At 44.2% G+C, this 144179-nt stretch overlaps 2 protein-coding genes across 2 annotated transcripts; one reads left to right on the plus strand and one right to left on the minus strand.

Moving 5' to 3' along the window:
* Positions 1 to 29748: 29748 nt before the first annotated feature.
* On the plus strand, positions 29749 to 72545 carry DGLUCY (D-glutamate cyclase). The gene is made up of 13 exons (XM_082242793.1): positions 29749 to 29773; positions 38244 to 38358; positions 52258 to 52411; positions 54514 to 54712; positions 55160 to 55310; positions 57323 to 57445; positions 58827 to 59024; positions 61841 to 62101; positions 62638 to 62737; positions 63234 to 63382; positions 63469 to 63588; positions 66571 to 66722; positions 72284 to 72545. Exons 2-13 carry the CDS (start codon positions 38256 to 38258, stop codon positions 72422 to 72424), a joined length of 1851 nt encoding a protein of 616 aa, XP_082098919.1. The 5' UTR covers positions 29749 to 29773; positions 38244 to 38255; the 3' UTR covers positions 72425 to 72545.
* A 41167-nt stretch (positions 72546 to 113712) lies between these two features.
* On the minus strand, positions 113713 to 114898 carry GPR68 (G protein-coupled receptor 68; the record flags this gene model as incomplete). Its single annotated transcript, XM_082242906.1, has 1 exon — positions 113713 to 114898. The coding sequence occupies exon 1, from the start codon at positions 114814 to 114816 to the stop codon at positions 113713 to 113715; it is 1104 nt and encodes a 367-aa protein (XP_082099032.1). The 5' UTR covers positions 114817 to 114898.
* Positions 114899 to 144179: the final 29281 nt, after the last annotated feature.

Genomic DNA, 144179 nt, shown 5'->3' on the forward strand with positions numbered 1-144179 from the left:
CAGGTTCAGGTCACTGCCGTGTTTATCTTGTAAAGAAAGAAAACGGAACACCTGGGAGCATAAATAAAGCTTGGCTGTGGGTGGCGGGTGGTTTTAGGACAGGCCTGGCTAAGTATACATTGCATATCTCCAGTGCATACAACCAGATCTGCAAATGGGCACTGTCTGCAAGAATGTCTTTGCTGGTTTATAATAATACAAAAGCAGTAGAAGCAAATCAACATTACTGCACACTTCACAAGCTTAAAGCGGAGTTCCACCCTGGATTTTTTTTTTTTTTTTTTTAATACCCCCGGGACAGTCAGGGCTAGTGCATTCCACAATGGCTAGCCTCTGATCTGTCCCGGGTTGCACTTACCTGTTAGGACAAATACTTACCTTGCAAACGTCTTGTCCAGCGCTGCCATCTCAGATGTGGGCAGCTTGAAGCCAGCGCGTCCTCTTCGGCGTCTTCTTCCGCCTTCTTTGGTCCCACGATGCTCTGCGCCGGCCCCGACGTCACTTCCGGGTCGCGCGCGTCATCCCTCCACAGCTTCTGGGCATGCCCAGAAGCTGTTTAGAAGGGGATGACGCGCGCGACCTGGAACAGGACGTCGGGGCCGGTGCAGGCGCAATGATTCCTGGGAGCTATGACGTCCAGCTCCCAGGAATCATTGCAGAGCCAGGAAGTGACGACGGGCCGCGGCCGAGGAAGGAGGAAGAAGGAAGTAAGGTAAGTATATTTTCTTCGCTACGAGGTAAGTAAAAAAAAAAAAAATATGCGATTATCCATTTCTTTTTCAGGTGACCCGGAGCGAGAAGAAGGAGGTAAGTATAAAAATAGGGTGGAACTCCACTTTAACACCCCAGGATCCTTATAAAAAAATACAAATCATTTTCATCCAGAGATTTAAAAATGTGTAAAATAAGTGGAACTTTACTATCTGAATCAACATAAACTATTTCTAATCCTTATGCTGATAGCATTAGTAAATAGATAGGAAAATATATCAAGTTTACTTGTTTTAATCTTTTTAATTTGTATTTCTTTAGTTACTTTCTGGTTTCCATGCCAAGGGAAATTATGCCATGTACATCCCAGGAGTCTTCTGGAGGGGAGAGTTCTCAGCACAGCCCATGCCTGGGCTAAGGGCAGATAGATCCTCTAGACCCGCAAACAAGGCTCCTTTAGCATGCAGGTGCATCCTCACCCATGCATGGGGTGGGGGGACGTTTTTGTTGGACTTCCTTGGTAAACGACAAATGGGTCCACAAAGTGATTCTGTCGGTTAACAAGATAGAAGTTTATTCTTGGGTTATACATTGTGTTTTTTGCATTAAAACTGAAAAAAGTGTATTTTTTTTCTCAAAAACTGCATTTGAAAAACCGCTACGCAAATACTGTGTGACATAAAAAATTGCAAAATCCACCAATTTATTCTCTAGGACCTCTGCTTTAGGGAAATATATAATGTTTGGGGGTTCTAACAAATTTCCTTTTTCACATGGAAACAAAAAGTGCCCAGTCTTTAGGCGGTTAAAAGTCCCGGTTTGACTTGTATGCCCCTGGTAGATCTGACACAGGCACCGCAATTACCAGAGGGATCACCATGCAGTGTTTAAGCACTTCCTAACCACCACCAGCAGGGCGGCCCCTCCTGCGCCAAATCAAGTACCTGTACGTGATTTCGTGTACTGGGTCTGGGGGGTGAGCGTGTGCCACCGGCGCCCCGCTGTGCTTGGATACAGCTTTAGCCAATCAGCGGGTCCAGTATGTATACAAAGAGGATTCCCCTTTTGGAATGGGACTGTAAATGCCACTAGACACTGTGTATTGTACAAACAAAATAGCTTTATTGAAATTACAAATATTGAACAAACAAAAAACAAAGAATTGCAACAATCACAAACACATACAGGGCATTAAAATATGCATGCATTTGACAGACCATGTACCGAACCACATTGAGGACGCTCAGGTGCACAAGGTGATCATAGAACAGGAAACGACCCTACGCGTTTCGGGCATAGAATAAGCCCTTCCTCAGGGGTCACCCAAAGTTCCAGATGAAGCACCTAGTATGCCCTTTGCGTCCAACCAATGGATTGGACCGGTCTGTCGAGTTAAAAACGGTATTGCTACCGTGTGGAGGGATGCCCAAGTTCCCACAGGCCCGTTCAGGGCTAAGAATCCGTGAGAGCGTAAAAGAAATTATAGTAGCTGCCCAGAGGGACCGACAGGGCACCACGATGACCAGAAAGTGTATGGCTCAATATGGACCACTCCCATGGAGGGGGATATGTTCATGTATCGAACCTGTAGTATATGAGGTGAATGAGACCACAGAGGGTCATACAGAGTAAAGGTAGTAATAGTCCCGTGTTTAACAGGGTCAAAACGTGTGGTTATCTGTCCCTAAGTGTCTATGGGCTTGGCATCCTCTAACAAATTTCCTTTTTCACATGGAAACAAAAAGTGCCCAGTCTTTAGGCGGTTAAAAGTCCCAGTTTGACTTGTATGCCCCTGGTAGATCTGACACAGGCACCGCAATTACCAGAGGGATCACCATGCAGTGTTTAAGCACTTCCTAACCACCACCAGCAGGGCGGCCCTCCTGCGCCAAATCACGTACCTGTACGTGATTTCGTGTGCTGGGTCTGGGGGGCGAGCGCGTGCCACCGGCGCCCCGCTGTGCTTGGACACAGCTTTAGCTAATCAGCGGGTCCAGCGGACCAGATGTTCGCCGACACACACCGATCGTTCTTAGGAGAGGCAGAATTGCGGTCTGTCTATGTAAACAAGGCAGATCACCGTTCTGTGAGAAGGGAAGATAGAGATCCTGTGTTTCTACTAAGCAGGAACACGGATCTCTGTCTTCCCCTAGTCAACGCACCTCCCCCACACAGTTAGCAACCACTCCCTAGAAACACATTTAACGCATTGAAGCCACTCGTGAACGCTCCCCATAGAGACAGAACGGCAGTCTGCCTATGAAAACAAGGCAGACCGCCATGCTGTCAAAGATGAACACAGGGATCCTGTGTTCCTGCTATTCAGGAACACAGATCTCTATGTTCATCTAGTGAGTCCATCCCCCACACAGTTAGAAAGCACTCCCTAGGAGCACACTTAACCCTTTGATCGCCCCTGATGTTAACCTTTTCCCTGCCAGTGTCATAAGTACAGCGACAGTGCATATTTTTAGCACTGATCATTGCTTTGGTGTCACTGGTCCCCGAAAAGTGTCACATACCGTTTCATATTTGTGTGCTGCAATGTCGCAGTCCCGCTAAAAATCGCTGATCGCTGCCATTACTAGTAAAAACAATAAAAATTCCATAAATATATCCCATAGCCTGTGAACAATATAACTTTTGCACAAACCAATCAATAAAGGCTTATTGGGATTATTTTTACCCAAAAATATGTAGCAGAATACAAATTGGCCATAAATTGATTAAAATAATTTCATTTTTTACATTTTTTTTTATTGGATATGTTTTTATAGCATAGAGTAAAACCTGTTTTTTGTTTTTTTTTCACAATTGACAGTCTTTTTTTGTTTATAGCGTAAAAAATAAAAACCGCAGAGGGGCTTAACCACTTTAAGACTGGAAGGATTTGCCCCCTTAATGACCAGGCCCTATTTTGCGATTCGGCACTGCATTACTTTAACGGACAATTGCGCAGTGTACCCAAATAAAATTGATCTCCTTTTTTTCCTACAAATAGAGCTTTCTTTAGGTGGTATTTGATCATCTGTGCAATTTTTATTTTTTGCGCTATAAACAAAAAAAGAGCGACAATTCTGAAAAAAAAAATCAATATTTTTCACTTTCTGCTATATAACATTCCCCCCCCCCCCCCCCCCCATAAAAAAGTTTAACAATCAAAATTTTTTAACATTTTAGGCCAATTTGTTTTCTGCTACATATTTTTGGTAAAAAAAATTGCAATAAGCGTATTTTGATTGGTTTGTGCAAAAGTTATGGCACCTACAAACTAGACTAGGGGAAAGATTTATGTCATTTTTATTGTTTTTTTTTTTTTTACTAGTAATGGCGGCAATCTGCGATTTGTTTGCGGGACTGCGACATTGCGGCAGACAGATCGGACCCCTAACTGATATTTTTGACACTTTTGGGGGGACCAATGACATTACTACAGTAATCAGTGCTAAAAATATGCACTGTTATTGTAATAATGACATTGGCAGGGAAGGGGTTAACATTATGGGTGATCAAGGGGTTAAATGTGAGCCTAGGGGAGTGATTCTAACTGTGGGGGGGTGTGGCTTGTGAAATGACCATGGAGACATGTGATTCTATATAGAAGGATCACAGGGGCTCTGTGATCATTTCAGGGAGAAGAACGGCCAGATGTGTTTACAACAGCTGACCGTCCTTCTCTCTCAGCGGGGAGCGATCGCGGGTGTCAGGCGGCAATCCGAGCCGCCTGCCCGCTGTATTGGCTTCCCCGCTGACGACCGGGGGCGCTCGCCCCCTAGCCTCCAGAGAGCGAGCACCGTACATGCATGGCGATTCGCCTGGGAGCAGCTGCGGCGGGTGGTCGTAAAGTGGTTAAATACCACCAAAGAAAGCTCTATCTGTGGGGGAAAAAAGGACATCAATTTTATTTGGGTACAGCGTCGCACGACCGCGCAATTGTCAGTTAAAATCAAGCAGTGCCATATTGCAAAAAATTGCCTGGTTATTAAGGGGGGGGGGGGCCGGGGGGTAAACCTTACGGGGCTTTGGAGGTTAATCACATTAGCACTCCCACATTTGTGATGCAACATAGAGGAAATCTCAAGGCGTGGATTGGATGCTGTGTGACCCGGAAGAAAAAGTCGCCAGTCCCTTTAGCAAATAGAGACATGCTTGATGGATCAATACATGGCCATAGGGGAATCGATCGGTCATGACAGTACAAACAGCAGCCAGAACATGTGAGAACATCAATAAAAAGGTAAGGAAAACAAACAATGCAGGGAACAGAACTACACTTAGCCCCGGTTTACACTATGCACTGTAAATCGCACAGCATTTCTGTTCAAACTACACGCGAATCTTCAGCAGTGCAATTTGAGCCATTATTCTGTATGGCTCAAATCGCACCGAATTCGCACCAAAAACGTGCATGACCCTTTTTTTAGCCACACCAGAATCGGATTCCCATGTGATCCGATTCTGCAAATGGCACTGCGTTTTGCGGACCGATTTTGAAGCATCATTAACATACACACCCGCATCGATTCCCATGAACGGGGTGCGATTTGCATATGGTGCGGGATCTGCACAGAAAGTGTGAACCGGGGGTTAGGCTGCTTTCACACTGAGGAGTTTTTCAAGCTCTTTTGTATTAAAAAAAAGCACCTGAAAAGCTCAAGAAAAATGCATCCCTTTAAAATTAATGAATGTGTTCACACTGGGGCACTGTGCTTCCGTTGCGGTGAAAACAATCCTGCTAGCAGCACCTTTGGAGAATGTTTGGGGAGTTTAAAAAAAAACACACCAAAAACGCACCTTCCATTCACACTTGTGCGACTTGCTATGCAAATTTGGACATCAAAGTTGCATGACAAGTCATTCCCCATGTTTTGCAATGATAACCGTTCATATATGCGGCAACTTCAGTGTAGTTCATGCACTACTTTTGTCCGACTTTCGTGCAACTTGAGGGTCATAGACTTCAATGTTAACCCTAGGAAGTTGTATGAAAGTCCTTCTGTTGTGGAAATTTTATTGTGGACATTTCTTTAGGATGTATTTTTAGTTAAATTGCCATAATGTCTCCCAGTGTCAGTTTACCGGTAATCGCTATGCACAGCGAATATTGCTTTAACTGGCATTGAGGAAAGGCCTGTTAGAGAAAATCTTCCATTAGATGGGATGACAATACTTGTAGCCTGATTTATGGCAGCACAAGGAGAAATTCAATTGCACAAATATATACCCGCCATCCGGGGCCCCAGCATTCACTGCGGAGATGTGTTTGTGATGTGGGATTCTTATCGTTTTACCAAGATTAATGTATGGCATCTTTCAGTCATATTTGATCCATATGATTGAAATACTGCTGTTATTGTCTTATGCAGATATAATAAAGTCCCATTCACTGGAATAGTAGCCTGATAACTAGCAAATATGGCTTATATGAACTATATTTGATGGGATCCACTAACAGGTAATGGGTCCGTGTTTGTGAATGAGCACAGCCAAGTCCATAAGGTGGCAGCCATTTCTGCTCATCACTGCACATGGTTGTGTTTCTATATAGACACTGACTTTTTGTTCCTATTGTACTTTTTGAATGTATACATGTTCTGTGATTGGTGGTCTTGAAGCCACTCCCTGTAACCCCCCTTTTCCTTTTGTTCACTTGCTGTAAATAAACCTGATCTGCTCTGGATGGGACAGTCACTCAAAGGAACCCTCCAGATGGCATCGAATTGACTACAGCAAGCGTGTCTGTTCATTTCCTTGCTGCCGAGCGATTGGATAACCTTATACAAAAGAGTTGGTCATTGTACTTTTCAGTACAAGGGTTTAATGGTGTTTGGCACATATTAATATCCACAAGCGATCTTTCCAGTGCATCGAGTGAATTTCTATGTTCCAAGCCCTATTCATTTCTACAACAGTACCTGAATGTTATACAATGCAACAGTTGTCCATTATCACTGGTTAAAGCCAAAGTCATATCCAAGTTACACCCATCCAAAGATGCGTTAAAGTTGCATCAAAGTTGCACTCCAAAGCTGGTGCAACTTTGGAGTCCTACAAGTGTGAATGGAGCCGGAACGCAATGGAAAACGCTGTCAAAGTGTGGCAAAAACACACCTAGGATGTGTTTTTGGTGCAGTTTTTGATTCACATGTCCTCTAAAAACCGCACAGCAAATGCGGTAAAATTGTGGCAAAAGCTTATGCGTAAGTGCCCTAATACCTGGATAAAATATCGAACACATTTCAAAATGCCTTTAAAGTGATTGTAAAGTCCCGTTTTTTTTTTTTTTTTTTTTAAATAACAAACATGTCATACTTACCTCCTCTGTACGGTTGATTTTTCGCTCTCCAGCAGCAATATTTGGAGATTTCCACCAGTTGGTGTTTTCACAGAACTCCGGCAGCCTTTACACTCCAGTACATGACCTGTTGGCTGTTTTGACAGAACACCGGGTAAGGAGTAAAAAAGTTGTCGCCGCCATGGAGGCGGCCATGTTGTTGGTTACTAGCGGGTGGACTAACAATTTCCACTCATTATTCATGTACCGTAGTGTATACGCTGTCCGTGTTCTGTGAAAACACCAAGTGGTCCAAATGTCCAATTATTGCTGCTGGAGAGTCACCGGAAGCGACGTGGTTGAAGATTTTGGCGAGTTGGAGTTTTTGGCAGAACAGCGGTAATCGGCTCTCAAACTGACAGAGTGTGAGGAGAAAAGAGGCGATCAACAGCATCTTCTCACAAGGGAGACTGTACAGGTAATCAGGGCACTGATCATCAGTGCAGCCCCAACAGTGCCCAGTAGTGATGCAAATTTGTGCCCATCAGTGAGGCCATTCTGTGCCCATCAGTGCCTGCTCATCAGTGCCGCCTTTCATTGCCCATAAGTGCCGCCTATCAGTGCCCATTAGTGCTGCATATTAGTGCCTCCCCATCAGTGCCACCCCATCAGTGCACATCAGTGCAGCCTTATCAGTGCACATCAGTGCAGCCTCATCAACGCACATTGTGCAGCCCCATCAGCGCACATCAGTGCAGCCCCATCAGTGCACATTAGTGCAGCCTCATCAACGCACATTGTGCAGCTTCTCAATGCACATCAGTGCAGCCTCATCAGCGCACATCAGTGCAGCCTCATCAATGCACATTGTGCAGCCTCATCAATGCACATCAGTGCAGCCTCATCAATGCACATTGTGCAGCCTCATCAATGCACATCAGTGCAGCCTCATCAGCGCACATCAGTGCAGCCTCATCAATGCACATTAGTGCAGCCTCAACAACGCACATTGTGCAGCCTCATCAATGCACATCAGTGCAGCCTCATCAGCGCACATCAGTGCAGCCTCATCAATGCACATCAGTGCAGCCTCATCAACGCACATCGGTGCAGCCTTATCAATGCACATTAGTGAAGCCTCATCAACTCACATTCTGCAGCCTCATCAGCGCACATCAGTGCAGCCTCATCAACGCACATCAGTGCAGCATGATCACACATCAGTGCAGCCTCATCAGCGCACATCAGTGAAGGAGAAACAAAGAAAACTTTTTTTATTTTTATTTTTTAGCTAATAATGAAAAACCCCAGTGTTGATCAAATACCAGCAAAAGAAAGTTCTATTTGTGGGGGAAAAAATTAAAGAAAATTCATATGTGTACAGCATTGCATGACCGCGCAATTTTCATTCAAAGTGTGACTGCGCTGAAAATCTGAAAATTTGGCCTGGGCAGGAAGGGGGTAAAAGTGGTTAAGGACTAGGAGGGTGGTCAGGGATGTGTAAAAACAAGGCTTTACTTTCGGGTTTTTCTCTCCCCCCCACCAGCGTAAACTTTCCCTAAATGTGTTTTCTATTACTTTCCCACACCTATTACAGGAAGATCGCTGCAACTCCCGAGTAAGTTAAATAAATAGATGAGTGTCCACAGTTAGGGGCTTTCATGCAACAATATGATTTCTAATAAAAAGGGAAGTTGACAAAGGAGAGACAAAGTTTCAGTTTGAAACATGAGAGGAAATATCAGTTTTTGTGCCAAGTTTTGCAAAGATTTTGGGTTGAGATTGTGTAAACCACAGCATGCAATGTGCGGTACAGACAACACACTGCAAACAGAAGTACAGTCGCCTTATAAGAGCACGACCGCGGCGTGTCTGCAGTGTCCTACAGGGTCTGCATATAGGAGATCTCAGTGTTTTTCAACCTTTTTTCAGCCAAGGCACCCTTTAGAACTTTGCACAGTTCTGGGGCACATCAGTTCGTAGGGCTGGTTCACACCAGGAGGTGCATCCAAGCTCGCGCTTCTTTTGCTTGTTTACGCAGGTTGCATTTTTTTAATGAGCGCAAACATACACGCATTTACGTGGGGTTGTAATTATCAAATGATGGCACCTTCATGCAACTGCAAAAGGCAGTACATTTTTGTGCGGTACAGGAAAACATGCAATTTTGCACGTTACCTCACTGCACCTGGTGTGAAGAAGCCCTAAAATGAAATGTAATGTGCAGCAGAGTTGGGTGATCTTAGATTGTAACTCCTCCCTCCAAAGTCACCTTTCAAGCACAAATCCCCCCTCCTAGCACAGCCTCCCCCTCAATCCCCCTTCCTAGCACAGCCTCCCCCTCAATCCCCCCCTCCTAGCACAAATCCCCCTGCTCCCAAATCCCTATTCCTAGCACAAACCCCGTTCCTACCAACCCTAGTCCTCTCTCTTAGCACAACCCCCTCAAATCCCCCCTCCTACCACAAACCCCCCTGCTCCCAAATCCCTATTCCTAGCACAAACCCCGTTCCTACCCACCCTAATCCCCTCTCTTAGCACAACCCCCTCAAATCCCCCCTCCTACCACAAACCCCCCTGCTTCCAAATCCCTATTCCTAGCACAAACCCCATTCCTACCCACCCTAATCCCCTCTCTTAGCATAACCCCCTCAAATCCCCCTCTTCTAGCACAAACCCCCCTGCTCCCAAATTCCTATTCCCAGCACAAACCCTGTTCCTACCCACTCCAATCCCCTATCTTAGCACAACCCCCTCAAATCCCCCCTCCTAGCACAAACCCCCCTGCTCCAAAATCCCTATTCCTAGCACAAACCCCATTCCTACCCACCTCAATCCCCTCTCTTAGCACAACCCCCTCAAATCCCCCCCCCCCCAGCACAAACCCCCCTGCTCCCAAATCCCTATCCCTAGCACAAACCCTGTACCTACCCACCCCAATCCCCTCTCTTAGCACAACCCCCTCAAATCCTCACTCCTAGCACAAACCCCCCTGCTCCCAAATCCCTATTCCTAGCACAAACCCTGTACTTACCCACCCCAATCCCCTCTCTTAGCACAACCCCCTTAAATCCCCCCTCCTAGAACAACTCCCCCCTGCTCCCAAAGCTCCCAAATCCCTATTCCTAGCACAAACCCCATTCCTACCCTCCCCAATCCCCTCTTTTTAGCACAATCCCCTCAAGCCCCCCCCCCCCCCAGCACAAACCCCACTGCTCCCAAATCCCTATTCCTAGCACAAACCCGTTCCTACCCACCCCAATCCCCTCAAATCCCCCCTCCTAGTACAACTCCCCCCTGCTCCTAAAGCTCCCAAATCCCCATTCCTAGCACAAACCCCATTCCTACCCTCCCCAATCCCCTCTTTTTAGCACAATCCCCTCAAGCCCCCCCCCCCCCCAGCACAAACCCCACTGCCCCCAAATCCCTATTCCTAGTACAAACCCCGTTCCTACCCACCCCAATCCCCTTTCTTAGCACAACCCCCTCAAATCCCCCCTCCTAGAACAACTCCCCCCTGCTCCTAAAGCTCCAAAATCCCTATTCCTAGCCAAACCCCATTCCTACCCTCCCCAATCCCCTCTTTTTAGCACAATCCCCTCAAGCCCCCCCCCCCCAGCACAAACCCCCACTGCTCCCAAATCCCTATTCCTAGCACAAACCCCGTTCCTACCCACCCCAATCCCCTCTCTTAGCACAACCCCCTCAAATCCCCCCTCCTACCACAAACCCCCCTTCTCCTAAAGCTCCCAAATCCCTATTCCTAGAACAAACCCCATTCCTACCCTCCCCAATCCCCTCTTTTTAGCACAATCCCCTCAAGCCCCCCCCCCCAGCACAAACCCCACTGCTCCCAAATCCCTATTCCTAGCACAAACTCCGTTCCTACCCATCCCAATCCCCTCTCTTAGCACAACCTTCTCAAATCCACCCTCCTAGCACAAACCCCCCTGCTCCCAAATCCCTATTCCTAGCACAAACCCCATTTCTACCCTCCCCAATCCCCTCTTTTAGCACAATCCCCTCAACCCCCCCCAGCACAAACCCCCCTGCTCCCAAATCCCTATTCCTAGCACAAATCCTGTTCCTACCCACTCCAATCCCCTATCTTAGCACAACCCCCTCAAATCCCCCCTCCTAGCACAAACCCCCCTTCTCCAAAATCCCTATTCCTAGCACGAACCCTGTACCTACCCACCTCAATCCCCTCTCTTAGCACAACCCCCTCAAATCCCCCCTCCTATTGTGCTCCACTAGTCTAGTCAGAAGATTTACACTGGGATAGGAACAGTAAAGTGCAGTCACTACACAGCACTGTAATGTAGTTACATAGTTGCAAAGTTGGTAAGGTTGAATAAAAATACCAGTCCACCCAGTTCAACCTGTGGTGTGTGAGAGTTTATGTCAATATTAAATCCCATAACCCTGTATGTTGCGATTGTTTAGATGCCCATCTGAAAGTTTTTTGAAACTAGCGATACTCCCTGCTGATACCACTGCTTGTGGAAGGGAGGTCCAAATCCTCTGACAGTAAAGAACCCTCTACACAGTTTTAGGCTAAAACCGTTTCTCTTCCAGTTTCTTTTTTTTCAAATACTTTATTTTTAAGGAACACACAGAAAGTACAGATATCTTAGCAAAGGCAGAGCTAAAATGGTAGATGTATATGAAAGGTCCATACAGCAAAAAAACAAAATTATTGCATGCATAGAATAGGATGCCAATCATCATGCTGAATACGTGATACAATGACACAGAGTACCGGAAGCTAGGGAGACTCTGTACTCCGTGTGATAATTTGCATGGTAGATACTAATATTTAAGAAAAAAACAAAAACTAAACAAAAAGAAAGTAAAAGGGGAGAAAATGGGGGGGGGGGGGGTTAGGGAGAGGGAAGGGTGAAAGGAAGCAACAGGGAGGGGAGAAAGAGGAACCCAGTTGTTCCACAAATCCGAAAAGACCAGGAGAATCTCCAGAGTAGTCTCCATGAGAGAGAATTAAATTCAACAACGTTTTGTACTCTTCAGAGTAAACAAATTTGTGCCAGTAGAACCAGTTTTTAAGGAATGTTTCCCATAGGCCCTTCTCCAGGGCCACCAGGTCTTCCATCTCATTGATTTCAGCTACTTTTTTCAACCAAACGGCTATAGTCGGTGTCTGCGTCTGCTTCAAAAACAGCAGAATACAACTCTTTGCCGCTGTGATCAGGAGAGGTAAAATTAAGCATCTATAGACCTTACTCAGGATCCAGTGGGGGTGCAGAAGACAACTCTTCGCAGATGTGATCAGGAGAGGTAAAATGAAGTGTCTATAGGACTTAATCGGGATCCGGTGATGGTGCAGAAGACAACTCTTCGCTGCTGTGATCAGAAGAGGTAAAATGGAGCGTCTATAGGCCTTACTCCAGATCTGGTGGTGGTGCAGAAGACAACTCTTCGCAGCTGTGATCAGGAGAGGTAAAATGGAGCGTCTATAGGCCTTACTTGGGACCCGGTGGTGGTGCAGAAGACAACTCTTTGCTACTGTGATCAGGAGAGGTAAAATGGAGCGTCTATAGGCCTTACTTGGGATCCGGTGGTGGTGCAGAAGACAACTCTTCGTTGCTGTGATCAGAAGAGGTAAAATGGAGCGTCTATAGGCCTTACTCCAGATCTGGTGGTGGTGCAGAAGACAACTCTTCACAGCTGTGATCAGGAGAGGTAAAATGGAGCGTCTATAGGCCTTACTTGGGACCCGGTGGTGGTGCAGAAGACAACTCTTTGCTACTGTGATCAGGAGAGGTAAAATGGAGCGTCTATAGGCCTTACTTGGGATCCGGTGGTGGTGCAGAAGACAACTCTTCGCTGCTGTGATCAGAAGAGGTAAAATGGAGCATCTATAGGCTTAACTCAGGATTCGGTGGTGGTGCAGAAGACAACTGTTCGACGCTTTGATCAGAAGAGGTAAAATGGAGCATCTATAGGCCTTACTCCGGATCCGGTGGTGGTGCAGAAGACAACTCTTTGCTGCTGTGATCAGGAGAGGTAAAATGGAGCATCTATAGTCCTTCCTGGGTATCCGGTGGTGGTGCAAAAGACAACTCTTTGCCAATCTGATCAGAAGAGGTCAAATGGAGCGTCTATAGGCCTTACTCGGGATCCAGTGGTGGTGCAGAAGACAACTCTACGCTGCTGTGATCAGAAGAGGTAAAATGGAGCATCTATAGCCCTTACTTGGGATCCGGTGGTGGTGCAGAAGACAACTCTTTGCCGTTCGGATCAGGAGAGGTCAAATGGAGCATCTACAGGCCTTACTTGGGATCCGGTGGTGGTGCAGAAGGAAGAGCGTGGGATCTTTCAGTAGATCACAGTCAGTGAATTTTTGAGTGGTATGGTGGATTTCTGTCCAGTAAGACCGAAGTAAGCAGCACAACCAAAAAATGTGTAGAAGAGAGCCAGAGTCCTCTCTGCACCCCTAGCAAAGATCCGAGCTTTGGGGGAACATCCTACAAAGTTTTACAGGTGTATGGTTTCTTGTCCAGTTTCAATGAATGTCTTTTTAAACTCTCTCCCACTGAAAAGTTTTTTTCCCCTATGCTGGGGAAACCCGTACAGTATTTGTATATCGCTATTATATCCCCTCTTAAGTATCTCTTCTCCAGAGAGAATAAGTTCAATGCTTGTAGTCTTTCCCCAAAGCGGAAGTCCTCCAGTCCCTTTATTAACTTTGTTGCCCTTCTCTGGACTCTCTCTAGTTAAAGCACATCCTTCCTGAGGACCGGTGCCCAGAACTGGACAGCATACTCAAGATGCGGCCAGACCAGAGTCTTGTAGAGTGGCAGAATTATAGGTGTAGCACCCTCCTAGGTAGGTGCTAGAGAGTGAGCATAGTTTTTGGCTCCGTCTGCCTATCAGAGGAGCAGCAGGTAAATTCTATATTGCTTTCTGATTAACAGGGAGCAGGATCTGTGAGTTTGGTCTGCTCAATGTGCTCAGTGTGTAATTCATCTGGTCTTGGGGAGTGTCCCCACTGCTCCAATGGGGCGGCACATTGGACAGTGGAGGAAACCTGGCCAATGGGTACACAGGCTTTGATACAGCCCCAGTGATTGGCACAGACTGGTTGTCTTGTTGCATTGTGGGGTGTGGTATAAAAGCCAGGAGTACATTTGCTCTGGGTCTTTGGCTGGTGAGCAGAGTCCCGGAAGGAAGGTGGCAGCTGCCTCTTCTTCTGTAGCAGTTGGTGAATGGCCACAGGCAGTTGGCCTGGTGAGCCAGAAGGAAGGAGCTGAACTCAGAGGTCCAGGAGAGCTGACTAAGAGGAGTTTAGACACTGGAGATCCAGGAAAAACAGTATCGTGAGTACAGGGGATCGTGTCTAAGAGCCTGACCAGGAAGGGGGACACCCCGGAGTAGAGTAGTCAGAGGACGGGTGTCAGCTGGTGGAGAGAAAAGGGGTGCTAGGCGATTACCCTGAAGATAAGTGCTAAGCAAGTGTCTATTCAGGAACTTTACCTCAGATTCATTTAGTGGCAAGGTGAAACTGCCACCTAGCCGCATTCTCAGATAGAAGTCCTCAGCATTGTCAATAGTTCAAGTCCTGGAGTATCCCACTCATCCCCTCTCCCATCCCTATTTATAATAAAACAACAAAAACAACCAAAACCCCCTAGCCTGTTCATTGACTGAGCCGGAGAGCAAAGTGTTAAGCTTCTGCATGCAGTTGCTATCGGTAACCCAGAGGGACTTGAAAAGGTAAGAAATCCATTTCTGTGAAGTTATTGCCCTGCTTAGCTTTATATCGTCAGCAAACACTGAGATTGAGCTATTCATACCAACCTCTATATCATTTATGAATAAATTAAACAGAATTGGTCCCAGGACAACAGATCCTTTGGGGACCCCCCTTACCACCCAACAACTGGTCCGAGTACTCGCTATTTATCACCACCCTTTGGACGCGCCCCTGTAGCCAGTTTTCTATCCAGGTACTTACCCAATGGTCCATGCCAACAGACTGCAGTTTGTAAAGTAAGCGTTTATGGAGAACTGTATGAAATGCCTTTGCAAAATCCAGGTACACCACATCCACAGACCTTCCTTTAGCTAGATGGCAGCTCACTTCTACATAGAATGATAACAGATTGGTCTGACAAGAACAATCCATGCTGATTACTACTAATGATACAGTTTTCATCAGCGAATTCTTGGATATAGTTCCCCTCCTATAGTTTACATACTATCGATGCTAGACTGACTGGCCTGTAGTTTCCAGGTATATGTCTCTGCCCTTTTTTAAATATAGGTACCACGTTGGCTTTTCTCCAGTCAAGCTGGTACCATTCATGTCGGTAAACTGTAGCAGGAAGTACAGCTATTGCATGGAATGGAAAACTGTGGCTGACCCCCATCTATATTGATTTTCTCTGATTAATATGTTTGCATTACATTTTTTTTGGCTTGCATTGTCTTGAATTCCTTATTTGCTGGAGCGCGTTTGTGTATCTGGAAGTTCTGCCTATAACAAACCCACAGACATAAATAGATGTTTTCACACAGCGCAGAGAAGAGGAAATGTTTGGCAGACTTCACAGCATTTGTCACAGTTGGAGATAACAGCAGGCCGTGTGCTGTTTACTGTGGGGATGGTGCGATCCTGGTGCTGTTCCTGGGGGCACGCAGTTACAGCCAGGAACATGGTATACCCGAGGAAATGCTAAAGATAAACAGCTCAATAGGAGAGAAAAAAAAAAAAAGCACCTTGAATATTCCATTTCCAAGTTTCTCATAGTCACCACCCCCTCCCCTTTCCTGATAATGATAAAAAAGAAAGTTTTCCCCGTACTTTATTCATATTTTCTCTTCTTCATCTGTGCACATCCTATAGGGTCTCTTGTCCAACCAGTGTGCAGGAAGGGGGTGACAACTAGACTTGTGCAGAATGAAAAAGTTCATTTTGTTTCAATTCGTTATTTACAAAAATTTGTTTAGGTAAATTCGTTTTTGGAATTCGTTTCAATTTAGAATTGAACTCACATGTTTAGTGACAACACTGTAGCTGAAATCAGTAGGCATTGTCACCCTAGGATAATAAGTTCCTGTGGATGTACCTTGCTGGTATAATGTTACTTACATCATAGGTGTGCGCAGCTTATTGCAATAGGGTGTGCGCCCCCAAAGCTCAAACACACGCCTTCCTCTGCAGCCTCAGCTGCACGGGGCAGCGAATGAATGGGAACTGCTCTGTGCTGTGCGGCTTTCTGTTCTTTAACAAACTGAAGCATAGTATAATTGTACCGCTTTCAGCCCCTTAACCGGTTGCCGACCGCCGCAAGTACATATACTGCGGCAGTCAGCCCCGGCCAGGCAAAGTGACGTACCGGTACGTCCCTTGCCTGTCACAAGTTTGTGAGCCAATAGCGGGCAAGCGCGCGCCCCGCCGAGGCGCGCGCCCGCCCCAGCTTGTTCCCTAGGAAGTCCGTGCGTGTGACCGGTGGACCCGATGTCTGCCGGTCACTCGGCGATCGTCGGTGGAGAGGGAGAAAGGCAGGCGGCTAATGTAAACAAAGCCGCCTGTCACTCTCCCCTGTGTAGGAATGGTGATCATACGGTTCTACTATGTAGGACCATTGATCACTGTTCCTACATCAGTAGCCATGTCCAATCACAGTTAGAAGCACGCCCCTAGGGACACACTTAACCCCTCCTTCCCCAATAAAGTTAACCTCTTCCCTGCCAGTGTCATTTTGCAGTAACAGTGCATATGTATAGCACTGATTAATGCAGTAATGTCACTGGTAACCCCAAAAGTGTCAAAAATGTCAGTCAAGGGTCCGATCTGTCCGCCGCAATGTCGCAGTACCGCAAAAATAAATTGCAGATCGCCGCCATTACGCGTTAAAAAAAAGGCACCAAAAATGACAAAAATCTTTCCCTTTGTTAGTAAACGCGATAACTTTTGCGCAAACCAATCAAAATACGCTTTTTGCGATTTATTTTACCAAACATATGTAGCATAAAACAAATTGGCCTAAAATGATAAAAAATTTTGATTTTTACATTTTTTTTGGGGGGGGGGGGGGGAATTTCATATAAAAAAATGTGAAAAATATTGTTATTTTTGCAAAATTGACGCTCTTTTTTGGTTTATGGCGCAAAAAGTAAAAATTGCAGAGGTGATCAAATACCACCAAAAGAAAGCTCTGTTTGTGGGAAAAAAAGGACGTCAAATTCGTTTAGGTACAGCATCGCACGACTGCGCAATTGTCCGTTAAAGTCACGCAGTGCCGAATCGCAAAAAAAACCCTGGTCAGGAAGAGGGTAAAATCTTCTGGGGCTTAAGTGGTTACGAATTACATGCAAAATAATTGTACCGCTTTCAGCACCTAAAATCAGAAACAATCCTACCGCCAGGGAGGTTAAAGATACTTTAATATCACTTTAAAATGAAAAAGCATTGATATTACACAGAGCAGTCACTTACCAATTCTTTCGCAGTCCCTCACCAAAAAAAAAAAGAAGCCCTGATTATAGATAACGTGGAATTCCCATTCTCCCCTTGACAGCAGGTATCCAGAGCCATCCTCCCCACTAGATGCAGTAGCCGAGAGACTAAATAGTAAAGCCATGGGTTGGGGAAAGCTAAGATCCCCCCCCCCCCCCCATCCTTTGCCGTTTGCAATAGCTCCAGCTTGATCCTAGCATCGCCACCCTTCCATAACAGAGGGAAATATAGAGTTGACCACTCCGAATATAGGCAATGGGATAACTACCGGGGTGTTGTGAAGAAAAAAGAGTAGCTGGGGCATCATTATCATCTTAACCACATTTTCTCTGAAAGCCCCAGTTTGGACCATACCATCACCTTATCTCGAAATCTAGAGAGAAGAGGTAAAATATTTAACTTGCAGTAATCTGTCAAGTCTCAGGGACAGAACCTCTTTAATTACTGCCTTCCTTGAAATGTTTAGGCGGTTATACAAGACGATGTTTCGTAAGTGTGACACGAAGTGCTTATCGCAGCAAAAAGCATCAAACTTGGCACACGGGTTGTTCTGTCACATAAAGCGGAATGTAACATGCCAGGTTCTGGCAGCCAGTTCATGTAATTAGCGTAACCCAGTTTGATGAGGCTGTTCCTGGCTCCTTATTGATCTCTCTTCCCTCCCCCCCAGCAGACGTTGTGTATGTGAAACCGCTGGGCTTCACACTCCCTTATTAATAATACAACGCTGTCCTTATTTGAGTGACCTTGTTTCCATTAAGTTTCTATAAACTTGTTCGCAAGTCCTTCCACCATAGTGAAGCCTGGGGGAGAAGTTGGAGAACAGGGGGCGGTCTGATTTTTAGGTCACACAACATAGTGGAATCAATACAAAGATAAAGCGGTCGATTTACTAAAAGGTAAACAGACTGTGCACTTTGCAAAGTGCAGTTGCTCCAGAGTTTAGTAAATCAATAGACACTCTGCTGACTTCCATCGTCCAATCAAAAAAAACATTTTTTTTCTTTTATTTCCCTTGGGTATTCTTTGCAAAGTGAAGCTTTACCTAATTTCTGGAGCAACTGCACTTTTCAAAGTGCACAATCTACACTATAATGTCAAAAGTATTGGGACGCCTGCCTTTACATGCACACAAACTTTAACCACTTTACCATCGGAGGATTTTCCTGCTTTACGTCCAGGCCGCTTTTTGCAACTTGGCACTGTGCGAATTTAACTGACAATTGCGCGGTCACGCAACACCGTACCCCAACAAAATTTACATCCTTTTTTTCCCACAAACAGAGCTTTCTTTTGGTGGTATTTGATCACCTCTGCGCTTTTCATTTTTTGCGATATTAATAAAAAAAGAGCGACAATTTTGAGAAAATAACAATATTTTTCTACTTTGAGAGTTAAAAAATATCCAATATATTCCATTTTTGTCATATATTTAGGCCAAAATGTACTTAGCTACATGTCTTTGACAAAAAAATTCTCAATGAGCGTATTTTTAACCGCTTTAAGACCGGAAGATTTTACCCCATTCCTGACCAGGCCATATTTTGCGATTCGGCACTGCGTTACTTTAACGGACAATTGCGCGGTCGTACGACGCTGTACCCAAATTAATTTATGTCCTTTTTTTCCCCACAAACAGAGCTTTCTTTTGGTGGTATTTGATCACCTGTGCGATTTTTACTTTTTGCGCTATAAACAAAAAAAGAGCGACAATTTTGAAAAAATAACAATATTTTTCAAATTTTTTTATATGAAATTCCCCCCTCCAAAAAAATGTAAAAATCAAAATTTTTTAACATTTTAGGCCAATTTGTTTTCTGCTACCTATGTTTGGTGAAAAAAGTTGCAATAAGCGTATTTTAATTGGTTTGCGCAAAGGTTATCGCAGCTACTAACTACGGGAAAGATTTATGTCATTTATGTCATTTGTATTGTTTTTTTTTTTAACGAGTAATGGCGGCAATCTGCGATTTTTTTTTGGCAGGACTGCGACATTGCGGCGGACAGATCGGACCCTTGACTGACATTTTTGACACTTTTGGGAGGACCAGTGACATTACTACAGTAATCAGTGCTATAAATATGCACTGTTACTGTAATAATGACACTGGCAGGGAAGCGGTTAACTTTATTGGTGATCAGGGGGGTTAATGTATGCCTGGTGCTTACTGACGTGTGTGGGGGGAGGGGACTGTGTGACACAGGGACAGATCGCAGGTTCAGCTATGCTGAATCCTGTAATCTGTTTACACAAGCGGGCGGATTTCCTCACTCGATCCCCGACGATCGGGAAAGAGCAGCGGCGATCACCGCCACTCCTCCCCTGGCCCGACTCCCGCTGTGTCTGAATACAGCGGGAGCGAGTCTACGGCGGCGCGCGTGCGCCGCCCACAAGGGGAGGAGTCCAGCGACGTAGCCACTTTGCCGCAGTACCCTCAATGTGAGCGGTCGGCAAGTGGTTAATGGCATCCCAGTCTTAGTCCGTAGGGTTCAATATTGAGTTGGCCCACCCTTTGCAGCTATAACAGCTTCAACTCTTCTGGGAAGGCTGTCCACAAGGTTTAGGAGTGTGTCTATGGGAATGTTTGACCATTCTTCCAGAAACGCATTTGTGAGGTCAGGCACTGATGTTGGACGAGAAGGCCTGGCTCGCAGTCTCCTCTGTAATTCATCCCAAAGGTGTTCTATCGGGTTGAGACCAGTCAAGTTCCTCCACCCCAAACTCACTCATCCATGTCTTTATGGACCTTGCTTTGTGCACTGGTCCAAATCATTTGATAGAGGGGGGGGATTTTGGTGCGGGGTTGTTTTTCAGGGGTTGGGCTTGGCCCCTTTGTTTCAGTGAAGGAAACTGTTAAGGTGTCAGCATACCAAGATATTTTGGACAATTTCATGCTCCCAACTTGGTGTGAACAGTTTGGTGGATGGACCCTTCCTGATCCAACATGACTTCCCACCATTGCACAAAGCGAGGTCCATAACCACTTCCTTTTCGGACGTACATACATAAACGTCCTGATGTGAAGTGATTAATATCAAGATCATGGCTGTAGCTGCAGTCACCATCCTGGTATATTTTTCATTTTTTTAGTTGGTGATCCACTGTAAGAAAAAAGTGATCCAGGCGGCTTTACAGTGGCCTGACCCCTTTTATGATGTTACTAAAGCAGGTGCACACAGAATCTGGTGCAGCTGTGCATAGTAACCAATCAGCTCCTAGGTTTTAGGCTGGGTTCACACTTTTGCGATGTTAGACATTGCATGTGATTCGCAATGTCCGCACTGGAATCGGATTGCATGGGTGTTCACACCTATGCGATCCCATTCCTGCGCCATTTGGCAGTTTGCACTGAAATCTGCGAACTGATCTGGAGGTGTCATTAACTTTGTATTGCCAACAAAAAAGAAGTTTTGGGACTTTATATGAGGCATCGCCTGACTAAGGCTAATTGCCTCCATCCCTAATCATCAAGAAAAAATAAGCATATGAAAAACCATATAGTAGATAAGTAGAGATAGTTAAAAAGGAATGCATCATGGCAAGCTCTACGCGTTTCATGGGGTAAATTCCACTTCTTCAGGAGCGGATGAATCCTGGCTATTTTAGCCATTCCTCCGCCTGTTCAGGCCTTGTCAGCTCTTTACGATCTTATACCTATGTTGTTTTAACTGTTTTACTGTACCCATTACCATATGTATGTACCAATGCCATTTTTATATATCTTTATGGATGATGACATTTATAATTAAATTGTTCTTTTTTGGTATCATGTTGTGGACCCACCTACATACTCAAATACATATTGTACATCCCAACCGTTTGTATACACTTCACATAAAGTCCCACTTTGTCCCCCCTCCTTTCCTTCATTCCCTTAGTGTTAGGGATGTTAGGCCATCGGCCCCTTGTACTATATTACTATGCTGTGGATTCGTCCACACATCATCTGTCTTACCATATGTTACACACTATGCAGATTGCCCTATGTACCCTTTAATTCATACTCCCTCCCATATTTTTTCTTGAACTTTGTATTGCCACTCACAGTGGTTCGCATAGGGCAGTGTGGACTGCCTGCGGGAGACATGCGATGCGGGAACCTGGTGGAGAGGGATCATGGTGTGGGGTTTTTTTTCAGGGGTTGTGCGTGGCCCCTTAGTTCCATTGAAGGAAACTCTTAAGGCGTCAGCATACCAAGACATTTTGGACAATTTCATGTCCAAACTTTATGGAAACAGTTTGGGGATGGCCCCTTCCTGTTCCAACATGACTGCGCACCAGCGCACAAAGCAAGGCCCATAAAGACATGGATGAATGAATTTGGGGTGGAGGAACTTGACTCGCTGACCTCAACCCGATAGAACACCTTTGGGATAAATTAGAGCAGAGGCCTTCTTGTCCAACATCAGTGCCTGACCTCACAAATGTGCTTCTGGAAGAATGGTGAAACATTCCCATAGACACACTCCTAAACATTGTGGATAGCCTTCCCAGAAGAGTTGAAGCTGTTATAGCTGCAAAGGGTGGGCCAACTCAATATTGAACCCTACGGACTAAGACTGGGATGCCATTGAAGTTCATGTACGTGTAAAGGCGGGCGTCCCAATACTTTTGGTAATAGAATGTATATGGGCTTCTTGCACGCAGCACCTGGTGACTCAAGTGGTATAAACACCTGGTCCAAAGGCCTCATGGCCTGGGTGAATGAAGCCTCAATCACATATTCCAAAAATAAGAGGATTATTCCTCATTACAGGACAGTAGGCAAAGCCATACATAGTTTCATAGTTACATAGTAGTTGAGGTTGAATAAAGACAATAGTCCATCCAGTTCAACCTGTGTAGGTGTGTGTGGCTGTAATCATCTCACATAGCCCTGAATGTTCTGATTCTTGAGATGTACATCTAAGAGTCTTTTGAAAGCCACCATACTTCCCCGCAGAAACCACCTCTTGTGGTAGAGAATTCCACAATCTTGTAGCTCTAACAGTAAAGAACCCCCCACGTTGCCTGAGGTTAAAACGCTTCTCCTCTAATCACAATGTATGCCCTTGAGTCCTCATGCACTCTCTACGACTGAATAGCTTTTGTTCTATGTCGAGATCACCATTGAGATATTTATAAATTGCTATCATGTCCCCTCTCAGGCGTCTCTTCTCCAGGGAGAATAAATCAAGCGATTGCAGACGCTCTTCATAATTAAGGTCCTCCAATCCCCTAATCAGTTTAGTTGCCCTTCTCTGGACTCTCTCCAGTTCCAACACATCCCTCCTGAGGACTGGCGACCAGAACTGGACAGAATACATACAAATCATTCCTTTAGGCTCCATTCACACCTGAGCGTATTGTTTTCAGGCGGTTTTTTTTTCAGGCGTTTTTTGCAGGTGTTTGGAGGAAGGCATTGACATCTAACAAAAACACTCGTAATCTGCCAAAAAAAGAAGCTCATGTACTTTTCTGAGTTTCAGGCATTTTGCTTCAGGCGACAAAACGCTCATATGTGAACAGGGGCCATTGAAATGAATGGGATTTTGCTTGTTTGCGTTTTTAGACTTCAGAGATGAGCGTTTTACGAGCTGAAAAATGCTCAGGTGTGAACAGGGCCTAACACCCCACCCCATCAGCCAGAAGCACACCCGGAACCTCTGGTCTATAGTGCAAATATTGCCTAATATAGAGCCATTTATTCCACACTGCATACAGTTGTTTCAGGCTTTTTAGCCACCATCAGTGCAGTGTACGGAAACCATGACTTCTATGGAGTAGAGCAGGGATCCTCAAACTACGGCCCTCCAGCTGTTGCAGAACTACACATCCCATGAGGAATTGTAAAACTCTGACATTCACAGACATGACTCGGCACAGTGGTGGCTGGTCATACGGGGAGCAGGGGTGCCGCCCCCCCTATGCATGCGTCCGGCCCCCTAAACTACATGCGGGGCGCCAGATGCATGGACTTCAATGGGGCTTTTTTTTTTTTTAGCCATGTGATTAGAGCCAGAGGCTCTCACAGGCTAAAAAAAGGGGGGCTCGGGGTGCAGAGCAGTGCGTCCCAAGCCCACCCAGTTTTGTGACAATAGAGAATGAAAATTCGCTATTGTTACACAGATCCTCCTCCTGGCCAATCAGGAAGTGGGTTTTGAGACCTGTTTCCTGATTGGCCGAAAGGAGAAGCCATGCCATTGGGCAGAGGAGGAGGGAGGAGACGCAGAAGACAGGGAAGAAGCCGAAGCTGCCGCCTGCTGCTGCATCCAGGCAGGGTGTCTGTAGGGGGTCCTGTCTGTCCGTCCTCTCCTGTCTCCCCTGTCTCCCTGTGGTCCGGGAGATGGGGGGGGGGGGGGTTGGGGGTTGTGCAGCTTGGTGTGGTCTGGGGGGGGTATGGTGAGGTCGGTCTGCCGCCCCCCCCCCCCAGCCCATGGAGCAGCAGCCGCCACTGACTAGGCATGATGAGAATTGTAGTTTCTGAACAACTGGAGGGCCACAGTATGAAGGCCCCTGGAATAGAGCTTGAGACCCAATGAGTATAACCATACAGGTCGTAAAAAAGATGGGGCTAAATCAATGAAGCCCTCAAAAATGTAACCGTATAATGGCAAAATCTTGGAAATCGCCTGTCCTGCCATTCGAACAGCTCAAGCATAAACTTTCTTGGATAATGGTTAACAAACGTATGTCAGCGATATTAAACGATAAAATGAAGATATCTGAGAAAGTATGGGAACCATGGGTCAGATATATAACTGGGGATTCCTAGATCCATAGCCGGCTGACTAGGTTCTGGGATTGTGGGGTTCGGAGTTTGGGGGTCTCGTCCAATTACCCTCTTTAATTTTTTCCCTTTCTCCTTTTTCTACGCTACAACTCTGATGTCATATTTTTCGGGTCCTCCCGATTGTCCTGACTAAACGTGGAAGTGATGACTGTCCTCAGGGCTGGAGTCACAAAACGAGTCGGTAAAATTTTGTTTTCTACGAGATATTGATGTGCCTTATTTTTTTACGAAAATAAGATTCTACACAGTATAAGAGATAGCCCACAAAGTTGGAATGTTCCATATAGTTTGAGAAGATTTTTATTATTGTGAGAAGACTTCTTTACATAAACTGACGGGCTTACAGTCCTTTGATATCTGTTGGCAGGGCCGCTGCTAGAAATCATGGGGCCCCATAGAGCACTCCTGACGGGGCCCCCTCTCCCCCAACCACGCCTACACCCTACCGCAGTGTAGCGGAAAAAAAGAACTGACTTTATACACCTACACCCTGAAACTGAAAAATAAAGTCTCTCCTTTGCTTCCACCTCCTGGGCCCCTCTGTTAACCTGATGGGGCCTTGGAAATGTAGTTTAAGCCCTGGTCAGCAAGAAGGGGTGAGAGTGTGGTCTAGTAAAGTCCATTTGTTTATTTAGGCAGAAATGAACAATAAAGCTGCCCTTGGCCCCCTGAATTAGCTGATGGGGCCTGGGCCCAGTACAACAGGACTGGTTGTACTGCCTTATCAGTGGCCCTGGGCCCCCTGAATTAGCTGATGGGGCCTGGGCCCAGTACAACAGGACTGGTTGTACTGCCTTATCAGCGGCCCTGGGCCCCCTGAATTAGCTGATGGGGCCTGGGCCCAGTACAACAGGACTGGTTGTACTGCCTTATCAGCAGCCCTGGGCCCCCTGAATTGGCTGATGGGGCCTGGGCCCAGTACAACAGGACTGGTTGTACTGCCTTATCAGCAGCCCTGGGTCCCCTAAAATTGGCTGATGGGGCCTGGGCCCAGTACAACAGGACTGGTTGTACTGCCTTATCAGTGGCCCTGGGCCCCCTGAATTGGCTGATGGGGCCTGGGCCCAGTACAACAGGACTGGTTGTACTGCCTTATCAGCGGCCCTGGGCCCCCTGAATTGGCTGATGGGGCCTGGGCCCAGTACAACAGGACTGGTTGTACTGCCTTATCAGCGGCCCTGGGCCCCCTGAATTAGCTGATGGGGCCTGGGCCCAGTACAATGGGACTGGTTGTACTGCCTTATCAGCGGCCCTGTCCGTTGGACACTTGGAGAGGACATGTTATTCTTTGTAATATCGTCGTATTTTCTTTGTTACTGTGAAATACTTTAATAAAAATATTGAAACAAAAAAAAATGTAGTCATATTATTTGTCCACAAGATGTCGCTGTGGTAGGCAGAACGTTTCTTCGGTAGGAACCTTTGCGCGGAGGTCTCATTTACACCACGGAGACGGTTCCAAGAACTGAATATTCAATCACATTGGAAGGTGAGCAGCTGTTCTACTTTGTGTCTGTATGGACCAATCATTTCCTGCATGTGCAGATTCATTGTTTATGTGAACTATAAACCCCAGCATGGAATGCTAGCTGTTGTGGAGCTTGGAACTCCCCAATAGTTGCAAAAGCAGCATTTACAGACTTAGCTATTTAAAGCTGAACTCCAGGCAAATCAAGCCAAGTGCACCGATGATGAAATACAAATATTGCAGTACTTCTGCCTTCCAAAGGATTTGTATTTCTGTCTATCCAGTCCTGAGATTTACACAGCTCTGCCACACAGCAAAGCCATGTCTGCCAGGGCCAAATCTGATTCTTCTCTGCTGCAGTTTAGTTACACTTGCAGTTCTTGTCCCTCCCACAACTTGTGATTGGACAGCAAAAGGAAAAACAGGAATACTGATCAAGCTCATCTCTTTCTCTCTGATATCTCCTCCTATCAGCAAATCCCTTGTTAGCTCATAAGCACTGCAGCAAATCTGATTGGCTCCTTGTGCTGTTTCTCCCTTTTCCAATCTGAGCACTTAATTGATCACTTTGGCACTTTACACATCATATTGCATTATTTTAGAAGGTTTAAGAAGAATCTTACACGTTTTATCCATGTATTAAGTCAGGGCTTGACAAATTTGCCTGAAATCTAGGAGCCAGCTAAAAAAGTTAGGAGCCAGTTTTTTTTTTTGTTTTTTTTTTTTTTAAACTAACAACCAAGCTTTATTTAATAAAACGGATACTAAATTTACACATAAATAGGACTAGAACCCCACTCTCCTCTATAGCGCAATTGGATGGAAACAGACTGTCTGTCTCTTTCCATCCGATGCCATCTGATCCGATCCACGGGATGGATAGAAAATAGAACCACCATCCGTCTGTTTTTGGCGGGCAGGGTCAGATGGCGGCAGATTACTGCTCCATAGAGGAGACTGAACGGTCCGATCAGGTCTGCCTGAAAAACTGACAGGCGGACCTGATCAGACAGCCCGTGTGAAAGGGGCCTTCGGCTGTGGCACGGCGATGAGGGAAAAAAAAAAAAAAGATATATATATATATATATATATATATATATATATATATATATATATATATATATATCTTTTTTTTAATAAGAATTGAAAAAAAAAAAAAAAAGAAAAACATTTTTTTTTTTTTTTTTTTTTTAATAATTAAAAAAAAAGAAAAAATTATTATTTATTTTTTTTACATTTAAAAAATAAATTAATAATAATAACCACACTCCCTGTCCACTTACCTTTAAGAAAAGGTAACTGGACAGAGAGATGAAGCCTTAAAAAAATTCCCTCTCTTCTCCTCTTTGGCATTGAGAACATGCATTACTCCCGGCCACCACAAGAGGGCGCCAGTTCCCCTAGCTTCTCATCTCACAGAAGAAGGCCGAAAAGCCGGGGACTAAATTTTTGGACGCCGCGGAAGTCCGTGAACTCGAAGAGGAGGTGGGGGGCGCAAAAGCGACAGGACACATCCTGCAGGGCACCCCAGGCGCCAGGTCGCTAATTCTAGTCGCAAATGCGACCTGGCGCCCGGGATTTGTCGAGGCCTGTATTAAGTATCTATGGTTCACCAATTTTAGATATCTTGCGCTGATTCTCTCCTTCCTTCTTAACATGTGCTAGTATGCATTGCATACTAGCTCATTATGAAATATTTACTTTAGAACGAAGCCCCATCTCGATCAAGCAATGTCAACGACTGTCTCAATCGTCTGTTACTCCCCTCCTCATTAGCTAAGACACCATTGGCTCCCGCTGCTGTCAATCAAAGTCAGTTAGCCAATGAGGGGAGAGAGAGGGCAGGGCAAAACCACAGATCTATGTCTGAATGGACACACAGAGCTGCAGCTTGGCTCGGGTGCCCCCCTAGCAAGCTGCTTGCTGTGGGGGCACTCAAAGAGAGGGAGGGGCCAGGAAAGAGGAAGAGTGACCCGAGAAGAGGAGGATCCGGGCTCCTCTGTGTAAAGCTACTGCACAGAACAGGTAAGTATAACATGTTTGTATTTTTATTGAAAAAAAAAAATTAGACTTTACAATCACTTTAAGGCCCCTTTCACACTTGTGCAACTTTAAAGTCGCACGATTTTGGTGCGATTTTGCCGCGACTTCGGCGCAATTTTGATGCGAGTTTGACTGGGCTTATAATGTCTTTTCCTCAAAACGCATCAAAATCATGCCAAAAGTAGTGCAGGGACTACTTTGAAGTCGGTGCGACTTCAAGTCGCACAGATGTGAATGGGGCTCATTGGAAATAATGGAGAACGACTTGAAAGGGGCCTAAGTGGTTGCACTGCTTGCATTTAAAAATACCTTTAAAGTGATACTAAATTATTATTTTTTGTAACTAACAAACATGTTATACTTACCTGCTCTGTAATGGTTTTGCACAGAGCAGCCCAGATCCTCCTCTTCTTATGTCCCCCACCGGTGCTCTGGTTTTCTCCCCCCCTGCTGCGTGCCTCCGTAGCAAGCCACTTGCTATGGGGGCACTTGTACATGCTCGCTCCCGAGCCCCGCTGTGTGTGTCCATAAGACACACAAAATGGGGCTCAGCCCTACCCTCACTCCCTCCACACCGGCTGTGATTGACAGCAGTGGGAACCAATGGCTCCGATTGCTGTCTCTTTGCCAATGAGGATGCAGAGAGCCGGGACAGCATCCACTCTCATGCACATTGCTGGATCGGGATCCATTACAGGGGGCTGCGGGGGTAGCTGCATACTGAAATTGTTTAGCTGCATGCATTCTAAAAAGCTTCAGGCTTTAAAACCACTTTAACAAGGTTAATGTATCAGTGCATGCAGAAGTGCATTGGTTTGGGCCTTTTATATCTGCCAGGAGTTCAGCTTTAGGCCCCTTTCACACTTGGAGTCCGTCGGCGGACTCCGTTTTTCTCAGCGGGAGATCGATCCGCCGATTCCCCGCTGAGCAGGCGGATAGCAGCTCTGTCTCTGCGCTGTGTGCGGAGACGGAGCTGTCAGATCCCCGCTGTCCTCTATGGGGGAATCGGATGAGAATGGACCACCTGTCTGTTCTCATCCAATCCATCAAATTATATCTGGACGGATGGAAACCCTATTTTCCATCCATCCAGCAGATCGGATCGGATGAGAACAGACAGGCGGTTCGTTCTCATCCGATTCCCCCATAGAGGACAGCAGGGATCTGACAGTTAACCCTTCGATCGCCCCCTGATGTTAACCCCTTCCCTGCCAGTATCATTACTACAGTAACAGTGCATATTTTTAGCACTGATCACTGTATTGGTGTCACTAGTAACCAAAAAGTGTCAGTTAGTGTCAGAATGGCCGCCGCAATATCGCAATCTCACTAAAAGTCGCTGATCGCTGCCATCAGTAGTAAAAAAAAAAAAAAATAATAAATAAATACAAATATATAAAAATATCCCATAGTTTGTAGACACTATAACTTTTGCAGAAACCAATCAATATACAGTTATTGGGATTTTTTTTTTTTTTACCAAAAAAATAGCAGAACACACATTGGCCTAAATTTATGAAGAAATTAGATTTTTTTCCAAATTTTCTATCGGATATGTTTTATAGCAAAAAGTAAAAACATTTTTTTTTTTTTTTCAAGCTGGTCGGTCTTATTTGGTTTATAGCGCAAAAAAATTGAAACTGCAGAGGTGATCAAATATCACCAAAAAACTTTTTGTGGGAAAAACATACATTTTATTTGGGTACAGTGTCGCACGACCGCACAATTGCCAGATAAAGTAAGGCAGTGCCGTATCGCAAAGAAAATGGCCTGGTCACGAGGGGGGTGGGGGGGTAAATCTTCCGGAGGTCAAGTGGTTAAAACAAAAAAAAATGGAGCTTTACCGTCGCTTTAAGTCAGGTATTCATAAACTGAGATGGTCAAAGAGTAACAACTGTTTAACTCGTTGGTTAACAATTGCTACTTATTAATGGATGAGCTTTGCTGCAGGTAAATGCAGTCCTGTGAGAGCAGCAGAATCTACGGCTGGCATGGACCCGTCTGGTGGGTCAGTACCTGAGGTAGGTGGTCTGTAGATATTCTAACTCTCTGTAGATATGCTGTATAGATATTTCTACTGATACTGAGAAGCTTTAATTGGAGTTCTGCCCCGCCCCGCCCCCTTCTAAACAGGGCTGCTACTTGAAACCGCAGGGCCCCATACAGACAACCTGACACGGGGCCCCATACAGACAACGTGACACGGGGCCCCATACAGACAACGTGACACGGGGCCCCATACAGACAACGTGACACGAGGCCCCATACAGACAACGTGACACGGTGGGCCCCATACAGACAACGTGACACGGGGCCCCATACAGACAACGTGACACGGGGCCCCATACAGACAACGTGACACGAGGCCCCATACAGACAACGTGACACGAGGCCCCATACAGACAACGTGACACGGGGCCCCCCATACAGACAACGTGACACTGGGCCCCCCATACAGACAACGTGACACGGGGCCTCATACAGACAACCTGAGACGGGGCCCCATACAGACAACCTGACACGGAGCCCCATACAGACAACGTGACGGGGGCCCCATACAGACAACGTGACGGGGGCCCCATACAGACAACCTGACACGGTGGGCCCCATACAGAAAACCTGACACGGTGGGCCCCATACAGAAAACCTGACACGGTGGGCCCCATACAGAAAACCTGACACGGTGGGCCCCATACAGAAAACCTGACACGGGGCCCCATACAGACAACCTGACACGGTGGGCCCCATACAGACAACCTGACACGGTGGGCCCCATACAGACAAGCTGACACGGGGCCCCATACAGACAAGCTGACACGGGGCCCCATACAGACAACCTGACACAGGGCCCCATACAGAAAACCTGACACGGTGGGCCCCATACAGAAAACCTGACACGGTGGGCCCCATACAGACAACCTGACACGGTGGGCCCCATACAGAGAACCTGACACGGTGGGCCCCATACAGACAACCTGACACAGTGGGCCCCATACAGAAAACCTGACACAGTGGGCCCCATACAGAAAACCTGACACGGTGGGCCCCATACAGAAAACCTGACACAGTGGGCCCCATACAGAAAACCTGACACAGTGGGCCCCATACAGAGAACCTGACACGGTGGGCCCCATACAGACAACCTGACACAGTGGGCCCCATACAGAAAACCTGACACGGTGGGCCCCATACAGACAACCTGACACGGTGGGCCCCATACAGAAAACTTGACACGGGGCCCCATAGAGCTAATGCTTCAGTTATGAATGAACACAGTGAGTGATTAAAACCAATTACTCATTGTGTTCATTCAGGAAAAGAAGGGGCTGCTGCCGCCATTTCCGGTAATTAATCCTTGCGGCTTCACAGCCGATTCCCTACTGCGCATGTGCGATGCGCGCTGCGCTCATTCACTGGCCGGGCAGCAGGGTGAGGAGGAAGGGGGGCCGAATTGGTGGCGTACCTTGTCGCGGCAAGGTCCGACAAAAGTGGGGAACAGGGTACATGTCAAAAACAGGTACCCCTGCCCCCCCCCCCCCCCCCTCCGAAAGGTGCCAATTGTGGCAGCGGACGGGGGAGGAATCAGATAAGCAGAGGTTCCACTTTTGGGTGGAACTCTAAATCCACAACAGTAAAATCAGTCTGGATATGCAGTAAACGCAGGGGACTCCAGTTGTTCAGGGACTACAATTCCCATCATGCCTAGTCATGTCTGTGTATGTCAGAGTATTACAATGCCTCATGGGACGTGTAGTTCCACAACAGCTGGAGGCAGAGCTGGCCCAAGACATTGTGCTGCCGGGGTCCAAGAAAAAAATGCTGCCCCCCCCCCCAAAAAAAAATCACGCCCACCAAAAAGGCCCCCACATCCATTATTTAATATAAAATTTGGAAAATATATATATGGTCATCTTCTTCCATAACTCTCCACCGGACCGGTCCCCCAAACACCCGCTGTCTGTCCTCAGTCCTCCTGTCACTCCTGTGTCTGCCGCGCCCCCCCCCCCCGCCCTAGAAGATACAGCCTACCCTGCGTGAGATGGAGAGCGCTGATGTCTGATGTCATTGCGCACACTCACTGTGGAACCTAAGGGGTTAATCCTCTGCATTGTGCAAAAAGGCCGTTTGATTCGGTCTTCTCTGATCCTCCCCTTCTTTCATTGTTCCCAATCCATCTCATAGTACAGAGCCTTGGCGGCACTCTGCACATGCTCAGTTTGGTGTTTATTGATAGAAGTTTTTTTATTTGCTTGGGAGGCTGCATGTGATCAGCACAGGGACAATCAGCAATGTCCAGACAGAGGGTCAGGGGTCCTGCAGTCTCATAGGACAGTCAGAGGAGGATGAAAGCTCCTCCTACAAGCTTTAACCAGACACTGATAGAAGTCACAAGACTGCTATATACTGCTGATGAGAAAAGGTAATTAGCAGTTTATATTTACTAAAATAATTGCATTTCCATGTTCTGTGTAGTGTGGGAGATCAGATATAGTGACTGCAGCATAGGCGTGCGCAGGCGGTGTGCCAGGTGTGCCTGGGCACACCCTAATTACTATGTGTGGTGCCAATTCCCTCTACTGCCCGGGCTTCCCCTGTGTTGACCCCCATGCCCTGCAGTGCTGTTGGCTTCCCTCCTATCCTCTTTCCCCTGCTGCTGCATGGGATGTTTCAGGATGGAGAGTGGGGGAAGGGGCTAGTAAATATGTAATTTACCAGTACCTTCCTTTTCTAAATGAACACAGTACTCCCTCATTGTGTACATTCATAACTGAAGCATCGTAAACTGTGTTTACTATGATTCAGTTTATGAATAAACCGGAAGCCGCTCAGCACAGAGCACTTCCCATTCATTTACTGCCCCATGCAGATGAGGCTGGAGAGAAAGGCATTGGTGTTTGAGCTTTGGGATGCGCACCCTAATACAATAGGCTGGGGACACACCTATGGACTGCAGGCTTCTGGGGAGACCAGATATAGTGACTGCAGGCTCCTGGGGAGAGCAGATATAGTGAATGCAGGCTCCTGGGGAGACCAGATATAGTGACTGCAGGCTCCTGGGGAGACCAGATATAGTGAATGCAGGCTCCTGAGGAGACCAGATATAGTGACTGCAGGCTTCTGGGGAGAGCAGATATGGTGACTGCAGGCTCCTGGGGGAGACCAGATATAGTGACTGCAGGCTCCTGGGGAGACCAGATATAGTGACTGCAGGCTCCTGGGGAGAGCAGATATGGTGACTGCAGGCTCCTGGGGAGACCAGATATAGCGAATGCAGGGTCCTGGGGAGACCAGATATAGTGACTGCAGGCTCCTGGGGAGACCAGATATAGTGACTGCAGGCTCCTGGGGAGACCAGATATAGTGACTGCAGGCTCCTGGGGAGACCAGATATAGTGAATGCAGGCTCCTGGGGAGAGCAGGTATAGTGAATGCAGGCTCCTGGGGAGAGCAGATATAGTGAATGCAGGCTCCTGGGGAGAGCAGATATAGTGAATGCAGGCTCCTGGGGAGACCAGATATAGTGAATGCAGGCTCCTGAGGAGACCAGATATAGTGACTGCAGGCTCCTGGGGAGAGCAGATATAGTGACTGCAGGCTCCTGGGGAGACCAGATATAGTGACTGCAGGCTCCTGGGGAGAGCAGATATGGTGACTGCAGGCTCCTGGGGAGACCAGATATAGCGAATGCAGGGTCCTGGGGAGACCAGATATAGTGACTGCAGGCTCCTGGGGAGACCAGATATAGTGACTGCAGGCTCCTGGGGAGACCAGATATAGTGACTGCAGGCTCCTGGGGAGACCAGATATAGTGACTGCAGGCTCCTGGGGAGACCAGATATAGTGACTGCAGGCTCCTGGGGAGATCAGATATAGTGACTGCAGGCTCCTGGGGAGACCAGATATAGTGACTGCAGGCTCCTGGGGAGACCAGATATAGTGACTGCAGGCTCCTGGGTTTAGTAACACTTAGGCTGGGTTCACGCTTGTGCGATGCCAGACATCGCATGGGATTCTGTGCAATGCATTTCAGCCATAACAAACTGTATGGCTGAAATTGCATCGCATTCACACCGAAATGGCGCAGGACCCTTTTTTGGTCCGCACTGGAATTGGATTGCATGGGCGTTCTGCACTGCGATCTGCGAACCAATCTGGGGGTGCCATTAACTTTACATTGACACCCCCAGCGGTTCGCAGATCTCAGTGTGAACCAGTTTGCTATTCAGGTGCGATGCAGGAAACGGTGCTGAATCGCAGGGTTTCCCCGAATCGCACCAGTGTTAACCGGGACTTAAAAGAAGATTTGGTCTCAACCCTTTATTGACATAGAGGGGTTCTGGCCTCTGTGGCCTTCTAGCATGTTGCAGTGGTAGTCCATCTTGCTGTTTGAAGCCCTCGGTGAACTGAAGTTTGTCACCACATACTGCTCTATAGGGAATCAATTTTTGTAGACTGCACTGCAATACCAGGTTTCACCAGTAGGGGAAAAGTACAAGTGGAGATTTGCAAACCAAGAAAACCCAGGAGTTGTGCATGGACTGAAGAGATGGTTGTATACAGGCGCATCTCAAAAAAATAGAAAATCATCAAAGTTATTTTATTTCAGTAATTAAATAAAAAAAAAAGTTAAACCCATATAGTTTATATAGATATGTTACACACAGAGTCATATATTTCAAGCATTTTTTTTTCTTTTAATTTTGATGATTATGGCCTACAACTAGTGACACCCCAAAATTCAGTATCTCAGAAAATTAGAATATTGCATAAGACCAGTAAAAAAAAAAAAAAAAAAAAAATGTTATTCTTATTACAAGGAATGTAAGCATCCCTTACATAATTATAATTATTAATTATAATATAATTATTACAATAATATAATAATATAATAATTAATTATAATATCATTATTATTATTATAATTATTATTATTATTACATTATTATAATATTATAAGAATAACATTTTTTTTTTTAAAGTGGTAAAAAAAAAGTCAGTGGGAAAGTGTAAAAATGAAAAAATCGAAATAAAATAAACAATAAAAAAAATTAAAGCGCCCCCGTCCCGCATGCATGCATAGGTCACATTCGGACATTTAAATAACGTTCAAACCACACGTGAGGTATCGCCTCAAACGTTAGAGTGAAAGCAATAATTCTAGTGCAAGAACTCCTCTTTAAAGTGTCACCTATGGAGATTTTTAAGTACCAAAATTTGGCATCATTCCTCGAGTGTGGAGCAGGTCCTCTTTATGGAAAGATCTGGGGTCTATAAGACCCCATATCTCTCCTTTAGGCTGGAAAGCCTGAAATAAAAAAAAAAAAACGATCTCACGTTTTTTAGCCAAGCACATGGTAGGATTTACAACTGCCAGAGCCGGGGATGATGTTATGACATCACATCCGGCCTCCGAGAGTCATAGAGATGACTGGGGACGATCTGGTCCTCGGTCAGTTCTATGGTAAACTGTCACCGCCGGCAGATTCCTTCTCCAGCTCGCCCATCGCACTGGCCCCTCCCGCCGCCTGTAAAAACAATCAAGCGAGCTGAACTGCTGCTATAATTGTTTTTATGGTGCAGGGAATTCCCGGCAGAAAAAAAAGAGATATCAGAATGATGCCATAACCCCGGTATTTTTAAAAACGGCGGGCGATCGGCTTTCAGGTAAGGGTGGTCCCAGTGGCGGATTTGCAGCGGGATCACCCTCACGGTGCAGTGGAAGAGGTGCCCCTCCCGCCGCGTCCTGGTCCTTTTCCCCACTTACTGGAACTGACAATTGCGCGGTCGTGCGATGCCATACCCAAACTAAATTTACATCCTTTTTTTCCCCACAAACAGAGCTTTCTTTTGGTGGTATTTGATCACCTGTGCGATTTTTACTATAAACAAAAAAAGAGCGTAAATTTTGAAAAAACAACAATATTTTTCACATTTTTTTATATGAAATTCCCCCCAAAAAAATGTTAAAATCAAAATTTTTTTAAATTTTTGGCCAATTTGTTTTCTGCTATATATGTTTGGTAAAAAAAATTCACAATAAGCGTATTTTGATTGGTTTGCGCAAAAGTTATTGCGTTTACTAACTAAGGGAAAGATTTCTGTCATTTTTGGTGTTTTTTTTTTTTTTTTTTAACGAGTAATGGCGGCGATCTGCGATTTTTTTTTTTTTTTTTTTTTTTTTTTTTGCGGGACTGCGACATTGCGGCGGACAGATCGGACCCTTGACTGACATTTTTGACACTTTTGGGGGTACCAGTGACATTACTACAGTAATCAGTGCTATATACTGTATATGCACTGTTACTGTAAAAATGACACTGGCAGGGAAGGGGTTAACTTTATTGGAGAGGGAGGGGTTAATGTATGCCTGGTGCTTACTGACGTGTGTGGGGGGAGGTGACTGAGTGACACAGGGACAGATCCAGGGTTCAGCTATGCTGAATCCTGCAATCTGACCCTGTTTACACAAGCGGGCGGATCTCCACACTAGATCCCCGACGATCGGGGAAGAGCAGCGGCGATCGCCGCCGCTCCTCCCCTGGCCCGACTCCCGCTGTGACTGAATACGGCGGGAGCGAGCCTCTGGCGGCGCGCGCGCGCCGCCGAGAAAGGGGAGTGTCTGATGACGTAGGTCTACGTCGTCAGACGATAACGAGCCACTTTGCCGCAGTACTATCAACGTAAGCAGACGGCGAGTGGTTAAAGAGCCGATTTTTTTTTTTTTTTTTTTTTAGTCTTTTTTTTTTTTTTTAGTGTACTTGTGAGATCTGAGGACTTTTTGACCTCAGATCTCACAATAAAGAGGTCCTGTCATGGCTATTTCTATTACAAGGAATGTTTACATTCCTTGTAAAAGGAATAAAAATGATCAAATTTTTTTTTTTTTTTTAAACTGTGTAAAAATCAAAAATAATAAATAAAATAAATAGGAAAAAAAAAGCGCCCTGTCCCCGTTGGCTCGCACGCAGAAGCGAACGCATACGGAAGCCCCGCCCACATATGTAAACGGTGTTCAAACCACACATGTGAGGTAGAGCGAGAGCAATAATTGGAGTCCCAGACCTCCTCTGTAACTCCAAAACTGGTAACCTGTAGAAATTTTTAAATTGTCGCCTATGGGGAATTTTAAGTACCAAAGTTTGTCGCCAGTCCGCGAGCGTTGCGCGATTTTGAAGCGTGACATGTTGGGTATCTATCAGAGATGTATAGTAACGAAGTAGAACTACTTAAGTACTGTACTTAAGTACCGAAATGCGGTATCTGTACTTTCCTAGAGTAGAATTTTTTTCTCCTACTTCTACTTTTACTTCACTACATTTTTTCGATGATTTCGATACTTCTACTCAAGTATTTTTTTTTTTGTGCTGCATAGTTACTCGTTACTTTTAAAAAAATTACCACTGCCAGAACAGTAGATGGCAGGTTGCATAAAGCTCAAAAAATGTGTATAATGTCATTTGTAAATCAGCGCAACGAAAATAATGGCTGTGTATAATAAAAGCTGCTATACCAAATCTTTCCAATAAAAAGAAAATATGAAACAAACAAATAAATGGTGCTACAGCGCTTAAAGTGCATCAAGAAACTACTAACAAACACAGGTTAATCATTTGAATAAATCATTTGAAATAATAAAAAACAATATGATGTTCAAACTTTTGACTTCTTTCGTTAATAACTACATAACACAGTACTTGTACTTCTACTTTCAGTACTTGAGTAGAAATTTTTTTTCAAAACTACTGGTACTTTTTACTTTTAGTACTTAAGTAGCAATTTTTTTGAAAAAACTACTTGCAATACTTAAGTAAAAAAAATGTTGAATACTTTAGTACTTAAGTAACTTTTTCTGCGAGCACTTCCACTTCTACTCAAGTCACTCAAGTAGATATTTTGAGTACTTTATACAAGTCTGGTATCTATTTACTCAGTGTAACATTATCTTTCACATTATAGAAAAAAATTGGGATAACTTTACTGCTTTCTTTTTTTTTTTTTTAATTAAAAAAAATAAAAAGAATTTTTTCCAAACAAATTGCGTTTGAAAGACCGCTGCGCAAATACGGTGTGATATAAAAATATTGCAATGGTCTCCATTTTATTCTCTAGGGTCTCTGCTAAAAAGAAAATATGTAATGTTTGGGGGTTCTAAGTAGTTTTCTAGCAAAAAAAAAAACTGATTTTAGCTTGTAAACACCAAGTGTCAGAAATGGGCCCGGTCTTAAAGTGGTCAATACCGCTTTGTATCTAAACCTAAGAGAATTGTAAGCTATTGCAGATTTCCAGTCTGTAGGATGACAACACTGACTCACTGCGCCGTATCAATGGAGGAGCAGCGTTGTAAGCCTAGGACAGAAAATGTGTTAGGACTATTGAACACCCCCCCCCCCATCCTCTTCTCATCTCTATAGCATAAAGGGGAGGTGTTCTGTAGTCCACAGACTATACCCATCACTGGATACTGACCCGTGTTTGTGGTTTGTTTCACAGGAGGCCTCTGATATGGTTTGCCTGCAGGCTTTACGGACTCTCCTCCCCGCTACGGCCCGATGTTTAATCCGGCACAACAAAATCGGAATCCGCAACACCTCGGGCGTGTCTGCTGGTAAGAGCTGGAATTCCGTATTCTGACCGATGACATTAAAGTGAAACTAATCTGTATCTGAGCACCACAAACTGAAAACGCTATTTATGCCCTCCAGAAGATTTTACCCCCCTTCATGACCAGAGAATTTTTTTTGCTATTCAGCACTGTGCTACTTTAACCACTTGCCGACCAGCAGCCGCCAGTTATACATCGGCAGGTGTCCGTGAATCGCCTTACCTGTACGAGTGGGTCTGCGGGAGCACTCCTGGGGGCGCGCGCCCACCCGCCAACGGTCTGCTGTAAACACAGCAGGCCGTTGTTCTCTCAGGAATCAATAGAGAGCTCCTGTGTTCCTCCTATTTAGGAACACGGGTCTCTGTGTTGATTTCACAAGCCCATCCCCCTCACAGTTAGAAAACGCCCCCTAGGCTCATTTTTAGCCCTTTGATCACCCCTGGGTTAACCCCCTTCCAAGCCAGTGTCGTTATTACAGTAACCGTGCATATTTTTTGCACTGATTCCTGTAGTAATGTCACTGGTCCCCCCCCCAAAAGTGTCAAAAATGTCAGTCAGGGGTCCGATCTGTCCGCTGCAATGTCGCAGTCCCGCTACAAAACGCAGATTGCCGCCATTACTAGTAAAAAATAAATAAATAAATAAAAATGACATAAATCTTTCCCTAATGTAAACACAGCTGACCGTTCTTCTCTCTGGAATGATCAGAGTGGCCTGTGATCCTTCTATATAGGAACACAGGCAGTGCTTTAAGTGGCCCAAAAGAGGTGCCGGTACTCTATTATAGCCTATAAATTTTGTCCCCAGACCCCCCCCCACACCACATCAGGGTCCCCACAGAGCACCCCCCTGGCCTGGGCTGGGACTCCGGAGCAGGGGGACTCACTGGTGGTGACTGGTCTGGCTCTGGAGAAGAAATATTCTGGGGGGGGCAATTGAGGGTGCAGATGTCCAAAATGAGTGTACTGGTACGCTAAGGCGCACGGAGAGGTGACGGTATGCTCAAGAACCATATTTGGAAATGGCGGTACTGAGTACCAGTGCATACCGGCCCACTTAAAGCACTGAACATAGGTCTCTATGGTCATTTCACAAGCCATGCCCCCCCACAGTTAGAAACACGCCCCTAGGTACACGTTTAACCCCTTGATCACTTACTGTGTTAACCCCTTCCCTGCCAGTGTCATTATTACAGTAACAGAGCATATTTTTAGCACTGATTACTGTAGTAATGTCACTGGTCCCCCTAAAAGTGTCAAAAATGTCAGTTAGGGGTCTGATCTGTCCGCCGCAATGTCGCAGATCGCCGATTATTGCTAGTAAAAAAATAAATAAATAAATAAAATTGACATAAATCTTTCCCTTAGTTTGTAGACGCGATAACTTTTGCGCAAAGCAATCAAAATACACTTATTGTGATTTTTTTTTTTTTTTCTTTTACCAAACATATGTAACAAAGAGAATACAATGATATAATAAAGAATACATACAGTGGGTACGGAAAGTATTCAGACACCCTTAAATTTTTCACTCTTTGTTATATTGCAGCCATTTGCTAAAATCATTTAAGTTCATTCTTCTTCCTCATGAATGTACACATAGCACCCCATACTGACAGAAAAACACAGAATTGTTGACATTGTTGCAGATTTATTAAAAAAGAAAAACTGAAATATCACATGGTCCTAAGTATTCAGACCCTTTGCTGTGACACTCATATATTTAACTCAGGTGCTTTCCATTTCTTCTGATCATCCTTGAGATGGTTCTACACCTTCATTTGAGTCCAGCTGTGTTTGATTATACTGATTGGACTTGATTAGGAAAGCCACACACCTGTCTATATAAGACCTTCCAGATCACAATGCATGTCAGAGCAAATGAGAATCATGAGGTCAAAGGAACTGCCTGAAGAGCTCAGAGACAGAATTGTGGCAAGGCACAGATCTGGCCAAGGTTACAAAAAGATTTCTGCTGCACTTAAGGTTCCTAAGAGCACAGTGGCCTCCATAATCCTCAAATGGAAGACGTTTGGGGCGACTAGAACCCTTCCTAGAGCTGGCCGTCCGGCCAAACTGAGCTATCGGGGGAGAAGAGCCTTGGTGAGAGAGGTAAAGAAGAACCCAAAGATCACTGTGGCTGAGCTCCAGAGATGCAGTCAGGAGATGGGAGAAATTTGTAGAAAGTCAACCATCACTGCAGCCCTCCACCAGTTGGGGCTTTATGGCAGAGTGGCCCGACGGAAGCCTCTCCTCAGTGTAAGACACATGAAAGCCCGCATGGAGTTTGCTAAAAAACACCTGAAGGACTCCAAGATGGTGAGAAATAAGATTCTCTGGTCTGATGAGACCAAAATAGAACTTTTTGGCCTTAATTCTAAGCGGTATGTGTGGAGAAAACCAGGCACTGCTCATCACCTGTCCAATACAGTCCCAACAGTGAAGCATGGTGGTGGCAGCATCATGCTGTGGGGGTGTTTTTCAGCTACAGGGACAGGACGACTGGTTGCAATCGAGGGAAAGATGAATGCGGCCAAGTACAGGGATATCCTGGACAAAAACCTTCTCCAGAGTGCTCTGGACCTCAGACTGGGCCGAAGGTTTACCTTCCAACAAGACAATGACCCTAAGCACACAGCTAAAATAATGAAGGAGTGGCTTCACAACAACTCCGTGACTGTTCTTGAATGGCCCAGCCAGAGCCCTGACTTAAACCCAATTGAGCATCTCTGGAGAGACCTAAAAATGGCTGTCCACCAACGTTTACCATCCAACCTGACAGAACTGGAGAGGATCTGCAAGGAGGAATGGCAGAGGATCCCCAAATCCAGGTGTGAAAGACTTGTTGCATCTTTCCCAAAAAGACTCCTGGCTGTATTAGATCAAAAGGGGGCTTCTACTAAATACCGAGCAAAGGGTCTGAATACTTAGGACCATGTGATATTTCAGTTTTTCTTTTTTAATAAATCTGCAACAATGTCAACAATTCTGTGTTTTTCTGTCAGTATGGGGTGCTATGTGTACATTCATGAGGAAGAAGAATGAATTTAAATGATTTTAGCAAATGGCTGCAATATAACAAAGAGTGAAAAATTTAAGGGGGTCTGAATACTTTCCATACCCACTGTATCTTCCACAAATGTCCAACACACATTAAAGGACTGAAAGCCCACCAGCATATGAAAAGGAGTTTTCTTTTTCCTTTTTTCTTAAACTCCCCTCTCCCCCCATTTTCTTCTGTTAAGAAAATAAAAGTCTTCTCAAACTATATTAATAATTTTAGCATTGTGGGCTATCCCCAAATATTATGTTGATTCTTGATATCGCATGAGTAAAGGCCTGTACACACGTACCGAAGCTTTTCGGCCGACGACCGATCTGCCGATTGTAGGCTTGTTAGTATGATGCCTCCGACAGCCTACAGCGCACATTCGGCCTGAAAAGAATCTGTCATGCAAGCATTAAAATTTTTGTATGCCGACACCAGAGCGGCCCATTGTTCGCCAGTCAGTACAGAATTCGGCCGACAGACCGCTGATATGCAAGACTGGGCATGCTCAGAAAAGGAAAAACACAGGGAAAGTTAACCATCACATGACATCACTTCTGCAGTCGGCTGTAGTCGGTGGACAAAATTCTTGTGCAGTCTTTTGCACTTTTCAGCGGACACGACAGCCCGGGGACAAAAGATGGCCGATCGTTCGGCCGACGATCGGTACGTGTGTACGGGGCTTTAGGCACATCACAAGCTCATTATACAATAAAAAAAAAAAAAAAAAAAAAAGAACTATACCATCTTGTATTTTGGCTCCAACCCCATGGATAAACTACTATTTTAACTGAAGCCCTGATGAAGTGGGGCTTTTTTTTCTTACCCCCGAAACACGTTGACTTTTTTCAGTTTAAATCAATAAAAAAAATTTGAATTGTTTTATCCTTTGGTCTGGTGCATTTTTTTTTATATTTTTTGCCAGTGCAGGATAGTAAATAATCGCAGACATGAAGTTGGTTGCTATAAACGCTTGATTATTGCACCTCTCTTGCGGTATGTACTCATACATGGGGTGTCATGGTGGCCTCACTGGCACAGATCACAAGTGGTGAGAAGAAAGTGAACTTTGACTTTTTACTGTCTTTTAGTAAATAATTACAAGACACACAGTCCAATGTACGAGTGATCATTGGAGCGTTCACTACCCTACAGAGCTGCATCGTCTCCTGTAGATGAATCATGGACCTCTTATGGGAGGATGTGGAATAATGGAAGTTTATGCATTTCAATGATCAGGTTTATATAAATAGTGCGATCAATCTCAATTATACCCCTTCCACCTAATGTTTTGTTGGTGATTATACAGTTATACAGTATCTCACAAAAGTGAGTACACCCCTCACATTTTTGTAATTATTTTATTCTATCTTTTCATGTGACAACACTGAAGAAATGACACTTTGCTACAATGTAAAGTTGTTTGTGAGTGTAAATTTGCTGTCCCCTCAAAATAACTCAACACGCAGCCATTAATGTCTAAACCGCTGGCAACAAAAGTGAGTACACCCCTACGTGAAAATGTCTAAATTGGACCCAATTAGCCATTTTCTCTCCCCGGTGTCACGTGATTGGTTAGTGTTATAAGGTCTCAGGTGTGCATGGGGAGCAGGTGTGTTAAATTTGGTGTTATCGCTCTCACTCTCTCATACTGGTCACTGGAAGTTCAACATGGCACCTCATGGCAAAGAACTCTCTTAGGATCTGAAAAAAAAAGAATTGTTGCTCTACATAAAGATGGCCTAGGCTATAAGAAGATTGCCAAGACCCTGAAACTGAGCTGCAGCACGGTGGCCAAGATCATACAGTGGTTTAACAGGACAGGTTTCAATCAGAACAGGCCTCGCCATGGTCAACCAAAGAAGCTGAGTGCACGTGCTCAGCGTCATATCCAGAGGTTGTCTTTGGGAAATAGAAGTATGAGTGCTGCCAGCATTGCTGCAGAGGTTGAAGGGGTGGGGGGGTCAGCCTGTCAGTGCTCAGACCATACCCCGCACACTGCATCAAATTGGTCTGCATGGCCGTCGTCCCGGAAGGAAGCTTCTTCTAAAGATGATGCACAAGAAAGCCCACAAACAGTTTGCTGAAGACAAGCAGACTAAGGACATGGATTACTGGAACCATGTCCTGTGGTCTGATGAGACCAAGATAAATGTATTTGGCTCAGATGGTGTCAAGCGTGTGTCACGGCAACCAGGTGAGGAGTACAAAGACAAGTGTGTCTTGCCTACAGTCAAGCATGGTGGTGGGAGTGTCATGGTCTGGGGCTGCATGAGTGCTGCTGGCACTGGGGAGCTACAGTTCATTGAGGGAACCATGAATGCCAACATGTACTGTGACATACTGAAGCAGAGCATGATCCCTTAGGAGACTGGGCCGCAGGGCAGTATTCCAACATAACGACCCCAAACACACCTCCAAGACAACCACTGCCTTGCTAAAGAAGCTGAGGGTAAAGGTGATGGACTGGCCAAGCATGTCTCCAGACCTAAACCCTATTGAGCATCTGTGGGGCATCCTCAAACGGAAGGGGGAGGAGTGCAGGGTCTCTAACATCCACCAGCTCTGTGATGTCATCATGGAGGAGGGGAAGAGGACTTCAGTGGCAACCTGTGAAGCTCTGGTGAACTCCATGCCCAAGAGGGTTAAGGCAGTGCTGGAAAATAATGGTGGCCACACAAAATATTGACACTTTGAGCCCAGTTTGGACATTTTGACTTAGGGGTGTACTCACTTTTGTTGCCAGTGGTTTAGACATGAATGGCGCTGTGTTGAGTTATTTTGAGGGTACAGCAAATTTACACTGTTATACAAGCTGTACACTCACTACTTTACATTGTAGCAAAGTGTCATTTCTGCAGTGTTGTCACATGAAAAGTTATAATAAAATATTTACAAAAATGTGAGGGGTGTACTCACTTTTGTGAGATACTGTATATGTGTGTGTGTGTAAATCAAGGAAGTAAATAGGCAGCAGCTTCAGCTGCCCACAGTTAAAATGGCTGCAGACAGACTTAGTGGACGGAGATTTCTGCAGCATATTTGGCAAGTACAGAATCACAGTATATATAAAATAATATGCAAAGTGGTTGGAGGGAAGTTTTAGAATGGCAAAGATGTTTTTATAACAAATTATATGAGCAGACTGCAGTTCCTTTTTAAAGTGGAAGTAAACCCCCCTATCGATTTCATCCAAGGAAGCTGCCATCTTAGTCTCTGTTTCACCTTTAGCTGCCATGATGCTGCACATGTGATCAGTTATGACACCTGCCATTAGATGGTTTGACAGTTTGGTTGAGAGCACGAGCAATAGGACAGTTACAATTCTTGGAAATGTAACGTGCTGGAAATGTAACCGTTTTTTGCAACTGCTAAATTGATGGGTTTACTTCCGCTTTAAGAAAGGGAACCAAATTCATTAGAGTTTCCCTTTAACTTTTTCATAACTAGAGGTCATAGGCCACAGGTGTCAAACTGGGGGTTCTCCAGCTGTTGTGGAACTACAAGTCCCATGAGGCATTGCAAGGCTGACAGTTACAACCTTTACTCTCACAGGCAGATGCATGATGGTACTTGTAGTTCCGCATCAGCTGGCGGACCCCCAGTTTGACACCCCTGTCATAGGCGCTCAGTCCAAATATTGCAGCCTCGGGTGATTTGACAATAAAGATAAGTCAAAGCACCCCCTGCACTCAAAAGTTTTATGCATCTACACCAGGGGTCTTTAAACAATGTCTTCTAGTTGTTCAGGAACTACAATTCCCCATCATGCCTAGTCATGTCTGTGAATGTCAGCGTTTTACAATGCCTCATGGGATGTGTAGTTCTGCAATAGCTGGAGGGCCAAAGTTTGAGGATCCCTAATCTGCACAGTCCCAACTGCATATAGGATATGGATCTTCCATAAATCTTCAACTGGAATGCTCCACCGATGCAGAATCCCTCAGGGAACCACAACATACAACTGTAGAAAGAACAAACAAGAGGTTACAAACGCCTAGTCCACTTTCATACTCACATAAATTATATTAAATCAAAATTAAATCCTATCCAGTGATTGGATTGTGTCAACCTGGCCTAATACATCACATAGTTGGCAGGCTTACGAATATCAGGGGGCGTACCCCCTTTCTCAGAGGTATGCCAAAATAACTCAAATGACCATTTTACCTACCTAAAAATGAATGGTAGTAACTTTGCAGGAAATGGTGACAGTGGGGTTGATTTACTAAAACTGGAGAGAGCAAAATCTGTTGCAGCTGTGCATGGTTGCCTGGCAGCTTCTATCTTTAGCTTCTTCAATTAAGCTTTGCAAAAAAAAAAATGGAATCTGATTGGTTTCTATGCAGAGCTGCACCAGATTTAGTAAATCGACCCCAGTGTCTCTGCAAATGGGCCCCCTTATACTGACCTTGCCTGTGCTCCCTTGCCATTGTTTCCTTTGTCACAGCCGTCGCTGAATTCAGCAGTGTTGAAGACTCGGTGTCACATTTTTGGTCATGTTACAGTCAGTGGCGGCTGGTGCTCCATAGGGGGCGGCAGACGGACCACACCATACCCCCCCCCAACCACACCAGCTCCAGCCCGCACACCATACCCCCCGGTCACCTTGGACTGGCAGGCAGCGGCGGCTTCCCCCTCAGTTTTCTCTGTGGCTCAGGCTTCCCCTGCGCCAATGCTTGGCCAATAGCATGGCTTCTCATTTCGGCCAATTGGGAAACTGGTCTCAGGACCCACTTCCTGATTTGCCAGGAAGAGAATCCGTGTGACAATAGTGAATATTCATTCGCTATTGTCACACAACTGGGTTGGGAAAAAATGACAGTTGAAAATGGCAGTTGGGGGAAAAACGGCAGTTGGAAAAAACGACAGTTGAAAAATGGCAGTTGGGGAAAAGCGGCAGTTGGGAAAAGCGGCAGTTGGGAAAAAAATGACAGCTGAAAAAAAACACGACAGTTGAAAAATGGCAGTTGGGGAAAAGCGGCAGTTGAAAAAAATGGCATTTAAAGAAAGACAGTTGGAAAAATGTCAGTTGTGAAAAATGCCAGTTGAATAAAACATCAGTTGGAAAAATGGCAGTTAAAAAAGACAGTTGGAAAAATTAGTTGGGGAAAAACGTCAGTTGGAAAAATAACAGTTGAAAAAAATGGCAGTTGGGGAAAAACGACAGTTGGAAAAAACGATAGTTGGAAAAAAGACAGTTGAAAAACCTACAGTTGAAAATGGCAGTTGGGGAAAAAACAGCAGTTGGAAAAAATGACAATTGAAAAAAACACGACAGTTGAAAAATGGCAGTTGGGAAAAAAGACATTTGTGAAAACGACAGATGGAAAAAATGGCAGTTGAAAAAAATGGCAGTTAAAAAAAGACAGTTGGAAAAACGGCAGTTGGAAAAAACTGTTGAAAAATGGCAGTTGGGAAAAGACGACTGTTGGAAAACGGCAGTTGGAAAAGCGGCTGTTGGAAAAATGACAGTTGGGAAAAATGACAGTTGAAAAAATGACAGTTGAAAATGGCAGTTGGGGAAAAACGGCAGTTGGAAAAAACGGCAGTTGGAAAAAATGGCAGTTAAAAAACGACAGTTGGAAAAAACGACAGTTGGAAAAAACGACAGTTGGGAAAAAATGACAGTTGAAAAAATGGGAGTTGGAAAAAAATGGCAGTTGTAAAAAAAAGACAGTTGGAAAAAACGACAGCTGGGAAAAACGACAGTTTGGGAAAATGACAGTTGAAAAAACAACAGTTGGGAAAAAATGACAGTTATGAAAAAATGACAGTTGGAAAAACCGTCAGTTGAAAAATGGCAGTTGGGGAAAAACGACAGTTGGAAAAAATCAGATGGGAAAAACGACAATTGGTGAAAACGACAGTTGAAAAAAAGACAGTGTGGAAAAAATGACAGTTGGTTACAAAAATGGCAGTTGGGGAAAAACGATAGTTCAAAATTGCAGTTGGAGAAAAAATGGCAGTTGAAAAAAACGACAGTTAAAAAACACACGACAGTTGAAAAATGGCAGTTGGGGAAAAACGACAGTTGGAAAAAAATGACAGTTGAAAAAATGGCAGTTGACAGTTGGGAAAAAACTGCCATTTTTCAAGACAGTTGAAAAAAACGGCAATTGGAAAAATGTCAGTTAAAAAGAATACAGTTGGAAAATGACAGTTGAAAAAATGGCAGTTAAAAAAAGACAGTTGGAAAAATGTCAGTTGGGAAAAACGACAGTTGAATAAAACATCAGTTGGAAAAATGGCAGTTAAAAAGAATACAGTTGGAAAAAAGGTAGTTGGAAAAATGACAGTTGAGAAAACGGCAGTTGGGAAAAACTACAGTTGGAAAAAATGACAGTTGAAAAAAATAGCAGCTGGGGAAAAACGCCAGTTGGAAAAAATATAGTTGGAAAAAAACAGTTGAAAAAAATGGCAGTTAAAAAAGACAGTTAGAAAAACGCAGTTGGGAAGAAATGACAGTTGAAAAATGGCAGTTGGGGAAAAGCGGCAGTTGGGAAAAGCGGCAGTTGGGAAAAAAATGACAGCTGAAAAAAAACACGACAGTTGAAAAATGGCAGTTGGGGAAAAGCGGCAGTTGAAAAAAATGGCATTTAAAGAAAGACAGTTGGAAAAATGTCAGTTGTGAAAAATGCCAGTTGAATAAAACATCAGTTGGAAAAATGGCAGTTAAAAAAGACAGTTGGAAAAATTAGTTGGGGAAAAACGTCAGTTGGAAAAATAACAGTTGAAAAAAATGGCAGTTGGGGAAAAACGACAGTTGGAAAAAACGATAGTTGGAAAAAAGACAGTTGAAAAACCTACAGTTGAAAATGGCAGTTGGGGAAAAAACAGCAGTTGGAAAAAATGACAATTGAAAAAAACACGACAGTTGAAAAATGGCAGTTGGGAAAAAAGACATTTGTGAAAACGACAGTTGGAAAATGACAGTTGAAAAAATGGCAGTTAAAAAAAGACAGTTGGAAAAATGTCAGTTGGGAAAAACGACAGTTGAATAAAACATCAGTTGGAAAAATGGCAGTTAAAAAGAATACAGTTGGAAAAAAGGTAGTTGGAAAAATGACAGTTGAGAAAACGGCAGTTGGGAAAAACTACAGTTGGAAAAAATGACAGTTGAAAAAAATAGCAGCTGGGGAAAAACGCCAGTTGGAAAAAATATAGTTGGAAAAAAACAGTTGAAAAAAATGGCAGTTAAAAAAGACAGTTAGAAAAACGCAGTTGGGAAGAAATGACAGTTGAAAAATGGCAGTTGGGGAAAAAATGACAGTTGGAAAAGTGGCAGTTGGAAAAACGACAGTTGGAAAAAACATTTGGTAAATATGGCAGTTTGAAAAAATGACTGTTGGAAAAAATGGCAGTTAGAAAAAAATACAGTTGGAAAAATGACAGTTTGGAAAATGGACAGTTGGGGAAAACGACAGTTAAACAGTTGAGAAAAACAGCAGCTGAAAAGAACAACAGTTGGGAAAAAATGACAGCTGAACAAAATGACAATTGGAAAAACCACAGTTGGAAAAATGAGTTGAAAAAATGACAGTTTGGAAAAAAACCACAGTTGGAAAAACAGCAGTTGGGAAAAACAGCAGTTGGAAAAAGCAGCAGTTGAAAAAATGACAGTTGAAAAATGGCAGTTGGAAAAATGGCAGTTGGGCTAAAATGACAGTTGAAAAAAATGGGAGTTGGAAAAAATGGCAGTTGTAAAAAAGACAGTTGGAAAAACGACAGCTGGGAAAAACGACAGTTTGGGGAAAATAGTTGAAAAAACAGTTGGGAAAAAATGACAGTTGGGAAAAATGACAGTTGGAAAAACCGTCAGTTGAAAAATGGCAGTTGGGGAAAAACGACAGTTGGAAAAAAGCAGCTGGGAAAAATGACAGTTGGGCAAAAACGACAGTTTGTTAAAAAAATGGCAGTTGGGGAAAAACGATAGTTCAAAATTGCAGTTGGGGAAAAAATGGCAGTTGAAAAAAACGACAGTTAAAAAACACACGACAGTTGAAAAATGGCAGTTTGGGAAAAATGACAGTTGGAAAAAAAACTGCCATTTTTCAAGACAGTTGAAAAAAACGGCAATCGGAAAAATGTCAGTTGGAAAAATGACAGTTGAAAAAATGGCAGTTAAAAAAGACAGTTGGAAAAACGGCAATTGGAAAAATGTCAGTTGGAAAAATGACAGTTGAAAAAATGGCAGTTAAAAAAGACTGTTGGAAAAACGGCAGTTGGGAAAAACTACAGTTGGAAAAATGACAGTTGAAAAAAATAGCAGCTGGGGAAAAACGCCAATTGGAAAAAATATAGTTGGAAAAAAGTTGAAAAAAATGGCAGTTAAAAAGACAGTTGGAAAAACGGCAGTTGGGAAGAAATGACAGTTGAAAAATGGCAGTTGGGGGAAAAAACGGCAGTTGGAAAAGTGGCAGTTGGAAAAGCGGCAGTTGGAAAAACGACAGTTGGAAAAACGACAGTTGGAAAAACATTTGGTAAAGATGGCAGTTTGAAAAAAATGACTGTTGGAAAAAACGGCAGTTAGAAAAAAATACAGTTGGAAAAATGACAGTTTGGAAAATGGACAGTTGGGGAAAACGACAGTTAAAAAAAACAGTTGAGAAAAACAGCAGTTGAAAAAAACAAGTTGGGAAAAAATGACAGCTGAACAAAATGATGATTGGAAAAATGACAGTTGGGGAAAATGACAGTTGGGAAAAAACCACAGTTGGAAAAAACCGCAGTTGGGAAAAGCAGCAGTTGAAAAAAATGACAGTTAAAAATGGCACTTGGAAAGAATGACAGTTGGGAAAAATGACAGTTGGAAAAATGTCAGTTGGGGAAAAATGGCAGTTGGAAAAAAGACAGTTGAGAAAAAACAGCAGTTGGAAAAATGACAGTTGAAAAAAGGACAGTTGAAAAAAATGGCACTTGTAAAAAATGGCAGTTAGAAAAAAGACAGTTGGAAAAATGACAGCTGGGAAAAACGACATCTATAAAAACTACAGTTGAAAAAAATGACAGTTGGGAAAAGCGGCAATTGAAAATGGCAGTTTGGGAAAACATGACAGATGGGAAATACAGCAGTTAAAAAATGACAGTTGGGGTAAAAACGACAGTTAGGAAAAATGATAGTTGGGGAAAAAATGACAGTTGTGAAAAATGACAGTTGAACAAAATGGCAGTTGTAAAAAAATGTAAGAAAAAAAGACAGTTGGAAAAACGACAGTTGGGGAAAATGACAGTTGAAAAAAATGACAGTTGGAAAAACCGTCAGTTGAAAAATGGCAGTTGGGGAAAAAGGACAGTTGGAAAAATGGCAGCTGGGAAAAACGTCAGTTGCTAAAAATGGCAGTTGAAAAAACTGACATTTGAAAAAAATGGCAGAAAAAAACGACAGTTGCAAAAATGGCAGCTTGAAAAACGACAGTTGGGGAAAACGATAGTTTGAAAAAACTACAGTTGAAAAAAGACAGTTGGGAAAAAACGGCATTTGGGAAAAGCAGCATTTGGGAAAAGCGGCAGTTGAAAATGTCAGTTGAGAAAAAAATGACAGTTGAAAAAAATTGCAGTTAAAAAAAGACAGTTTCAAAAACGGCAGCTGGAAAAATGTCAGTTGGGAAAAATAACAGTTGAATAAAACAACAGTTGGAAAAACGGCAGTTAAAAAAACAGTTGGAAAAAGGCAGTTGAAAAAATTTACAGTTGGGAAAATGGCAGTTGGGGAAAAACAAGAGTTGGAAAAAAATGACAGTTGAAAAAATAGCAGTTGGGGAAAAATGACAGTTGAAAAAATAGCAGTTGGGGAAAAATGACAGTTGGAAAAATGACAGTTGAAAAAAATTGTCGAAAAAATGGCAGTTGGGGAAAAACGATAGTTCAAAATTGCAGTTGGGGAAAAAATGGCAGTTGAAAAAAACAACAGTTGAAAAAATAGTTGAAAAAAATGACAATTGGGGGAAAAACGGCAGTTGGAAAAAACAACAGTTGAAAAAAAACACGACAGTTGAAAAATGGCAGTTGGGGAAAAGCAGCAGTTGGGAAAAGCGGCAGTTGAAAAAAATGGCAGTTAAAAGACAGTTGTAAAAATGTCAGTTGGGAAAAACGACAGTTGAATAAAACATCAGTTGGTGCTTAAAAAAAAAAAAACCCCATTGGAATCCATGCGTCCGGCGCACTGCATGTAGATTAGGGGGCTAGACGCATGGATAGGGGGGCCCCTGCGCCCCCAATGGACGGGCCGCCACTGGTTACAGTACATGGGCTTAACCACAGTTCTCCTAGCCTAGTGCAATACTATAGTGGACAAGGTCACAGGCTCCCCTATACTCAGAAGAGCTGGGTAGTGTTGCTGGCTGCTCAGGAAGGAGTTTAGTGGTTGTGTGGGCAAGTTGTGTATAAGGGGGTCAGTGGGCCCTTTGCAGAGGCACTGTCACTTTCATCTGCATGGGAAAGGTGACACTGTTTCAGCCTTTTGACTAAGCTCAAGTGAAGTTTCTAGTCTTATCAGTTTGTGGGACCAGAACGCTGGTGCCTCTAGTTAAGGGCGGCTCCAGTTAAAAATGCACAATGTAATAAGGTGAAATTGTCTGGGAGGCACAAGAGGCTCCTGTTGATGTACCCCCTGGGGTGGCATCTCAGGGGTGCAAGAAAAACACTATGGGTTTAAGACCCCACTGCGTTATTTAGAAAAATAATATAAACAACTTTACTATGTATTACTTGAAGGATCTTTTGTTTGGCTTGAATGACACGCGTGTTAAGACTGTATTTTGTCTTTGAAGGAGTTTGTTGATCTGTCCACTGATTTTTAGTGTATCTCACCCTCAGAAGTGGAATAAGAAAGCTTTATGTTTTTGTTTGTAGGCTATAACCAAGCCAATGTGGTAATCCTGCACAGATCACTGGCTGACGATTTTGAAAAGTTCTGTCGATCCAACAGTGGCCCCCTTCCTCTTTTATATCGCAGTGCCCCAGGTGAATGGAAATGTCCACCACTGAGCACTGAGTCAGATATACGGTAAGTGGGAAAGGACATTTGTCTGCTATGCCATCCTGTAAGTCCTTCTGCATATGAATGGTCCTCACCATGCCAGGGAACACCCTAATATTTGGTGAGGTCACTACTGTGCTGACCACTGTTCTTCTTGCTGGAGAGGAAGCTGTGTCTGAGGTCCTGCAGTGCAAGGACCTCCCTGCTTCTGCTTCATCCATTCTGTGTATCTGTGTTTGCTCTACCTCTATTATTACCCCACCAGTTATCAGATGATGTCACTACGGTGGACTTCATTGTTCTCCTTGCTGGGGAGAAAGCTATACCTGTGGACCTGTAGTGCAAAGATCTCCCTGCTTCTGCTTCATCTATTCTGTTGGCATGTGCTTGTTCTACCTCTATCATTACCCCACCAGTGATCAGATCATGTCACTACTTTGCAGCTCATTGTTCTCCTTGCTGGGGAGAAAGCTGTACCCAAGGACCTGCAGTGCAAGGATCTCCCTGCTTCTGCTTCATCCATTCTGTTGACATGTGCTTGCTCTACCTCTATCATTACCCTGCCATTTTTCAGATGTACCACTACTGTGCTGATCACTGTTCTTGGTGGAAGGAAGCTGTACCTTGCATGGCAAGTCAATAATGGGACAGAGAAAGAGATGTACACCACTCAGGCAGTTTGGAACTTCATAGCCAACCTTGGGTGCAGGACCTCGGATCACCACCGCAGACAGGATACAAGAGAAATGGCCACACACCAGGCAATAGCTCACAATGAAAGGCTTATTGAACAAGGATGCAAGGTACAGCAAAATGGATGGTAGACCTGTTTCACACGATGCACTAGTGAAAAAGCACACTGTGAGTCGTGTGAAACATGTCTACCATCCATTTTGCTATACCTTGCATCCTTGTTCAATAAGCCTTTCATCGTGAGCTATTGCCTGGTGTGCAGCCATTTCTCTTGTATCATGTCAGTAATGGGGAAAGGATCAGCTACAATACAAGTAGCCTATAGGCAATACTGATGACTTGTACTTTGCCCTCTGCTTGCCTTTTTTGGACACCGCTTCCAAAGATGGATTTACATCTGCACTGCGGGACATGCAGGCTGGTCACAGGGTCATCTTTCATCTTTATAGTGTTCTTTGGCGAATCCTTGCACACTCCTGCTGCGATTTTTTTTTTTTTACTTCAGTGTGCCTACCATATCACTCCTTGACGAGTTTTTTGCCAACTCATTGTTTTCTCATCTCGCATTCGGCTCTCATTTCTTTGCTGCTCCTCCCCATGTGCCTGATGTTGTCCATGCCTCCGCCCCGAGTCAGGCATTTCTGAATATATGACACTACTCAAGATTTGTATTTCCAGATACACAATCTATCTCTAAAGCTCCTGATGAATGGACGGAGGTCCATGAAACGCGTCGAGCCTACAATTACTCAGACATTTTTTATCCAAGCTTCTTATATTGAAAGATTGCATACTTATAGAGAAGCTGGTGTTATATTAAATCGTTTACTTATAAATCATTATTTTGGATATGTTATCAGTGTGTCATTGTATATGTGATTTATTAATTGTATTTATATATGGTATATTATGAATTATACATTTGATTATGTCATCTCTCTATGGGTCCCCTTTTTTGGGTCTTATTAAGCTTTTTAAATTGAAAGATTGTGTACCTATAGAGAATAAGTTGTCATAATAAATCTGCTATTTATAAATTATTATTGGATATGTTCTCAGTGTATTTATTCTCATTTATATGATTGGTATATGTGATTTATTTATTATATTTATATATGTTCTATTATGAATCATTAATTATACATTTGAATACATGTCAGCTATCCATAGGTCCCTCTTTTTGGGTCTGATATGTGATTCATGTTACTCATCCAAAGATAAGGACATGTCTAGCTGCACTCATTCAAAGTCTCACACTCCTTTCCTCTCTTGCCAAAGATGAGGTGATCTTTTCCAACTTATCAAAAAAAAAAAAAGCAATGGGTTCACATTCTACATAGCCCTTGTCATCTATTGCTCTCCAACCTGGAGTAGGTTGTAATTCAAATGTGATGGTCCCTGAAGTAATATTTGAAGCTTGCTGGGTTTTGTTGTAGAACGGACTGCCTCCTCTATCGGAGATATGAAAATGGCACCTTTGCGGGAAGCCTCGCTAGCCTTGAGGACTACTCAGAGCAGTTGAAGGACATGGTGACGTTTTATCTGGGCTGCAGCTTCTCTTTCGAAGGCGCCGTGCAAAAACTTGGAGTGCCTGTGAGGAATGTGGAGCAGGGGCGTAATGTGAGCATGTATAAGGTAAGAGGCAGTGTTTTTATATGGGGCCCTATTTACTGATCACAGGGTTTTAAGCCCCCGTTCACACTGGAGCCAATTGTCATGCGATTTGACAGGTCAACACACATGAATAATCGCACCCTATTGTCGGCAATGGCACTGTTCAAATCGGTGCGATGCCGACTTTGTGGTGACGCATAATTTTGAAAAGGTAGTTCCTGCACTACTTTTGGCGATTTCAGAGGCAACTTGGATAGACATCTGCGAATGAAGGCACACAGAGGTCTTCCAAGTCGCCCTAAAGTCATACTGACATGTGACTTTGAAATCGTGCAATTTCAGATGAAGTCGCACAAGTTCAATGCTGCATTTAATGTGAACGAGAGCTGGGAGTTTGTGAATGATAATGCATTCTTATTGAGTTTCATCCCTTTAGTCTCCATGTGAATTGATGTTTCTCTTCCGCAGACAACAATCCCCTGCCATGGGGTGGGCAACTTCTCCTGCAATCTAGTGGTCACCATGCGGCCAATTCCTCAGGACAAATTGGATGCAGCAGCCATAGCGACGCATCCTATGAAACAGTATCATGGGGCTCCCATCCATATCGGCTCCCCAGGTCAGTGGCTTGAGATTTGGTTTTTTATGTATGTTCAATCTTTTTTTTTTTTTTATGGTCATGGTTACTATAAAAGGAATATTTTTTTTTTTTTTTTATCATCTAAATTTGAAATATTACATATTACTTTTATATCCTTTTATATTTAGTCAGCAGAAGCTTTAGTCCTCTTTTTACAACATTAGTATTGTATCTTTATTGCTGACAATCAAACAAACAGAGCAGCAATGAAAGGTACTTATTGTGCCATCTCTTGAGCTAACTTCAAGTGCTCAGGGATTTCTTTGTCATGTATCAAATGATTATTTGAAAAACTAAGATTTGTGTGCATTCATATGAAATAAAAAATAAAAATAAAATTCAAAACCATATAGTCTACATGTAAAATGTTTCACTTTCTAAAAGAAAATGATACACTTCCCTTTGTGCCCCTTCCCAGTTCATGGGCATTGGTTTCCCCAGCTGGAACTCCTGCCAGTGGACTGCGCTTACAGCAATGTGACATTGCTACTGACAGAACTGTTGAGCTTTAGCTGAATGCTACCAGTCCTCATGACATGGTTTTTTGTCCCTGCTGGGCAATATAAGACCTACAGTATGTGGCATTTGCTAATGTTGATGGTGACAACTCTCCATCGCCAGAATCACTAAGGCTTCAACCTCTCCTATAGCATCACTCTCTCGCTGCCCATACCAAGGAGCTGTTGCTCTGATGCTGCTTCATCCCCGGCATTTGAGATTTTGCAATGTTTTGGCTTTTAGGATAGTGACTTTCATTATTATAAGAGACCAGTGCATTTAGGTCACTCTACCACCAGCAAGGTGTTGACAACGGTACAATTGCCAGCTTGACTTGGGTCTTGGGCAGGTGACAAAAGATGTTTTTTTTCAGTTACAGCCTGAGTAGAAAAGCCTGTACTCTGTCAGCCTCCTATAGAGAAGGACTCTTGCTGTCTGTGTGGAAGCAGCGGCCTCTAAGTAGAGGTCCAACACAACCCAAGCTGGCTCAAACCTATAGCCCTGCATCAGCAAAGCTCATGATCATCACTGATTGTAGACCTCTAGCTCTAAATTAGCATGGGGGAAATGGGGGGAAATGGGGGGTAATGGGGGGGGGGGTCGGACCTCTCCAAAGAGACCACTGCTTTTCACAGAGATCCTTGTATGGCCACTTTTATTGGAAAACATAGACCAGGAGACTGCTGGTAGAATAGATCACCCTCTGCTGTATGGCCTTCCCATAAATTTCAGGTGAACCTCTAGTTTAAATCGGCTAAATACATTCTATGTATTCAATGTCTTACAGCTTGTTTTCTTTCTATAGCATACAGCAGTTACAGCCTGAGTAGAAAAGCCTGTACTCTGTCAGCCTCCTATAGAGAGGGACTCTTGCTGTCTGTGTGGAAGCAGCGGCCTCTAAGTTGAGGTCCAACACAACCCAAGCTGGCTCAAACCTATAGCCCTGCATCAGCAAAGCTCATGATCATAACTGATTGTAGACCTCTAGCTCTGAATTAGCATGGGGGAAATGGGGGGGGGGGGGTCGGACTTCTCCAGAGAGACCACTGCTTTTCACAGAGATCCTTGTATGGCCACTCTAAGCCCTATTATTATTGAAAAGAATAGTAACTATGCCATTGGCTTCCATCAGGTGCATGCCCAAGAAGGCACCCTCGCTCATCTGTGCTGCTTGTAAATAAGAAATGGACGGGCTGTACACTGATGCCTTCACTGGAAAACCCATGTAAATTTAATAAATAAAGTATTCCTAACCTGTCCACCTCCTGCTTCATTGCGTTTCACCCCACTAAGGGCTAAATCATCACGATTTAGCCCTTAGTGGGGTAAAACACATTGAAGGGGGAGGTGGACAGGTGAGACTGCATGTTGTTAGTCCTATGTTTATTGTATTAAATTTGGTTTTATTATCTCAAAGATGTATTCTTATTGTTATCATTTTTTTTATTTAAATCCAAATGTCCTGACCTGCTCTTGTGCATGTCTATTTCTAGATCTTCTGGGTATAAAGGATCTTCTGAAAACAGATTATGGTGATCCAGTAGAGGCTCAGCCCGGGGATGTCCCCGTCTTCTGGGCTTGCGGTGTCACTGGTGTGGAAGCGGTCATAAGCTGCAGTACGTATCACGGTATTCTCACATCTTATACAGTTTGTTTCTTTATATAGCTGTCATGTACTGTACCTGGTTGGGGCCAGGTTGATGAGAGGGCTTCCTATACACCTCTTGTTCAGTTTCCCTATGGGGATGATGCCAGGGTGTAACAGGGCATAGAGTGGCACGGGTGCCTGTAGGAGATCCATGTCAGGATATCTTGCATGAAAAGTGGAGCTGAAGACAGTGCGGCAGGCCAGCTGATAGATGCAGGATCTCAGATGCATGGTCAGATGGAAAAGAGTTCGTAACAACCAGGTAGCAGAAGCACAGAATCAGGAACAGGGGCAGAGTCAGTGCCAGGCCAAGGTCAGTATCAAGCAGGCAGAGGGCAAGGTCAGGACAGAAGCTGGAGTCAGCAACAAAGGGTTCAGGAAAGAGCAGGGTCAACAAGCCAGGTTTGGATATGGAAGTACAGAGGATCAAGGCACAGGCAGAAGAAGCTGACAACCACTGAGCAATTACCTAGATTCCTGTATGGCTTTAACACTTTCCTGCCCAGCCTAAAGTAGATTGAAGGCCAGGCGAGTGCTTTATTCTTCTGAATTGACGTCATATAACGTCCTCTCAGAAGGCGCCACTTGTGTGGCCGCAGGGCAGCGCAATCTGACACCGGCTGTGTCCAGTAGATGGCTGATCAGTGTACCGATTTGCTGCCCGTGCCATGTGACTTCTGTGACCAATCACAGCAGATCGCATCACTGTCATAAAGAATATATGGCTTTCTTTCTTGCCATCCATTGTGTATCATTTTGTTGCTAGCCGTGATTGGTCAATGTGATCATATAGGACAGACAGGGCCAATCACAGCCCATCTGTACCATGTAAACAAATTAATCAAGCATAATCTCTGATCAACGGCTAATATAAGGGGCGACAGCTTGTGAATTAAAAGCTGTATTAACCACTCACCAGTGGACTGATAATTCAGTCAATTAGGCGGTGCAGTCCACGTGACCAAAAACAACCATAAATTAAGGAAGACAGCGGTCTACCAAGAAAGTCACATAGATGGGACACTACGGTTGAAATATAAAACAGCTTTATTAAAAAATAAATATATAAAATCATGTTATCGTACAATGTGGTCTATACCATTCTCTTGTAAAGTGCATTTCAATAAAAATGGGGGGGGGGGGGGGGGGGAGAAGAATGCAGGTCCATCTTGATCACCAAAGTCGGGGAAAAAGAACTCTTATCTTGTGATTGTCTTGAATATTATAAACAGCAAGCTGATCATTGTATCTTATCACTTCTAACCATTTAACTGATCTTCTATGAGAGCTTGTATCATTTTAACGATCCGATCTGTACATTCTGATGTTTTCTTTTGTCTCTGTCTCAGAATCTCCCCTGGCATTCACTCATTCTCCTGGCTGCATGTTCATCACAGACATAAAGAATGAGGAGGCATCAGAGTCCGATTCCAGCCAGACCCCTCTGGTCGTTCAGATCTCCTCTGATCCCCTACATTACAGCCTGGTGTCACAGCGGGCAGCAGAAAAGATCCGAGCGTTGGAGAAAATCATTGGAGTGGATCCAGGTAAATGTCGCAATGATGGTCATAAACACAAAAGATTTGGGGGAAAAAAAAAAAAAGTACAAGCTGTAAAGTGAAATGCATATCCAAAAGGCAAACAGTGCCCTGAAAAAGTATAAATACCACTTAAAATTTTCCACATTTTGTGTTACAACCAAAAACCTAAATGTTTTTTTTTTTAATTGGGATTTTATGTGATAGACCAACACAAAGTGGCACATAATTGTGAAGTGGAAGGAAAGTGATAAATGGTTTTCAAAATCTTTTACAAATAAATATGTGAAAAGTGTGGTCTGCATTTGTATTTAGCCCCCTTTCCTCTGATACCCCTTACTAAAATCTAGTGGAGCCAATTGTCTTCAGAAGTATATAAAAGTCCACCTGTGTGTAATGTATTCTCAGTGTAAATGCAGCTGTTCTGTGAAGCCCTCAAAGGTTTGTTAGAAAACCTTAGTGAACAAACATCATCATGAAGGCCATGGAACACACCAGACAGGTCAGGGATAAAGTTGTGGAGAAGTTTAAAGCAGGGTTAGGTTATAAGAAAATGACCCAAGCTTTGAACATCTCACAGAGAGCTGTTCAATCCATTATCCAGAAATAGAAAGAGTATGGCACAACTGCAACCCTACCAAGACATGGCCGTCCACCTAAACTGACAGGCCGGGAAAGGAGAGAAGCAGCCAAGAGGCCCATGGGAACTCGGGAGGAGCTGCAGAGATCCACAGCTCAGGTGGGAGAATCTGTCCACAGAACAACTATTAGTCGTGCGCTCCACAAGTCTGCCCATTATGGAAGAGTGACAAGAAGAAAGCCACTGTTGAAAGAAAGCCATAAGAAGTCCTGTTTGCAGTTTGTGAGAACCCATGTGGAGGACGGAGCAAACATGTGGAAGAAGGTGCTCTGATCAGATGAGACCAAAATTTAACTTTTTGGCCTCAAAGCAAAATGTTAACTGTGATAGAAAACAAACACTGCACATCACCCTGAATACACCACCCTCACCATGAAACATGGTGGTGGCAGCATCATGTTGTGGGGATGCTTTTCTTCAGTAGGGACAGAAAAGCTGGTCAGAGTTGATGGGAAGATGGATAGAGCCAAATACTGGGCAATCTTAGAAGAAAACCTGTTAGAGTCTGCAAAGGACTTGAAACTTGGGCGGAGGTTCACCTTCCAACAGGACAACAACCCTAAACATACAACCAGAGCTACAATGGAATGGTTTAGATCCAAGCATATTCATGTGTTAGAATGGCTCAGTCCAAAGTCCCAGACCTAAATCCAATTGAGAATCTGTGGCAAGGCTTGAAAATTGCTGTTCACAGGAGCTCTCCATCCAATCTAACAACAGAAACATAACTAGAACCTTCACGGCCCCGGTGCAAGAAACCATGAAGGGCCCCCCTGACCCTCGGGGCAACCAAGCCCCATGCATCACCCTTGTAAACCTGGATAGGAGGGGTGGCATATAGAGGAACTGATCCCCTCCATTTTCTTCCTGCAGTGGAGAGGGGATTGGATCCACTATATGTCGCCCCTTCTATCCAGATGTACAGGAGTGAGGCATGGGCCCCCTGGATCATGGGGTTGGAATGAGTGCAGCGGTGGAAATAGGGGGATTGAATGGGATCAGTGGCAGGGGTGGTGGGGGGGGGGGTGAGATCAGTGGCAGCAGTGATGGGATGAGTGGCAGTGGTGGTGGGGCGGGGTGAGTGGCAGCAGTGGTGGTGGGGTGGGATGGGATCAGTGGCAGCTGTGGTGTTGGTGGTGGGATGGGATCAGTGGCAGCAGTGGTGGTGGTGGTGAAGGGGGGGTGGAAGCAGTTGTAGCGGTGGTAAGGGGGGGTGGAATCAGTGGCAGCGGTGGTGGTGAAGGGGGTGAGATCAGTGGAAGCAGTGGTGGTGGGGGGGGGGGTGTGGGATCAGTGGTGAGGGGGTGATCAGTAAGAGGCAGAGGTGGTGGAGGATGGGATCAGTTGCACTGACATCTGTAAGTTTTTCACTTACTTGGTCATGAAGGCGATTCCCCCTCAGTGTCCATGCTGGCCAAAACCCTGCCAACAAAGATCAGAAACAGAGGAGTAGTTATGTGCCAGAGCAGATGGAACACAATACCAACGTCTCAAAATACATTTTAACTTTTTTTAAGACAAAATACTATTTTTAACCTTTGTTGCATTTGCTGCAGTCTCTTGTGCACATGCATTCTAGCAACTGATGGGTTTTCTAATGGTGACTACAATGGACCACGCCTGTGTAATGTGTGTTGAATCAGCTGTTTGTTGTTTCCACTGCAAGATGACAACTCCAGAGAGCAATTGGGAGACAGGGACGGAGTGTTGTCACCCTATAACAGGAAGTTCCTGAACAAGGACCTTCATGGCGGGATCACCAGGGCTTATTTTAATGTAAGCTTTAGAGTTAAAGTAATTTCAAAAGTAAATTTCAATATTTTTAACAGATTAAAGCAAATGAGATTTTAGTGATTGGGTTTACATGCTCCAGTTTAGGTATGAATATGAAAAATTGCAATGGAAATAAAAATAACAAATGGAAATAGCGAAATTATCTATTCTTGTCAATGTATGCATGTACTGAACCCACGTCATTTCTGCTTTTTCATGGGTTTATGGTTAATGTGCACTGGGGGACATAAGTTGAAGAGGGTAATTGTACTTTGTGCGAAATTTTATAAAACCCAAAAAAATGTGAAGCAAAAAACGCATTATAAACCACTAAATCCAACCAGTTTTCATTGCAATAACCAATCTTATCCTTATTAAGTTAATTTTTGGTGGATATTTTAATATGCTCCAGGTGACCGGGGAATAAAGAACCTTCTCATCCAGGACGAGCTGCTGAAGTCTTGTTTGTCTCTATCTCATGCCAAATCCATCCTCATAACCACCGGCTTCCCCACCCACTTCCAGCACCAACCTCCAGAGGAAACCGACGGACCACCTGGGGCAGTCGCCATGGCGGCCATGCTGCAGGCTCTGGGGAAGAAGGTTGCCATTGTGACAGATGAACATGCCATTGATATGAACAGGAGCATCCTGGAACAGGCAGTAAAACAAGGTTGGCTTCTGGTTTCTCAAAATGATCTTCAGTCACTTCGATTATTTCATTTTGGTCTTTGAATCAGTTTGGCTAAACCTGGATTTTCAGTAAATTAGTGTGATCTGTGTAGACCAGATTTTGGTCACAACAGAGTTCTTCAGCTTTAGGGTGGCAATAAGTCAAATAATATCCCCCCGTACACAAATCCATGCTCATTCAATTACAGATTGCTCCTCTAGGGCGGAGTCATAATAGGAGCTGACACAATGGAATAAGTAATGCAGATCATGCAAGAAAATGACTCCTTTCGCCCCATCCACACATTTGAGATTGATGGGGGGAATCCCTCCCATGGAGCTATTGTGTTCTGACAGCGGGGAGATTTCCCCACCGTCAGAATACACTCATCTGCATTGAAATCTTTTACAAAATATTTATATTATATGTTGTTGATGATGATGTCGATATTGATATTTTTAATTTAAAGCTTTTTAAAAACATTCAAAACTATTTAAAAATATATAACATATTTATGTATATTTATTTCTCAACAGGAGTGCTGAAAACCCCTGTGCCTTTGTTATCTTACAAAGAGGATGCTTGTGATGCTGCTTTGAAATTCTTGTGCGAGAGCGGAGACCCGGCCTCGCCCAGGTTAGAATTACTGACGTGACGCTCGCAGGGGGGTGGAACTGGCGGCAAATTCAAATAGTAGAATACACCAAACACACTGATACATTACAAAAAAAAATAAATTCACATTAGTATATGTATGTATTGCTGTCTGTGCCCCGAGATTCACCCTCCCTATTTGTCTTGGTTACCCTTATCATTTAAAGTGAAAGTAATAGAAAATTCCAAATTTTGGGTTGTCCCCAGAAAAGTAATAGAGGGGAAATTGTCCAATGGGGCCACTAGTTCTGGTGAGATGGGGGGTCCACAAGGAAATCCCTTAAATTGCAGGGATTTCCTCTCACTTTCTGTTTGGCGATGGGACAGGAAGTGAAGGAAAATCTCTGCAATGGGACCTAGATGGTGAAAGAAAAATTATAACCCCCCCTTTACTCAATCCAAAATAAAAACAAAAAGTTTTGCTTATAGTTTTACTTTAAGTAATTTTTTTGAAAAGTACAAATTATTTTCTTCTCAGGTTTGACCACTTGGTAGCCATAGAACGAGCTGGACGGGCCAGCGATGGAAATTATTACAATGCCAGGAAAATAAACATCAAACACTTGGTGGATCCCATCGATGACTTATTTGAGGCTGCACAGAATATCCGCGGTATATCGACGACCGGTATGTATGCAGATATTTCTGAATGTAGCTGTGCTGCCCTCCTGTAACGTCCCAGTAGTCATCAGGTTTTATTATTTACTTGTCAGGGATCGGCGATGGAGGGAATGAACTCGGTACCGGCAAGGTGAAAGAACTGGTGAAAAAGCATATCCCAAATGGTGACACCATAGCCTGCGATGTTGCTGCTGACTTTACAGTTATTGCTGGTATGTTTTTAAAGGAAATGTATTTATTTATTTTATTTCAGGTTCTTATATAGCGCTGTCAATTTTACGCAGCGCCTTACATATACATTGCACATTCACATCAGTCCCTGCCCTCAAGGAGCTTACAACCTAAGGTCCCTAACTCACATTCATACATACATAGTAGGGACAATTTTTTATACAGGATCCAATTAACCTACCAGCATGTCTTTGGAGTGTGGGAGGAAACCGGAGTACCCGGAGGAAACCCACGCAGGCACAGGGAGAACATGCAAACTCCAGGCAGGTTGTGTCGTGGTTGGCATTCGAACCAGCGACCCTCTTGCTGCTAGGTGAAAGTGCTAACCACTACACCACTGTGCCACCCACATCTACGGTCATACACTTTCATCTTATAACATCAGCATTGTAATAACAATATACACAATATGCAAAATACATAAAAAACAGTAATTCATTTATTGGACAATAATACTCAAAACAGTTCATATAGTGATCTCCACTCATACTGTATATAAGTAAAAAAAAAAAAAAAAGGGTGTAACAATTTCATGTATTAGAATGTCCACAAGTTGATGTTTGATCCACAGATGGATCACTGTGATGTCCACCTCCAGACAATTATCAGGAAAGTGCATCTTAGTGCAAGGATAAACAACTTAAAGTGCTTCCCTGGATTGATCATTCTCAATCCAGGGACGCCAGGTCGGCAGGAACTTGTCATGAGAGTCCGCCAAAATGGCTCTCATTTTTTCATTAAAAGGGTAACTTCACTTTCGTGGGGAAAAAAATTAGCAAATAAAGAAAAAACAATATAGTGTATACGATTGCAACACAAATCATATTGTATTTGAATGCTATTAAAAATTACCTTTCCTTTTCAATCTGCGGGTGTTGTAATTTTCTGAAAATGCAATGCAATATGGCCGCCTGGAGGTGTTCTGTACACAGAATGTATACTGGCCACACCCCAGAAACATAATTTCCTGCTTGTGTGATTGGCTTACCAATTTTCCCAGAAGTCTGCACTAAGATACAAGTCAGATTTCTGGCATCCCCTGCAACAAAAATGTCATTTTTGATGAGATACTCCCAATAGGAACACGTCTAAAGGGATGCCCAGCAGCTTTCCTCATTAGAGCTCTGCAGCTGCCACAGCTGACAGATAATTATGAAACCACTCCCATTTGACCCACTCAGCACAGAGGAACAAACAATGATTTCTGCAATGTACAGAGATCACCCAGAGGGTAATATTTTTTTCTCGACAAAAGTGGAGTTACGCTTTAATCATATCATTCATGTGGTGTTTTACTACCTCAAAGCTAAGGGTAGGAGTTTTCCAAGCATGCATTGCTTTTATTTGATTGTCAGCGAAATGCACACGCAGAACACACTTGCACTAACAGCAAACTGGTGCTGCAGATGGGACTTCTGCTGCTTTGGGGCCCATTCAAAATGAATTGGCTGTCATTTATGCCTCTCAAACCTTGATAAAACTAGAAATTCTGTATGAACCCTCTGCCCATTGATATGTACCCTTTCTAGCAAAGCTTGAAATTAAAAAAAATACATTGTAGCTCTCCTTCAACTTGTGTCTGTTTTCCCCATATTGGAAATCTATCCACTATAGCTTTTGCAGAGCAGAGTAGGGACTGGCCAGAGAGGGATTACTTTGATGCAGCTGACAGGCTTACACCTGTATTGCAATATGCTAGAATAGTAAATGGGAAGGAGACTGTCCAGGGCAATCTCTATTGTTTCCAGGGCTTTACCACATCCCTTCATGTAGGACACTGTAAAATAATGAATTCCTAACAAAAAGCAAACTAACGGGACTTTAAAGGTACCACACCACAGAATAAAATTCACATTTTTATTTGTGCAAATATCTTAAAATAATTAAACAAGACACATCCTTGACACAGGAATATTAGCTGATAAAGGAACTGCAGTTACAGTGATAGATGAACAGATCCCCAGGTGGTAGAATAGGTTATTCTATACTAGGGATGGACCGATTATCGGCAAGGCCGATATGCACTTTCCCCGATATATATCGGAATCGGCCCCTGAGGTTACTGATATTTCGGGAAAGTGCTTGTACCGGAGTGATGAATGCAGCTAGAGGCATCACCCCAGTACCAGCGTCTATAGCCGACGGTCGGCTGCCTTGCAATGACAACCGATGCGGCTGAGAAGCATTACAAAGTGCGGGAGGGGACATCCCCCCTCCCGCCGCCTTCCACGGCTATTTTAGACCCCCAGATCCCTCCACAGGAGTACCTGTCAAAAAAATAAACAATAACGTTTTTTTAATGTATGAAAATATCGGTATTGGCAATATAAAAACGATATTGGTCGATCACTGTTCTATACTGTAGCCTCCAATGCATTTCACAGGGGCAAAGCCCGCTTCCTTAGGGAAAACTGGCAACAACTTCTGTCAAAGATATTAGGAGTATATACAGTCTGGACCAAGAGAATAGAACTGCGATTATTGCATGTCAAGGAAAATCCACGGCACCTCAAGATATATAAAAATTACGCAAGGGAGGATACGTGTCTTCCCTCCATAATGTCATTCTCAGTTAAAGATCACAGGGTCAACAATAGTATTCCCACATATGTGATGCTTGGTAGAGTGCTGAAGATACTTATGCTACCTTGCATCATTTTTTATATACCTTGAGGTGCAGCAGTGGGTTCTCATTGACATGCAATGGTTGAAGTTCTATTGTTACTTCTAGTGTTAACATGTGGTCACACGCCCCCCCCCCCCCCCCAATCCCCTCCTCTTCAGCACCTGTTGGATTTTTATACCTGTACAGTATTCTTTTTTCTTTTCTTCAACACACGATAAAGCACATTGGGGCGCATGACTCACTGAAGTGCACTAGTGTGTAAAAGAGGCCCTTAGTGTCTTATACACTATACTTTTTTTGCAGAGAATAATACTGGTCTGACGATTTTGTCTCCTAGGTGTGTCTAACTGGGGGGGTTATGCTGTATCCTGCGCCTTGTATCTTCTAAATACCTGCGACATTCATGAGCGATACTTGAGAGGAGCTGTTGGATTCCCCAGATTGTCAGAGCGAGAGAGCTGGGTGTCCTCCCTGCCCTCTGTCAGTAAGGTGAGAGTTCCCCGAACACAATTCAGAATTAAAAGTTATACACCTACCAACGACTGGAAATCATGGCTGGTTGTTAAACTGGCTTTTATTAATGTAACTATAAATAACATATTATACATGCACTGGTCACCTCCATACCAAAGAAAGCCTCACTAGACCCCACCAATCTTAACAACCTAAGACCCATTCTCCTTACTCCCTTTTGCCTCCAAACTCCTTGAATGTCTAGTCTACAACCGACTGAGCAAGCACCTCATTGAGAATAACCCTCTTGATCCCCTTCAGTCTGGATTTCGCCGGCAGCACTCCACAGAAACTTGTCTCTTAAAACTCATAAATGACTTTACTAACAGCTAAAAACTCTGTACTCTGAGGCTCCATGCACACAGGGCGTCATAAAAACGAGCTCCAAAGCTGTTTCTTGACGCCGGGAAAAAGCAGCTGTAAAAACGTGCTTTCAGTAGCTTTTTCCATTAGTGTTATTGCACGTTTGGCCACGTAGCTTTTAGCAGCGTTTTTTCTGCCTCCATTCAAAATCAATTGTTCCCTATGGGAGCCTATTGATTTGAATGGAAGTCGCACCGCAAGTCGGATCAGGATGATCCGACTTGCGGCGCGACTTGCGCTGTGAGAATCTTGAGGGGGAACTCCCCGCCAAAATGGGGAAAAAAAACGGCGTGGGGTTCACCCCCAGGTTCCAAACCAGGCCCTTCGGGTCTGGTATGGAATTTGAGGGTAGCCCCACCCTGAAAAAACGGCGTGAGGTCCCCCCCAAAATCCATACCAGACCCTTATCCAAGCATGCAGCCCGGCAGGCCAGGAAAGGGGAGGGGACGAGCGGCCCCACGCCCCCTGGACCATACCAGGCCACGTGCCCTCAACATGGGGGGGTGTGGGTGCTTTGGGGCAGGGGGGCTCTGCACCCCCCACCTCAAAGCACCTTGCCCCCATGTTGATGAGGACAAGGGCCTCATCCCCACAACCCTGGCCGGTGGTTGTGGGGGTCTGCGGGCAGGGGGCTCATCGGAATCTGGAAGCCCCCTTTAACAGGGGTGGCCCCCCAGATCCCGGACCCCTCCCTATGGGAATGGGGTACACTGTACCCCTACCCATTCACCCCATAAAAGGCAGTGTGTGTAAATAACGACAGGAGACGTTTTGGAAAGTTTATTAAAAATCTTCATCAGGTCTTCTCCCTCTCCGGTCTTCTGCTCTTTTGCTGTCCTCTCTTCTTGTCTTCTCCTCTCCAGTCTTCTGCTCTTTTGCTGTCCGCTCTTCTTGTCTTCTTCTCTCCGGTCTTCTGCTCTTTTGCTGTCCGCTCTTCTTCTTCTTCTTCCTCCGGTCCTCCTCCGACGACGTCTCCGGTGATTATGCCGGACTCTGCAGCTTATTATATAGCCATTAGGGGTGTGGCCGCCAGATGACGTAATCGGGAGACCCCGCCCCCTTATGTCACAGATGACGTCATGTTGAGGGCGCGTGGCCTGGTATGGTCCAGGGGGGGTGGGGCCGCTCGCTCGTCCCCTCCCCTTTCCTGGCCTGCCGGGCTGCATGCTTGGATAAGGGTCTGGTATGGATTTTTGGGGGGACCCCACGCCGTGTTTTCGGCGTGGGGCTACCCTCAAATTCCATACCAGACCCGAAGGGCCTGGTTTGGAACCTGGGGGGGAACCCCACGCCGTTTTTTTCACCATTTTGGCGTGGAGTTCCCCCTCAAGATTCTCACCGCGCAAGTCGTGCCGCAAGTCGGATCATCCTGATCCGACTTGCGGTGCGACTTCCATTCAAATCAATAGGCTCCCATAGGGAACCATTGATTTTGAATGGAAGAAAAAAAACATATAACGGGGCTTAACACACGTTAAGCAACGTTATTCAGCCTTTAGCAGCGTCAGACATTTTTACAGCTTGACGCTGCAGCTCCAGGACGCACAGTTCCTGGGTTTTTTTGGAGCTGTAAAACGCCTATGCCACTTGGAGCTCCTAAAAGCTCTATGTGTGCATGAGGCCATAGAATAACATGGATGGGCGTTCTGCAGCTGCAAAAAAAAACGTCTGACGCTGCTAACAGCAGCTCCAAAATAGTCCAGTGTGCATGAGGCCTTACTCTTGGACCTCTCTGCTGCCTTTGATACAGTTGGCCACCCCCTCCTCAAAAAACTAAATTTGCTTGGTCCCTGTGACTGCACTCTGTGTTGGTTCAAATCTTACCTATCTCACCAAAGCTTCAGTGTCACTTACAATTCCGCTTAGTCCTCTTCAACTCCTCTTACCATTGGGGTCCCCCAAGGTTCGGTCCTTGGACTTCTACTATTCTCGATCTACACCTCCTCCCTGGGTCAGCTAATCGCCTCCTGTTCTAATACTAGTAGGAGTCTGTCGTGTAGAGGAAGGCCTACCGATTGCCAGTGGGCGGAGCTTGGATGGGGTCCCCTGAGGTGAGTAGCACAGGCTAACCTGAGGTGTGAAATCTAAGTATCCACCGGTCTTCACCAGAGCCTCTGATGGTGAGGATGGATTTGGCTGCGGGTGAATACCAGGTCACGGTCCCCAGGGTCGCCCCACCAGGGGAGGACTGGTCAAGGTCCGAAGGCAGATGAGCAGACAAGGAGGATCCAAGAGAATAGTCAAACGAGCCGGGGTCAGGACGGGCAGCAAGCAAACAAAGTCAGGGACGAGCCAAAGGTCAACAGGAATCAGGCAGGGATCAACAGGACGCAGGTTCAGGAACATGGAGAAGCTGAAGACAAGACAGCAAAGGCACAGTGCTGCTGGGGTGTTTAAATAAGGCAGCCTGTTGCCAATTGCTGCAATTAGCCTGCACTAGGTTAACCCTTTGGATGACAGACAGCACATCAGTGTGCTCAGGGAGCGTTCCTAACACCTCCCATGGCTTCCACTACCATTTCTATGCTGATGACACCCAAATCTATCTCTCTACCCCTCAGCTCACCCCATCAGTCTCCTCCCGCATCACTGATTTACGAACAGACATATCAGCCTGGATGTCTCACCACTTCTTCAAACTCAATCTATCTAAAACCGAGCTCATAATATTTCTTCCCCCCCCCCCCCCACGTGCCCCTTCCCCTGAATTCTCTGTCAAGAGCAATGGAACAACTATCAGTCCTTCCACACATGCCAGGGTGCTAGGGGTAACCCTGGACTCTGCACTGTCCTTTCAAGCCCACATCCAATCCCTGTCCATATCATACCACCTTAACCTCCGCAACATCTCTAGAATACGCCCCTTTTTAACCAACGACCCCACCAAGCTTCTAATTCACTCCCTGGTTATCTCTCCCCTCAACTACTGCAACTTCCTCCCCATTGGATTACCTCTACATAGACTATTCCCCCTTCAGTCCATAATAATCACTGCTGCAAGACTCATCCACTTTACCAACCGTTAAGTGTCCACCACCCCTCTCTGCCAATCCCTTCACTGACTTCCACTCACCCAACAAATAAAATTCAATGTACTAACAATAGTTTAAAATGCCATCCACTCAACTCTGCCCCCAACCACATCACTAACCTGATCTCAAAATATCAACCAAGCCGCTCTCTTCGGTCCTCCCATGACTTCCTGCTCTCTAGCTCCCATGCTCACCTTCGGGATTTCTCTAGAGCTTCTCTCATCTTTTGGAACTCTCTACCCCAATCTGTCCGACTGTCCCCTGATCTATCCATCTTTAGACGATCCCTGAAAACCCTTCTCTTTAAAGAAGCCTATCCGGCTACTAACTAATAACACTGTTTCACTTTCTCCATCAGCTCATCCCCACACAGCTATTTCCTATTGTATCAATTGACCCTTCCTCTTAGATTGTAAGTTCTAACAAGCAGGGCCCTCTGATTCCTTTTGTACCAAATTGTATTTTAACTGTAATGTCTGCCTTCAGCTGCGCAAACTGTTGGCGCTATATAAATCCTGTATAATAATAGTAATATAATAATACATACAGACACGGCATACAAAACTTTCCCATACCTGTGAAGCTGCATACTATGTTACAGATTCCATATCGAAATTTAAATAAAAAAATGTAATCCTAGAGAGAACCCGTGATTTGCCTATGCAGGTCAAAGTAACAGGTTTACATTACTCTGCTTCTCTCCAGCAGCAAAATTTTTTCATTCCTTTCCATTTCCACTGCTCCTTCCCTGAGTAAGGTTTGAGCTGCTCACGTTTCGCTTAAGCGTTGCAACAACGCCGATGATACCTGGTGATTGGCCCAGCGCCGTCACCTTCTTTGTTACTTTACCTTAAAGGGGTTATAAACCTCAGACATAAAATATGAACAAAGCATATTCCTCTATAGTGTGTACTTGTCTCAATCCAAAGCAAAAGCCCCGTACACACGCACCGATTGTTGGCCGTAAATATTCGGCCAACGTCCGATCGGCCGATTATCGACTTGTTAGTATGATGATTCCGACAACCGACTGCGACTTTTCGGCCGAACAAAATCTGTTGTGCGTGCTTTAAAATTTTTGTTGGCCGTCACCAGAACGGCCGATTGTTCGTCAGTCAGTACAGATTTTGGCCGACAAAAGTCTGATGAGCAAGACTGGGTATGCTCAGAGAAGAAAAAACACACGAAAAGTAAACCAGCACATGACATCACTTCTGCAGTTGGTTGTTGTTGGCCGACAAAATTCGTGTGCAGTCTAGAGCACATTTCAACCAACACAACAACACTGGAGAAAAAATCGGCCGATCGTTCGGCCAACAATCGGTGCGTGTGTACAAGGCTTAAGTGTCATTTTTGTCTGCTGTCTCCTTCCTCTGCTATCAGCATGAGGCACCTCTGCCAAGTTTTCCTGACACCAAGAAACAAATGGTGACAGGGGAGGGAGCTCCAAGTGATTGACAGCCTCAGATCTGTTCCTGTGCACTGTGTGAAGGGGGGGGGGGGTGTTCCTTCCTTCCAATCAGCTCTCTCCTCACTGAGCTCTGCAGTGTGTGACTTCAGCTCTCTGCCACCTTTTTTCTAAACTCAGACAAATTTTAAAATTCAGCACTTTGAACGGATATAGAGAAGAGAGGACTGCAGGTATACAGGTACAACTTATGTAGGAGGATTTGTTTGATTTCGGTGTATCACCTGAGGCCAGTCACTTCACTGGGTAGATGGAAGGGTTTACAAACACTTTTTTAAGCAAAACATATTAGCATTGATGCATTCAATGCCCCAAAGACTTTTAACTGGTCTCTGGGACCTTGAGTAGGGTAACCCCCACCCTTGGCATGACTGGGAAAGGCTGAGAATGGCGTTTAAGCTGAACTACTTTCACCAGCACAAGATTTCCATATATTAGTATGAAGAATGTATTACATTATTTGTGTCTCTGGCAGCTCAGCTGAGGAGCTGGACTTTAGGTGGGGGATTTCTCCTTGCTGGGTCTATGGATGCCACTGAGAGAGCAAAGCCTGCTCCTTTACCATCGAGTGTCTCTTCAAACATTTATGGATTCCCTTTGTCCTAAAAGATGAAACAATTATTTTTTAAGAATCAGTTTTTTTTTTTTTATATATGCTTTTTTTTTTCTAAAAGGAGGAGAAGATGCTGGAAATATTAGTCCAACATGGAGTCCGCAGCGGAAAGACGGGAAATTTGGCTATGGAGGTTGATGGGCTTCCATTCTTCAACACCCATTCTGACATGATCAAGAGTCTCTTGGATGTTACATTGTAACCGGCGGAGTGTCACCAGGTCAGACCCACCTGCACTAAACACCTCATACTGGGGCCCGGTGTCTCTGTACTGTCACCAGGTCAGACCCACCTGCACCGTACACCTCATAACGGGGCCCAGTGTCTGTACTGTCCTAGTCAGGTGCGCCTGCACCACACACCATATATTGGGGCCCAGTGCCACTGTACTGTCCCCAGGTCAGACCCACCTGCACCGCACATCTTATACTGTGGCCCAATGTCTCTTAACTGTCACTGGGTCTCTGTACTGTCACCAGGTCAGACCCACCTGCACCGCACACCTTATGCTGGGGCTCAGTGCCTCTGTACTGTCACCAGGTCTCTGTACTATCACCAGGTCAGACCCACCTGCATTGAACAGCTCAAACTGGGGCCCAGTGCCTCTGTACTGTCACCAGGACAGACCCACCTGCACCACACCGCTCATACTGGGGCCCAGTGTCGGTACTGTCACCAAGTCAGACCCACTGCACCAGACACCTCATACTGGGGCCCAGTGCCTCTGTACTGTCACCAGGTCAGACCTACCTGCACCGCACACCTGAAACTGGGGCCCAGTGCCTCTGTACTGTCACCAGGTCAGACCCACTTGCACTGCACACCTGAAACCGGGGCCCAGTGTCTGTACTGTCACCAGGTCAGACCTACCTGCACCGCACACTTCATACAGGGGCCTGGTGTCTGTATTGTCGCCAGGTCAGACCCACCTGCACCGCACATCTGAAACTGGGGCCCAGTGTCTGGTCATACCTACCTGCACCGCACACTTCATACCGGGGCCCAGTGTCTGTACTCACACCAGGTCAGACCTACCTGCACCGCACACTTCATACTGGGGCCCAGTGTCTGTACTGTCACCAGGTCAGACCCACCTGTAACGCACACTTAATGGGACTGTGTATCTCTACTGTCACCAGGTCAGACAACCTGCAGCGCACACTTCATAGGTCAGTGTATCTGTACTGTTACCTGGTCAGCAAAAAACAGCAAAAAGGGTGCAAAGTCTTGTGCATTACATTTAAAAAAGGATTTGTTAAAATATATAGATGTCAAAAACATATCCACAAAGACTGTCAAAGCTATAGACCTCAAGGGATCCATAGACCTCAAAGTTGGCATTGGATACAAGGTACTAGTGCTCCGTTATGTCCTGGACCCCATTCACTAACAAGCAAACAAGCTGGCTTGTTTCGAGGGCAAAACCCTCTTCCTCAAAGCTTAGTTAGTAGCTAAGCTCTGAGGAGGAGGGTTTTGCCCTAGAAAAGTTTCGGGTTGTTTGCTTGCCAGTGAGTGAGGTCCAGGTCACAGCGGAGCACTGATACCTTGTATCTATTGTCAAGTTTTGGGTCTGCGTATCCTTTTACGTCTATAGCCTTTATGGGTATGTTTTTGGCATCTGCATATTGTAATCAACTTTTTTAAAGGTAATGCACAAGGCTTTGCACCCTCTTTGTTGTTTTCTATGGAGTTGTCCCAAGTCGGAAGAGGGCTGCCTGTCTGAAGCTTACTTGCTATTGGAGCGTACCACCACTACTACTACAACTTTGGTCCTACAGTGGATTACTTTCACTATGACACCTAATCAATGATGTGACTTTTTTTTCAGGTCTCACCCACCTGGACCATTTACCCCATACTTGGGTTTAGTGTCTCTGTACTGTCACACCCAGCTCAGATCCACCTGCAAATGGAGAGGACTGTTCTCATAGCACTCTCCATTACATGGAATTGGTTATATGGAAACAATGCTACATGATGGAAGGGCTGGCTAAGCAGTATTCTAATTGCTTTTACTTTATTCTTACTGCCATCATCGAGTAATCAGCCGTAAAAAAATCTGAAGTTTTTGGTGCCTTCGAATGAAATCTACAACTCTGTAATAAAAATCTGAATGGAGTCGAGAGCTCTGAACATTGCTCTGAGCTGGGAGCTCCAGTGGTTCACTCAATGTATAATTACAATATAGCAATAGATGGTCACTAGTAGACTTGGTGCAAACATGGAACTTTATCTCGTCTGTTGACTGACACTCGTCTTCACTGAGCTGAATTGAATTTATGTCAATGAAAATGTTTTTGATTGTCCTATATTTTCCTATTCCTGGAATAAAATAACCAAGTTAATTCTAGGGTAAGTTTGTCTTCTCCGTACAGTGTGATCTAATCTTTCATATATCATAAGTACCGCTGCAATATTAATTCATTACATTCAGATGAGTCCCCTAGGATTGTTCACAGAAAAAATCAGACGTGTAAGAAAAATTCTTCATTTGAACATTGCAATATAAATCGATGCTATCTTACAGCTCTCTAATTAATGCACATTCTAGCTGGGGGATTGTAATTTAATTATTGATCTTTTCAAAGAAGATGGCAATCAAAAAAGCAGAAAGATCTGATTGGAGTAAAAAACATCCTTCATCCATGTGTGGGATGACTATGCAAGACTATGTTTACACCTATAAGTTTAACCACTTTACCACCGGAGGATTTTCCTGCTTTACGTCCAGGCCACTTTTTGCAACTTGGCACTGTGCGACTTTAACTGACAATTGCGCGGTCATGCAACACCGTACCCAAACTAAATTTACGTCCTTTTTTTCCCACAAACAGAGCTTTCTTTTGGTGGTATTTGGTCACCTCTGCGCTTTTCATTTTTTGCAATATTAATAAAAAAAGAGCGACAGTTTTGAAAAAATAACAATATTTTTCTACTTTGACAGTTAAAAAATATTGAATATATTCAATTTTTATCATATATTTAGGCCAAAATGTATTTAGCTACATGTCTTTGACAAAAAAATTCTCAATGAGCGTATTTTTAACCGCTTTAAGACCGGAAGATTTTACCCCATTCCTGATCAGGCCATATTTTGCGATTAGGCATTTCGTGACTTTAACGGGCAATTGCGCGGTTGTGCGATGCTGTACCCAAATGAAATTGACGTCCTTTTTTTCCCACAAATAGAGCTTTCTTTTGGTGGTATTTGATCACCTGTGCGATTTTTATTTTTTGCGCTAAAAACAAAAAAAGAGCGTAAATTTTGAAAAAAAAAACACTATTTTTCACATTTTTTTTATATGAAATTTCCCCCCAAAAAATGTAAAAATCAAATTTTTTTAACATTTTAGGCCAATTTGTTTTCTGCTACATATTTTTGGTAAAACATTTTGCAATAAGCATATTTTGATTGGTTTGCGCAAAAGTTATTGCGTTTACTAACTAAGGGAAAGATTTATGTAATTTTTATTGTTTTTTTTTAAACTAGTAATGGCGGCAATCTGTGATTTTTTTTTTTTTGCGGGACTGCGACATTGCGGCGGACAGATCGGACCCCTGACTAACATTTTTGACCCTTTTGGGGGTACCAGTGACATTACTACAGTTATCAGTGCTATACATATGCACTGTTACTGTAAAAATGACACTGGCAGGAAAGGGGTTAGCTTCATTAGCGATCAAGGGGTTAAGTGTGTCCCTAGGGGCGTGATTCTAACTGTAAAGGGGCGTGGCTTGTGATGTAACCACAGAGACATACGATCCTACATAGCAGGATCGTATGATCTCTGCAGTTACACCAGGGAGAATGACAGGCGGCTTTGTTTACGTCAGCCGTCTGCCCTTTTCCCTCTCCAGCGGGAGATCGCGTGTGACTGGCGGACATCGGAGCCGCCGGTCACTCGCGTGGGGATGTCCCTGAACGAGCGGGGGCGGGAGTGCACCTCCCGCGGTGCTCGCCCCCTGCAGGCTCCTGAGCGAGCGACAGTACTACGTCGCTTTGCCCAGGAGGGGCTGACTGCCGCAGTAAATATACTGTGGGTGGTCGGCAAGCGGTTAAAGAGGAAGTAAACTCTGTGGTATAATTTTTACCTATAGGTAAGCCTATATTAAGGTCAAACCCAGACGGGATTGAAAAACGGGGAAAGGGAAATTGCGATACCAGGGAAGTAGGATGGAAAATGTGGATGCAAAGGTATATAAAAAAATATCTTTTATTGAAATTAAAGTAAAAAGCTACATATGCTATGGTAGCTGAACAGTATCAAAAGTACAAAACATACTTGTTGCAACATACATATAAAAATATACAAATTACAAAAAGAACATTGAACGAAATCATTCAAATATAATGGTACATATGGACTCCAAACCCCTACGCGTTTCAACCAAAGGACTTCTTCTAGGGCGTGTATTAGTCCAAGGTTTTTTTGAGCCATATCTAGATATGTAATGCAAAGCAGATGGGTAGTACATATACAGTACAGCGCAAAACAGCACCATATAGTAGGGCACGTATGTCCACCCTAAAGACATATTTATCCATTAAATACTGTATTCCATGAATGAAACTTACATAAGAGTGAAAATAGGATTTAAAATGTAAGTTATGTGTATCTAAGGCACGTGGGAAAAGAACCACCAAGCGCTGAAGCCCAGGGCAGAGATCACAAGGGACTGGGGCAGAGATGCACTATATATCCTAATAAAGGTAAAATATCAAAAACAAAAGTAAATAAAGAAGACAGTTCCATGTAATATAATTTCAAGGACTGTCAAAGGAAGGACGGAACACAGTTACCTTAATATTGGCTCAACAGCGTATATTAGATGGCTAGATATTGAATGTGATAAGAGATAACTTCCAGCTTCAAACCACAAAGGTAAGTATTCCTCTATAATAGAGCAGCAAAGACTGATCAGATCCCACAATCTATCTGCCCAGAAAAAAAAAAATAGAGGGAAAAAGGAAAAAACATATTTCAGGTATTCAAGTATTGAATTTAAAAGTAAAAGTATTTAGAGCAAAATATGCATAGAGAGTATATATGAAGCTGGAGGCCTCAACTTATGGGCCATACAAAAGAGATAGATGACCTCGCGCTTATGGTAAACAGCGGATAAATAATTATAAATAATGTGATAATATGCAATTGTAGTTGCTGCTGAAAGATAAAGTGCTAGTGCCTTTAAAGTGATAAATAAACAAAATTGATCAGCGCTGCTACCTGTGTGATGATTCCTCAAATAAATTTAATGAATATATTCACAACTGTGCAAATATTATATGTGCAAAAATTAACATTATGAATCCAATAGTTAACAACAAACAATGGATAATGCAAATCAAGTCCTTTGTGCAATAGTGGATAAATCATATGCTCAATAAATACATAAATAAATAAATAGTCCCTATGTGCATATAACAAAATAAATAAATAGTTCTTAAGTGCATATAATAAAAGTGCTGCTGTGCTCCACTTGCTTGAATCAAAGTGCTGGTGCTCCCCCTTGTGGTTCCCTACTTAGCACAGGCAGATAAATATCAGGCGTTGAATTGCAGATAATCTCTTAGTGTATGCCCAGAGATCCTTATAGGAGCAGCCTTTTTGGTATCAATTGTTGGGAGAAATCCTTTATGGCAATATCTCATGGATCCAGAGTGCCCTCATAAAAATACAAAGCCATCCATGGTGAAGTACATTAAGATGGTATGTTTATTAAATGAAAGAAACCTACTTACAAAACATCTAATTAAAATCGCAATGGACGGCTCGGTAGTTAGCTGCTCTCGCAGCGTGCGCTCCACCGGCCGGAAATTACGTCGTTCGGGACGCTTCAGCCAATCTCTAGACGCGTTTCGCCCTCCTCCAAGGGCGTCATCTGTAGCCATACACACTATACAATTTTCTTTAGATTTTTTCCTTTAGATTTACCAAAACCATATAATATGAGGTCAGACCTAAACAGTTTCAATTTGTATGCAATCAGGCAGGCTCTCGCACTACATAGTTGAAGGTAAATCTAAAGGAAATCTAACAACAAAAGTTGTATAGTGTGTATCCAGCCTTACTTGTCTTTACTAAAACCACAAGCACTCCTTCCTGGAGCAGAGAAGGAATGAAGTGCCTGTGTACTAGGTAGCTAAATATAGGAAAATAGTCCACCTATTGCCACCCAACCTTGACTCATTTTTCAACATTAACTTTCTACCTCTGCTTAAGGCAATAGGTGATGACTTAAAGAGGTGGGACAGGGGGAGATTTTCATGGTTCGGCAGGGTGGTCATCGTCAAGATGGCCGTCCTGCCCCGCCTTCTCTATCTCTTTCACGCTTTGCCCATATCTATTCCAGTCTCCTATTTCCGTAAACTCACTTCCCTACAGAGATCTTTTATTTGGGCAAACAAACACCCTCGCATCCGATTCCAATATCTTCAACTAAGCAAGACAGCGGGTGGAATGATTATTCCGAACTTTCAAAATTACTACAACGCAACCCATCTTATGAGGATAATAGATTGGCACTGCCATAGCAAAGTTAAATCCTGGGTTAATATAGAACGTCACTGGACAAAGTATGATACTCATTATTTACCTTGGTCTAACCCGACATCATATCCGCAGGCAATAAAGAAACATCCTCTGATTAACACCACTCTAAATATCTTCCATAAGATAGCAACTAAATACAATTCATCAACTTGCCCAGGTCCTATTACCTCACTTTTTTAACAACCCTGATTTTCCACCTGGTGTAGGCAATAGATCTTATATGGCGCTTTTCCACTGCATGGAACCGAACGGTTCGGCTCGCTTTTGCGCTTTTCCACTGCATGGTACGGTGTTGGAATGGTATGGTACGGTACTACGGCGCTTTTCCACTACATGGAACCGAACGGGATGGCTCGCTTAAACGGTCCTATATCCCACAATCCTTTGGATGCAGCCTTGACTGTTTGTCACTACTAGCCACTGATTGGTCAGAGAATCATTGTTATCCCACCCACTTTACTTTAGTGGAAAAGCAAACTGTACCGAACCGTTCCAACACCGTACCATGCGGTACCATGCAATGGAAAACCAAACAGAGCCAAGCAGGGCCGAGTGGAGCCGAGCCGGTACTTGCAGTGGAAAAGTGCCATTACTTTTTCGAAAGGCGGCTCAGCCGGGATTGTACTTGCTTACAGGTGTTTCCATGACTCCAAAATTTTACATTTTCCTGAAATGGAAAAAAGATGCTCACAAAGTCATCCTTTGACTTTCTGGAATTACGTACAAATGCACAACTTCCTCCATGGTCATAAATTTAAGACAAATTTCTATAGAAGCCTTACAGGCTTCGAAAAATGCTGTCTACTTCAAGCACCAATGAGGAAAGTCACCTCATAGGCTTATAAATGGCTAAGCAAAACGCCGCCTGCGTCTCCAGATGTGTACAAAACACTCTGGAAAGGAGATTTGGGCAGATCATTCACAAATGCACAGTGGAAGAAGTCCTGCATCTTTTCACACCAATGTTCGCTCAGTACTCGTTTACAGGAAACAGCGTTTAAAATTAGGACCCAATGGTACAGAACCCCCCGTAAAGCTTAAACAATGGTTTCCTACAATATCTGACTCTTACTGGAGATATATTGAAGAGCGGGGCACTTTTGTTGCACTTATGGTGGAATTGCCCACAAATGCAGATCTTTTGGCAAAAGATTGACCACCGGATTAAACACATAACAGACGTAGATCTAGAATTTGATGCTCCCACGTTTCTTCTGCACATGAATCCTTTTTCTTACAGAAGATACAAATCTTCTTTAGTAAGACACTTACTTAACCACTTACCGCAAATTGACGTACCCGTACGTCGGCTGACTTTGCGTGGTTATACCGGGGTGATGCCTCTAGCTAGAGGCATCATCCCGGTACCGTTGTTTAGAGCCGGCGGTCGGCTTTCCGGCGGTAACAACCGATGCAGCTCGGGAGCCGCTCGATTGTTACTCCGGCGAGCGGGGGGGACGTCCCACCGGGAGACCCGAGCAACCAGCCGACACATCTGCTGGCTGGATGGAGTCCCGATCAAAGCCGGATGCGGCTTTGATTGGGTCTCCGATGACGTAACCCGGAGGCGGCGTCCATGACGTCACTTCCGGGTTACTTGGCTGCTAAAGGCGGCAGATTCAAAAAGTGAATGTATTCAAAAATGCCGTTTTTGGCGTTTTGAATACATGGAAGTGCAGTGGAGGGGTTTGGGGTCTTTTAGACCCTCGATCCCTCCATAAAGAGTACCTGTCACTGCATATTGCTGTCACAAGGGATGTTTACATTGCTTGTGACAGCAATAAAAGTGATCCGATTTTTAATTTTTTTTTTTAAAACCTGTGTTAAAATAAAAAAATAAATAAATAGGAAAAAAAAAAAAAAATTTTAGCCGCCCCCGTCGCCGTTAGCGCACGAAAGAAAACGTATATGGAAGTCGAGCCGCAAATGAAATCGCTGTTCAAACCACAGGTGAGGTATCGCCGCGATCACCAGAGCGTGAGCAATAATTTAAAAAAAAAGCTACACTCTAACTCTAAACTGGTAACCGTTAAAATTTTTTAAAGCGTCGACTATTGAGATTTCTATTGACCGTAGTTTGTCGCCATTCCATGGGTGTGCGCAATTTTAAACCGTAACATGTTGGGTATCTATTTACTCGGCGTGACATCATCTTTCACAATATAGAAAAAAAATGGGCTAACTTTACTGTTTAGTTTTTTTTAAATGCAGTGAAATGTGGTTTTTCGTAATTTTTCCCCCAAAAAATGGCGTTTGAAAGACCGCTGCGCAAATACCGCGAGACAAAAAATATTGCAATGACCGCCATTTTATTCTCCAGAGTTTTGCTAAAAAATATATATAATGTTTGGGGGTTCTAAGTAATTTTCTAGCAAAAAATACTGATTTTTAACTTGTAAACAAAAAGTGTCAAAAATAGGCCTGGGGCTTAAGTGGTTAATGCGGCCAAAAGTTTAATCCCACTACATTGGAACTCAGCTCATACACCTTCCATTCCTGAGTGGATCGTTAGAGTAGAACAACTCCATGAAATGGAGAGGACAATTGCTATGAAGTCTGAAAAGAGTGAGAAATTCAGGAAACTTTGGTTACCATGGCCGGTCTTTTCGGTGTCAGAGGAAATCAATCTCCTGAAACTTAACGGTTAAGTATCAATCTATATGATCAGTGGTGTATTTAGGTTTTGTGCTGCCCTAGGCCTGACTAAACTTGTGCACCCCCTAATTTACATATGACCCACCCCTACCTGTAAAGGCCACACCCCTTACTATTTATGACCCGCCCTGTCATCTGTGAACCACAGACCACAAGTCTATCGGTGCCCATCAGCGTAGCCTTATAGGTGCAGCCTCATCACTGACTGCTTTATGGGGGTGTCAGACTGATTTGCCTCCTGGACTCTGCCCTCTGGCCCAATTCACCCCATAAGATTCGCACTATACTAAAAGTGTAGCCCAAGCCGGCGGGGATCCTTTTCGTGCGGGACTCGGGAGGAGGCTGTTTTTTTTTTTTCGTGCAGGGTGCAGCTTTTTTGCTGCCCCCCTGCAAAGTGCCGCCCTAGGCCTGGGCCTTGTTGGCCTAGGCCAAGATACAGCACTGTATATGATATCCCCAATATCCTCCATTCTATTCATTTTACGTAACGGAATAGTCTTTTCATAGGCAGGGACCCCACACCAGGGGCGGCTCCTTCCACCCACCCTTCCTTACCTTCACCCCTCATCCCTTCTTTCTTTCCTATTCACCACCTTTGTTATTCTACCTTCTCTTTCTTTGTCTCTCTCTTCCCCCCCAATTGGGGCTCTGCCTGCCGGCTGACCCCCTTGGGTTGGGTGTCGGACAGGGTCCATTTGCCCATTTGTGATGGGTAATGCTTTATTCCTTTCAGGTTCAACCATACAGGCTCTTATACAGCTGGAAGAAAAAGTATGTGAACCCTTTGGAATGATATGGATTTCTGCACAAATCGGTCATAAAATGTGATCTGATCATCATCTAAGTCACAACAATAGACAATCACAGTCTGCTTAAACTAATAACACACAAAGAATGAAATGTTGCCATGTTTTTATTGAACACACCATGTAAACATTCACAGTGCACATGATGATCAGATCACATTTTATGACCAATTTGTGCAGAAATCCATATCATTCCAAAGGGTTCACATACTTTTTCTTGCGGTTGTACATAATCGATATGCTCTCTATTTTCCTAACACATGAAAATGTAACTTATATTTTTTTATACATGAGTCATGTTGCACATATTGTGGATTTATTTCACACTTAATTTGAATAAGTTATGTTGTTACTTGAATGTACTATTTGATGTTACACGATTTATTGGATATTTATACCCGACTGTTTGTTGTGTTTGCACATTATTCTCTCAATAAAGCATTTTATTGTGAAAAAAAAAAACATCTTAAGTGTTAAAAGTGGGAATGGGGAGGAAGAATAGTGGCACCTTCACTTTTGGGTGAAGATCCCCTTTAAGGCAGCCAGCAAAAAATAATTGACTGCCAACACACCAAATTGTCCCAAAAAGGAAGTGTCACAAATATTTTATTGCAAAGTGCATTGACGTTTATTGTGTAATCTAATTACATTGTGGTGCTATTGAAAATTAATGCATATACTGTGTATATTCTTGCAATGCAAAGGTGTAAATCAGCTCGATGACCTGTATGTTGTATTCTATACCGAAGTCATAGAGTTGCATTTTTATTTTGTACCACTAGGTGCCGCTGAAGCATTAGACTTGACTGCAAATATGCTTTTATTTATTTTATTTTGTTTTATTTTATTTTTTGCCAAGCAACTGTGATCAGCGGATCACACTTATGGCCCTGTCGGAAATACTCCATTCAATAAAAGTTCAATTGACTTTAGTCAAAGGAGCCTGTTGGAAACTTGTCAGCCAAATCAAAAGAGATGCAGGTGCTGTTCGGGTATTCTGACAGATGGCTGTCAGAAAGCAATAGTTCAGCAGAGAGGATTTGTCCATCTGAACTATTGGTGTGGACAGAGGAATCTGCTAGATTTCTTTTGTTTAACCCACAAGGCTGAAAAAAAAAAAAAAAAAAAAATCTATACGTGTTTGGCCAGCTTAAAGGGTAACTCCACTTTCGTGGGGGAAAGAAAATAGCAAATAAAGGAAAAAACAATATAGCGTATACAATTACAACACAAATTGTATTGTAATTGAATGTTATTAAAAATTACCTTTCCTTTTCAATCTGCAGCTGTTGTAATTTTCTGAAAATGCAATACAATATGGCCGCCTGGAGGTGTTCTGTACACAGAATGTATACTGACCACACCCCCAGAAACATAATTTCCTGCTTGTGTGATTGGCTCACCAATTTTCCCAGAAGTCTGCACTAAGATACAAGTCAGATTTCTGGCATCCCCTGCAACAAAAATGTCATTTTTGGTGAGATACACCCAATAGGAACCGTCTAAAGGGATGCAGGCCCAGCAGATTTCCTCATTAGAGCTCTGCAGCTGCCACAGCTGATAGATGATTATGAAACCACTCCCATTAGACTCACTCAGCACAGAGGAACAAACAATGATTTCTTCAGAATAACAAAAGGTAGTTTGTTTGCTATAACCCCTGCAATGTACAGAGATCACCCAGAGAGGAATGTTTTTTTCTCAACAAAAGTGGAGTTACGCTTTAAATGGTTAAACACCAGGGCTTTTTTTTTTCTCAGAGAATAGGCGAAAGAACTGCCCCCATCTGAGTCACCCCTTGTCTCCGCCCCCTACCGACCTCTAAGCACCGTCCCTAAGTTTTACCCTCTACCCACCTCCCAGTACCGTCCCTTTTAGAGAATAAAGAACCAAGTATTATTTTGTGCTGCTAAATAGTTTGTATGGAGTTTGGTAATAATAGCAAGAAAAGCAGTAAAATATAGATCCTCTGCAGCCAGCAACATTAGACCCCCTTAGCAACAATAGATTCCCCCACAACAAAAGTCCCCACCCAAGCAACAATAGATCCCCTACACAACAATAGACCCCCCACGCAGCAACAATGGACCACCCACAACAAAACACCACACCCAGCAACGAAAGATCCACCCCAGCAACATTTGACCCCCCAGCAGACACAACAGATCTCCCAGCAGCCAGCATCAATGGACTCACCAGCAGCAATAGACCTACCAGCAACATAAGACCCACAAGCAACAATAGACCCTCACACAAAAACAGATCCCCACCAGTGACAATAAATCCCCCAGCAGCCAGCATCATCAATAGATCCTCCAGCACACCCCACACCCCTTTCTATTATATACATTCAGTGCTGGAGGTGCCGGAACTGCGTTCCCCCGCGGTCCTGCTGAAACAAAAACCCTAGTAAACACTAGTAATTTACTATTAAAGCTAATGGGCGGGGGTGGGGTAGATGATGATGTAGCTGATTCTTTGAAGCCCATTCACACATAAGACTGTCAATATTTACTTTGACTTAGATGGAGATCAAATCATCCATTCATACCATAATCCAGAAATTCCTTCCAGATCACAGACATTTAATTATTTAAACCGCTTCCCGACGGCCAGCTGCAGTTATACTGTGGCAGGGCGGCCCTCCTGCGCAAACCGACTTAGGTATATGTCAGTCACGCGCCTGCAGCTAGGGGGCGAGCGCGCGCCGTCGGCGGCGCGCTCCTGCCCCCGCTCATTAGCGGGGACTCAAAAGCATAGGGCAGGCAGCTCCGATTGCCGCCGGGCACCCGCGATCGCTCCCCGCTGAGAGAGAAGAACGGTCAGCTGTTGGAAACACAGCTTACCATTCTTCTCCCTGGAATGATCACAGAGTCCATGTGATCCTTCCATATAGAATCACAGGTCTCTGCGATCATTTTACAAGCCACACCCCCATACAGTTGGAAACACGCCCCTAGCAGGCCCGAACTGGTCATAGGGCAGACCGGGCATATTCCCGGTGGGCCGAGGCCTCTGCGGCACGGGGGACTCATCACATCAAGACACACTCTTGCCGCCGGCCTCTCCACGGCCGATTCTGCGGAGAGGGCCGCATCTGGCCAGCTATATGCTCCCCAGTCCCCCCTGCCCACTCCCAACTTAATAGGCAGGCAGTGGCACTGTCACATACTTAGGACCATGTGATATTTCAGTTTTTCTTTTTTAATAAATCTGCAACAATGTCAACAATTCTGTGTTTTTCTGTCAGTATGGGGTGCTATGTGTACATTCATGAGGAAGAAGAATGAACTTAAATGATTTTAGCAAATGGCTGCAATATAACAAAGAGTGAAAAATGTAAGGGGGTATGAATACTTTCCGTACCCACTGTATATATATATATATATATATATATATATATATATATATATACACAGTATATAGGTTTTTTTGTAACACTGCACTTACCAAGCCTGTATTAAATGTACCGCAATAACAAACACACACACACACACTAAATATATATGTGTTAAATGTGTGTATGTATACATATTTCATATATTAAAAATAAGAGAAAAAAAAATATATATATATTTCTTTTTGGTGTGTTTGTAATTGCGGTGTACTGGTTGGGTAAGTGAGTGCGGTGTAAAAAAACAAATCATATATACACTTTTTAAATGCAGGAAACCTTTTCGGGTGTGGTAAGTTGGTAACTGAGTGACGATGCCAGGCTATTTGCAGAAGAATTCCTTATTTTCACAAAATTTGTGATTATGTGTCTCATGAGATTGGTTTTGGTAATTGTCTGATCTGATGCCAGCCTATTTGCAGAAGAAATCCTTATTTTTACAAAATGTTTGAACATGTGTCTGTATATGAGATTGGTTTTGGTAATTGTCTGATCTCTCTTACTGAGTGATGCATGCTGTACAAGGGTAAAGTGATTGCATCAGACTTTGTGAGAGAGGGACATTTCTTGGTGGGCCCTAAGTGCCGGTTCACACTTATGCGCTTGTACTGCGAATGCTATGCGTTCTAAATAGTCTCCAATCGCATGCATTTACAAAATTCATTGAATTCGTGACACTCGTTCACATCTATGCGTTGCGATCCAGATGCGAATGTGATGCGATGATAAAAAGGGTCTTGTGCGAGTTTACAGAGTTGCGTTGCGAATTTAGTCTCCATAGACATCAATGTAAATCGGTCTGGACTCGCATTATCAGTTCAGATATGTGCGAATTCTTATGTGCGAATTTTTATTTTTTGTTTGATTTTCCCCTCAGCTCCACCCCTCCTGAGCTTAATTAACATAATCAACGCAATAAAATTTTCATTACAATCGCGCTGGTACTATTGAAAAACACAAGGGAAACTCGCACTGCAAATTCGCATTGCAAGCGCAAGCGCATAAGTGTGAACCGGCACTAAAGGTGTCCTACATTTAAAGTATACATATATATATATATATATATATATATATATATATTTTAACACTGCACTAACCAAGCCTGTATTCAATGTACCGCAAAGACAAACACACACACAAAATATATATAGGTGTGTGTGTGTATACATATTTTATATATATAGAAATATATATACACACACATATATATTTTTTGGGTGTGTTTGCAATTGCGTTGTACTGGCTGGGTAAGTGAGTGCGGTGTAAAAAAAAAAAAAAATGATATACCTTTTTGGGTGTGTGTGTGTGTGTGTGTGTGAGTGTGTGTGTGTATATATATATATATATATATATATATATATATATATAAACCGTATATATATATATATATTACCTTTATATATGGCCTTTCATTGTCCAGCCATAAGCTAGGAGAATTTAGGTGACTATGCTGTGTCCTTATTATTCTTCTCTGGTGCTCTGCTGGGCTGCCACCGGCCTCAATTAAGGAGGTTGGTCCTACTCCCACAGTAAGTTTGTTGTGAGAATCATATTCCCTACCTATATAGTACATATTCCTATCGCACACCTTCCTGGTAAGTAGGCTCTTATGTGTTGGGTGCTGAAGCGATCACCAGTTGGCAACTGGATAAGATACAAGTAAATAGATATTCGCCAGCACACCAAGGCTCTTGCAAAAGTAGTCCAAAACTTTATTGAAGTTACGATCACATCAAAAAAATGGTGCAACGTTTCGGAGCCGCACAGGACCCCTTCGTCAGGCATGCCTGACAAAGGGGTCCTGTGCGGCTCCGAAACGTTGCACCATTTTTTTGATGTGATCGTAACTTCAATAAAGTTTTGGACTGCTTTTGCAAGAGCCTTGGTGTGCTGGCGAATATGTATTTACTCATATTCCCTGCCCACTGCCCACAATTAGTGAAATTTTATTGTATTTTTCATTTTTCATTTTACTCAGATGTCTCCAAAAAAACAAAAAGGAGGAGCGGAAAAAATCAGCGAGAAATATAAGAAGTCTTTGGAACGTGATGCTCTGAAATGTGCTAAAATTTCAGATATGTTCAGTCCTTCTCATGCACAGTGATCCAGTGATCCCATTGGCAGGGCCCAGTAGAGAGGCAACAAACAGAGAACAAATAACAAGAGAAGATGATTTAGTGGAATGTGTTAATGAGACCTCAGAATTATCCACTGAAGAACAGAGAATTGGGGCACAGAATTACCCAGGAAACAAGTTATTATGGATGATTCAGAGTGCCAAACCGAAAACATAGATAAATCGATTAATTATTTTGCTCGTCCAAATAAAAATGAGTTTGCTGTCTTTTTCAAATATCATCCACTGCAGGATATTCCAGATCCATTACAAAAAAAAAGGGGACAAAACGTAAAGTCGCAAATGGCTCACCTACTGCAATGAAAAAAAAGCTATGTTTTGCTCTGTTTGTCTGGCTTCTGCAAAGTCTCAAGAAACAAATTCTTTTATTGAAGGAATGACAGAGAAGCGTCATGTTCATCAAAGAATTGAAGAGTGCAATGCACAACGTGTGTGCCGAAGCCTTTTTTCTGAAATCAAGCAGTGCTGGTGTTGATGATCTACTAATGTGTAAGCAAATGTCTGTACGGCGAGAACAAGTATGAAACAGGCGACAAGTACTGCAGCGGGTTGTAGATGTAGTCAGGGCCGCTGATAGGGGGGGGACCACCAGCCCTCTTGTAGGGGGCCCGAGCACACAGGGGGGCCCACATAGAGAGGGAGATTAGTGATGGACAACAAATACAGAAATCTTCCTCCAGCACCTGAATCTGATCTGTCCCTCTCCCTGCTATCAGCTTGTATCTGTTGAGAAAGAGACAGTCGTCCCTCACTAATCCCCCTCCCTTGTGTGGGTCCCCCTCCCAGCACTTATCTCTGCTCAGGAGTTTATTTGTAAATTGTAACTTTGTTTCTCTCTCTCGGTCTCTCTGATCACTGAGCTCCAACTGCCCAGCCTGGATATTTTTCTTATCTCATCTTCTTTTTTATTTAAAGCGGAGTTCCACCCTAAAATTATACTTGCCTCCATCTTCTCGCTCCGAGTCACCTGAAAAACAAATGGATAATGACAATTTTTTTTTTTTTTTACTTACCTAGTTTAGAAGAAAACATACTCACCTAACTTCCTCTTCCTCCCCTCAGCGGCCACTGCGATTCGTCACTTCCTGGCTTGCAATGATTCCCGGGAGCTGAACGTCATCGCTCCCAGGAATCAATGCGCCTGCACCGGCCCCGACGTCAGTTCCGGTGCAGGCGCCGTCATACCTTGCTAAACAGCTTCTGGGCATGCCCAGAAGCTGTGCAGGGATGACGCTGCGGCACCGGAACTGATGGCGGGGCCGGTGCAGTGCATCGTGGGACCGAAGAAGACGGAAGAGGACACAGAAGAGAATCGCGCTGGCTTTAAGCTGCCCACACCTGAGATGGCAGCGCTGGAGAATACATTTTCAAGGTAAGTATTTCTTCTAAAAGGTAAGTGCAACCCGGGACAGTTCAGAGGCTAGCCATTGTGGAATGTACTAGCCCTGACTGTCCCGGGGGTATTTTTATTTAATAAAACGTTCCCAGGGTGGAACTCCGCTTTAACATAGTTTTTTTTTTAGATTTAGCAGGAATTATGCGAGTTATGTTATATTTGTGTCTGCTAATAGTGATTTTGTTGTAATTTTAGCTAAATATATCTTTAATATTTTCTTGCGGGGGCCCTGCCAGGTAGTCTTACGGGGCCCCGCGATGTCTAACAGCAGCCCTGGATGTAGTAAAGGTTATAGGAAAGCAGGGTTTGAGTTATAGGGGAGATAAAGATGAGTGTATGTATGCCCTCGATGCTGCTTGTACTGTTACTGCTAACCACACAGTTCCAGGAATATTATTAACCACTTAAGCCCCGGAAGATTTTACCCCCTTCCTGACCAGGGCCTATTTTGCGATTCGGCACTGGGTGACTTTAAACGGACAATTGCGCGGTCGTGCGACGCTGTACCTAAACGAATTTGACGTCCTTTTTTCCCACAAACAGAGCTTTCTTTTGATGGTATTTGATCACCTGTGCGATTTTTTTGATCATGCGCTATAAACAAAAAAGTGTGTAAATTTTGCAAAAATAACAATATTTTTCACATTTTTTTATATGAAATTCCCCCAAAAAATTTAAAAATCAAAATTTTTTAAGATTTTAGGCCATTTTTTTTTTTTTACCATATGTTTGGTAAAAAAAAAAATCGCAAAAAGCGTATTTTGATTGGTTTGCGCAAAAGTTATTGCGTTTACTAACAAAGGGAAAGATTTTTGTCATTTTTGTTGTTTTTTTTAACGCGTAATGGCGGCGATCTGTGATTTTTTTTCGGGACTGCGACATTGCGGAGGACAGATCGGACCCTTGACTGACATTTTTGACACTTTTGGGGTTACCAGTGACATTCCTACAGTAATCAGTGCTATATATATGCACTGTTACTGTAAAAATTACACTGGCAGTGAAGGAGTTAACTGTATTGGAGAGGGAGGGGTTAAGTGTGTCCTAGGGGCGTGCTTCTAACTGTGATTGGCTGTGTGTGTAAGAACAATGATCAACGGTCCTACATAGTAGAACCGTTTGATCATCATTCTTACACAGGGGAGAACTGACAGGCGGCTTTGTTTACACTAGCCGCCTGCCTTTCTCCCGCTGTCACGGACGATCGCGAGTGCCCGGCGGACATCGGGTCCGCCGGGCACACGCTCGGGGGGTCCGTGACCACGCTGGAGTGGGAGCGCGCCTCCGGCGGCGCGCACTCGCTCCCCACACCCTTACAGGCTAGCGACGTATCCCTACGTATCAAGGGTATTATTAGAAGTAAAGTGACTTAGTGATAAATATTAATAAATATATCAGTGATATTACAATAAATAAATAATTAAACTTGTTCCTGATACGATGTATTCCAATATATTACTGTGTTATATTAATCAAATTCATAAAATATAGCCAAATAAAATCAATAAATATAACAATAAATAATAAAGTATTTATGGTGATAAGTGTATAGAACCACGTATCAATCTATATCATATATAACCAATACAATCTTCTCAAGAATGCATTAATCAATACATATATGGATATAAATAACGAAAATGCTTATGGTGGTTCTGTGTTAAAAAAAAAAAACTCTATGAAGGTGATAATCGTGTTCCAATAAGGTGCTCTGTGCAAATCAATTACGTGCTAAAGATATTTCCTCAATATTATTCCAATGAGTTTGAATGCAAATATACATCATATATATAATGCTCAAGTGTCCAAATCAATGAAAACAGCGAAAACAAATCTTCCTCTTCTGTGTATCAAAATAACTTTCCTTCCACCTCTACACCTTGTGAATCAGAGTGCTCTTCAGTGCTCGTCACCTCTAGGTGTGCTAACTGCTCATCTCAATGCTTTTAGACACTGCGTTTTTAGATCTGTTGAAAGATCTGATCCTCTATCCTCTCTTCCTCTGAGTATATTAGGTTAGATATGGGGGATGGTGGTGTATTCCTCCTTGCCAAGATCAAGCTTGGGCTCGCCGGTGGTTCCACGTATCTCAAAATAAGGGGGCTGATATAGTGTAGTATTTCACAAGATTTTATTAGTGCCGGTTCACACTGCAGCGGCACGACTTCAGGGGCGACCTGTGAAGTCGCGTGCACCGCGATTTCGGCACGAATTGCACGGACTTCATAAAATGAATGTCTATGCAAGTTGCTCCAGGTCGCCTTGAAGTAGTACAGGACCCTTTTTCTAAGTCGGAGCGACTTGTGTCGCTCCTATTAGAACCGTTCCTGTACCGAACAATGGGAGCACGACGGACTGCGACTTGTCAGGCTGACAAGTCGCGGTCCAAGTCGGATCAGTGTGAACCGGCACTCAAAGAAACAAATGTAGCAACTCGCAGTTAAAACCGCTGATGTCCGTCCTATATGCCACAGGACTAATCCTCCGTGTCCCATAACGTCACTTCCAGCGCTCTGCCTGCCCTACGCATTACGTCACGCTAACACGTGACTTCTTCAGGGGATAATTATTAGGTTAGATATGGGGGATGTACAGACCACTCTGCCTCAAAAAAGAATAAGAAAAAGAAAGTGAATGCTAGATGAGACTGATGACGATGTAGCAGTTTGTGATGCTGTTTCAGCCTATAAAATAAGTGTGCACAATGTAATATTGGATACGGTCACACAGAGCAGGAATCGCCGCTTTCTCGCTTGTGGGACTCTCTATGCTGACTTAGCTTGCTTGGAACCAAACAGCTTCTCTGATATAAAAAAATCTGGACTTCAGGCACCAGCAATGGATGAACTCAGCAAACGATTACTTAGGGATTACTTAGGGATGAGGGAGCAACATCAGAAAATTTGCATTCCCAACTGGCAAGTTTTGCAATGCAGTGGCCCAGACTGAAAACATCACCCCTTGATGAATATAGTATTGTACAAGAAGATGTATCTATGGAAAACCAGGAAAGCAAATTGCCAGAAACAGAACTGGTGAACAAATCTTGCATGGCATGTAAGAACTGTGCTACTTGCTGCTATAAGATACTGAAGCGCTATCATTAGTTAACTGATGCCTATAATGTCATTGGTTTAACCTACAAGTTTTTGCTTACACTATCTTTTACTCAAGTCGCCTGTTAAAGAAGTTTCTCCACGTTGAAGTTTATTAACCACTTTACCACCGCAGGATTTTGCTGTCTTATGTCCAGGCCACTTTTTGCGATTCGGCGCTGTGCAACTTTAACTGACAATTGCGCGGTCGTGCGACGCTGTACCCAAACAAAATTTACGTTCTTTTTTTCCCCACAAACAGAGCTTTCTTTTGGTGGTATTTGATCACCTGTGCGATTTTTACTTTTTGCGCTATAAACAAAAAAAGAGCGTTTATTTTGAAAAAATAACAATATTTTTCACATTTTTTTATATGAAATTCCCCCCCAAAAAAATGTAAAAATCAAATTTTTTAAAAAATTTTGGCCAATTTGTTTTCTGCTACCTATGTTTGGTAAAAAAAAAAACAACATTAAGAGTATTTTGATTGGTTTGCGCAAAAGTTATTGCGTTTACTAACTAAGGGAAAGATTTCTGTCATTTTTGGTGGGTTTTTTTTAACGCGTAATGGCGGCGATCTGCGATTTTTTTTGCGGGACTGCGACATTGCGGCGGACAGATCGGACCCTTGACTGACATTTTTGACACTTTTGGGGGTACCAGTGACCATTACTGCAGTAATCAGTGCTATAAATATGCACTGTTACTGTAAAAATGACACTGGCAGGGAAGGGGTTAATTTTATTGGAGAGGGAGGGGTTAATGTATGCCTGGTGCTTACTGACGTGTGTGGGGGGAGGTGACTGAGTGACACAAGGACAGATCGAGGGTTCAACTATGCTGAACCCTGCAATCTGACCCTGCCTGTCACTTAGGAGATCCGCCAGCTTGTGTTTACACAGGCGGGCGGATCTCCACACTCGATTCCCCGACGATCGGGGAAGAGTAGCGGCGATCGCCGCTGCTCCTCCCCTGGCCTGACTCCCGCTGTGACTGAATACAGCTGGAGCGAGAAAGGGGATTGTCTGACGACGTAGGTCTGCGTCGTCAGACGATAACGAACCACTTTGCCGCAGTAGGCTCAACGTGAGCAGACGGCAAGTGGTTAAAGCGGAGTTCCAGCCTCAAAATCGAAAAAAATCGATTTTTGGCCATCCGCTTGCTGAGTGTCACCTGAAAAAGAAATGGATACTTCCGATTTTTCTTTTTTTGGTCACCTACCTTGTTATTGAAGGAAATATACTCACCTTCCTTCCACTTCCTCCCTCCGCGGCCGCGGCCCGCGCCGTCACTTCCTGCTTGCATTGACTCCTGGGAGCTGAACTTCATCGCTTCCAGGAGTCAATGCGCCTTCACCGGCTCCGCTCGTCACTTCTGGTGCAGGCGCGGCATTTCCTGCTAAACAGCTTCTGGGCATGCCCAGAAGCTGTGCAGGGATGCCGCGCCTGCACCGGAAGTGACGAGTGGGGCCGGTGCAGTGCATTGTGGGACTCTGAAGTCACGGAAGAGGACACAAAGAGGGACGCTGCGGCTTCAGCTGCCCACACCTGAGATGGCAGCGCTGGAGAAGAAATGTTCAAGGGAAGTATTTCTTCGAAAAGGTAAGTGCGACCCGGGACAGTTCAGAGGCTATCCATTGTGGAATGTACTAGCCCTGACTGTCCCGGGGGTATTTTTAGATAAAATTTACGCCCGAGGCCGGAACTCCGCTTTAAGACCCATCTAAGAAGCTCTGTATCTCACGAGCATTTGAGCTCTTTGATGCTAATGGCAATCGAAAAGGATATACTAATGAACCTTGATTCTGATGATGTCATTGACGGAGTTTCAGAAACCAGTGAACTTCTACGAAACTTGCTGAATCCATAGTGCAGTTATTTTGTTCTGTTATTTTAAAGATAACAAAAATATATGCCAAAAAATGTAATATATTTGGTTATTTATTTCTTTTTGCATTGAATCGTTCATTAAACAATTTGCATCTCATGTATTGCATTCATTCTATCGTTTATTATCATAAATGTCTATAATTTCAAATGATTGATCAAATACAATGACTGAAGCAGGCTAAATATAACTAAAATACGTAGAGAAACCATGATTTATCATTACTTGTTGTGATATGGTATAAAAAAACAAATGGGCTGCTCAGCCTGAAATGCCCGGGCCTATTTCTTGTCCCAGTCCAGGCCTGCCCCTAGGTACACATTTAACCCCTTGATCACCCACTGTATTAACCCCTTCCCTGCCAGTGTCATTATTACAGTAACAGTGCATATTTTTAGCACTGATTACTGTAGTAACGTCACTGCTCCCCCCAAAAGTGTCAAAAATGTCAGTCAGGGGTCCGATCTGTCCGTCGCAATGTCGCAGTCCCGCTAAAAATCGCCGATCGCCGCCATTACTAATAAAAAAAAAACACAAAAAACAATAAAAATGACATAAATCTTTCCCGTAGTTTGTAGACGCGATAACTTTTGCGCAAACCAATCAAAATACGCTTATTGCCTATTTAACCAAAAGTATGCAGCAGAAAACAAATTGGCCTAAAATGTTAAAAATTTAGATTTTTCATTTTTGTTTTTGGGAATGCTATATGTTTTTTTTTCAGAATTGTCGCTTTTTTTTTTTGTTTATAGCGCAAAAAATAAAAATCCCAGAGGTGATCAAATACCACCAAAAGAAAGCTCTATTTGTGGGGGAAAAAAAAGACATCAATTTTATTTAGGTACAGCGTCGCACGACGCCTAATTGTCCGTTAAAATAACGCAGTGCCGAATCGCAAAATATGGCCTGGTCATTAAGGGGGGGGGGGGGGCAATCCAAAAGTGGTTAAATCTGTACATGTCATATGGATTTCATAGTAATCTCAATTTTTGCTTCTTGTAATATGGGTGCATTTATTTATTTATGTTGAAATATGCCTGTAAAGTCCAACTGCACCTACCTGTCCATCTAAAACCATTCTGTTTCCAGGGTGACAACGCTGCAGTAATTTTACTGCTGAATGACCCACGTTGTCACCCTATTACAGAAAGTGGAAAAGCAATGGATCTACAGGCAGAATCTGCAGGTAATAAAAGCTTGTTATGGGGGGCTCAGAAAAACAGAAACTGCTGTGTTAAAGCTGAACTCCAGGATAAGCAAATATTGGGCAATATTGTGGATGGGCATGTGTCTTCTTCTTTAATCTCGGTAAACTTTGCGTGTTAATTCCAGATCTGTGCAGTAATCCAGTGTGAGACTTCCTGTAATAAAGACCGCTCACTGCTGATCTCTCTCCTTGTGCCGCTCTACGTACAGCACAGTGATGATGTCACTGCTACTTTTACAAGGTCATATCTGGGTTTTCAAAGGCATTTTGGGCACATACAATAGGGTTATATCCTTTTTGGCTATTGGGGAATATATTTAAATGAAAGCTTTTGTGCCTGGATTTCAGCTTTAATATTAGTGAAATTGTAGCATATATGTCTTTTTTTTTTTTTTTTTGCCCATAGCTACATTGTAATAATGAGGGGTGTGACCCAATAAATTATTCTGCCTTGTTACTTTTAGGCTACGTTCACATGTTGGCGTAGCGGATCGCGGGCAGAATCACAGCGATTCTGCCCGCGATCCGGAAATCATTGCAAATCGTGGGACGACTGTGCGATGCCCGTGATTTCCAATGGCACCCCAAACGCTGTGCCATGTTGCCGCGATTTCCGCCTGCCGAATCACAGTAACATCGCGCAAACAGAATCCCGGGACGCATGACGCACAAAAGAAGCTCTTGTACCTTTTTTGGGCGTCCCGCGTCCCGCAATTTTGTTTGCGATTCGACAGGCGGAAACCGCGGCAACATCGCACAGCGTTTGGGGTGCCATTGAAAATCACGGGCATCACACAGGCGTCCCGCGATTTGCAATGATTTCCGGATCGCGGGCAGAATCGCAGTGATTCTACCCACGATCCGCTATGCCCACATGTGAACGTAGCCTAAGTGTTACTAAACCAACAACAGTAAAATCAGTGTTTATATGCAGTAAAGCATAATTGTTATATTCACTGTGGAACCTAAGGGGTTAATCCTCGGCATTGTGAAAAAAGACGGTTTAATCCTGTCTTCTCTGATCCTCCCCTTCTTCCATACTCCCCAATTCATCTCCTGATAGAACGGAGCCTTGGGGGCACTCTGCACATGCTCAGTTTGGTGTATTGCTAGAAATTTTTTTCATTTTTCTTGGGAGGGTGAATGTGATCAGCACAGGGCCAATCAGCACGGTCCAGACAGAGGGTCAGGGGTACTTCAGCCTCATAGGACAGTCAGAGTGGAATGAAAACTCCTCTTACAAGCTTTAACCAGACACTCTTAGGAGTAACAAGGCTGCTATATACTGCTGATGAGAAAAGGGATTTAGCAGTTTATATTTACTAAAATAATTGCAGGGTCCTGGGTTTATGAACACTTTAAGTGTTATTACCAATACATGGCAAGTATCAGTTTACCTGCAGATACCATAATAGTATTGTGAGTGTGTCCTCTAAATACAACCAGATTACACAGGATGTATATGGAATGAAGTCCTTAAAAATGTTCACCCATGCAGGGCAAAGCAATGGACCGGCTTTAATCTCCCCCTCCTCTGCAACATTTGCTTATCTTTCCTTCACTCCCCCAACATTCCGTAAAAGAAGAATTCCAGGTGTGAATATTTTTACATACAGTATCTCACAAAAGTGAGTACACCCCTCACATTTTTATAACTGTTCTATTCTATCTTTTCATGTGACAACACTGAAGAAATGACACTTTGCTACAATGTAAAGTAGTGAGTGTACAGCTTGTATAACAGTGTAAATTTGCTGTCCCCTCAAAATAACTCAACACACAGCCATTAATGTCTAAACCGCTGGCAACAAGTGAGTACACCCCTAAATGAAAATGTCCAAATTATGCCCAATTAGCCATTTTCCCTCCCCGGTGTCATGTGACTCATTGGTGTTACAAGGTCTCAGGTGTGAATGGGGAGCAGGTGTGTTACATTTGGTGTTATCGCTCTCACTCTCTCATACTAGTCACTGGGAGTTCAACATGGCACCTCATGGCAAAGAACTCTCTAAAGGATCCGAAAAAAAAAGAAATGTTGCTCTACATAAAGATGGCCTAGGCTATAAGAAAATTGGCAAGACCCTGTTACGGAGCTGCAGCACGGTGGCCAAGACCATACAGCAGTTTAACAGGAAAGGTTCCACTCAGAACAGGCCTCACAGTGGTTGAGTGCATGTGCTCAGTATCATATCCAGATGTTGTCTTTGGGAAATAGACGTATGAGTGCTGCCAGCATTGCTGCAGAGGTTGAAGGGGTGGGGGGTCAGCCTGTCAGTGCTCAGACCATACGCCTCACATTGCATCAAATTGGTCTGCATGGCTGTCCATCCCAGAAGGAAGCCTCTTCTAAAGATGATGCACAAGAAAGCCCGCAAACAGTTTGCTGAAGACAAGCAGACTAAGGACATGGATTACTGGAACCATCTCCTGTGGTCTGATGAGACCAAGATAAACTTATTTGGTTCAGATGGTGTCAAGCGTGTGTGGCAGCAACCAGGTGAGGAGTACAAAGACAAGGGTGTCTTGTCTACAGCCAAGCATGGTGGTGGGGGTGTCATGGTCTGGGGCTGCATGAGTGCTGCCAGTACTGGGGAGCTACAGTTCATTGAGGGAACCACGAATGCCAACATGTATTGTGACATACTGAAGCAGAGCATGATCCCCTCCCTTCGGAGACTGGGACGCAGGGCAGTATTCCAACATGATAACGACCCCAAACACCTCCAAGAGACCACTGCCTTGCTAAAGAAGCTGAGGGTAAAGGTGATGGACTGGCCAAGCATGTCTCCAGACCTAAACCCTATTGAGCATCTGTGGGGCATCCTCAAACGGAAGGTGGAGGAGCGCAAGGTCTCTAACATCCACCAGTTCTGTGATGTCATCATGCAGGAGTGGAGGAGGGTTTCAGTGGCAACCTGCGAAGCTCTGGTGATCTTCATGCCCAAGACGGTGAGGGCAGTGCTGGAAAATAATGGTGACCACACAAAATATTGACACTTTGGGCCCAATTTGGAAATTTTAACTTAGGGGTGTACTCACTTTTGTTGCCAGTGGTTTAGACTTTAATGGCTGTGTGTTGAGTTATTTTGAGGGGACAGCAAATTTACACTGTTATACAAGCTGTACACTCACTACTTTACATTGTAGCATTTCTTCAGTGTTGTCACATGAAAAGAGATAATAAAATATTTACAAAAATGTGAGGGGTGTACTCACTTTTGTGAGATACTCTACTTACATTGTTTCAGCTTGGACCAATGTCACTATGCATGTACCAAACCTGTGGGATCCCTCTAGGGTCTCCAAACTACGACCCCTGGGCCAGATTTGTCCTGCTACAAGATCTTATCCATCCCATGGCTAGGGAAAGTGAAATACCCTCAATGTGCACAGATTGAGGATTCGGGTCAGCAGAAGCTGCCTATCTACTTTAACCTGATGTAAGGGGGAACTTTGATGGGAAGTGGGGACCTTGATGTAAGGGGGAACTTTGATGGGTACCCTGATGTAAGGGGGACTTTCATGGAGACCCTGATATAAGGGGGAACTCGGACGGGGACCCTGATGTAGAAGAGAACTCTGGAAACTCTGATGTAAGGGGGGACCCCAATGTAAGGGTGACTCTGATAGGGACTTTTATGTTAGGGGGACTCTGATGGGGACCCTGATGTAAAGGGGGACTCCTCTATTTATAAAACAATTTTTTGGGCCCATAAATTTTTGTATAACATACCATGTGGCCCTCATACTGAAAAGTTTTGTAGACCACCCTGCTCTAGAAGCTGGAAATCACTGTAGCAGACATTACCACTCTAGTAATCTCCACTAGCTTCCAGGTCACCAGGTGACATCATTGCTCCATCTCTCCACCTCATCCAATCAGAGAATGATTTGCATTCATTGAGAAAATGTAAAGCGATCTCTGAATGGTGCCAATGCTGAGGCCTCCTGTGTTCACAATGCAGCAGGGCAGCCTCTCGGCAAGGGACTCAAAAGCCAGTAGATATCACTGTATTAGCGGTGTATTAGTGGTGCCTACTACAGGGATTTCCAGCTTTTAGGGGGATCCCACAGGTATGGTATATACGTAGTGACATTGGTCCAAGCTGCAAAATGTATATATGTAAAAATATCCATACTTGGAATCCTTGTTTTTAAGCGCTAGGAACCAAAAGGAATTCCTGGTATGGAGAATCATTAGATAGCACTGGGCCAATCAGCATAGTTGTACAGGGAGGGGGCAGGGACTGACTGGCAACTTTTGGCCCAGGGGGCAAGTACAAACCAGAGGCCCATGGTGCATTGACTCGGCCCTTCTCCCACCCTCCCTCTTCCTGGCCTCCTCCTGACCTCCATTCCAGGCTGAAGCTCCACTCCAGGTGCTCTCTACTGATCAAATCCAGGTTCCCGACCTGGCCAGCAGGGGGCAGTTGGGGGCAGCTGGGACAGCTCGGTCAGGACTGGCTGGGGGCGGAGAGTCTCCAGTAGGGCATGAAACCGGCCTCTATAGGTCAGCGGTGGGTACTTTTTACTTATCTTCACCTGGAATCCGTTAGGCATGTCTGTGGCAGAAGCAGTGCAGCCTTTTTACAGGGCATCAGAGCAGCCCAGAGGGCAATTGCCCCCCTGCCCGCTGGGCCAGTTCTCCCCTGGGAAGGGGGGGGGAGCCCAAAACTCAAGCGACTCATAGCTTACATGGAACTTTCCTTCACCTCGGGCTGCCAGTGGTGGGTGAGTACATGTAAATATGTTGCTGGGGACGTCTGCATTAAAGTGAACCTGTTGTTTTGCCTTCATGGGCAAAGTTACAATTTCACTTGAACTGGTTCAAAAGCTCTTTACGTTCCCTGTCTGCAGGCTGCACTATTAATATAATGGTGACTGTAGACTTTGAGTTCCCGCTTCTGCCACAATTAGACTTTACAGCACAGCAAACTGTTCTTTCCTGGAAAAAAAAACAAACTACGTGGGTGGAAATCAGGTTTCTGGGAGATATAAATAATGCAAAAGTAACCACAAATGGTTTACAGTCTAGTTCTTAGAGCTGTGTGCATAAGGAACATTGTGTATCACCTCAATATGCACAGGAATCCTGCCCAAAACACTGTTCACAATCTCAGGCACTGGCATAGTTATCTACCCACTGCAGTGATAGTGAGTCTGCTCCCAGAATGCACTGCTTTATGGTCAACTTTTTTTTCAGTCGCGGTATACTTTAAAAGTGTGCAAAATCTTGAGGCATTCCGTCTAGAATGTAAAGATTGGAAATGTTAATTATCAATGGGAAACATGAGCCTCTGAAGATGCACACAACCACGTTAATGGAAATAACTTCACATCAGAGATTCCCCCATCACATCAGAGGTCCTCTCCTTACATCAGAAGTCCTCCTATCACATCACAGGTCACCTCATCCCATCAGAGGTTCTCTCATCACATCAGAGGTCATCCATCACATCAGAGGTCCTCCATCACCATCACATCAGAGGTTCTCCATCACATCAGAGGTCCTCCATCACATCAGAGGTTCTCCATCACATCAGAGGTCCTCCATCACATCAGAGGTCCTCCATCACATCAGAGGTCCTCCATCACATCAGAGGTTCTCCATCACATCAGAGGTCCTCCATCACATCAGAGGTTCTCCATCACATCAGAGGTCCTCCATCACATCAGAGGTCCTCCATCACATCAGAGGTTCTCTCATCACATCAGAGGTCCTCCATCACATCAGAGGTCCTCCATCACATCAGAGGTTCTCCATCACATCAGAGGTTCTCTCATCACATCAGAGGTCCTCCGTCACATCAGAGGTCCTCCATCACATCAGAGGTTCTCCATCACATCAGAGGTTCTCCATCTCCATCACATCAGAGGTCCTCCATCACATCACAGGTCCTCCATCACATCAGAGGTCCTCCATCACATCAGAGGTCCTCCATCACATCAGAGGTCCTCCCATCACATCAGAGGTTTTCCATCACATCAGAGATTCTCCCATCACATCAGAGGTCCTCTCCTCACATCAGAGGCCCTCCATCACATCAGAGGTCCGTCTATCAAATCAGAGGTCCACCCTATAACATCAGGGCTCCTCCCATCACATCGGAGTCTCCCATTATATCAAAGGTTCCTGATCACAGAGTCAGAGACCCCCATTGCATCGTCCTCCTATATATGGGAGCTCCCCATGTCATTAGAGCCCTTCCGAAACATCAGAGGCTCCCCTACACATTAAAGGGTTCCCTCATCACATCAGAGTCTTCTGTTACATTAAAGGTCACCCCATCACATCAAAGCCCCCCCCAGACATCTAAGGTTCCCCTGTCACAGAGGAGGCAGCCTGAATCTTTGGGCAATGTTCGGCTGGGAAACTTTGGGTCCCGACATTAATGTGGATGTTACTACCACCTACCTAAACATTGTTGCTGACCAAGTACACATCCCTTTATAGAAACAGTATTCCCTTCTCTTGTCCAATGCTGAAAAAGCTTTTGATTGGATAGATTGGAAATTAAAGGCCCAAATACTTCACAGGCTCAGTCTGGGGGACAAGATGCAGTCTGGCATCATGGCATTGTATAATAATCCTACGGCTGAGGTGAGGGTGAACCAGGCCCTATCCCAACCTTTTCGGATTTCGAATGGGACCCAACAGGGTTGTCCCTTGTTGCCATTGTTGTTTGCTTTGGTCATGGAGGCCTTCTTACGTCAGATCAGATTGAACCTAATATGTCTGGGGTTAAGGTGGGCACTATGGAAAACAAAAACTGACCTCTTTTGCGGATGATGTACAGAGGGCGCTTTCATGACCTTTCAAACTGTATGGTTAACCTTGGGAAATCTGCCCGCCTCTAAATATTTCTGCATCTGAGATACAAGCATTAGAGAATTTGTTTCCCTTTAAATGGCAGGATACCCCTCTTACTAACCTAGATATTAAGTTACCATCAGACCCAAAAGATCTCTATAAGACCAATTTGTCCCTTTATTACACACAGTCTGGCTTGAGCTGGAAACGTGGGAGAAAGTACAAACCACTTGGCTACATAGGATAAACATCCTTAAGCTTACTAACTTCTTATATCTTTTTCAGATGGTCCCCATGCACCTCCCCAGGGCCTTCTTTCCACGCCACAAATTTACTAGATTTGTTTGGCATGGGAAGTTTCCACGCCTATCGTATGACCTTATGTGTCCGTCATCCTAAGCCTAGTGGCGGTCTAGGCCTCCAAGATCTCTCTTTGTATTACCAGGCTACGTCTTTACTATGTATAGTTAATTGGAATCTGCACACCCACTGAAGGCTCTGGGTCCCTTTGGAAAAAACTATGGCTGGCCCTTTGCTACCCCATGCTTTTAGGGGGCTATCCAACTTGGTTTCTTCTCACTCCATTGCGACCCTGACTACCTGGGATGGAATAAATAGGAAACTTTCCCTAGCTCCTCTGCCCTTACCGCTTTCCCTACTAGGAGGATATCCTTGGTTTACCCCAAGGGAAGACTTGGACTTTTTTAGGTCCTAGGGAGCAGCTCAGGAAATTTGCTGCTTTCATTTTATGATGGGTACCAACCTGAAATCCCTAGTAGAACTTCGTAGGCAATAGGGTATGTCACCCTGGAATAACTGGAAACATATCCAGCTAAATAATATTTTTAAAACATTACGTGAGGGCTTAAGACCTAATGACTCCTTGACCAGATTCAAGACTATGTGCCTGGATAGAAATTACACAAACCACTTACTCTCCAAACTATACAAACTTTTTTTTTTAGAAAAGCTTACTACTACGACCCCCTATTATATCAGGGAATGGGAGAGGGAACTTGGTAGAGAACTACGCTGAACACATGAACAAATGGGAGGCTCGGTGGGAAGTTCGCTCACTGAGGAGTGCCCCATAATGCACTGCGCTCTTCAGTGCATTGATTGCTGATGATTGGCCAAAGCATGCACCTGACCTGTATGCTTTGGCCAAACACAGCACAATGTACTGTCAGATCCATGATTGGGCCAAGGCAGAGTGCCTTGGGCCAATCATGGCTCAGAGGCTAAGTCCACACCCCACACTATATAAGGCTGCTGCATACATGGCAGCTGCCCATATGGAAGAAAAATATATTTCCAATATATATAGGGGAAACATTTCAGAAATATATTGAATATGGTCAAAATTGTAGCATTTCATATATATTTCCAATATATTTGTGAAAATAAATTAAAAATGTATTTTTAAAATATATTTTAAATATATTTTTCTTCCATGTGGGTGTGTATAGTGTGTTACAATAGAGGTTAGGCAGGTAGTTAGTGGATAGTGTGTTCAGTCAGTTTAGTGCAGTCAGTGTAGTGTACAGGCATACCCCATTTTAAAAATGTATAGATATGTTGTAGCCCTGGGTCCCCTCTCTGTGCTCCCCAAGTTTGGTGTCCCTGTCGCTTATGGTTCGGGTGCAGTGCCATGCCAAAGCTGACCGAGATTTCCCATAGATGCCAATGAGCACTGAAAGCTGAAAATTGCTCTGGGCAGGAAGGGGGTGAAAGTGCCCTGTATTTAAGTGGTGTCCTCAACATGGGGAGGGTGCTTTGGGGTGACCACCAAAGCACCTTGTCCCCATGTTGAGGGGAAAAAGGGCCTCCTCCTGACAACCCTGGGCTGTGGTTGTGGGGGTCTGTGGGTGGGGGGCTTATCGGAATCTGGAAGATTGGTAGAAGATCCCGGCACCATCCATGTCAATGGGTATCAGGTACATTGTACCTGGTACCCATTCACCAAAAAAAAAAGTGTAAAAAAGGTAAAACCACAGGAAACTATTTTTGACAAATCCTTTATTAAAAGAAAAACAAAAATAGTGTCCCTCGATGTGAATCCATCTTCAATCATGACGCCTCCAGGACCCGAGGAGTAGAAAAAATTTAAAAACACTTCACCTCCTAAAAGGCTACCTGCCGTATGGCTCTTCTTCAACTTTGACAGTTCTTTTATAGGCAAGAGGCAGGGCCACCCGGCTATGTCAGCTGGTGACGTCACGTGATGCCAGAAGCTGACGTAACTGGGTGGCCCCGCCCCTTGCCTATACTGTCAAAGCTGAAGATTGGGCATACGGCGGGTAGCCTTTTAGGAGGTAATACGTTTTTCATTTATTTTCTAGTTCTGCGAGACTGCGAGTCAGGCCTTCTCGTCCAACATCAATACCTGACCTCACAAATGCACTTCTGGAAGAATGGTCAAACATTCCCATAGACACACTCCTAAACCTTGTGGACAGCCTTCCCAGAAGAGTTGAAGCTGTTATAGCTGCAAAGGGTGGGCCAACTCAATATTGAACCCTACGGACTAAGACTGGGATGCTATTAAAGGCAGGCGTCCCAATACTTTTAAAAATGTAGTGTATGTCCTGGCTCTTAATGAGGATGAATGAAATGAGATAAAATAATCAACATTACCCGGTTTCTAACGCGTTCTACAGAATGCTGACGTATAGAAGGCGAGGTTAATGGGTTTCCTGAACTGGATCTAATCCTTTTTGCAATGATCACCTTTGTTACGGAAGACTCTGAGACATTTAAAGTAGTGAGGTTAATGTATAGGAAAACCTACTTTTCTTCTAAATGTTAATGGATATAATTGGTATAGAAGCCAATATGTCATTTGATGTTTGCTTTAACAACCTTCCCAATTTGGTCTTCAGCCAAATATGCTTTGCAGCCATGACATTAATCACTTCTGGAGTGGACAAGATTTTCCCCCTTAACGACCAGGCCATTTTTTGCGATTCAGCACTGCGTTCGTTTAACTGACAATTGCGCGGTCATGCGACGCTGTACCCATATAAAATTGATGTCCTTTTTTCCCCACAAATAGAGCTTTCTGGTGGTGGTATTTGATCACCTCTGCAGTTTTTATTTTTTGCACTATAAACAAAAAAAGAGCGACAATTTTGGAAAAAAAAAACAATATTTTTCACATTCTGCTAAATAACATTCCAAAAAAAAAAAAAATTTAAAAATCAAATTTTTTCATAATTTCAGGCCAATTTATATTCTGCCACATATTTTTGGCTAAAAAAATTCCCAATAAGCGTATTTTGATTGGTTTACCCAAAAGTTATCGCGTCTACAAACTAGGGGAAAGATTTCTGTCATTTTTATTTATTTTTTTACTAGTAGTTAGCAATTTTTAGTGGGACTTCGACATTGCGGCGGACAGATCGGACCCCTAACAGACATTTTTGAGACTTTTGGGGGGACCAGTGACATTACTACAGTAATCAGTGCTAAAAATATGCACTGTTACTGTACTAATGACATTGGCAGGGAATGGGGTTAACCCAGGAGTGATAAAAGGGTTAAATGTGAGCCTAGGGGGGTGTTTTCTAACTGTGAGGGGGATGAGCTTATGAAATCAATAGAGACCTGTGATCATAAATAGGAGGATCACAGGAGCTCTGCATTGATACCAGAGAGAACAATGGTCTGCCATGTTTACAACAGAGAAAACGAAAGTTGAAAAGGATTAAAAGAGGTGCATGGAAGTCAGCCAGCCCCCAGTCTGATGTACTCACCCCCCAGTCTGCCACCAACCAAGTAGACCTGTCTCATGATATAAATAAAGAACAGGGGTTTAGTTGACACGCATTTGCAAACGCATGTGTAAGCTGCAGGGCCACTACACGGCACCCTGTTTTACCTGCAGTCCTAACACTTTCTAATTTGAGTGTCTCCACAATGGAAGCACATGGCTGCTAATGGATGGATAGGAGGCAGGTGGGAGGGAGCTTATATCTGCTCTGTGCATGCCACGAATGACCCGGCTTATATCTGCTCTGTGTATACCATGAATAACCCGGCTTATATCTGCTCTGTGTATACCACCAATGACCCAGCTTATATCTGCTCTGTGTATACCACCAATGACCCGGCTTATATCTGCTCTGTATATACCACGAATAACCCGGCATATATCTGCTCTGTGTATACCACCAATGACCTAGCTTATATTTGCTCTGTGTATACCACCAATGACCCAGCTTATATCTGCTCTGTGTATACCATGAATGACCCGGCTTATATCTGCTCTGTGTATACCACCAATGACCTGGCTTATATCTGCTCTGTGTATACCACCAATGACCTAGCTTATATCTGCTCTGTGTATACCATGAATGACCTGGCTTATATCTGCTCTGTGTATACCACCAATGACCCGGCTTATATCTGCTCTGTGTATACCACCAATGACCCGGCTTATATCTGCTCTGTGTATACCACCAATGACCCGGCTTATATCTGCTCTGTGTATACCACCAATGACCCGGCTTATATCTGCTCTGTGTATACCACAATGACCCGGCTTATATCTGCTCTGTGTATACCACCAGTGACCTAGCTTATATCTGCTCTGTGTATACCACCAATGACCCAGCTTATATCTGCTCTGTGTATACCACCAATGACCCGGCTTATATCTGCTCTGTGTATACCACAATGACCCGGCTTATATCTGCTCTGTGTATACCACCAGTGACCTGGCTTATATCTGCTCTGTGTATACCACCAATGACCCGGCTTATATCTGCTCTGTGTATACCACCAATGACCCAGCTTATATCTGCTCTGTGTATACCACCAATGACCCGGCTTATATCTGCTCTGTGTATACCATGAATGACCTGGCTTATATCTGCTCTGTGTATACCACCAATGACCCAGCTTATATCTGCTCTGTGTATACCACCAATGACCCGGCTTATATCTGCTCTGTGTATACCATGAATAACCCGGATTATATCTGCTCTGTGTATACCACAATGACCCGGCTTATATCTGCTCTGTGTATACCACCAGTGACCTGGCTTATATCTGCTCTGTGTATACCATGAATAACCCGGATTATATCTGCTCTGTGTATACCACAATGACCCGGCTTATATCTGCTCTGTGTATACCACCAATGACCCAGCTTATATCTGCTCTGTGTATACCACCAATGACCCGGCTTATATCTGCTCTGTGTATACCACCAATGACCCGGCTTATATCTGCTCTGTGTATACCACAAATGACCTGGCTTATATCTGCTCTGTGTATACCACAATGACCCGGCTTATATCTGCTCTGTGTATACCACCAGTGACCCGGCTTATATCTGCTCTGTGCATACCATGAATGACCCTTCTTATATCTGCTCTGTGTATACCACCAATGACCTGGCTTATATCTGCTCTGTGTATACCATGAATGACCTGGCTTATATCTGCTCTGTGTATACCACCAATGACCCGGCTTATATCTGCTCTGTGTATACCACCAATGACCCGGCTTATATCTGCTCTGTGTATGCCACCAATGACCTGGCTTATATCTGCTCTGTGTATACCACCAATGACCCGGCTTATATCTGCTCTGTGTATACCACCAATGACCCGGCTTATATCTGCTCTGTGTATACCACCAATGACCTGGCTTATATCTGCTCTGTGTATACCACCAATGACCTGGCTTATATCTGCTCTGTGTATACCACCAATGACCTGGCTTATATCTGCTCTGTGTATACCACCAATGACCTGGCTTATATCTGCTCTGTGTATACCACCAATGACCCGGCTTATATCTGCTCTGTATATACCACCAATGACCCGGCTTATATCTGCTGTGCGTATACCATGAATGACCGGCTTGTTTTGACCCTGTGGTTTCCTCGCTGCTGTTTTTTTACCGTTTGGATTTGGTCTATGTATATGTGACCCGGCTTGTCTTGACCAGGCTTCTGCTCCATCCTCCTGTGTTACCGGACTCACCATTAAAACTTAGCTGACTTGACCCGCTCCTGCTCAGCACCAGTCTCATTGCTGCTCTACATGCATCTGCAGTGGTGCACCACAAGTCCCAGCAAGCCTGCTCTGCCTAAAGTTCTGCTAATGGTATGTACTCTTTATTACTGAATAATCTGCACAATCAGCACATCTGACGTGCTGTCCTGTTAGCTGAACTCCTGGCCTGATGGTCCCGGAGTATAAAGAAGGTATGGGAATGGCTGATGGTTTGTGTCAGCAGTTACTGTTGATGGTTTAAGAATGGAAGAAGTTGAATGCTTCATGACTGTAGATTGGAAATATTTATTTATAATTTGCCTCAGTTTTTAGTCCCTTGGGTTAGTTTTATGATTGAGCCAATTTGTGTACTTATCTGCTCTTACTGACCTTTTATCAATGGCATATTTATCTGATCTGGGGGTCCAAACTATGGCCCGTAGACTGCACCTGGCCCACTGAAAGATGTTCTGTTGGCCTACAGAAGGGTCAGTTCTGTATTCCTAATGTGCACAGATTGAGAATTAAGGTCTCTGCTTTAATATCTAATGGAGACCCTTATGTAACGGGGGCTTTGATGTAAGGGGGACCCTGATAGAAGGAACAGGGGACTCTAATGGGGACCCTGATGTAAGTGGGGCTTTAATGTAAGGTGTAAACTCTGATGGGGACCCTAATTAAGGAACAGGGGACTCTGATGAAGACCCTGATGTAAAGAGGTGCTCTGATGTAAGGGGATATAAGAGGAATACCGTAGTGGAGGTGACTCTGATGGGGACTCTGATGTAAGGGGGGACTCTAATAGAGACCCTTAGGTAAGGGGGAGTTTGATATAAGGAACAGTGGACTCTAATGGAGACTTTGATGTAAGAGTGAGCTCTGATAGGGACCCTAATGCAAGGAACAGGAGACTCTGATGTAAGGGGGTACTCTGGGGACCCACATATAAGAGGGTTTCCAAAGTAGGAGGTGACTCTGTTGGGGACCCTGATGTAAGGGGGACTTCAATGTAAATAGGATGCTCATTGGGACCCTGACGTAAGGGGGGGACTTTAATGGAGACCGTTATGTAAGGGGGAGTTTGATATAAGGAACCGGGGACTCTGATGGAGACTCTGTTGTAAGGGGAACTTTGATGTAAGTGTAGCACTGCCCCCTAGGGAGCTGCTGAAAATTACACTTCTTGGGTTCCCCTGGGTTACCATTAGCAACTGAAAGCAGACACACAGCATTAAAAGTTCTTGGCTCAGACAATAAACAGTCCAGGAAATGTGTTTTTTTTTTTTTTTTGTATTTTATTTTAGAACTTGGATGGGAGAAGGGATGAGTGGGATACTCCAACCTGAACTATGCACAATTTCAACTTCAACTGACTGAAGAATGCGGCAAGGCCGCTGCTTCACCTACTGTCCACTGACACCCTCCTGGAGTGGTCCCAGTCCCGGGCAGACCCCCGGCAAGCTTCCTGGTACTCACGGACACTGTTTTTCCCTGGGTTGCTCTGCCTCCAACTCCCTTGTCAGCATCCACTGGATCTCCTGGCTCAGCACCACACTTCTGGTCCACAAGGCTGACCGCTTGTGACCACCTTCCTCAGCAGCAGGAGGAGAGACAGCATCACTGTTGTGCCAACCCACTGGGATATAGTCATAAAAGCCTGTGTCACTGGCTGGGTTTCCTCCACTGTCCAACAGGCTCCCCTATTGGATACAGTGGGGACACTCCCTCAGACCAGATGAATCACACATGGACCCATGCAACAGGCCTAACTACTGATCAGGCTCCCCTGTGAAGCAGGCCGAGCAAACTATACTTTTTCTAGCACCTACCTAGGATGGTGCTACATAAGGGTGAGGTCTGATAGGGACTATGATGACGTTTCTGATGTAAGGGGGTAATCTGGTGGGGACCCAGATATAGGTGGGATTCCCGAGATGGGGGAGGGGACTCTGATGGAGACCCTGATGTAAGGACTCCAATCTAAGAAGGACCCTGACATGGGGGGGGGGGGGGACTCTGAATAGTACCCTTATGTCAGGGCAGGCTCTGATGGAGACCCTTTTTTAAGGGGAACTTTGATGAAGGCCCTGATGTAAGGGGAGACTCGGATAAAAGGGGGACCCTCATGTAAGGGTGAGTTCTGATAAGGACCCTAATGTAAGAAACAGGGGACTCTGAAGACTCTGATGTAAGGGGGTACTCTGGGGACCCACATATAAGGCGGATTCCGAAGTGGGGGGTGACTCTGATGGGGACCCTTATGTAAGGGGGAGTTTGATGTAAGGAACAGGGGTCTCTGATGGAGACTCTAATGCAAGGGGAGCTTTGATGTAAGGGTGAGCTCTGATAGGGACCCTAATGTAGGGAACAGGAGACTCTGATGTAAGGGGGTAATCTGATGAGGACTCAGATATAAGTGGGATTCTGAGGTGGGGGAGGGAACTCTGATGGAGACCCTGACATAAGGGGGTACTCTGAATAGGACTCTTATGTCAGGGGAGGCTCTGATGGAGACCCTTTTTTAACCACTTAACGCAAATTGCCGTAACTCTACGTCGGCTGCAATAAGTGTTTGTACCGGGGTGATGCCTGTAGCTAGAGGCATCATTCCGGTACCATTTTTTAGAGCAAGCGGTTGGCAGTAACAACCGACGTCCGCCGGCTGGTTGGAGTCCTGATCAAAGTCGGATGCTTCGATTGGGTCTCCGATGACGTAACCCGGAGGTGGCGTCCATGGCGTCACGTCCGGGTTACTTGGCTACTAAAGGTGCTGAATTTAAAAAGTGACTGTATTCAAAAATGGAGTTTTCGGCATTTTGAATACATGGAAGTGCAGTGGAGGGGTTTGGAGTCTTTTAGACCCCCGATCCCTCCATAAAGAGTACCTGTCACTGCATATTACTGTCACAAGGGATGTTCACATTGCTTGTGACAGCAATAAAAGTGATCAGATTTTTTATTTATTTTTTAAAAACCTGTGCTAAAATTAAAAAAATAATTAATAACAAAATAAATAGGAAAAAAAAAAAAAAAATTTTAGCTGCCCTTGTCGCCGTGAGCTTGTGCATGAAAGAAAACGTATACGGAAGTTGCACCCGCAAATTAAATTGCTGTTAAAACCACACATGTGAGGTATCGCCATGATTGCCAGAGTGAGAGCAACAATTTATAAAAAAGAGCTACTCTCTAACTCTAAACTGGTAACCGTTAAAATTTTTTAAAGCTTCGCCTATGGAGATTTTTATTGACCGTAGTTTGTCGCCATTCCGCGGGTGTGCGCAATTTTAAACCGTAACATTTTGGGTATCTATTTACTTGGCGTGACATCATCTTTCACAATATACAAAAAATGGGGTAACTTTGCTGTTTAATTTTTTTTTTTTTAATGCATTTTTTCCAACAAAAGGGCGTTTGAAAGACGGTTGCGCAAATATCGCGTGACAAAAAATATTGCAATGATTGCCATTTTATTCTCCAGAGTCTTTGCTAAAATAAAATATATATATATATATATATATATATATATATATTATAATATAATGTTTGGGGGTTCTAAGTAGTTTTCTAGCAAAAAATACAGATTTTAACTTGTGAACAACATGTGTCAAAAATGGGCTCGGTCCTTAAAGCGGAGTTCCGGCCTCAAAATCGAAAAAAATCGATTTTAGGCCATCCGCTTGCTGAGGGCCACCTGAAAAAGAAATGGATACTGACGATTTTTTTTTTGGTCACTTACCTTGATATCGAAGAAAATATACTCACCTTCCTTCCACTTTCTCCCTCTGCGGCCGTGGCCCGCGCCGTCACTTCCGATTTGCGATGACTCCTGGGAGCGATGACGTTCGGCTCCTAGGAGTCAATGCGCCTACACTGGCCCCGCTCGTCACTTCCGGTTCAGGCGCGGCATTCCCTGCAAAATAGCTTCTGGGCATGCCCAGAAGCTGTGCAGGGATGCCGCGCCTGCACCAAAAGTGACGAGCGAGGCCGGTGCAGTGCATTGTGGGACTCCGACATCACCGAAGAGGACGCAGAAGAGGACGTGCTGGCTTCAGCTGCCCACACCTGAGATGGCAGCGCTGGAGAAGAACTTTTCAAGGTAAGTATTTCTTCTTACAAGTAAGTGCGACCCGGGACAGTTCAGAGGCTATCCATTATGGAATGTACTAGCCCTGACTGTCCCGGGGGTATTTTTAGCTCAAATTTACCCCCGAGGCCGAAACTCCGCTTTAACCACTTGCCGACCGCCGCAAGTACATATACTGTGGCGGTCAGCCCCTCACAGGCAAAGTGACGTACCGGTACGTCACTAGCCTGTAAGGCTCTAGGGAGCGAGCGCGCGCCGCCGGAGGCGTGCTCCCGGGCCCCCCCCCGCGCGTGTGAGCGGCGGACCCGATGTCCGCCGCTCACTCACGATCATCCGTGACAGCGGGAGAAAGGCAGGCGGCTAATGTAAACAAGCCGCCTGTCATTCTCCCCTGTGTAGGAACAGTGATCATACGGTTCTACTATGTAGGACCGTTGATCATTGTTCCTACACCTCAAGCCACAGCCAATCACAGTTAGAACCATGCCCCTAGGGACACACACAGCCCCTCCCTCTCAATTAAAGTTAACCCCTTCCCTGCCAGTGTCATTTTACAGTAACAGTGCATATGTATAGCACTGATTACTGCAGTAATGTCACTGGTAACCCCAAAAGTGTCAAAAATGTCAGTCAAGGGTCCGATCTGTCCGCCCCAATGTCGCAGTACCGCAAAAAAAATCTCAGATCGACGCCATTACGCATTAAAAAAAAAAAACAACAAAAATGATAAAAATCTTTCCCTTTGTTAGTAAACGCGATAACTTTTGCGCAAACCAATCAAAATACGCTTTTTGCGATTGTTTTTTTTTTTTTTTTACCAAACTTATGTAGCATAAAACAAATTGGCCGAAAATGTTAAAAAATTTTGATTTTTACATTTTTTTTGGGGAATTTCATATAAAAATTGTGAAAAATATTGTTATTTTTGCAAAATTGACGCTATTTTTTTGTTTATTGCGCATGATCAAAAAAATCGCACAGGTGATCAAATACCACCAAAAGAAAGCTCTGTTTGTGGGAAAAAAAGGACGTCAAATTCGTTTAGGTACAGCGTCGCACGACCGCGCAATTGTCTGTTAAAGTCACGCAGTGCCGAATCGCAAAATACCCCCTGGTCAGGAAGGGGGTAAAATATTCCGGGGCTTAAGTGGTTAAGATGAAGGCCCTGATTTAAGGGGAGACTCGGATAAAAGGGGGACCCTGATGTAATGGGTGACTTGATGGAGACCCTGATGTAAGATTGGGGCTTTGGTGGGGCCCAGTTGTAAGGAGCGACGCTGATGGGGGGATTTTTTTCACTATGTGAATATTTATACAATATATGATGTGACCCTTGTACTGAAAGGTTTGGAGACCATGCCTTGCATTAAATAAAGAGCCTGTAACATATTAGAAGTTGTACCCAGCACACACACACTGTATATAGAAGAACTTTTTAATAATAAAAGCATTTCTTCCACTATAACTGAGGGACAGAAGATGTTTCTGTCTCATTTTGGACATTTGTTATTTGTTTGCACAAGATATTTGTCTCCTTTTCGGCAGGTAGAGGTTTAATCCTGCCAGCCTCTGCGTTGGAGACATCTGTATAGTTGAGCTCGTATGCGTCCTTGCTGCTTGCCTTCACACATCTGATGAAGGAAACGCACGAGTCTTTACACTTCAATAAGTCCTTGTAGGTGTTCTCGCTTGCAAAGCAGTAGAGCATGGGGTCCGCCACGCAGTTGAAGCTGGTGAGAAGTAGCGAGAAGTGGTACACGTTGAAGATTTTTGAAGCAAAGGAGCAAGTTTTCTCAAACAAACTCCGAATGACCACCAGGATGTGGTAGGGACCAAAGCAGACCAAGAAAATCATGACTGTACTGAGGACCAGCTGTTTGATCTGAATTTTTTTCCTCATCTGCGTACCTTGGCTCTTTCGAACCACTTTAAAGATCCTACAGTAACTAAACAAGAGCAAAAAAATTGGGAAGAGGAAACCGACAAAGAACCGATAATAATTAATACTGTGCTCCCAGCTTTTGATGGGGTAATGTTCAAAACAGACTATGTGGCTGTCTGGGTCTTTGCTGACCTCCCCATGCGCAAAGAAGATGTAACTGGTCAGTAGTTCCTTCAGCCAAATGACCACGCTGATTAGAATAGCCGCTTTCATTGTTCGTAGATTGTGGAACCTGAAAGGATGTACCAGAGCGAGGTACCGGTCCATGGAGATGCAACACAAGAAGGCAATACTGATGTATATGTTCTCGTAGAGGAGAATGCCACAGATTTTGCACATTGTCTCATTATAAGTCCAGTTGTCATGTTGGAGGACATACTGAATCCAGAAGGGCAAAGAGAAGATGTAGAGAAGATCGGCCAGGGTTAGGTTGACTAAGTATATTCCCAGTTCGTTCTTGGCTTTGATCTGTTGGTAGCCATAGTACAAAGACACACAGTTTGCCGGTAGACCAATGACGAGCACGGTGATGTACACTATGGGGAACAGTGTTTGGTGTATGGTGTGGTCAATTGTGCAATAAGTGATGTTAATGTCATCTAACTCAGTTCCGTTTCCCATGTCCTTGTGGTTCCAGTGTCATATCTCTCCTCTTGACAATCCCAATGGATTATAATGCATTCTTGGGAACCTGTGAAAAGATGAAAGTTATAGTTATTTTGCTAGGATAACTTATAAATAGGAATTTAGAGGTCTGGGTTTAACCCTGCTGGACTATAGAACACTCCCGTCCCATCGTGAAAAGATTAAAGTTATAGTTATTTTGCTAGGATAACTTATAAACAGAGATGTATAGTAACTAAGTAGAACTACTTCACTACTGTACTTAAGTACCGAAAGGCGGTATCTGTACTTTCCTGGAGTAGAATTTTTTTTCTCCTACTTCCACTTTTACTTCACTACATTTTTTCGATGATTTCAATACTTCTACTCCGATATTTTTTTTTTGTGCTGCATAGTTACTCGTTACTATTCTAAAAATTACCACTGCCAGAGCAGTAGATGGCAGGTTTCATGAAGCTCAAAACATGTGTATAATGTCATGTGTACTTTTGACTTTTGATTTCTTTCTTTAATAACTTTAACTTTAATAACTCTAACTTTAATAAACTTTTGACTTCTTTCTTTAATAACTACATAACACAGTACTTGTACTTTTACTTTCAGTACTTGAGTAGCAAAATTTTAAAAAAATCTACTTGCAATACTTAAGTACAAAAAATCTTGAATACTTTAGTTCTTCTACTCAAGTCACTTTTTGATCGAGCACTTCCACTTCTACTCAAGTCACTTTTTGATCGAGCACTTGTACTTTTACTCAAGTATGGGTTTCAAGTACTTTATACAACTCTGCTTATAAATAGGAATTCAGAGGTCTGGGTTTAACTCTGCTGGACTATAGAACACTCCCCTCCCATTGTGAAAAGATGAAAGTTAGTTATTTTGCTAGAATAAATTATAAATAGGAATTCCGAGCTTGCTTGATAATATAGAACACTCCCCTCCTGTTGTGAAAAGATGAAAGTTAGTTATTTTGCTAGGATGAATTATAAATAGGAATTCAGTGGTCTGGGTTTAACTCTGCTGGACTATAGAACACCCCCCTCCCCTCATCTCCATACCATAAGGTTGAGGTATTCTATAGCCCAGCAGGGGAGAACTGGGCAAGACCTATAACACTGCATGGGATTGCAGTACAGCAGAATCTGAGTTGGCAGCTAAAACAGGAAGTTGCAAATAATTCAAATATATTGCAATCCACTTAAAGTAACTTGTAAATGTTGTCAATATAGACAGGTGCATCTCATAAAATCTGAATATCATCAAAAAGAGTAATTCAATTCAAAAAGTAAAACTCCTATATTTTATATAGATGTGTTATACAGAGTGATATATATTTCATAATTTTTATTTTGATGATTATGGCTTACAGCTAGTGACACCCCAAAATTCATTATCTCAGAAAATTCAGTGACACCCCAAAATTCAGTATCTCAGAAAATTTAGAATATTACATAAGACCAATTAAAAGGAGAGAAAAAAAAAGGATTTTAATAGAGAAATGTTGGCTTACTGAAAAGGATGTCCATGTACATTATAGTATGCACTCAATACTTGGTCAGGGCTCCTTTTGCACTCACCGTCATTGGGAGTGATAGACAGATACTTAATGGAAACTGAGAATATGGTTTGGATTGCTTCAAATGGGGTCTGTATTTACACTTATGCTTATGTGTATTGTACATCAATGGCAGAGACAGGCTCTCCCTATTGTTTGTGTATTGAGATGTGATGTGGATTCTTTTAAGCCTGTCTGCCCCATTGTTTAATGTTAATGAACTCGCATATTGTTTCTGTCCAGATGGCTAGATAATTAGTTCAGGTTAATTCTATTCCTGTATTCAATTTCATCTGCATATGATAATGTAATCAGGGAACCCCTGACCTGTGTGTGGTGATCTGATCAGGGGGGGGGGGGGGGTCCATGCTGTATATAAATTCTGTGTGACTGTTCAATAAACAGAAGGTTCTAGTACAAGCTAAGTTGTCATCTAGCTTTGTATGGGGCAGCTGGAAAATCTGATATCTATGTTCACGACTGGGAGGAAGCCATATACTGACGGAAGTCCACAAGTACAGTGTGGGTTCCATTACATGCACCAACACCAGCAGATGACATCAAGGCCGTCTTTACCGCAGGGCAAAAGGGGCAGCTGCCCAGGGCCCTGTCAATCTTTAGGGACCCAAAGCAGAGCTGCCCCTTAAGCCGCAAATCGGGAGCCCCATCGGCGCTGTAAATCTACCGGTCTGTCGCCTGACTTGCGTCTAGACAGTCACAGTCTACTGCACACTTTCTGCGCACAGAAGCCGGCATCCGGCCGGGCCTGGCATCGGCACACTGTGCTGAATATTTGCTCTAGTGAGGAGAGAGGAGTGGGCGGAGCCTTGAGATCCACTGACGCTCTGACCCCGCCCCTTGCCGTGAATGGAGTGTACTACATGGCGGGGGGCCTCAGGGTAGGACTGCACAGTGGAGCCGATAGCAGAGTGCTCCTGTCACTGTGAGGCAGCCACTGATCAGCGCTGAGCTGGCCAGGACCATGTGGCTTACCTGTAGTTCCTGCACTGGCAAGCTTGCTGCGTTTTTTAGGTATGTGGGCCATGCATTTAAAAACACAGTGCATTTGCGTTAACTGTGTCATGCAAATGCACTGTGTTTTTAAATGCATGCCCCACATACCTAAAAAAACGCAGCAAGCTTGCCAGTGCAGGAACTACAGGTAAGTCGCAGGATGGATTTCAAGGCCACTGAAATTTTAAAATGCTGCATGCACCTTTTTTTTTCTACGGGAAGCGCAGGCATAGCAGCCCATTCAAATGAATAGGATGCTGTGCCCTTCTAAAATGTGGGAACTAATATTTTGCCAGGCATCATCTGTAAAGTTTTTACTTTGAAAATTATAATATATACCAATTCAAAAACAAATTTTGGCAGCTCAAGCGAACCACACACAGAGTGCTTGTGCAAGGAAGGATGCCTCTGACTGTACGTGTGTGGGCATGCATGCCCTCAGAATTACCTGGTATTATGCATTTTAAAAATGTGTTACCATCATTGAGAATGTAAACCAACTTTTTGTATGGGGGGCTGTGGGGCAAACCTGAAGTGCCCCAGGCCCCCCCCCCCCCAAGGTCTAAATTTGGCCCTTATCATAATACTAATATTAATAAGTCCTGTCACCCTCCCTACATTTGGAATTTGTTTCCTCCCCCCCCCAGTAGGCGCCTCTTCATATTCAAGTTTGCATGAAAACTCCCCTTTTAAGCCATCTGATAACCTCCAGCACATTCCAAAAGATGAAGTCCACACCTTTCCTAATAGCTTTAGAAAGGGAAAAAAATAAGCTTTTTTTTTTGTTATTTTCCGTGAGGATGGTAAACCAATGTTTTCACTCTTCTAAAGCAGTGGTCTCTAAACTGTGGCCCAGGGGCCAGATGTGGCCCTTTGCTTGCCTTTATCTGGCGCTCGGGGTACTTCTCCATCAACTGACACCAATGATGGGGGACACCATTCCTCCCACTGACACCATCACTGGCACTATTCTTCCTATTGATTCCAACAATAGGGCCTTCTTCCTCCCATTATAACCAGTGATGGGGCATTGCTTATGCCTACTGATGCCGAGATATTTTTGGTGAGATATTCCTAATAGGAACACGTCTAAAGGGATGCAGGCCCAGCAGATTTTCTCATTAGAGCCCTGCAACTGCAACAACTGATGGATAATTATGAAACTACTCCCATTTGACCCACTCAGCACAGAGGAACAAACGGGTATTTCTTCAGAATAGCAAAAGGTAGAAATCTACAACAAAGTTTGGTAGAATCCCTGCAATGTACAGAGATCACCCCGAGGGGAATGTTTTTTTTTTTTTATTTTCTCAACAAAAGTGGAGTTATGCTTTAACCACTTAAGCCCCGGAGGATTTGGCTGCTAAACGACCAGGGGGTATTTTGCGATTCGGCACTGCGTGAATTTAACGGACAATTGCGCGGTCGTGCGATGCTGTACCTAAACGAATTTGGCGTCCTTTTTTTCCCACAAACAGAGCTTTCTTTTGACGGTATTTGATCACCTGTGCGATTTTTTGATCATGCGCTATAAACAAAAAAATAGCGTAAATTTTGCAAAAATAGCAATATTTTTCACATTTTTTTTATATGAAATTCCCCCCGAAAAAAATGTAAAAATCAAAATTTTTTAACATTTTCGGCCAATTTGTTTTATGCTACCTATGTTTGGTAAAAAAAATTGCAAAAAGCGTATTTTGATTGGTTTGCGCAAAAGTTATCGCGTTTACTAACAAAGGGAAAGATTTTTGTTGTTTTTTTTTTTTTAACGCGTAATGGCGGCGATCTGCAATTTTTTTTTGCGGTACTGCGACATTGCGGCGGACAGGTCGGACCCTTGACTGACATTTTTGACACTTTTGGGGTTACCAGTGACATTTCTATAGTAATCAGTGCTATATATATGCACTGTTACTGTAAAAATACACTGGTAGTGAAGGGGTTAACTTTATTTGGAAGAGAGGGGCTATGTGTGTCCCTAGGGGCGTGCTTTCTACTGTGATTGGCTGTGGCTTCAGCTGTATGAACGGTGATCAACGGTTCTACATAGTAGAACCGTATGATCATCTCTCATACACAGAGGAGAATGACAGGCAGCTTGTTTACACAAGCCGCCTGACTTTCTCCCTCTCCCCCGTCGATCGCAGAGTGAGCGACGGACATCGGGTCCGCCGGTCACACGCGCGGGGGGGGCCCGTGACCACGCGGGAGCGGGAGCGCGCCTCCGGGGGCGCGCGCTCGCTCCCTAGACCCTCACAAGCAAGCGACGTAGACCTACGTCAGTTTGCCTGTGAGGGGCTGACCGCCGACGTAGATAGTCGTGCGGCGGTCGGCAAGTGGTTAAGACAAAGAAACAAAAAAGGAGGACATGGTCCAAGCAATGGCTGCACGACTGATAGAAGTACTCCCATCTCCTTCAGGGTTATTTTCCTGTTTCCGATCATGCGTGGTCGTTGTCAAAAACAAAATCGTTGTTTTTGACAACGATTAGGGATGGAGGTGTGTGCTTGCGGTTGGCCTCCTATGCAGGCGGTATGCCTCCATTTTACAATTAACTGTTTGGCATTACTGGCCTTTTTGCCCCCATGCTATGGTTATTCTTTGGATAGGAGCCCAGACAGGGTTTCTATATTCGTTCACGGTTCTCCTATTGGGCTGCCATCTGTTTCCGGGAGCTGCGATGCACTCCGGGAGCCTCTCCCCCCCCCCCCCCCCCATTGCCCCTGGTTGGACACGGATTCCCCGTTGTGCGTCGGTGCCACGTATCTGTGCCCCACGGGTGACATCATCGACGCCATCACGTTCGACACGTGTTTTTCAATCTCGCGCCCAAACATAAGGGGAACTCGTGGAGCCATCATCCTGGACGACTCGTCACCTGGGATGTGGAGGTCCCCTTCCCCTATTGAGCGTGGACGTGACGCTGGGAGCCCTACCATGACCAGTCTGGGTACCTTTTACAGGACATTCCTCCTTCTTTTACTACTTTCTTTTTCATTTCTTGCTTTTCTGCCTTTCTGTTTTTTGGGACACTTTTTTTATGGTTATCAGCTGTGACTTTTACTTGGTGATTATTGGGATATATTCACACATTCACTGCTATTTTTTCTATGGATTATTACTTCTTCTGGCACTTTTTATCTTTACCACACTATTGGTGTATTATTCTATATATATCATCATTTCCTTGATATGGTCTCCTTTTTATGGCTTCTATGGTTTTATATTTTCACTGCAAGCACCAGTGAATGCACTTATATTATTTTCTGTATTTACCCATATAGAAATCTTTGGAGACTGCTATCTGTGACACCATCTACTATTCACCAACTTTTGCCACTTTATGCCTTTTTTGAGTGCCCTCTTGATGTGCCCTGTTTGACGCTGACTGGACTCCCACAGCTTCCGGCACAGATGTTCTGCCTGTGGGACCATTGTCCGCGATGTTTTTATTTAATTGGATGCTGATTCTACTGACGAGTTTTATTTAGGATTGCACTTTCTCCTGATGAAGTGGAATTGTCCATGAAACGCGTCGACGTCGAGCTTACCATCGATGCATCTTTTACTACAATATATACTTGGATCCCTATATGCTAATTATAAGCGACTGTTGTTCCAATGTACATTTTATCAGTTGAGTAACATTTGGTATTTATCATGTCTTTTACTGTACTATTGACTCAAGTACCATATTTATGTACCATGCAATTCTTGTAATGTTATTTAAGATGACATTCATTATTAAATTGTCTCTTCTTTGTATCAGTGATTTTACCATTCTATTTGCCAACCGCTCTCTCACACACTTCACACAAAGTCCAATTCCCCCCCCCGGTCCCGTTTTTTTCCTGTTAGATACACTAGGCCAGTGATCCCCAAGCCCCGGGCCGCAGACCGGTACCGGTCCGTGGATCAAATGGTACCGGTCCGTCCAAAGAACATTACATTATTTCCATTTTAGATGAAAACATTTTTTCAGAAAAGGGTGGACCCGGGGTGCAGAGCAGTGCGCCCTGAGCCCACCCATTTGTGTGACAATAGCGAATTAATATTCGCTATTGGCACACGGATCCTCCTCCTGGCCAATCAGAAAGAGGGTCTGAAACCCGTTTCCTGATTGGCCGAAAGGCGAACCCATGCCATTGGCCAAGGAGGAGGAGGAGGAGTCAGGACTTGAGGAGACCCGGGGAGACTGAGAAGCCGCCACTGCAAATCAGGTAAGTGCACTGGTCACTGTGCATTGATTGGGGGCACGCTGTGGCACTCTGCATTGATTGGGGGCACGCTGTGGCACTCTGCATTGATTGGGGGCACGCTGTGGCACTCTGCATTGATTGGGGGCACGCTGTGGCACTCTGCATTGATTGGGGGCACACTGTGGCACTCTGCATTGATTGGGGGCACGCTATGGCACTCTGCATTTATGGGGGCACGCTGTGGCACTCTGCATTGATTGGGGGCACACTGGTCACTCTGCATTGACGCCCCCCCCCCTCAACGGGCCACGGAAAAATTATCAAACGTTGACTGGTTAGCGGTGATAAAAAGGTTGGGGAGCACTGCACTAGGCAATCGGTTGTTTGTACTATATTAATATTATGTTATGATTTTATTATATTGCCCTACTTACCAAGCCGATTGCCCTATGTACCCTCCATTATCATTTTTTTATTCCCTTCCCCTTGTATTTACATGCCCTAATCATGTCTGTGAATGTCAGAGTTTTACAATGCCTCATGGGATGTGTAGTTCAGCAACAACTGGAGGGCCATAGTTTGAGGATCCCTGCTCTAGGGTGTTTGCTTTCAGAAAATATTTAATGTCGGGGGGTTTTATGTAATCTTCAGGCCTAAAATTATTTTTTTTTTTTTTTTTTAAACGTGTGCAAAAAAAAAAAAAAAAAATGCAAAAATGGCTCTGGCAGTGAAAGGGTTAATGATACTCACAACAAGATGACATGAAACGGCCAACGAAAGTTGGGGGGGTGCAACTATCTCCCCCCCCCCCCCAGTGCTGTGTATACTCAGGAAGGAGGAGGGCTCATAATATTACAATCACCACAATTTGTTTAGACAATATACAAAAATTGGCCAGGAGGAAAATAGCAGTGCTTGGAATTTTGTTTCTTCTCCCAGCAGGCGCTCCTTCATACTCAGGTTTAGATGTAAGTCCCCCCCCCCCATCACATTCCAGCAGATGGGGAAATCCTCAACTTTCCCAACTGCCTTAGAAAGGAAACCAATTGTTTCTGCCATAAGTAACATTTTTCTGGGGAGGTAATAAATGTTCCCCCCCATTATAAAAGGTACATGGTGTGCCACTATATCATGAAAATTGCTGTTTTAGCAATATGTTCATTTACAGGAGAAGGAAAAAGTATGTGAACCCCCCTTGGAATTAACTGGTTTTCTGCAGCAATTCACTATAAAATCTATTGTGATTCAGAGAAGAATCGGATCAAACGCAACGTGCTTAACCACTTTTGGACCAGGAGCTGCTATGCTTGAGCTGCCCACTTTCCCCATCACCACTAAATTAAGGGGCTTTTGTTCATTTATCACCAGTGTAGGGGGGGGGGGGGACTACACTGACCACCAATGTAATGGGTTGTCCCAATCCCTTCCCGACCACCAATTCAAGAGGCTCTTCTTCACTGACCACAAGTGTAAGGGGGCACTACACTGACCTCCAATATAATGGGGCCTATCTCCCACTGAATAGTAGATTAAGGTGGCCCTTCTTCCACTGATCACCAATTTTAAGAAGTCTTTTCCCCATCACCACTAAACTAAGGGGCTTTTGTTCATTTATCACCAGTGTAAGGAAGAACTACACTGGCCACCAATGTATTGGGGCATATGTCCCACTAAATAATAGATTAAAGAGGCCCCTTTTCCACTGACAACCAATATAATGGGCTCTTTCCCCACTGTCCAACAATTTGAGGGGTTCTTCTTCGTTGAACACCAGTGTAATAGGGGACATTTCACTAAATGTGACAGTCACAGAACTCTACAATTTTCACGGTCTTTTCTTGATTTATTATTATTTTCTTTATTATTACTGAAAATAATTATTTTTTTTCCTATATTCCCAACTTGCTGTTCACACTAATGTACAGTGTAGACCTAATAATAATTAGCAGAGGTTTCTGAAGCCTGGAACATTTTTTAAGGGTTCTTCCATGTTCGAGGCTGAGAGATGCTGTTTTTAATCGAGCAGTAAATTTTTAGGTCTAGCCGCATCTGTCATCTTTCGATGAGGATTAATAGATTACTAGTTCAGACAATGAGCTGACGCAGTCACAGTACTTTCTGCCAGGCAGTCCATTTAATCTGCATTTCTGGCCCCAACACACATGTTTTTTCCAATGAAAATAGTTTCCGTATATGAAGAGGTCCAGTCATATTACAGACCAGCTGAGTCAGAGAGCCGAGGGAGGTAAATGTACATCTCCTCCATCCACAGAGATCTTAAAACCGGAGTGATGGCAAGAGCAGAATTGGGTGAAGTAGGGGTGCCTAAGACTGATCAAAAGTGATACACAATATGGCCAAAGCTTAGTTCAGGCGTTTCCACTGAATGTTACTACAGCATGAAAGGGCATTTTAAAAGTCTGAGGATCAGAAAAAAATTTTTTTTGCTCTACATAAAGATGGCCTAGGCTATAATAAGATTGCCAAGACCCTGAAACTGAGCTGCAGCATGGTGGCCAAGACCATACAGCAGTTTAACAGAAAAGGTTCCACTCAGAACAGGCCTTGCCATGGTCAACCAAAGAAGCTGAGTGCACGTGCTCAGCGTCCTATCCAGAGGTTGTCTTTGGCAAATAGACGTATGAGTGCTGCCAGCATTGCTGCAGAGGTTGAAGGGGTGGGGGGTCAGCCTGTCCGTGCTCAGACCATACGCTGCACACTGCATAAAATTGGTCTGCATGGCTGTAGTCCCAGAAGTACTGTTGGACTACCCAAGTCCTTTAGGGCAGCAAGACCGGAGCCATCCGAGACGCCATTTGTAAAGTCCCGTGGAAAGAGCAATCGAGGAGCCTTGGTATCTGAGCGCAGGAGAAAGGTGGTTCGTTCACCTTATTATTTTTTTTTGGAGCAGTCCCAGAAGGAAGCCTCTTCTAAAGATGATGCACAAGAAAGCCTGCAACCAGTTTGCTGAAGACAAGCAGACTAAGGACATGGATTACTGGAACCATGTCCTGTGGTCTGATGAGACCAAGATAAACTTATTTGGTTCAGATGGTGTTAGGCGTGTGTGGTGGCAACCAGGTGAGGAGTACAAAGACAAGTGTGTCTCGCCTACAGTCAAGTATCGTGGTGGTGGGAGTGTCATGGTCTGGGGCTGCATGAGTGCTGCCGGACTGGGGAGCTACAGTTCATTGAGGGAACCATGAATGCCAACATGTACTGTGACATACTGAAGCAGAGCATGATCCCCTCCCTTCAGAGACTGGGCCGCAGGGCAGTATTCCAACATGATAACGACCCCAAACACACCTCCAAGACTAACATTGCCTTGCTAAAGAAGCTGAGGGTAAAGGTGATGGACTGGCCAAGCATGTCTCCAGACCTAAACCCTATTGAGCATCTGTGGGGCATCCTCAAACAGAAGGTGGAGGAGCGCAAGGTCTCTAACATCCACCAGCTCTGTGATGTCATCATGGAGGAGGGGAAGAGGACTCCAGTGCCAACCTGTGAAGCTCTGGTGATCTCCATGCCCAAGAGGGTTAAGGCAGTGCTGGAAAATAATGGTGGCCACACAAAATATTGACACTTTGGGCCTAATTTGGACATTTTGACAGAAGGGTGAACTCACTTTTGTTGTCAGTGGTTTAGACATTAATGGCTGTGTGTTGAGTTATTTTGAGGGGACAGCAAATTTACACTGTTATACAAGCTGTACACTCACTACTTTACATTGTAGCAAAGTGTCATTTCTTCAGTGTTGTCACATGAAAATATATAATAAAATATTTACAAAAAATGTGAGGGGTGTACTCACTTTTGTGAGATACTGTATATTAAAAATTGCATTAATTTTAGCTAGGACCTGGAGGTCATCCACGATCCCCTTGGTGAAAACGAACCGGTCGGAGATCATGGTCATAAAACGGCTCTCCGCAATCTTACTTGACAAACGAGCCATATTTGACAAAATCTGGGAACCATGGATTCAATACTTGTCTCATCCTTTGTGACGCATTAGTGACCACACAGGTTTCATTTTGCGGAATGCACTTTCTTTCTCACCTTACTCTTTTCCCCTTCTTTCTTCTGGTTAACTCTTTTCCTTTATTTTCCCTGAACTACCAGGGAGATAGAGAACAGGAGATGTCAAGTAGTGAATGAGGTATTGCAGGGGAGAATATAATACCCTGACTGTTGTTCCAAATTATTGACTAGACCGCCATTGTTTTCATAAGGAATGGGAATGAGGATATCGACCCCCATGGCCACGTTGGCATGGTTTTCCCCTCCCCCTCATACTGTTTTTGAGGGGGCAATGGGGAACCCAAAATATATCTGTTCTTTTGTTTATATGATGGTTATTGCATAGCGAATTTTAATGTGGCTTGTTAAGATGTCCCTAAATGTCCCCATACATGTGTAATGCTATCACTCACCCACAGGTTGTTTAGTGAGCTTTTGATGTTCTGTAATTAACCACTTTACCACCGGAGGATTTTGCTGTCTTACGTCCAGGCCACTTTTTGCAACTTGGCACTGTGCGACTTTAACTGACAATTGCGCGGTCATGCAACGGCGTACCCAAACAAAATTTACGTCCTTTTTTTCCCACAAACAGAGCTTTCTTTTAGTGGTATTTGATCACCTCTGCGCTTTTCATTTTTTGCGATATTAATAAAAAAAAAGCGAAAATTTTGAAAAAATAACAATATTTTTCTACTTTGACAGTTAAAAAATATCCAATATATTCAATTTTTGTCATATATTTAGGCCAAAATGTATTTAGCTACATGTCTTTGACAAAAAAATTCTCAATGAGCATATTTTTAACCGCTTTAAGACCAGAAGATTTTACCCCCTTCCTGACCAGGCCATATTTTGCGATTCGGCACTGTGTTAATTTAACGGACAATTGCGCGGTCATGCAACGCTGTACCTAAATTAAATTTATGTTCTTTCTTTCCCCACAAATAGAGCTTTCTTTTGGTGGTATTTGATCACCTCTGCGCTTTTCATTTTTTGCGATATTAATTTAAAAAAAAGCGAAAATTTTGAAAAAATAACAATATTTTTCTACTTTGACAGTTAAAAAATATCCAATATATTCAATTTTTGTCATATATTTAGGCCAAAATGTATTTAGCTACATGTCTTTGACAAAAAAATTCTCAATGAGCGTATTTTTAACCATTTTAAGACCAGAAGATTTTACCCCCTTCCTGACCAGGCCATGGTTTGCGATTCGGCACTGCGTTAATTTAACGGACAATTGCGCGGTCGTGCAACGCTGTACCCGAATTAAATTTATGTCCTTTTTTTCCCCCCACAAATAGAGCTTTCTTTTGGTGGTATTTGATCACCTGTGCGATTTTTACTTTTTGCGCTATAAACAAAAAAAGAGCGACAATTTTGAGAAAATAATATTTTTCACAAAAAAAAAAACGTAAAAATAAAACTTTTTTTAACATTTTAGGCCAATTTGTTTTCTGCTACATATTTTTGGTAAAAAAATTGCAATAAGCGGATTTTGATTGGTTTGCGCAAAAGTTATCGCAGCTTCTAACTACGGGAAATTTATGTCATTTTTATTGTTTTTTTTTTTAACTAGTAATGGCGGTGATCTGCAATTTTTTTTTTTTTTTGCGGGACTGCAACATTGCGGCGGACAGATCGGACCCCTAACTGACATTTTTGACACTTTTGGGGGTACCAGTGACATTACTACAGTAATCAGTGCTAAAAATTTGCACTGTTACTGTAATAATGACACTGGCAGGGAAGGGGTTAACTTTATTGGTGATCAAGGGGTTAACTGTATGCCTGGTGCTTACTGACGTGTGTGGGGGGAGGGGATTGTGTGACACAGGCACAGATCGCAGGTTGAGCTATGCTGAATCCTGTAATCTGTCACTGTCTGTCACAGAGGAGATCCGCCCGCTTTGTTTACACAAGCGGGCGGATTTCCTCACTCGATCCCCGACGATCGGGGAAGAGCGGTGGTGATCACCGCCTCTCCTCCCCTGGCCCGACTCTCGCTGTGTCTGAATACAGCGGGGGCGCACCGCCCACAAGGGGAGGAGTCCAGCGACGTAGGACAATAACGAGCCACTTTGCTGCAGTACGCTCAATGTGAGCGGTCGACAAGTGGTTAAAGATTGCTGCCGCATATCCAATTGATCATGTGGTTGTGGGGGGGGGGGGAGTGCAACCATGTGTTGCTGGCCTAACTCACATAATGAGCTGTGAGTGGTCAAGAGGAATGATTACATCCTGTGGGTGGTCTCTGGTATACAGGACTATAAAAAGAGTCCATAGCATGAGGAATAGTCCTTCTTTTTTTTTTTTTTTTGGAGCTGTGGAAAGACCATGCATGCAGCCAGGATTTCTTATTGTCCTGTTCCTCCAGCCATCCAGTTTATTGGATTACTCAAATGGGACAGTAATATTTGTCAACAATATATCTCAAAGAATATATGAAGACTCTGGGACTCTAAGCCTGCTGCCTATTGCCAATAAGGCTTCACACAGTCAGACTCATTATCACCAGCTAGACAACCTGTCTTCCACACATCGTAATTATGCTGATTTACTCTGTGTTTATACTTATAATAACGTGTATTGCATTTTGTGTCAGAGACAGGCTCTCCCTATTGTTTAAATTGGGGGTTGATATGTGCGCGGTCACGTGGGTACCCAAGTGGGAGGATTGATTATAATGAATTACAGCTGGTATAAGATAGGTCTAATTGTGAGATTAGGATCAAATCCTATCCCGCATGCAGCCAGCTCTAGTATTTTTCACTAAAATACCACTAAAAATATTAATAGAATAGTGAGTCGGCGCAAATGGGAAGAATCTCAACAGGAGTTCAAACTGAACTAGCCAATATCATAAGTTCAGGTGGAATAAATGGAGACAATCATGCAATATATAGAAGAACTAATAATAAATAGAGAAAGAAGATATAAGAAAATCGGCAGACTAAAAAAAATAGGCAGACTAAAAAAACGTATAAAATCAGAATCTTAAAAGTCAATCCAATTCCTGTGACACTATTGTGTGTGTTTATATATATATATATATATATATATATACATACATACATACATATACACACACACACACACACACACACACACACACACACACACACACAATAAAAATTGTGACAAGGAAAATTCACAATTTGAGGACATATACACACGTATATAATTTACTGTGGGTACGGAAAGTATTCAGACCCCCTTAAATTTTTCACTCTTTGTTATATTGCAGCCATTTGCTAAAATCATTTAAGTTCATTCTTCTTCCTCATGAATGTACACATAGCACCCCATACTGACAGAAAAACACAGAATTGTTGACATTGTCTCTCTCACCAAGGCTCTTCTCCCCCGATAGCTCAGTTTGGCCGGACGGCCAGCTCTAGGAAGGGTTCTGGTCGTCCCAAACGTCTTCCATTTGAGGATTATGGAGGCCACTGTGCTCTTAGGAACCTTAAGTGCAGCAGAAATCTTTTTGTAACCTTGGCCAGATCTGTGCCTTGCCACAATTCTGTCTCTGAGCTCTTCAGGCAGTTCCTTTGACCTCATGATTCTCATTTGCTCTGACATGCATTGTGATCTGGAAGGTCTTATATAGACAGGTGTGTGGCTTTCCTAATCAAGTCCAATCAGTATAATCAAACACAGCTGGTCTCAAATGAAGGTGTAGAACCATCTCAAGGATGATCAGAATAAATGGAAAGCACCTGAGTTAAATATATGAGTGTCACAGCAAAGGGTCTGAATACTTAGGACCATGTGATATTTCAGTTTTTCTTTTTTAATAAATCTGCAACAATGTAAACAATTCTGTGTTTTTCTGTCAGTATGGGGTGCTATGTGTACATTCATGAGGAAGAAGAATGAACTTAAATGATTTTAGCAAATGGCTGCAATATAACAAAGAGTGGAAAATTTAAGGGGGTCTGAATACTTTCCGTACCCACTGTATATGTGTGTATATATATATATTATGTGTGTGTGTGTATGTATGTATGTGTATATATATATATATATATATATATATATATATATATATATACACACATGCATGCATGCATTATTTATTTATATATATATATATATATATATATATATATATATATTGTGTGTGTATATGTCCTCACATTGTGAATTTTCCTTGTCACAATTTTTATTGCGTATGTATGTATGTATGTATGTATATGTATATGTGTGTATGTATGTATATGTATGTATGTATGTGTGTGTGTATATATATATATATATGTGTGTATGTATGTATGTATGTATATGTATGTGTGTGTGTATATATATATATATATATACACTGTATATAAATGTGATTCTCACGCTATCAGGGGAAAAAACTTACATTAAAATATAAAAAGGGAACGTACCCCTGATGCTGCAAGTACAGAAACTGGTACTTAACCACTTGCCGACTGCCTAACGCCGATCTACGTCGGCAGTCAGCCCCTCACAGGCAAAGTGACGTAGGGCTACGTCACTAGCTTGTGAGGGTCTAGGGAGCGCGCGCGCGCCCCCGGAGGCGCGCTCCTGCGTGGTCACGGACCCCCCCCCCCGCGCGTGTGACCAGCGGACCCGATGTCCGCCGGTCACTCGGCGATCGGCGGGGGAGAGGGAGAATGTCAGGCAGCTTGTGTAAACAAGCCACCTGTCATTCTCCTCACTGTAAAGACACTGATCAAACGGATCTAGTATGTAGATCCGTTGATCAGTGTCCTTACAGCTCAAGCCACAGCCAATCACAGTAGAAAGCACGCCCCTAGGGACACACACAGCCCCTCCCTCCCAAATAAAGTTAACCCCTTCACAACCAGTGTATTTTTACAGTAACAGTGCATATGTATAGCACTGATTACTGTAGAAATGTCACTGGTAACCCCAAAAGTGTCACAAATGTCAGTCAAGGGTCTGATCTGTCCGCCCCAATGTCGCAGTACCGCAAAAAAAAATCGCAGATCGCCGCCATTACGCGTTAAAAAAAACCAACAAAAATGACAAAAATCTTTCCCTTTGTTAGTAAACGCAATAACTTTTGCGCAAACCAATCAAAATACGCTTTTTGCGATTTTTTTTTTTTACCAAACATATGTAGCATAAAACAAATTGGCCGAAAATTTTAAAAAATTTTGATTTTTACTTTTTTTATGGGGGGAATTTCATATAAAAAAATGTGAAAAATATTGTTATTTTTGCAAAATTGACGCTCTTTTTTTGTTTATAGCGCGTGATCAAAAAATCGCACAGGTGATCAAATACCACCAAAAGAAAGCTCTGTTTGTGGGAAAAAAGGACGTCAAATTCGTTTAGGTACAGCGTCGCACGACCGCGCAATTGTCCGTTAAAGTCACGTAGTGCCGAATCGCAAAATACCCCCTGGTCAGGAAGGGGGTAAAATCTTCCGGGGCTTAAGTGGTTAAGCAGTCCACATCAAATAGAGATAAATGGGGGGGGGGGGGTACTGCGCTCCCGGGGTACAATAGGTGTATATAATTAAATCCTCAAATTCAGCATACGGATAGACATATATGATATTTAAATATATAAATCATCAACTGGGGAGTATAAAAAGTTGTGCTCCAGTATATTACTTATTTATGGAAGGTGCTTATGTGCATAAAATAAAATAAAATCTGGTGTCAACTACTAAATATACAAAAATGATAATAAAGTGCATATATTATAAAGTGCAAATTGTAATATTATGTGCAAATAGCAATCACATAAATATGCTGAAAAAGTGTAGATTAAAGTGCTGTGTGTTCCAAAATTATACGATGGGTAATCCGTGCAAACAGCAAAATATTAATTTATAGTGCAAACAAATTTTAATGTTATGTGCAAAACAGCAAAATAAATGTATTAATTTATAGTGCAACCATAATTGGTGTATGGTCTTCCCAAAATATATTGACTATATTGATAAAGGTGCTATAGTGTCCAAACAAATGGTAATGATTTCCCAGTGTTTTCGTTAATGGTTTTCAAGTCATTATTTATTCCATTAAATTCCTCCACCTTTTAATTTTTATTGTTACATATTTGGTTTAGTGCACTAATTTTTCCTATTTACTGTCACTTATCTCCCAGGGTTCAGGGAGTCCTAGGTGCCAGATAGGCCAGCGCATTACACATATTAAAGTCACCGCAGGCTGGAATGCGCTTTTTCCGTTCTATGGCGTGCAGCAGGGGCTGTGCTGCTTCTTATATTGATCTAGAGATTACAGATCTGCGCCAAGTGTTCGTGTCTTTTATCACGAAGGTCTCCCTGGAGTTGTCAGCAGATCTGCCTGCCGCCCCCTGAGTGTCTGTAATGAGAGATTTCGCCATGCTGCTAATGTATGCGCGGTCAATACTCTGAGCTACTCAACAGGCTGGTCATATCCTCCGACAGAGGGAAATGTGACAAATAAGATAATTAACCGCACAGAACCTGAAGAGCGCCGCTGTACAAGAACCACAGCGGGGGTAGTGAGATGAGAGACGAGTCAAAAGTTGGACCACAGGGTGCCCTATAGATTAAGGTGACCAGATTTTTTTTTTTAAATCAAATCCGGGGACATATTTATTTATTTTTTTATTGGCAAATGGCACAGGACTGCATAATAGACAGAACGCTGGGCACAGGACTGCATAATACACAGAACGCTGGGCACAGGACTGCATAATACACAGAGCGCTGGGCACAGGACTGCATAATACACAGAGCACTGGGCACAGGACTGCATAATACACAGAGCGCTGGGCACAGGACTGCATAATCACAGAGCGCTGGGCTCAGGATTACATAATATATAGAACGCTGGGCACATTACTGCATAATACACAAAGTGCTGGGTACAGGACTGCATAATACACAGCGTGCTGGCTACAGGACTACATAATACACATAGCACTGGACACAGGATTGCATAATACACAGAGCGCTGGGCACAGGACTGCATAATACACAGAGAACTGAGTACAGGACTACATAGTACACAGAGCGCTGGGTACAGGACTGCATAATACAGAGTGCTGGGTACAGGACTACATAATACACAGAGCACTGGGTACAAGACTACATAGTACATAGAGCACTGGGTACATGACTACATAGTACACAGAGCACTGGACACAGGATTGCATAATACACAGAATGCTGGGCACAGGACTACATAATACACAGCGCTGGGTTCAGGACTACATAATACACAGAGCGCTGGGTACAGGACTGCATAATACACAGAGCGCTGGGTACAGGACTGCATAATACACAGAGCGCTGGCTACAACAGGACTGCATAATACACAGCGCGCTGGGTACAGGACTACATAATACACATAGCACTGGACACAGGACTGCATAATACACAGAGCGCTGGGTACAGGACTGCATAATACACAGAGCGCTGGGTACAGGACTGCATAATACACAGAGCGCTGGGTACAGGACTGCATAATACACAGAGTGCTGGGTACAGGACTACATAATACAGAGAGCGCTGGGTACAGGACTGCATAATACACAGAGCACTGGGTATAAGACTACATAGTACACAGAGCACTGGGTACAAGACTACATAGTACACAGAGCACTGGACACAGGATTGCATAATACACAGAACGCTGGGCACAGGACTACATAATACACAGAGCGCTGGGTTCAGGACTACATAATACACAGAGCGCCGGGTACAGGACTGCATTATACAGAGCACTGGACACAGGACTGCATAATACACAGAGCGCTGGGTACAGGACTGCATAATACACAGAGCGCTGGGCACAGGACTGCATAATACACAGAGCTCTGGGCACAGGACTGCATAGTACACAGAGCACTGGGTACAGGACTACATAGTACACAGAGCACTGGACACAGGACTGCATAGTACACAGAGCACTGGACAGAGGACTGCATAATACACAGAAAGCTGGGCACAGGACTACACAATACAAAGATCACTGCGTTCAAGACTACATAATACACAGAGCGCTGGGCACAGGACTACATAATACACAGAGTTCAGGACTGGGTTCAGGACTACATAATACACAGAGCGCTGGGTACAGGACTGCATAATACACAGAGCGCTGGGTACAGGACTGCAGAATACAGAGCGCTTGGTATAGGACTACATAGTACACAGAGCACTGGACACAGGACTGCATAATATACAGAGCGCTGGGTACAGGACTGCATAATACACAGAACTCTGGGAACAGGACTACATAATACACAGAGCGCTGGGTTCAGGACTACATAATACACAAAGCGCTGGGTACAGGACTGCATAATACACAGAACTCTGGACACAGGACTACATAATACACGGAGCGCTGGGTTCAGGACTACATAATACACAGTGCGCTGGGTACAGGATTGCAGAATACAGAACGCTTGGTACAGGACTACATAATACACAGAGCACTGGGCACAGGACTGCATAATACACAGAGCGCTGGACACAGGACTGCATAATGCACAGAGCGCTGGGTACAGGACTGCCTAATATACAGAGATGTTGGCATTCAAGCCACCAGGCTGTTTTTCAGCCAGCATGGGATGCCCTGTCTATGTTATTCTGGCCCTGAATCGGGGACAGGCTTGGTCCGGGGACAGTGACCTCAGTCCGTAGACACTGGTTGTCAGTGGGGAGCCCCAGTAACATCCCCTCTCACACTGGTTGTCAGTGGGGAGCCCCAGTAACATCCCCTCTTACACTGGTTGTCAATAGGGAGCCCCAGTAACATCCCCTCTCACACTGGTTGTCAGTGGGGAGTAGGGATGATCGAACGGTTCGGGTCCACCATCGGTTCGGCCCGAACATTGGGTGTTCGAGGTTCGGCCGAATTTAGAACTTTTTGCCCAAAAAGTTCGGAATTCGGCAACCAGAACCGACCAAAATGCAATGCTTCAGGAAATGGGCTTTAAAAGCCCGTGATTGGACCAGAACCATTAGCAAAAGCCAATTGAGGGGGCAGGAGAATGCTAGGAATGTGATTGGAGTGACTAGGGGGTCCCTAGACCAATCATTAGTGAATACTCCCCCCAGTATATAAGATCGCCCCCGCCAAATTCCTAGCATTGTTATACTGGACATGGAAGAGAGTGGAATGCTGTTCTGTTCTAATGTGTTACAAAGTGTCATTTAGCTATTTTTAGTGTGAGGAAAGGGATATCTAGTGTAGTTAGAGTGCCCCTTTACACTTAAGTTAGCTTCAAAAATTTAGTTTCTGTAGGGAAAGTGTTAAGTGTAAGGGGACCGTAGTGTAGTGTAGGGTTAACTGACAGTGACTGCTATGGAAGGGTGACAAAACCCTTCCATAGCAGGGTGACCGCTATAGAGAAATGATAATTTCTCTGAGTTGCTTCGGGACAGGAATATGGCTTCTCACCAGCCAAGCATTTTTCATGCTGCAGGGGCTGCCACTGCCAGTGCTTTTTTGAGGACATGTTTGATGTCAGACATGTCATCTGAACATCTGTATAGGGGGTATATATACACATATATGTCTGTATATATATATATACCCCTAGACATATATAGGTGTGATAGTAGCAGAAATATATGCTTGCGCTAATGAAATCATTTACAGTAATATATTTCTGCTACTATCACACCTATATATGGCTAGGTGTCTATATGCATATAATAATTATGTGTGTATATATACCACTATACACAAGTTCAGATGTTTTGCCTGCCTCAAAAGAACCCCAAAAAATGCCAAAAAAAACGCTAGCGTCAAAAAAAAAATGCCCAGGTGTGTTTTTGCTGGCATTTTTTGGGGGTTTTTGGAGGCAGGCAAAACATCAGAACTTGTGCACAGTACCACTATACACAAGTTCAGATGTTTTTCCTGACTGCAAAGAACCCAAAAAAATGCCTTCTATTAAACCGGCAAGGTGTGAAAACCGAGAAGAGATGCCAACCCCCTGAGCTAAAAGTGTTCTAATACAAACAATTTTTTTTATGGTTCTGGACATGCTACAGAGCTGAAACTTCACAGGTACACTTCTTAGACCCCCCAGATACGAAATCCAAAGTCAAAATAAAAAAAATCTCTCTTTTTTTTTTTTTCAATAATTGGCTTTTTTATCAAAAATGACAATTTTTAAGAACTTTTTTTTGTGTGATTTATAGTTAATGGGGCATGACCCAGAACCCTAGGGACTTTTTAGGGGCATTTATTGGGTTTTAGGGCTTAAAAATTGTGTTTTTTGATTACCGAAGTTCGGGTCTAATTGATTTCAATGGGGTTCTGAAATCCGGGCCGAACTTTCGGGAAGTTCGGATGTTCTGGCCGAACCAAACTTTTCAAAAGTTCGATCATCCCTAGTGGGGAGCCCCAGTAACATCCCCTCTTACACTGGTTGTCAGTGGGGAGCCCCAGTAACATCCCCTCTCACACTGGTTGTCAGTGGGGAGCCCCAGTAACATCCCCTCTCACACTGGTTGTCAGTGGGGAGCCCCAGTAACATCCTAAATTGATGGTAGGTAGGTACTGTTGCTGGGAAATGTAAGTGCTGCCTGCCAACCAAGTTGCTGTTGCCAACAACACCTATCTCTTCTATTGCTGACTAAACCAAGACAACTAGATTTTTTAGCACCAAAAAAGCACATACAAGCTTTTTTCACGGTGCACAAATGCAAAGTGAGTGACTCAGTCTATATAACATGCAAAACTGCGATCCTAAAGTAAGTATTATTTAACCACTTGCCGACCGCCGCCCGACTATATACGGCGGCGGTCAGCCCCTCCCAGGCAAAGTGACGTACCGGTACGTCATTAGCCTGGGAGCCAATAGGGGGCGAGCGCGCGCCGCCGGAGGCGCGCTCCCGCCCCCGCTCGTTCACTAAGAAGCCCGCGCGTGCGGGTCCGCCGGTCACTCGCGATCGTCGGATACAGCGGGAGAAAGGCAGGCGGCTAATGTAAACCAAGCCGCCTGTCATTCTCCCCTGTGTAACAGCACAGATCACACGGTCCTGCTATGTAGGACCGTTGATCTCTGCTGTTACACACAAAGCCACATCCAATGACAGTTAGAATCACGCCCCTAGGGACACACTTAACCCCTCCATCTCCAATAAAGTTAACTCCTTCCCTGCCAGTGTCATTTTTACAGTAACAGTGCATATGTATAGCACTGATTTCTGTAGTAATGTCACTGGTACCCCCAAAAGTGTCAAAAATGTCAGTCAAGGGTCCGATCTGTCCACCGCAATGTCGCAGTCCCGCAAAAAAAAATCACAGATTGCCGCCATTACTCGTTAAAAAAAAAAAAAAAAAATGACAAAAATCTTTCCCTTAGTTAGTAAACGCAATAACTTTTGCGCTTTTTGCGCTTTTTTTTTTTTTTTTTACCAAACATATGTAGCAGAAAACAATTTAGCCTAAAATGTTAAAAAATTTAGATTTTTACATTTTTTTTTTTTGGGGAATATCATATAAAAGTAATTTGAAAAATATTGTTATTTTTGCAAAATTGTCGCTCTTGTTTTGTTTATAGCGCATGATCAAAAAATCGCACAGGTGATCAAATACCACCAAAAGAAAGCTCTGTTTGTGGGGAAAAAAGGACGTCAATTTCATTTGGGTACAGCGTCGCACGACCGCACAATTGTCCGTTAAAGTCACGCAGTGCCGAATCGCAAAATAGGCCCTGGTCAGGAAGGGGGTAAAATCTTCCGGGGCTTAAGTGGTTAAAGTAACTCTGTGCTGGCCTGGGTTAAAAAAAAAAGTGACTGTTCACCGCGGGCCCTCTCTGGCTAAGTCTCTCCAGTCCTCTCCTCTGTCCTAGTGTCTCCTCCACTCTGCAGTCACAGTCCACTCCACAGCCACACCACACAATTGATAACATGACAGTCTCTCTCTCTGCTGTCTCCTCCAGTCTCCCCCCTCTCCGGCTCCCAGTCTACTGTCCTCCTGCACTAACACTTGTTCACCCACGTCTGACCTCCACCACCATGACAGTCTCTCGAGTCCAGTCAGTCAGTGACAGTCTCTCTCTGTCACTCAGACTCAGTCCGGCTCCGTCCGTCCAGCCACAGCCACCGACTGACCCGATGATGATGTTGGTGATGGACCTGGCCCCCCTGAGCCCCCTCCTGCCGCTCAGTCATCTTGTGCCAGCCGAGCTGACTCCTCCATGCAGCGTCTCCTATTCTCGCGGTCTGCCCCGTCCAGCATTCCCCCACTCGGCTCCTGGCTATTTATAGGCTGGGGCTGGGGGGGGGGGGGCAGTGTGGCGGCACTGGCGGGAAAATTCAAGGCAGGCGCAGGTGGTTGTCCGAGACTGTCCGACAGACTCCGAGGCTCGCCGCGCATGCGCGGTTCTGATCATGCCGCCACAGCCATTTTTTTACTGGCACTTTTCTCCTGCTATGGGCATTTACGGGCAGGAGAAAAGTGCCCTGTTTTTACGGGCTGTCCGGAAAATCTACGGGCGGTTGGCAACACTGAGGTCCAGCAGACTGGATGTTTGCCGGCACCCAGCGATTGTTTGAGAGAGGCCTTCGGCCTGTCCTTCTCTGCACTCCACAGCAGCTCTTCCCCCTCCTCACAGGCACAGCGCGCTGTTCTCGAGGCAAGAGCATGAATCTTGGTCCCGCCCAGGGGCAGACTGGCAGCTTTCAACCCAGGGGGCAAGTAGAAACCAGAGGCCCATGGTGCAGTGACTCGGCCCCACTCCCTCTTCCCGTCTTCCTCCTGACCCCCATTCCAAGCTGAACCCCTGCTCCAGGTACTCTTTACTCACCAGCTGAATCCGGGTTCCCAACCTCGGGGCAGCTCGGTTGGGGCTGGCCAGGGGAGGAGAGTCTCCAGTGGGGCATGGAACCGGCCTCTGCTCAGACACAGTTTACACCATCCATGCTGGAGAGGGGAGGCCTGCACTCTTTCCTTGTCTTCATCCCACACTCAGTAGGTCAGCAGTGGGGAATTTTTACTTCTCTTCACCAGGAATCCTTTAGGTATGTCTGTGGCAGAAGCGGTGCAGCCTTTTTACAGGACATCAGAGCGGCCCAGGGGGCATTTTCCCCCTTGCCCCCTGGCCCAGTCCTCCCCTAGTCCCGCCTCCTTTATATACACACTCCCAACTACCCCTGCGTGTCCCAGTGCTCCCTGGGAGGATAGTTCAGTCCCACAGATGATCCAAAGTCTTCACTCCTCCCAGAACTACATCTCCCATAATTCAATGATTCATTGCCTTGTAGAAACTTTTGTAGAAACTTTAATAGTAGAACAAAACAACTTCAGATGGAACCTTGCGACCAGGCTACACATTCAAATTAATGTGTATTTTTTTTCCCCAAAAAATAGTCGTGCGGCGATCGCCGCTGCTCCTCCCCTGGCCCGACTCCCGCTGTGAATGAAAACAGCGGGAGCGAGCCTCCGGCGGCGCGCAAGCGCCGCCCAGAAGGGGGAGTGTCTGACGACGTTAATACTACGTCATCAGACGATAACGAGCCACTCTGCCGCAGTAGTATTACTGTGAGCGGACGTAAAGTGGTTAAAGCTATTGTCATACATATTACACTATGGATACTCTGTTTTATTTTATATGAGCGGAGAACCATCCATCATGAAGTCCATCTGCGATTGTTTCTTGTGTACACGCTATTGAAACTTTGCTTTAAAAAGTAACTCCACTTCCGTTGGGGAAAAAAAAAATCAGCAAATAAAGAAAAAGCAATATAAAGTATACAACTGCGACACAAATCATATTGTAATTGAATGTTAATAAAAAATTACCTTTCCTTTTCAATCTGCAGCTGTTGTAATTTTCTGAAAATGCAATGCAATATGGCCGCCTGGAGGTGTTCTGTACACAGAATGTATACTGACCACACCCCCAGAAACATCATTTCCTGCTTGTGTAATTGGCTCACCAATTTCCCCAGAAGTCTGCACTAAGATACAAGTCAGATTTCTGGCATCCCCTGCAACACAAATGTCATTTTTGGTGAGATCCCCCAATAGGAACACGTCTAAAGGGATGCAGGCCCAGCAGATTTCCTCATTAGAGCCCTGCAGCTGCCACAGCTGATAGATAATTATGAAACCACTCCCATTAGACCCACTCAGCACAGAGGAACTAACAATGATTTCTTTAGAATAACAAAAGGTAGGAATCTGCAACAAAGTTTGTAAAAATCCCTGCAATGTACAGAGATCACCCAGAGGGGAATGTTTTTTTCTCAACAAAAGTGGAGATACGCTTTAAGGGGAGGGGCCATTGCACTTAATGTTGGACATCAGTTGTTGGGAGATTGCACTATTGTCACTTCAGCTTGTTGGATCACTTTATTCACGGACTATACAGACTTTTTTTATCACTACTGATTGGACATTTTTGTTTATATTTTTTATATATTTCTTATTTTTATAATATTTTTTTGTGTGACTGTGAATTAATATTCACTTTTCTGTGCACATTTTATGCACGGTTTGCGCATCCACTCTCAGATTTTTACCTGCTTTGATGAAATTGTTTGCAGTGCCGGGACAAGGTCATTTAGCGCCCAGGGCAAAAATGCCAAATTGCGGACCCCCCAATATGTATGAGCACTGTGTCAGAACCCACCCCCCCCCCCCAAAAAAAAAAAAAGATTTACGTGTACATTTTTACCATTATCCCTTAAGCAAAATTTCCTTTCCAAGTCAAAATTCTCCCTAAACAAAAAATTTACAAATCCCCTCTCCCAGCTCAAATCTGCTCCCTCCCTGAATCTTCTCTATTAGCACGAGTCCTCTACCCCTTAAATTTCCCCTTTGAGCATAAATCTTCTCCTCTCTCCAAATACCCCCCCAAATACCCTCTCCTAGCACTAATCCCCCCCACCCCATTTCCCCTCCTAGCACAAATCCCCCTATTCATTCCTAATAGCACAAATCCCCCCCCCCCAAATTGCTCTTCCTAGCACAAACTCACCCTCCTAGTACAAATACCCCCCTCCAGATCACCCCTTCTAGCACAACCCTCCAATTCCCCAACCGCACCCAGGGCAGCCGCTCCTTCTGCCCACCCCTTGTCCCAAATGTTGGCTGGTGCTCCATGGGCGGCAGACGGACCACTCCATACCCCCCTGGACCACACCATACCCCCCTGGACCACACCATACCCCCCTGGACCACACCAGGCCGCACACCATACCCCCCCCCGGACCACACCAGCCCGCACACCCGTCGCTGGCTCACCCACCCCTCACCCTGGACATGTGTACAGGCAGCGGTGGCGGCGGCGACCATACCCCCCTGGACCACACCAGGCCGCACACCCCACACCCGTCGCCAGCTCACTCACCCCTCTCCCTGGACATGTGGACAGGCAGTGGCGGTGGCAACTTCCCCCTGCGTCTCCTCCCTCCTCCTCCTTGGCCAGTGGCTTCTTCTTTCGGCAAATCGGGAAACGGGTCTCAGGACCCGCTTCCTGATTGGCCAGGAGGAGGATCCGTGTGATGATAGCGAATATTCTTTTGCTATTGTCACACAACTGGCCTTGAAGCCTAATAAAGCCTCTGGCTCTAATCACGTGCTTAAAAAAAAAAAAATAATTGAAGTCCATGCGTCCGGCACCCTGCATGTAGATTAGGGGGCCGGACGCATGGATGGGGGGGTGGCACCCCTGCGCCCCCAATGGACACTGCTTGTCCCGGCCCTGATTGTTTGCACATGCACTTTATTAGTAGATGCACTGAAGCATTTTGATTTTTATTATACACTTGATGTTATTTTATTTTATGCTTCTGACACTGTGAGAGCCGGTTCACACTGGGGCGACCTGTCAGGCGACCTGGTCGCCTGACAGGTCGCCGTAGGTCGCCAGCCATAGAGAAGCTGCGGACCCGTTCTAATAGGAGCAACACAAGTTGCTCCGACTTAGAAAAAGGGTCCGGAGCTTCTTTGGGGCGACCCGGAGCGACCTGCATTGACTTCAATGTTATGAAGTCCGTGCCGGCCGCTCCGAGGTCGCGGTGCAAGCAGCTCACCGCGACTTGTGAGGTCGCCCCGGCATGTCGGATCTCTCTAATGTGAACCGGCTCTGATAGCGCCGGTCCATATTGTTTATATATCATTCTAATAAAACGGAGCACGGCTTTTACCTTTTTTTATTTTTTGCTTTTAATTTTTCTTTTGACAAAATTAAAATTACTACATCTGACCGTAAGGAGGAGGTGAAGTAAATCTAGACTGATGTTCAGCAAAAAGGATGGTAAAATTCTATTTATGAGCAAATCTTTTCCACTGGCGCCATTCTCATAGTTTTTCATGCAACCTGTCAAAGCTGTTTACAACAAGACAGCCTTTTATTAGTTTACTTCTCAGATGGGTCTGACTCTGAGCTTTAAGCCTGAAAACCTCTACAACAAAATATAGGACCTGCAGATTCCTTCCTTCCTTTAGTTACATAGTTAGTGAGGTTGAAAAAAGGCATCAGTCCATTCAGTTCAACCTATGATGTGTGTGTGTGTTTACTGTTAACCGTACATTGTATACCCCTGTGTGTTGTACATTGTATACCCCTGTATGTTGTACATTGTGTACCCCTGTGTGTTGTACATTGTATACCCCTGTATGTTGTACGTTGTATACCCCTGTATGTTGTACATTGTATACCCCTGTATGTTGTACATTGTATACCCCTGTATATTGTACATTGTATACCCCTGTGTGTTGTACATTGTATACCCCTGTATGTTGTACATTGTATACCCCTGTATGTTGTACATTGTATACCCCTGTATGTTGTACATTGTATACCCCTGTATGTTGTACATTGTATACCACTGTATGTTGTGGTCTTTAAGGTGCCCATCTAATAGTTTTTGAAATTATTGATGCTCCCTGCTGATACCACTGTTTGCGGAAGAGAATTCCACATCCTTACCGCTCTTACAGTGAAGAACCCCCTACGTATTTTAAGGTTATCCCCCCTCAATCGTCTCTTCTCCAGAGAAATCTTGCTGCTATGCTCAGATTTTCTCCTGTGCTGCTCCCATTCTTTGAAATTGAAGGGATTGGCATTTCTGTCCATCCAGTCCTGAGATTTAACTAGCTCTGCCACACAGCACAGTCCTGTCCGGCAAGGCAGTAGACCTGATTTACACTTTCCCCAGCAGCAAATGGAAGAGCTTATCTCTCTAATCACTCCGCCAGGAGCAAATGGATGAGCTCATCTCTCTATCGCTCGGCTCTTTCCTCCTATCAGCATGCTTCTAGTTAGCACATGACTACCGCAGCAAAGCAAAGTGCTTCGTTGTGCAACATCTCCCGCTCCCAGTCTGAACTCTGCTGTACAGGGACTGCAAGAGGCTGATACCAAGTCAGATTTAGGTACTTACGCAGTCATCCTCCAAAAAATTAAAGTCAGCAGCTACACATACCAGGGCCATCTTACCGAATGGGCACGCTGGGCAGTTGCCCAGGGACTCCACTTGCCTGGGGGGCCCCACCTGCCCAGCGACCTGGCCCTAGCCAAGCATTATTCTCGATTCCCATGTGCATCCCGCGGCTGGACTTAGCATGTGGCAAGCGCCTGTCGGCCCTGCGCTGCTGTCAGGCCACTTGGCCAGTGGAGGGGGAGCCCACAACTGCAGGAATGCCTGTCTACCTCCACGGGAACAGGCGCACACAGGACAGTGCACGGGGCCCCAGTGCACGGCATTGCCCGGGGGGAATTTAATGCTCTTAAGATGGCACTGGCACATACTGTAGCTGCTGACTTTTAATATTAGGTAACTTACCTGTCCTGGAGTCCAGCGATGTCAGACGATTTTTCCATCTGCTGTCGGATGCTGCCGCCGCCATTGCCGGTCAGGGAACCTGGCAGTAAAGCCTTGCAGCTTCGTGGCCCGGGTCCCTACTGCGCATGCACTGCACAAAGCGCGCTGTGCTTTCTTGCTGGCCTGGAAGGAGGACGGGGGAGGAGGGGGCCGAATTTCAGACATACCTTGCCGCGGCGAGGTCCGACAGAAGTAGGGACAGGGTACCTGTCAAAAAAAGGTACCTGCTCCCCCCTCCCCCCTTAAAGGTGCCAAATGAGGCACTTTTGAGTGGAACTCCGCTTTAATCAGACTAAAAGAGGAAGTGAAACTTCTATCTTTAAATTTTACCTATAGGTAAGCCTATAACAAGGCTTAGCTATAGGTAGTATAAATATCTCCTATACGTGCATCGTTTAGGAGATATTTACTGTATATATGTAGCCAGTGACATCACTGGCGCATGAGCTCTGAAGGAACGACCACCTGTGACATCATCACGGCTCCGGCCTATCACAGAGCCGAAGTCTGCAAACCCAGAAGCAAGACAGGTGAAGATGGATGCGGCCTCCAGTGATGACATTGCATCATTGGAAGGCTTAGTCTTCACGTAAGTTTCACATAATGTGCTAGTATGTGATGCATACTAGCACATTATGCCTTTGCCTTGCAGGTAAGAAAAAAAGAAAACGAGCAGCGGTTTACAACCGCTTTAACCACTTGCCGACCAGCCGCCGTAGTTTTATTGCTACGCGAAACAACGTACCTGTACGTCCCTTTGTGTAATAGACAG

The sequence above is a fragment of the Pelophylax lessonae genome (assembly GCF_965119305.1).
Source record: "Pelophylax lessonae genome assembly, chromosome: 13".
In the NCBI taxonomy this organism is placed as follows: domain Eukaryota; kingdom Metazoa; phylum Chordata; class Amphibia; order Anura; family Ranidae; genus Pelophylax; species Pelophylax lessonae.

What these genes read in the sequence shown, in the direction of transcription:
- DGLUCY (XM_082242793.1), top strand. Translation starts at nt 38,256, where the DNA reads ATGGTTTGCCTGCAGGCTTTACGGACTCTCCTCCCCGCTACGGCCCGA. An exon ending in GTAATGTGAGCATGTATAAG is followed by an intron (nt 54,713 to 55,159) that starts GTAAGAGGCAGT and finishes TCTCTTCCGCAG; the next exon opens with ACAACAATCCCCTGCCATGG. An exon ending in CCCTGCCCTCTGTCAGTAAG is followed by an intron (nt 66,723 to 72,283) that starts GTGAGAGTTCCC and finishes TTTTTCTAAAAG; the next exon opens with GAGGAGAAGATGCTGGAAAT.